The sequence below is a fragment of the Gobius niger genome, assembly GCF_951799975.1.
Source record: "Gobius niger genome assembly, chromosome: 24".
NCBI lineage: Eukaryota > Metazoa > Chordata > Actinopteri > Gobiiformes > Gobiidae > Gobius > Gobius niger.
The window spans coordinates 8,462,790-8,606,968 of NC_136875.1; the positions used below are offsets into that span (position 1 = coordinate 8,462,790).

Below are 144,179 nucleotides of genomic sequence, written 5' to 3' on the forward strand. Positions count from 1 at the left end.
AAAGAAAAATAAATAAATAGCCTTCATAAACATTTGTAGCCTATAGAGTTCGGGAATGTGACGTCATATCGCTAAGCATTATGGGATTAGCAGCAATTGTAAACTAATGGAGATTTAAGCAGTTAAAATACTGGAGTTATTGTTCACATTAAAACACTTGGACGTCACAGTGAGTTAGATGTTTTTACCAGCAGTAACTCAGCAGCTAACGTAGCTGTTCCACGGCTATTTTCTCCACTTAATAAACTGTTTTTAGCTAATGTTAGTCAATGGAAATGTATGCTAACAGCTGCAAAGATGGCCGATCTCCATGGTAACTGTAGACTTTCCCGAACTCTATAACAAGAGGGCGTCAGCTCATACACATAGCTTATATTTCACATTCTTTTAAGGCAGCTTTACATTCTATAATTACATTTTAAAAGGAATAAAATTGGGGTTTACATTCAGGAATCTACATTTATGTAAACAAAATTTACTCAACATAATCAGATTATAATAGGCTACATAGGCTATTGTAAACTGGGGGAAAAGTATTTAGCCAAAATCCAATAGAAAGTCTACGGGAAACTGACCAAATACTTTTTTCCCCAGGCCTATAGGCTATATTTTTTATTATCTTTCATAAACACACTAAATTTGACACTATTATCTAAGAGCACCAACCTTGTTCTTTACCTTCAACCAATTGTATAAATCAACCCAAAATTTCTTCACATTGCTGCATTCATAAAATAAATGTTCTTGAGTTTCAATAGCTATCAATTTGACAAAATTTACATGCGTTATCTTGAAATTGGTAACAATGTTTTTATTTTATTTTTGTTTTTTTTATTGAAAAGTATATGCGTATATAGAGTATGCCAGGGGGTAACAGAATTGTACAATACAATTATTCAGTTACAAATATATTATATTTCGAGCAAATACTGATTTTTGCCTTTTTGTTTTCAGAACCTTAAAAAATCTTGATATATGAGAGAGTATCACTAAAAAAATGTGCAAAGTTGGGTTTCTGCTTAGAATATTTACATTTGTGAATATAAAATTTGGACAAAAGGATAAATTGGTAACAATGTAGCTGTGGGTTAGCTAGTTAAGTGACGGAAACAACAAACTAACACGGACCATGACTGCGCAACTTCCATCATCTTCCCTTTAAACATTTTCTAATTAAATGTTACATTATATTCCACAAAGAATATTGCCTGTAAATGATTGTACTTAATTATCACAATTAAACTAACTACTTACATATTTCTGGCCAACAGAGGCCAGTAATCGGCTAAAGTTGTTTTGGGAGAGCAAAACTACAACTCTCGCGATACTTCGGACGTCGCGTCAGTCCATGATGGCCGAAGATCCTGGTGGTACACTTTTTAAATTCTTTATTATTTTTCTTCCTTTCTCCCTTCTCCTGCTTGCCGCACAGCCATGGCGGGACCCGCAGCCTCGCTAAGCATTCACAGATCGCACCCCTTATCGACATGCCCAAGAAAGGAAACAGAAAACGGCTGAAATTCAAGGCAGGGGACGTTTGCTCCGAATCAGGTGTGTGCGAGACTTCACCTTAGCATAGGAGAGCTAGCATGCTAACTCGACCCGGTGCCGGCAGATTGTGCAGAATAGAATGCAAGGCCGAATTGACAGGTAATTGCCAAGTCATGAGCCTGTACTGACTTATTTCCCTTTTGGGGAGTTCTGGTTATACTTACGTGTAAGTTGGAAAATTGCTCAACTGTAGCTATGCTGGAACACAGCTTACGTGTAAATGCAAACTGCAGTCAAATGCAGATCAATTGAAATGTATGTTTTGCGAGTACATTAAGTGCACATGACAGGTTTTAATTTAATGCTTTTTGCGTTATTTAGAAGAATAACATCAGTTGCATGTTCATTAGTTGCATACTTGTCATTTTATTTCAGTGAAGCCGCAATTTTAATGAAGAAATGTTCGGCAGAAAAGTTATTTTTGTTAAGCTGCTGACAGGAAATGATATAGATCCATTTCCATCCAGGTCCATTTTCCATTGATTTCACATGGCTGTTATGGCAACCGTTGAACCTCTTACCCCCCACCTGAATGGAGCACATTTTCTCCAGTTTGGCATTACCCAAATCTAGAAGCTTCTTGATTGGAGAGTTTACAGCCTCATTTGAAAGCTAAGACCTACAGAACTGATCAAAACTGATCGTTTTCTTCGCGTTTTTGCCATTTTGTTGTCACTTTATAATGTTATTTTTCATAGCTTTTTTAGTCTTTTTTGTTTTGTTTATTCGTCCCTTTTCTGTCCCTGTGTTGTCACTTTTTTGTCACATTTTTATTGCTTTTTTTTGGTCACATTTCAAGAAGCTTTTAGATTTAGGTAAACCCCGAACTGGAGAAAATGTGCTCTGTTCAGGTGGGGGTTAAGGGGTTAAAATTGTTTGCCTTGATCTATGTCACTTCCTGTCAGTGTCCAATAAGGCAGTGAAACTATTAAAACATGAAAATATTCTGAAATAATAAATCATCTGAAATATTATTCTGTTGTGTGTGTTTTAGCAAAAATGTTGTCTAATGTGTCGGATGCACTTTAAGCCCTCATCCAACCCTCTTCAAATATGGTGTTGCCAATGTGTAGCTGATCATTAGAAGCACCGTTGCTTGTTTATGTTTTGAGTTATACCGAGTTAGTAAGTTATGACCTGCCATATTCCGCAGCACGGCTTTAATATTGTGTTTTAATTTCAGTCTCAGTTGCTGATTACGCCGATGCCGATCCAGCCGTCGTCAAGTCTGGGAGAGTGAAGAAAGCCGTCGCCAATGCGGTGGAGAAAGAAGGCATTTACATTTTTCATTGCAACATATTGCCCTCAACACTGTTAAAGGAACAGGCCACCGTTTCTACATACTGCGATATGTTTTTACCTGAGCTTAGAGGAGTTGATGTGTACCTGTCTAGTCATTGAGCGTGCCCGTGAAAGAGCTTGGTTGATTCTAACTTCACCCCCGTTTGGAGCTATAGGAATACATTGGGAGAGGACAAATGCTAAACTATATCTTTGGTCTTTTTGCGTGACTGAGGGCACACAAAGACCAGACAGGTACGTATCAACTCGTCTAAGCCCAGGTAAGAACATATCTCAGTATGTAAAAATTATGACCTGTTCCTGGAATAGGCCACTGTTTTCACATACTGAGATCTGTTCTTACCTTAGCTTTGACGAGTTCTTTAGGACCTGTCTGGTCTTCACCCGTGCCTTCAGTCACGTAAACACAGCACAGACGGCGTTAGCATTTAGCCTCTCCCCCTCTCCTCTATAGCTCCAAAACTGGTCAAGATAGAAGCTACCAAGCTCTTCCACGTTTTCCCTATTTAAATATGGTTACGTGAAGTGTTCCACTACAAAGTATAATTACACAAAATTAAACAATGTGGATTTTCTAAGTGGATAAAAGGGGGAACTATATTGTAAGGCGTAATAATACCAGGAGTAGTTCGAAATCCGTGCAGTAATCTTCACTTTACTGCGCAGTAATCTTCACTTTACTGTGCGGATGCCAAATTACCTTACAATATAGTTCCCCCTTTTATCCGCTTAGAAAATCCACATTGTTTAATTTTGTGTAATTGTACTTTGTAGTGGATCACTTCACGTAACCATATTTAAATAGGGAAAACGTGGAAGAGCTTGGTAGCTTCTATCTTGACCTGTTTTGGAGCTATAGAGGAGAGAGGGAGAGGCTAAATGCTAACGCCGTCTGCGCTGTGTTTACGTGACTGAAGGCACGGGTGAAGATCAGACAGGTCCTAAAGAACTCGTCAAAGTTAAGGTAAGAACATATCTCAGTATGTAAAAACGGTGGCCTATTCCTTTAAACAAGTGGTCGGTTTGCATTCTGATAGTAACTTTGTATGGGTTTGGTTTTAGTGAAGTCCCTCTGTGGCCTAGAAGCTTCTCAGGGCGCAGTGGATGAAGTGCTCACATCCGCTGAGAGCTTGAACGGAGGAGCTCTGGAGAGCAGTGATGACAATGACCCAGAGGATGAGGAGGACAGTCAGTCCAAAGAAGCCCATAAGAAGAAAAACAAACGGAGGAAAGGTGAACAATACGATTTGTACTCTAGGGCATATTATCACTAAATAAACTTCATCATCATTATTATTGTTTGAGGTCGACCGTTATGGGTTTTTCTAAGGCTGCTGCAAATTATTTGGGATTTTTATTGGCCGATATACACGGCTGATATTTTAAACTGATATTTTTGGCCGATTATTCCAAATAATCCTGTAAAAACATAAATACTCAGCAGTGGCAGTTTTATTATCCTACATTTGGTGATTTCATGAGAATCTCTGTTCCAGCCTTGATTAGTTGCCGTTGTCATTATTTTGAGGGCCAAATTTTCTTTTTTTCAAATTTAAGTCCGGTATTATTACGACGGTATCGATTCAAAAAGGAAAAAACAACAGAAAATCCCCCCTACGTTGGTTGAAACACAGGGCGAAATGGCAGTGTGGGAGAAGAAATTCACAGCGTAAGGCGCCCCTACCCCAACGTCCATTGTGCTGGCGGGAATGCCGCATTGCCCTCTAAATGACTGCTACCGGTATTGAATATTGAGGGATATCCCTACATAATAGATCCCATACATCCTGATGCAAATTCATTAAGGCGAGACCCTGCAGGTGAATAGGGGAAAAAAATGAATGTAGAGATATCAATTTGAAACTTTAGCTGAACATTACAGATATAGATATGAGAGAAAAATGTATTGCATTTTTTCTGTCATTTTATGTTTTCACATAACAATAAGGCATTTTGAGCATTAAAATGGCCAAAATTGCCTATATTTTGGGCAACGAGATCAAAATAATGAATTGAACTAAGATTTTTTTCAGAGGGGATTTTGGATATTTGGTTTAGTTTTTCAATAAACTAATCATCAGTGAAAAAATCTGTAAAAACTCATATTCCGCCTGTTTTTTTGGTTTCAAAGTTGAATAAATAAGGCTAGGAATTAGATATTAAAAAATCCCTCTGAAAAAACCTTCAAAATATTGTTAGGTCTCAGACTGGAAAGTTTGGAGTCAGTGGGAGCTTCTATCAGGGCTCAGGCTCTGCCCGAGTGCGGCTTCTCTCATTCAGAGAAAACCAGCCCTGAAGTTTTGTAGCGAGTGCGCATGCACGGCCCGTTCTCAGACTTTTCCGCACCAGCGTCTCGTAGGAGGAAAAATACCATATTTGGGTGAAAGCGTCATCAAGGGGCCCCTTAGCAGGACACGTGGATGTAAAATCTGTCAATATTTATGAATGAATACCCGCTTGAAAGACGGACTTTCTACACAGCGCAGCAGCTACTTCCGGGTTGCCCCCACCTCGCAGACTAAACATCATAAAATAAACATCATGCGGGTGAGTTTTGTCATTTTTATATCTGACATGAAAACTAAGATGTAAAGGGAGGAAAATAGATAAAAATCTCCACTTCGACCACTGCGTGAAAAATCCATACTTTCACCTGCCGTGTCTCGCCTTAATTAAATGACATACAAAAATCAAATGTCTGTCTTCTTCCCAGGGAACAGCGAGAGCAGCGATGCACAGGACTATCCCATGGACATCTGGCTGGTTCTGTCCGCCTACATTCGACCCGAAGACATTTGCAGATTCGCTCTGATCTGCAGAAACGCCTGGACGGTCACCTGCACCGCCGCCTTCTGGAGCCGGCTCTACAAAAGGCACTCATTTCTCAGTCTCTTCAGTACAAACATGAACCGCATCAACGGTGAGAGAAATAACGCCGCCGTCGTCTCATTTCAGACACTACCGCTTGGAGGCCGACCTGCCGCCGCGGCTTCAGCCCGACTGCGTCGCCAGAATGCGCTGTTTGAAAGCGCGCGTGATCCGCTCGCTCTTTCATCTGTACGAGCCATTCACGTCACGTGTTTCACAAGTCCCGCCCCTGCCCGAGACCACGCCCACCACTCTGCTCAACTCGAAGGTGAACCCATTCAACCAGATGCCCTACATGACTGGGTTATAGATACAGACGGCATCTCGTCATAGAAGGGGGCGTGGCTTCGCCGAGGGGGAAAATAGAATCTTTAGAGAAACACAATTTTTCACTCTTTTTTGCCATTTTCTGGTGGAATATCAACTTATTTATCACATAAATAAAGTCAAGTGTAAATCGGACCCATATGGATATTTTCTCACAGCAGATTGTTCAGTAGAAGTGAAAAAACGGCAGTTGTAGCTCGCGCTAGCTAACCGTTAGCATTAGCCTGATGCTAACATTTGGCATTCTGTCAGCATTCTCCGTTATTCATGTATTTATGGGCTGTTGAACCACTTTGCTCCTCCCCTTGTCTTTGTATCATTATTTAGTAGAAACTATGTTCATATTTCAGCATTTGTTCCAGTAGTTTTTGAATAATTAGAGAAAATATAATTTTTTTCAAAAGTGTTTTCCCGCTTAACCGTTTTCAAAAAACTATTGCCAGTTCAATCAGTGGTTCTCAACGGACGTCTTAAGCCCCACCTTTACCCAAATCGACAAGCTTTTTGACTGCAGAGCAACAGAGCCTCATTTGAAAGCTAAGGCCTACAAAACTGACTAACTTTTTGTTGCGACGTTGGTGTGTTTTTGTCAAAAAAATTTCGTGTTTCTCTCTTTTGATGTATTTTCATGTTTTTCCTGTTTTTTGTTGTGTTTTTGTTGCTTTTTTCATCATTTTTGTTGTGTTTTTGTAACTTTGTCGTCACTCTTGTTGCTTTTTTTTTTAAATTTTCATCCATGCGTTTCTTTTTTGTAATGTTTTTTTCATCACACCTTTTTCAGGAAGCTTCTAGATTTGGGTAAAGCCAAGCTGGTTCAGGTGGGGGTCAATGCAAAAGCGACTGTTTACTTTTTAATTTTTTTTTTATCATGTTATAGTGTTGTTCTGTTATCAAAAACATGAGGAGGAGGAGGGGCTTATGGGGAGATAACTCGAAAATCAGGAAGTGAAACTACTGGATCTTGTTTTAAATATCCCTTGAGCCAACAGGCAAGAGAAGGCCTGCACTTTACCATAGAGCTGTATAAACGTGACCGCATTTCAATGATCATTTTTATGTTTGCTCTCACGTGCCACGCTTGTTTGTTTTGCAGTGTTTACTTTTCTGCATCAAAAAGTTGTCAGGGACTCGGCCCGAGCCGCTCTGGGAGTTCAACTTTAAATTTGTGAAGCAGGTAAGACAGTTCTGCGTCTTCTTTCGTTGCATTTTTGTTGTTGTTGTGAGTGAGTAATCGTGTTTTTTGTTTTCACAGCATGGGCATTATAAAAACGGCCGTGCCAAAGTCCTGCGTTTGCCCCGACAGTACGAAGACGTGCACACGAACCCGGACTCGGACTGTTACCTGCTGCAGGTCACCACCCTCAACTTCATCTTCACTCCGGTCGTGATGGGCATGACGCTCACTCTGGTCAGTGTCTGCAAACATCCGAGAGTTCGATCTTTTACGAAGAATGTACAGATAAGGTGGTCCTCAGCCTAGATTTTGAAAACAGAGATAGAATCAGGGATTGATGGTCTCCAGTAGGGCTGAAACGACTAATTGACGACTAATCGATTATTGAAATAGTCGACAACTATTTTAGTAATCGATTAATCGTTTTCTGGTTCACACAGACTCAAATAGAGCAAAACTGACATGAAAATGTAGTATTTTGGATGAAAACCTACTTTGTTTTTCATAGTTGGGTCTGTATTTTTTTGTATATTGTAAATTTCATAAATATCCGTCCGTGTCTCGTCCAATCAGAAGCAGAATTAGCGCCAAGAGCCTCCAACAAACCAGTGTTCATTTCGTCGACTAAAATATTTAGTCTTAATTTTAGTCAAAGTGATATTTTTACCGACTAAAATTAAATTAAACGTTTTTCATGAGACTAAAACTATGACTAAAATGTCCAGATATTTTAGTCGACTAAAATAAGAATAAAAATTAAAGGGAGAGACTAAAATCATCCAAACTTCTATTGACCGTCTGAAAGAGCCTCAGATCATGTAAATTCTCTGCCAAAGGATCAGCTCTGAGCTTTGTTCATGTGGAGCAGCTCCATGAAGCAGAGGAACAAGATTAAATATGATTATAATGAATATTATCAATGCAAAGTCGACTAAATTAGTCTTAAATTTAGTCGACTAAATTGACATGCAATTTTAGTCGACTAAAACTAGACTAAAATTGAAAAGTTTTTTTTGACTAAATCTTGACTAAAATTAAATTACATTTTAGTCAAAAGACTAAGACTAAAACTAAAATAAAATATGTTGTCAAAATTAACACTGCAACAAACATTTGCTTTAAGTTTCCTCCATCAACATGTCATCAAGTGGCGCCACTTTAGCTTTATGTGATTTTTCTTTTTCTTTTTTTAATCCAATTTTCCTACACCATTCACAGCCAATCGATTAATCGTAAAAATATTCGATAGATTAATCAATGACAAAATAATAGTTAGTTGCAGCCCTAGTCTCCAGAGTTGCTAGAAGCGCTTTCTCCCACCAGCAGAACTGTTTTTTGGAAATGGAGCGCTCTATTTCCAAAAAACAGTTCTGCTGGTGGGAAAAGGTTATTGAGGACTTTAGGTGAGTGAAAGAACTTTGAAATGTTTTTTACAATTATTGCTGCCATAAAAGCTCACGGTAGGTTAAGAATTTTAGGACCCACTGTAAACTGTTGTCACGTCTCATGAGCTGTAGCCATAGACTGTATATATAATGGACAGCTTCTGCTCACTCCTCCCCGTTTACCATAATGACCACGCTCGTGGGGGAAGTCATGGCGGATTTACAGACTCCCCCTCCCCAGCTCTGACGAAGCATGTTCCTAAAAAGGACATAAGGGCGGGATCTCGGCCCTTGCGTGACGTGTAGCTCGCGCAGCTCCAATGCTAACAGTCCGACCCTCATTACGTACGAGATTTCAAAAATTCTTATTACGAAAACCGGCCTGGTTTCTTTAATTGTGACTAACCCAGCGTTATCTCAGAAGGAAGATCTAGCCTAGTCTAGTGTTGAAAGAATGAAACCAGGCGTTAAAGTTGTTTTTAAGGTGTCTAAACTCCAATGCTTTTCAATGGGGCACTAGCGGCGATATGGAGGTACTACAGCAATGGCGGCCTCTAGTGTCTTGGGCATGAAGCAGAGCAGCCAGAAGAAATGTGTTAAAACCACCCCTGAACACATGAAGTTAACAGCAAGTTAAATCTTATCAGGAGGAAATCTCATCCATTTTCAGGATTTTTGCTTAACCTCTTAACCCCTGCCTTCACCATGTGCATTTTCTCCAGTCCAGCTTTTCCCAAATCTGAAAGGTTACAGCCTATAAGCCAGTGTAGTGCCTCATTTGAAACTTTGAAAACTCATCTAAACGGATCTTTTTCCTTGCGTTGTGCTGTGGTGTTGTCGCTTTTTTGACAATGCATTTTTGTAACCCTTTTGTGACGTTATTGTTGCATATTTGTCGCTTTTTTTTGTCACTTTTTCATCGTTTTCATCATTTTTTTGTTGCCTTTTCATCCTCGTTTTCGTATCATTTTTGTTACCACAATTAGTTTTTAAATTTGGGTAAAGCTAAAGAAAATTAGCTCTGTTCAGGAGTGGGTTGAGAGGTTAACGTTGCCAAAGGAAGAGTCCCAAAAGAAAGCAGTGATGACTATTCTTTTACTTTAAGCATATTCAATTAAAAAAAGCATAGTTATCATTTTATTGAATTTGCTAACTTAAATACAGTAGAGGTGAAGTTATATATCTGACCTCTACAGAGTGCGGCCCAGTTATTTGTATATTTTTCTGTATCTGGCGCTCACTGAAAAAGGTTTGGACACCCCTGATGTAGCTGTTTGTTACGTCTGTGTAATAACAAAAGTGAAACTGTGGAGCACATGGACATCAGCTGACGGGTTCATGTATTTAGAAACTCTTTTGTAATAAAAGTGAAATCTTGACACAATAAATCTGTTGGAAGCACCCAAACATGCCGATTTGCTCCCTTGAGACATGGCTAATAAAAGATAATGTTCTATTGCCTATTTATTAACAATTTGAGGTGAAAACTTAAAGCATATTGGATAGATTCATTTAGTTTAAAACTGTGACTGTGACCCTCTTGTCTCTGTAGTTCACCATCAACGTCAGCACGGACATGAGGCACCACCGAGTGCGCCTGGTGTTCCAGGACTCTCCCCTGCTGCGGGGGAGGAAGAAGCCGGACCAGGGGGCCACCGTGGTCATCCTGGACCCCGTTCACAGCGTGCGCCTCATGGACTGGTGGCACCCGCAGTACCCCTTCACCTCCCACGGATAAAAACCCACTCGCAGCTCCCGTACTATGCTCCTTTTTTTTTCTTTTTTCTTTTTTTTTCAGGCTTGAGAGACTTTTGGGATTAGGCATTTGTCGCCATCTGCTGGCAGCACGGGAGAATAGAGCACGTGGAAAATGCCTAATTTACAGCACATCCAGACAAAAAAAAGAAAAAAAAGATCCAAAGATTTAGCATAATATGGGAGCTTTCAGGTGTGGGTTACAGTATTCCAATGGGCTGATTAAAAAAAAAAACCTAGGTGCAAATGTGTTTTAAGTTCAATGTCTGTGCTTGGTTAATCTTAAGCGTGTAGATTTTAGGAAAGCATCATTGTTGAACTGAAAAGAAGACGGGATGCCAAGAAAATGACTCAGGCCCTGGCTACAAAGCATCTTATACAACTCATTTCCTTTCTTTGTGTCGTGTGACTAGCAAGGATGCAGGGCTTGATGTGAAGAATAAATTAAAGTACTGAAAATGTGTGAAATGTAGAGGCAGCGAAATGTTTGAAGCAGCTAAACCGATTCTGAAACATACTTGAAAAATGTCTTCTATTCAGGACAATTCATACATTCAATCACTTATGGATGATAAAGACCTGTTAGCTTTATCATCTTAATATTTCTTATAAGTGAAATGTTTCTATCATCAATGAAATAGTATTACGTCTTATTTGAATCAAACCTGAAAATGAATTTTACCCTCAAAACGTGTTTAAAGTGATCGTCTGTAAGTTGAAATGTTTTTACAAAGTTGATAGGTTTTGTATAATTGACTGCCTGGACTTGAAAATTGAGGCAACACAAATCATATTTTTTTATTTTTTCCTCGATGTTAGCAACTCATCAGAATGCCCGGGATTCAACCTTGACCAATGAGTGGAGCGTTTCCTGTGAACCAGCCTGTGAGGACCAATCGGGAGGGAGGGGGGGGGAGCTTGATCGTTTACTTTTGAAAATTCCGTCACTGCTCTTCGCCAAACTCGGAAGGGATTTCTGGTTAAAGGGGGAGGAATTGAATTGTTTACTTTCAGTTTTCACTCACTCTCACTTTGCAAACTCACAGACTATCACTTTAATATTTATTATATATTGAGTAAAAAGCAATATCATTACAATTTCCCATCCTTAATACAAACCTTAAGCCCAATAGAGAGGCACTAGGGCACAATAAACTGATTGAATAAAATCGTTATATTGCAATACTGCAGGTGACATTTTTTTTTTTTTTTTTTTTAAGCCATTGTAAGGCAAGAAAAACTTAATTTGGACACTAAGTACAATTGCAGTATTCTGAATGTAGCTACTTTGTCTTATAAACATTTCAGGACTTTCTTAAAGAGGGGGTATTATGCTTTTTTCAATCACATAGCACCAGTCTATATCACACTACAATGATGACCAAACCTTCTGTTGGTCTGTAAATGCAGTAAATTAGAATAACTGCCTTGTATAAAATTGCTCTCTCAAAATGGCTGTAGTGAATGTCTTGAAAAATAGGCCTCTGTCTCTTTAAGAACCTCTGACTCTTTCCGACACGCCCCCTCCACACGCTGTCTGTGGCCTCAGTGGGGAGGGGGTTCTGCTGAGGGGCAGTGGTTGGTTACTCAGCTGGTGACGAAAGCTCGGAGGCGTCTCCAGGAGGTGGGGGCGTTCCTAGGAGGACTCAGGCAAACCTATCCCTAAAATGGCCGCCATCAGAGTTTTTACAGATTACTCAAAAATACGTGAATGTGCCAAGGCAACACTTCAGGCATGTTTTTAATGAGGGAATGACATAATAACATGATGTAAAGCTTGAAAAAGTCGATTTTGAATACCCCCCCCCTTTAAAAAAAAATCAAACGTGTCAATAAATATAACTTTCCTGTATCCACTCTTGTGTAGCCAGGGCCTGTTTACACATATGTCCACAGTACAATTCACTTTCCCACGTTCTGGTGCTGTCTGTGGAAAGACACTTCAGCTTTAGAGATTTTATTCCACTTTTATTTCAGAAATCGGAAGTTGTACGATGTCAAATGTGCACATCTTCGTGACTCGTTGTTTCCACGCTGTCCATAAGCTTGGCACTGCCCTTCGAAAAAGAACCATTGATCGTGTTTTTGTCTGAGTTTGTGGGTTGCAGTTTGTATTCATATCATGTGCAGCGTGACCGTATTATGTGAACAACGACGAAGCCAAAGAGGCACTTACCTCAACTACTGATGATACTAACACAGAAACTCTTACCTAAAGCTGCACTGCGGAACACATTCATTTTGTCACGAGTCGGTGAAAATTACCTCAGAAACACGTCTGTACTTCTCTTCGTTAAAACTTGGCTGGGATCGGGACGTGGCCAGATTGACTTATGACCTGGAATGTTCCGCGACGTGGCTTTGAACTCGCGTCGTCACTGCGCCTTCATCTGCCTTCCACTGCCACCTGCGTAAAATGGAATGACTATTGAATGTTGCCCCATGTGTACTTAGATTCACAATAATTATCATATGCTAAATTATGATTTTGTTTTTCTTTGAAATGTCTTGCCCTGAAATGATACAAAAATTCTGCAAAGTGTTCTGTTCTTGGCATTTGTAGTTCATTTCGATTTTGTTTGGGCGGTATTGTTTCAGTACTAGATCAAATCAGCACTGATGAATTTGAACACTGAAATAAAATCAAACTCGCCATTTTCGAGTCTCCTGTGCAAGTATTTCGTACCTGTTTGTATCGCAGTGTGGAAAGTAAACGTTTGACTCATTTCAAAATTGTGGTATTTGACTGAGAAGACGTATTACATACAAGGCCATGGGAACCCGGGGTGCTGAGGGTACTGCAGCTCCCCCTGGTGGATAGTTTCGCATTACAGGCATTATTAGTAAATACAATATGTTCCCATGGCTCTGAGTGTTGGGGAGAATACTTTAAATTATATTTAGGTCCAGAATACTGAAGACTTGCCTTAAAGGGATAGGCCACCGTTTTTACATACTGAGATATGTTCTTACCTTAGCTTTGACGAGTTCTTTAGGACCTGTCTGATCTTCACCCGTGCCTTCAGTCACGTAAACACAGCACAGACGGCGTTAGCATTTAGCCTCTCCCTCTCTCCACTATAGCTCCAAAACAGGTCAAGATAGAAGCTACCAAGCTCTTCCACGTTTTCCCTATTTAAATATGGTTACGTGAAGTGTTCCACTACAAAGTATAATAACACAAAATTAAACAATGTGGATTTTCTAAGCGGATAAAATGGGGGACTATATTGTAAGGCGTAATAATACCAGGAGTAGTTCGAAATCCGCGCAGTAATCTTCACTTTACTGTGCGGATGCGACGCTGAAATGTCCCTGTCCAAGTAAACTAAACAAAAAACAAAAAAACACCATTATAATAGGCCTAGATGTTTATATTATCATGGCAGTATAATGTAGCTATATATTATAATTGTGAATATTTCAGCACTTGTTTAATGTAACGTTATTTAACCGTTAATTGAGACGTTAGCAACAAAGCGGAAAATCTTAACCGTTTCGCGTTGACATTTAACAAGTATATTTGGAACAACACCTACAAAATAACGTGGTTTATTGAAAATGTTCACATGTTTGTTTACTTACATGTCACGTAGGGCGCAGCCATCTTTAAATGGTCCTTCTCGGGTAGGGTAAAATTGTTCCGAGTTTCCGAGTCGGAATTACGGAGTTGGTGCGCGTTCCAGTTGAAATATCCAAGTTGGAGCTCGGAAATTCCGACTTCCGACTTAACTGGAACGCACCATTAGCATCCATGTGTTTGTTTATGAAGCATTTTTTTTAGGTTGACCTATTTTTTCACCTGGTTAGGCTATATATAATTATGTTATAACAGAAAAAAAATGAACTGCACTGTGAAATTGTCACTGCTTTGTGGTTAAAGAACAGGGGCGGACTGGCCATATGTCCATTCTGGAAGAGCACAGAAGGGCCACTGGCTCTCGGGCCACCGGTCTGGCCCCCCACTTTACCTTACCCTTACCCCCGGGCGTAACCGAGCTTTACCCAAATCGGTCATACCGCCTTTGCGATGCCCAATCCCGTCAGACCTTGGAAGCTAAGCAGGGAAGGGCCTGGTCGGTACTTGGATGGGAGACCGTTTAGTAACACCAGGAAGCCTAGCGAATGTAGTGAGTGAGTGAGTGGTTGGTGGTGGTCGAAGGGGCCGATGGCGCAGACTGGTTGCCTCGCTTCCGTCAGTCTACCCCAGGGCAGCTGTGGCTACAATAGTAGCTTACCACCACCGGGTATGGAGTGAATGAATAGTGCAATGTAAAGCGTCTTTGAGTGTCCAGAAAAGCGCTATATAAAACCAATGCATTATTATTATTATTAAAAGCTTAAAAGAAAAGCATCCAAAAACAAAAATGTGCTGGAAAAGCAACAAAATGTGACGAAAACGTGACGACAAAGCAATGAAAAAAGCGATGAAAAAAACAATAAAAACATGACCAAAGAAAAAGAAAAACAAGAGACGAAAACACAACGAAAAAGTGACAAAAAAGTGACAAAAAAGCGACGAAAACAAACAACAACAAACAAAAATGGAGCGACAACGTGACAAAAAGTTACCATCACTTTTCTAGATTTTCAAATGAGGCGTTACAGCGTCGCTCCCCAGTCAAGAAGCTTTTGGATTTGGGTAAAGCCGAACTGGAGAAAATGCTCTTGGTTAAAGGGACTATAAGGAGTTTAAAAATGTCAAAACTAAGTATTTTCCTCCCCCTACATGTTCCAGCCATGTCCTCATGTGTAGAATGAGCCCCGACCTGTTCACCACAACTGCCTCTAAAATCCTGCACTGTCACTCAAAAAGGTGTTCATTCGGGTCTGAAGCGCCGTCATGCACGAGCTTAATATAGAAGCTGCAGTTACACATAAGACCTGAGGTGGCAGTAGTGAGCATAAAATGACTAACTTGCATGTAGCCCCTTTAAGGCGGGTGAGAGGTTAACATGTATTTGTGGAAGGGCTGTTTTTCAGTCCCAGTCCGCCCCTGTTAAAGAACATAAAATATGAGTGGGGGTCCACCAAGATAGTTTGTACCCAGGGCCCCAGAATTTGGTGCTACGCCCCTGCACAATAGCACATATATTTCCTCCCTCCCAGTAACAAAAAACAAAACAAACATAATTCCACAACTAGATTTAAAATAATAAAAAAATCTTGTTAAGAACCTTTGACACACTCACATTTTCATTCGTGCGACGCCGCTTGCCCAGCCTTTATTTCTTGTGTTCCTCTTTCGCACTTTGAAGGTCCTTTCCAAACTTAGTCATCACGTCACGCGCCCGAAATAGCCTCCAAAAAAAAAAAAGCACACGCCCGTGACGGACTGCATTTCCCGTGGTGCACCGCTCCCCCGTCTTCCATTGGCGGTGGCGCAGGTGACGCCGCGGACGCTCCTCCACGGCGCACACCGCTCACTCTCGCGCCGGAGGCTGTGAGAGCAAAACGAAAACAAAATCGGGGCGACGTGCCTGTGGTTTGTGTGGATTCTAAAAAGGCGAGGGGGGGTTAAAGAGGGCAGTTTCGAAAAGGACTTTGTCGGAGAAAATAAGTCGTTTTTTAATGTTTGGGAAGCTCTGCGCCAAGAAGGAGCGGGTCTACGCGCACTTTGGTTGAACCTGCTGCGCGGCTGCTGCTGCACGCCTTCTGCCTGACCTTCACCGACGGTAAGTAAGTGCATTTCCCCACCTTCTTCCGACTGTCTCTCTGGGAACTTTGGCAAAACGTGAAATCCGTTCAGTCATTTTTTTATTTTCACTTTATTTTAGTGAACATGATCTTCAGATAAAACAAAAAAAAAATTCCTGTGTTGCAAAACTTTAGGGAAGTTTTAGATGAAGCACCGTTTGTCACAAGATCCATGGAATAATTTGGCAAATGCACATTATATGAACCTGATTGTAAAAAGATAGGAAAAGAAGAAACCATATATTAAAAGGGACATTTTTAAAGAGTCCAAAACGCCCACATGAGTCCATTTGACTAGACAAGAGAATAATGCAAAAAGCAGAAGTGGTCTGTTCTTAAAATCTGTTTAGTGAAGTGACTAGTTCTATAGCAGCGGTTCTCAATGTGTGGCACTTGGGCCTCTTCAGGTGTTAACTACAATTATGGATATCACACATTTTACTGAGAGATGCTGAGTTTGTGGTTTAGCAACACATGTCAGGAAAGCAAGTGTTTGAGAACCGCATATACCGAATATATATATTATATTATAGTTTTGTTTGGTTGTGTTGACTTTAAAGTGCCCGTGCCATATGAATGGATGTATTTTATCTACACTCTTGCCTTTTACTGTAATTGATTAATTTTATGTGGATGTCCAGAGGAGAAGGAGCGACAAAACAGAGGTTAGGTAACTTTGTGTGGAAGAGCAAGAAAAATAGTGCTCAAGACAGAGTGAAATAGTGCTCAAGACAGAGCGAGTCAAAACAAGACTTAAAAATAGTGCTCAAGACAGAGTGAAATAGTGTCAAGACAGAGCGAAATAGTGCTCAAGACAGAGTGAAATAGTGCTCAAGACAGAGCGAAATAGTGCTCAAGACAGAGTGAAATAGTGCTCAAGACAGAGCGAATCTAAACAAGACTTAAAAATAGTGCTCAAGACTGAGTGAAATAGTGTCAAGACAGAGTGAAATAGTGCTCAAGACAGAGCGAGTCCAAACAAGACTTAAAAATAGTGCTCAAGACAGAGCGGATCTAAACAAGACTTAAACATGCATATAACTGAAAGTATTTTATCTACACTCTTGCCTCTTACTGTAATTGATTAATTCTATGTTTTTATTGATTGTATTTGTTTTCTTATATTTATGCAACTGTGAAACACTTTGAATTGTGCTCTACAAATAAACTCGCCTTGCCTTAAAGTGGAGATTTCCCGCCAATTGTGGGCGGCTGCTGTTTGCTCTGTGGTGCTGGTATATCCTCCTGTGCAATTGCTGTTTAGTTTCTCCGTGTTGGTTGCAAACTCTTGTCTACGTCTGAATCATTGTCCTCCAGTTCAGTTTTACCCAAATCTAAAAGCTTCTCGACTGGAGCTCGCAGCCTCTAGGTTAGTGTGGCGCCTCATTTGAAAGCTAAGACCTACAAAACCGATCTAAGCGTTTTTGTCATTTTTTGTGTTGCTTTTTTTCTTACATTTCTGTCACTTTTTTTTGTCGTCTGTTTTGCTGTTTGTTGCGTTTTTGCTGTGTTCCCATTGTCATTCACGTTTTGTTTTGTAGCTGTTTAGACACTTTTTTCAAGATGCTTTTTGATTTGGTTGACGTTGAACTGGAGAAAATGTGCTCGGTTAAGGCGGGGGTTAAGATTCATGGCAAGAAAAAACAGCCCAAGTCAAGTCCTAATTAGTCCCAGTGCAGCCTCCAGAGACTGAACTCTGAAGGCCCTTAGCTTTCAATTGAGCAGTGGCATGTTCACATACCGGATAAGAGTATCACTTGTGTCCTCATGCGCAGCTTAAAGGTCAGTCTTGGCTGTAGTTCCTTTTTGGATGATGTTTTTTTTCTCCTACAAACAGTTGTGTGTTTGCCATGTTTGATATGTATATTTTTCAAACCGTTTGATCCGAGGGCCACATCAGGTTTTTAAGCTTGCGAGAGAGGTTGGACCAATTGCAGTTTTTGTGGATGTCAAACTAATACAATATATAAATACACTGTTATAGCTTAAATGAGAACAGTGGAGTTGGTCGAAATTTTTGCCAATGCATCAATGTTTAGAGGTCTCTGCTTTTCAAACTTGTCTTGTTGGTGAGGCTTAAATGCTATGAGTGTCGGACGCTCGTGCAAAGACCCTCAAAGTTCCCGACTCCTCAGACGTGCCACCCATTCGGATTGGGCTGCCGCGCTGTCGCCGCTTTGCTGTGAAGTCGCTCGCATTCCCTCTTTTTCTCTCTCTGTGATCGCTCCATGACTCTATCCTTACCTCTCTTGTGCCTCTGTGCTCTGTTCCATTTATACTCTGCGGTGAGGGCTGGTGTCAGTAACAGGAACACCTTGGCCCCCAGGGCTATGCAAGACCTTCTAATACTGCTGCTACTGCTGCTACTACTACTATTACAGCTACGATTACTAAAACAACTATTACTACTGCCACTATTTATAATAATGTGCTGGATAGTTATCGTTATTGTAATATTAGCTGATGCAGTATCCATGTCCATACATCGCAAAGTCACGTGGTCTCCCATCTGACTGGGATTTACTCTTTTTTTTCTTTTGCTAGCGCAGCCTAAACAATGACAAAAGCAAAGTTCAGTTTTGCCATATTAGTTGTGTTTTTGGTCCTGAGTCATTACTACGGCTGGGTACCGTTCGTTTTTTTTCGATGCCACTACTTTCACGATTCCAGCTTTTCGGTACCAGTGCCTTGACGGTACTTTTTCCGATACCTATGTTATTTTAATTGAGTTAAAATAATGTGCATAAAAAGTATCGTTCAGGAGGAAGTCCAAACATGGCACAACAGAGAACAGGCCGCAGCAGCGTCACCTGTAACTTCATTTTTTGAGCAGAATTCCCACTAAAGCAGTGATAAAAAGAGAGAAAGGACATTATTACCGTCTGAGCTGAAGGAACAGACCAGATCCACATCAGGACCGTTTTCTTTTAGATAAACCTTTCTAAACACACTGCGCTGTTCGACGAAGTGAAAGCGCCTCAAACGTCAAAGATCTGTTACATAGTGAGAGCGCTCACTCTGTCACTTAAAAATGTACCATAACTGTTCCAAAAATGGCTAATGCAGAGTGAGCGCTCACCTTTTCCGGAAACAATCTTTGATCCCAAATGCTCCAGTGCCATTTGGTGCAGCTGGAGTTGTAAACAGCGCGTATCTCTGTGGGGCTAAAGCTAAAGGTAAAGCCCATGTGCTTCTCGTTGTCATACCGTGTTGTCACTGCTTTTCTCTTTGTCTAAGAGTCTAGTTTCTTATTCAGTCCAGGTTTAGTCCTGTTTTTTAACTAGTTTACTGTAAGTCCTGGTTTAGTCATAGTCATAGATAATGACTGAAGTGTTAGTAAGTTACAGCTTTGCTTCGCTTCTGCATTTGTGCTGAAGCTGCTCATGAGTTCAGGCTTTTTTTAGACTCACTTCGGGTCATTTATTGACGTTTCGAGAGAAAAATTACCGAAAATTAGCACAGAAAAAAAAGGTTTTTCGATACCGCCCCCTACCGGTGCTTTTCGGTACTGTTTAACAGTACCCTGCCCTAGTCATTACTGAGCATTGTTTGATGAAAAAGCCAATTAGTTCTAAGATCTTGGCTCAAAGGTGCATTGCGGCTCGGTTTGGACGAGCAAAAAAAACCTTGATACTAGTGAGTATTTGACCTTTTAGTGACCGAGCAGCCGTCTCAGAGTTTAGCGATGCATTTGCTTTCCATCATTTTGGCCTCTATGACACTGTAGCATCAATTTTTCTTTTTGGAGCTTCAAGTAGGTCTTTGCTGAAATCCGTATTGTGCGTTCATGTGCGTCCTGTTGCGACGATAATATGCCACAGATTTGAGATGGACACAGCGGAAAGAGAGAAAAGCAAACTCCCAGCACTCACTGACTTTACCAACAGTGAAGACACGATAAAGCTACATCCTCCATCTTTAAAAAATGTTACGTTGTTCAGCGGTGCAGAGATGAAGGCGTTTGGTCTCACTGGTGCAACAGGGGCCAAAGTTACTAAATAATCCAAAATACCCGTGGTTAACACAACGTGACTAAACCAGCAGGGCTCAACCATCTCTGTCAGGTGCTGGACCTAAAATGTTAGCCAAACGTTCCTTCGTCAAAAGCATACCTGGAGTTCATGCAGTTTTGTAATCCTGTTCACTTTCTTCTTCTACTGCTAAAGCGCTTTGATCTGCACTTCCTGGATCTTATACAAAGCCCATAGTCTATCACCGAGCCTGTTCTGCACTCAAAGCGCATTCATCACGGGACCATGGATATGCTAGCATGCTATTGTCTGAAAGTGAAGGCATATTTTCTCGCTACTGCCCGTCTAGCTTACTGTATTTACCTCAATGTTTGCATATTGTGTTCAAAACAAACAAAAAAGCCTCTAAAGTGCCGCATTAGAGGCTTTTTTGTTTTCTGTTCAAATGTATTGTTTGCTTTCCTGACAGCTGCTAACCTGTTCACTGCGCTAGCTTAAGGCGCTTGTTTTTGTTCGTCAGTAATCATGACCTCATAGGCGAGCTCTCTGAACTGTGTTGCTAACTTTTGTCAATCTGAGGCTGTGTCCGAATGTCCACATCGTGCACTATAGCGGTCACACACTGATGCCATTTATTTATTTATTTTATTTTCATTCAATATATTTTTAATTTTTATTGCACAGAAAGACAGATAGACAGAAAAGCTCATGTCCTAAAGCTCCCCAATGCCTGTGCTTTATTAATTTATGTATTTTTATTTAACAATAGTATTGAGATGTTGCTTAAATGGTCTCTTTTCGTCTTTACTTCAGCTCGTGTGTTTTGTAGCAGCTTAGCGAGTAGCTGCAGCGTTTTCATTGTTCTGCTGCAGCTCATTTTCGCTCAATATAAACATACTGTATGTCTTTAATTTGGATTTTCTGAGGACTTTTTAGTCGCTGGGTTAGTTTTTCAGATGAATAAACCCCTGGGCATAAAACGGCATCAGAATGGCCAAGACTGCTACTAGCTGCGAGTTAGCAACATTAGCCTGTATGTTGTAAACACTGCAGACGCTGCAGCACTAACAACATTTAGCTCTGGTTAAATCCAGCACAGACTCTGATTTAGAGAGCGCAGTCTGTAATAAAGTCAGCTCTATGTGGATTATTGTATTTCCACTAAAGAATTCTCCAGTTTGTTGCTATTTTCTCTCCTCAGCTGAGAGCTGCGCCTCGTAGGTGCGCTGGCCTCACGTCAAATGGTATCGGTTTCTTGTATCGGGACCTCATGAATGAGTACGAGTATGAGTACAAGCATGTGGTATCGGCCCGATGCTGGTATCGGTATCGGTGCATCCCCACTAATATACTATAAAAACGTTAAAACTTTAAGACTATAAGGGCATTCATAAAGTAGATTAAAATAAAACATGATGAAAACAACAGCGTGAGTGCATTCACGGGTTATTATGTTCATGAGTCTGATATAGAGTTATTGGGAAAAAGCAGTTCAAGTGGTGGGATTTATGCGTCTGGATGGACCGTAGCCTCCTGCCTGTGGGGAGAGGGGGGGAATAGTCCGTGTCCAGGGTGAGAAGGGTCCGCTGTGATCCGACCCACACGCCTCCGGGTCCTGGCGTTGAAGGACCTGGAAAGATGGGAGCACTGCAGTCATTGCTCGTCCCGGTCTGTAGCGCTGGGGAACCACACAGTGATGGAGGAGGTGAGGATGGACTCCATGATGGCCGTGTAGAACTGCACCAGCATCTCGGTCGGCAGAATAAGTTTCCTCAGCTGCCGCAGGAAGAACATCCTCTGCTGGGCCTGGTTGATGAGGGAGCTGACGGTTTGCTCACATTTGAGGTCCTGGGTGATGGTGGTGCCCAGGAAACGGAAGGAGTCCACGATGGAGGTGGGGGTGGGAGAGTCTGTCAGGGCGAAGGGTCAATATAGACCACAATGCATTGAGAGAGTCGGAGGAAAACCGACAGCGACGGGTCTTTGGACCAAAGATCTGACTAACTGTCTCTTGAATTTGATTGGTCTTTATTGCATTATTATTACCAATTTGCCATGGTAACACTTGCTAAAGGCTAACCATCTGGCTGTTTTCTCACGCTTATTCATTCACAATATTGACTTGTTTGATTTTTTTTCACTTATAACTAACTTATTCAAAAGCTAAACAAGCTCCAAAATCCTCTAAGAAAAAGATATAGACAAAATAAAACCACAAATTTCAACCTTAACCCCTTCGATAGAGTTTGTCGTTTTGTCAGTTTGGGCTATTTTTATGTGTTTCAGAAAACTTTCAATCGATTTTTTCCCCCCCTCATACTTCTGTGAGTGATCTACAGCAAACGTTTCAGATTGATGCAGTATCTCTAAATGTTTGACTCCTGTTACCTTTGAATAACCTCCTCTTCAGATGGAGCTTGACAACATTCCTTTGATTGGATGGAAGATAAGTCTGACTCAGGTGAAAGGCAAGGCTTTGGAGCTGGTCCTGCTCATTTTGATAAACAACTATTAGCGTTTGCTATAGACTGCTATACATAAATACTTCTACATTTTTTAAATATGACCTAACCTCGTAAAAAAGAACATAGAAAACATGTCTTTTCATTGTTTACGAAATGTTTATAAATGACAAAGAACTGGAAGTATGTCATGAGCTAGTTAATTATTAATTACCAAACGTTTTTGTATTTTTGTGTTAGTGATAAATGTGTAAATCTCAGTCGTTATGGAGGACTTTGCAAACCTTCCTTTGGGCTGTAGGTCAATCATTTCTCCAATAGCCGCCTGACCCGTGTTTGTTTTGCCCGACACGGTGAGAGTGAGGCCGTCGAGTTGTGACTGCAGCTCCACATTCTGCGTGAATCACCTTTGGCCTTTGAGCTTTGGCCTGGCAGTGACCCTGGTGTGGTTTCTCTGACCTGTGAACTTGACCTGAGAGTGGACTCGCTGACCACGGAGACATGAATCGGTTTGTTGGAGAGAAGATACAAGCTACGCCGGGATTTGAATGGACAGTCATCTTGAGAACCAAACTAAAAAAAATGCAACATAAACAACTTGTATGTCAGGTGCAAAAGCTTTGGTCATGGTGAATAAAGCAACATTACAATCTTTAAAACCATGGCTTGAGACTTGTTTCCTGCTCGTCCTGACTCCTGACCAAAATTTAGCTGTATATGTGGAGACAGTCTTCTTGTCACAGTAGCTGAAAGGGATATTTCAGGATTTTTGACATAGGGCCTCATTTCCTAGTTTTCCAGAGTGTTCCTGATTTCTAGAGTTTCGTGGCGCTAGGCTAATGCAAGGCTAGCGCATTTCTACAACATCATCTAGCCTGCATTAAAAACAGTCTGACCCGCTCCACAGTGCACCTGAGGCAAATCACTTATAACGCTACTTCAATAGAATAATTTTAACTATTTTGCATTTAAAATACTTTATATTTGAGCAGCATCAGCTTCGTGGTTGTATAAGCTACACGGCGGCGGAGTGATCTGCTAGAAAATAGTCCCTCAAAATGCGATCATTCATGTGATGCAAGGTCAGTTATATTCCAAAAATGATTTTATCGACACAGACATTTATATGGTTAGTCTGGTGTTATAAGTGATTTGCCTCAGGTGCACTGTGGAGCGGGTCAGACTGTTTTTAATGCAGGCTAGCTGATACCATAGAAATGCGCTAGCCTAGCACAAGCCTAGCGCCACAAAACTCTTCAAATATAAGAACTGCTTAAATTACAAAAAAAAAAATATCTCCAGAAATCAGCAACACTCTGGATAACTAGGAAATGAGGCCCTATGTCAAAAATCTTGAAATATCAATTTAAATAGTAATCTTAGAAACAAAAGATTGCAATGACAGAATGTAGGCAAGTACTCGCGCTACGTGGGCACAAAAATATGTGGATTTGTATACATTTGCAAGTATAAAATATTAACATAGGATGATATAAATTTGAAGTATATAGCTGTGGCAGTGGAGCTGTAAGGTCACCAAATAAATCTGCTTCCTCATTACAATATAAACAAACATTTGCAATATTGAAGTTCAGAAGTGAGAACGGAAGTAAATGAATTCACATCGTACATAAGGGCTCTTGGCCAATCAGTACATCTGCTTTATCACACGAACACACAAAGTATTCATTCATTTCACGTCACTATAAATCTGCTGTGCCAGGATCCATGTCGAGGACGCATTTCTCCATAGGAACAGTAAAGAGAACCTTCAAAAGTAAAGAGAAAACTGAAATAGTAACAAGGGCTGGGCATTTTTAAATTTTTCTTTAACTGATAGTCTGAGCCCTTAACGGTTAATTATCGGTTAACTCCTTATTCCCTGCGCTGACTTTTAACTCTTTGCTAAGTGTGTGATCATCTAGGCCAGGGTTTCTCAAAGTGGGGGTCGGTTCCCCTCGGGGAGTTGTGAGACACTGTTGCAAGATGAGTTTTGCGATAATATTTATACATTTCTGACATTGATTTTACTGTATTTTTGATGGAAAACAGCCATACATTAGAGACATTAAAGGCACACATTTAAGAGTTTATTACTGGTTTAAGGGGAGACACTACAGGCAAAACTCACTTTTTTCAGTTTTCAGGTTTTGGGCCAAATTGGTCTCTGAACATACAAGCTTTCACCTGGAAACAGAAAATATGCCTAATCTTCACAAAAATATGTTTAAATATTGCGCGGATTCCATGTTCCCCCATAGACTTATATGGGAGAACACAATTTCAAGGGCCTTTTTCTTAAAAACACATTTTTCTGTCATTGTGGCGACACTATGTCCACGTCAGTCGGACCTAAAGACTTCAAATTTTTCAGCCTTGGACTGAACAACACTTGGAAGATTTTTTCAGAGGAATTTTTTATTATCTAATCCCTAAGCCCCATTTATTGAGTTTTGAATGTCAAAAAATGAGGCAAAAATTAAATTTTTACACATTTTTCCACTAAAAAACAGCTTATTTTAAAACTAAACAAGAAATCCTAAATCCCCTCTGAGAAAGTCTTGGCAACTCATTTATCAATAAAATGAAACAATAAATTTGAATGTAGCTCTACCCATTATTCAGATTTTGTCGCCGAAAATATGGGAAATTTGTGGCATTTTAAGGCATAAAACACCTTGGTCTTATATGAAAAGATAAAATGACAGAAAACTTGCAATGTATTTTTTCCTCACATTTATGTCTACAGCAACAGCTTCAAATTGATATCTGTTAATATACATTTTTTCCCTATTCGCCTGCAGTTTCTCGCCTTAAATCTCAAACTCTGCTGAGTTTCCATGGAGACGAGCTGGAGATGTACGTGTCCACTCCTGGTAAAGTCACAGTCATGTCTTAGGAGCCGCTCACAGCAACGGCACATATTTGTTTGTGCATTTATGAGGGATTTAAATCTCTATCTATTATAAGATAATGGCTTTAATTTTATTCGTTAGGTAAAATTCAACACGGTGTGGCTTTAAGTCAAATATCAAAATAGAGTATCCAAACTAATAGATACAGACGGCATCTCTGTAATCGCCCATATATGGTCATTTTTTAAAACAGTTAAGGGGGAAAACAATTTTGAAAAAATTAAATTTTCTCTAATTATTCAAAAACTACTGCTGAATTATGAATATAGTTTCTACTAAATAAAGATACAAAGACATGGAGAGGAGCAAAGTGGTTCAACAGCCCATAAATACATAAATAACGGAGAATGCTAACTTGATGCTACATGTTGGCATCGGGCTAATGCTAACGGTTAGCTAGCACTTGCTACAACTGCCTTTTTTTCACTTCTACTGAACAATCTGCTGTGAGAAAATATCCATATGGGCCCGATTTACACCTGACTTTATTTGTGTGTGATAAATAAGTTCATATTACACCAGAAAATGGCTAAAAAGAGGGAAAATTGTGTTTCTCTAAAGATTCTATTTTCCCCCTCGGCGAAGCCACGCCCCCTTCTATGACGAGATGCCTCTGTATCTATATCATTACTTCTTATGTTTGTATGTGATGAGCGTTCGCCTTCTCGGACACTTGACTTCCTCTTTTGGGGATAAATAAAGCCAGTTGTTGGTCTGGTGGTTTTGGGGGTCATGGCCTGAAAAGTGTGTGAACCCCTGATCTCGTTTGGGGAGTCCTTTTCACCTTAAGGTGCTGTTGATCGCTGTGTATTGTCAATGTGAAATGTGCACTCAGGTGTGGGTGATGAGGCGGCGACACGGAGATCATGGAATTTGGAGCAACATAACCTCCTTTACTACATCATGAAGACGCAGTGAAACAGTTACTGCGTGGAAAGAAGTGGAAAAGCTTGATGACAACACAGCAGCTGTGGTTTGAAATGCCTGTCCTGAGGCGTTCGGATCAGAGGAATTATACGCTTCAATAAACTTCTGAAAACACGGGCGCTGTGAAGAACGCACTGGATTACAAACATGTTTTAAAGGAGATTTCACCATGACATGATCACTGCAGATAGATACTGCTCACTCAAACCACACAATATTGTAGGCTTTTGTCATAATATCCGGGAGAGATGAAAGAGGGAGGATAGCGGTGAGATTACGCATCAGAGAAAGATATAAAAGTATTCCACTTAGCACAAGCAAAGCATCAGAAAACTATTTTGATTCACATCTTAGTGCTTAGCAGCAGCAGCTTAGGGGAGGTTTATTTTATCTACAGCAGTGGCTGCGTCTGAGATGAACTCATGTGAGCGTCTGATACAAGCCTTTCAAGCGTCCAAACAGAAGAGCAGCGCGATCCGTGCGGGAAGGTCGAAAGTTTGCGTTGGCGCCGCCATGAATTGTGCCCGCCCCTTCTCTCCTATGAGTTAACATAGGCCTGGAGAAGTCCAGATAAAATCAGTTACAGGAAAACAAAGCCATTTTTAGGCCACACAGAGGAACGGTGCAGTGTTGACATGTTGGTGCAAATGATCGTTGGACATTTTACAAAAATCAATCTACTAAACATCAGATTTTAGCGGCAAACATTTTCCCTCGTTCTCCGCTTAATGAACGGGCTTCACGCTCGACCGGAAGAGTCAAGACAACAGAAGTGTTGAGACAAGGCAAAAAGAGGCAAAAGTGGGCGGGGCGGAATAAGGTGAATACTGTATCTCTACAAACACCCCACGCACGCAACTTTAGCTCATGTGCGCCTTAGACTGAGGACATAATTTGTTTATATCACTCTGACTATAGTATCAGGTCATTTCTTCGTCTGCTTTATGTTTTTGCACACACACAGCGGCACGTACCATCCTCGTGTTTAAGGGCAGATCTACTAAAGACAGTCATTTACTAGTTTTCCGGAGTGTTGCTGATTTCTAGAGTTGCGTGGCGCTAGGCTAATGCAAGGCTAGCACATTTCAACGATATCAGCTTGCCTGCATTAAAAACAGTCTGACCCGCTCCACAGTGCACCTGAGGCAAATCACTTATAACGCCAGACTAACCATATAAATATCTGTGTCTATAGAGTAATTTTAACCATTTTGCATTTAAAATAACTTATATTTGAGCAGCATCAGCTTCATGGTTGTATAAGCGACGAAGCGGCGGAGTGATCTGCTCGAAAATAGTTCCTCAAAATGACACAAACATTTATATGGTTAGTCTGGCGTTATAAGTGATTTACCTCAGGCCTTCGCCCTGATCTCATCCACTTCATATGAACTGTACAGAACCCAACAGAGCCTTGAGGATCCATGCTCTGTTTGCAAAGGCAGGACTCTTTTCTCGATCATTGCTCATGTGTGGGACATGTTAACTGTCGCCTCATCATTGTGACCTAATCGTGTATCGCTATGCGCTGTCATCATTACACTGTGATATGAGTCTTTATGAATGTTTTCCCCTAATTTATTCATGAAAAAACTGAAGTGCTACTTGTTTTAGTCATACACAGTATCGGAACTGTTGATGCTGCAAATTCCTAATGCTAAAATGTTGTTTTGGCCTTAGTCTGTCCAACATACAACAATTACCAGCTGCATCATTTTAGTTGAGTTTTAGTTTTAGTGTGTGTTAGCAGAAAGGTCTTCCATGTCTGTCACGTGGGACCTGGGAAGATCTTAGTGACATACTGTATTGTGGGATTCATGCCATATTGAGAATTTGGCGATATAATGTGCAACCCCACCAAAATGCTGTGATTTCCTCTCCTTCATGGGTGCGCACAGGTCGCGTGTTGAGTTGTCTCTGTCCCGCTCGAGCGTGAGATGCTGAGCTGTGGCTTTAGACACTGTGGCCGTGCGGACCCGACTCCCATGACTCTGAACTTGTGACCTATAGACAACCATGACAACGGCCCAAGTCTGACCAAGAACGTCTCCAAAACAAGGAGCAACATCATGACCATGAAGCACAGTTTCCATCAGAGGATTTCTCTAAAACGGTTTCAGTCGAAAAGCTGCCAATGGTTTCACTGTATATTTTGTTTTCTCTCGTTTGATAAATTGCATTATTCCTCTGTGGAACTGTTGATATTTGCATTTTTATTTGTGGCACAAAGTTTGGTTTATGTTTCAGGAAAGGTGGACAATCTATATTCTACAGGAAGTCTGCATTATTTACACATGTGTTTCAAAATATAAGAAAAACACAGTCCTGCTGCATGTTTGGATGATTATTATCCTTGTGTGTCTCTCTGTGATTTAGGGCTGGAAAAAAAAAATCGATATTAAATGACGATTAATCCATAATGGAAATAGTTCACAGCTATTTTTGTAATTGATTAATAGTTTTCTGGTAACCCGGACAGACTTACAAAGAGCAGAAATTACATGTAGTATTTTTGATGAAAAACGACTCCTGTGTCCCTGATACAGTCTCCGTCAGTGCAGCCTCCAGTCGACACAGCTCAGTGGCTGAACTCCGGAGGTTCTTGGCTTTCAAATGAGCAATAGTCTGGTCATAAACACTTGTAGTTGTAGTGACTTTTTGAAAGCACTAAAGCACTCGTAGAGCAGGAACATGAACTTGCTCAAGTCAGAACTGCCCCGAATGTTGAAAGATGTTATATAAAGGATTTTGGAGTTTTCCCCTTTCAGAGTGCCTCACATGTCCCTTTTTAGTAAAGTAAAATTTACTGACATTTACTTGAGTACTACAACAGGGATGTCCCGATCTGCTTTCCTGAGCCCCCGATCCAATATTTTGACACTTCATGCTGGTAGACACCAATCCGAAACAGGCTTTTTATAGTGTTATGTTTTATATATTAAGGCGAGACACTGCAGGTGAATAGGAAAAAAATGTATATTTACAGATATCAATTTGAAACTTTTGCTGTAGATTAACTGGCATAAATGTGAGAAAAAAATACATGGCAAGTTTTCTGTCATTTTATCTTTTCATATAAGAACAAGGTGTTTTATGCCTAAAAATGCCCCAAATTTCCCATTTTTTCGGCGACGAGATCTGAATAATGGATAGAGCTACATTCAAATTTATGGTTTCATTTTATTGATGAATGAGTTACCAAGACTTTCTCTGAGGGGATTTTGGATTTCTTGTTTAGTTTTAAAATAAGCTGTTTTTTAGTGGAAAAAATGGTAAAAATTTAATTTTCGCCTTATTTTTTGACATTCAAAACTCAATAATTGGGGTTTAGGGATTAAATAATAAAAAATCCCTCTGCAAAAATCTTCCAAGTATTGTTCAGTCCAAGGCTGGAAAATTTGAAGTCTTTAGGTCCGACTGACGTGGACATAGTGTCGCCACAATGACAGAAAAATGTGTTTTGAGAAAAAGGCCCTTGAAATTGCATTCTCCCATATAAGCCTATGGGGGAACATTGAATCAGTGCAATATTTAAACATGTTGTTGTGAAGATTAGGCATATTTTCTGTTTCCAGGTGAAAGTTTACATGTTCAGAGACCAATTTGGCCCAAAACATGAAAATTGAAAAAATTGAGTTTTGCCTGTAGTGTCTCCCCTTAAAATGTTTTGTATGTATTTTATCCTTTTGTAAGAATAATAAATTGTAAACCTTTTTCACCAATTGTCAGTCTATTACAAGCCTTTCTATAAACAGGCAAGACGTTTTGGATTTAGCTTTGAATTTTAAAATAGATGGCAATGTGTAAGTAACATAAAGTATTATAAAGGCTAAAGTAAGCATTTGACATGAAAACAAATGCAGTTTTATAATTGCAGCATTTGAATCCCCTTCACCAAACAACAGCAAAGCAACAGATATTATTGTTATTATTTCAGCTCTGTCTGCTTCTCAAGGCCATTCAGGTCTATTGCATTAAAAAACACAGGCACTAATACATGAATACTCTGCATGAAGTGCGTACATACAGAGCTTTCATCACCGCTGTTGGTTTCTGTTTCTCTGTAAAAACTAAATGAAAACACTGCAAAGATAACAAGGGACTTTTCCATAGTGTTTTTAGCGGCTCCTCAGTGAGTGTTCAGAGCGGCTGTTGGCGGTAGTAGCTTAGCGATAGCATTTGCAGCAGCTACTGGCCCGGATCTGGAGCAGCTGCTCCACCGCAGCGCTGATGGACTGGATTCACACACGGTTTTTGGTGGTTTGGACCTGATCCAGTCATTTAACCTGATCCAATCTGACACTGACCTGAATCGGCTACAGATACCGATAATGAATATCGGATCGGGACATAATCACAATTATTCAAACGATTATTTGTTGCCTTTAAAAAAAAATTATTTATTCATTAATCAAAACACTGCACTACACTTTATGTTTTCTGGACAGTCATAAAAGTACAAATGATTTCAAGTACGCCTTGATTAAAGAGAGGTCCCTGTTTCACACCTGCCCCCTGCTGGCCAGCCCTCACACCTGCGCAAGCAAACTGAGCAGTGCGGCCTGATGACATCATCACACAGCGCCGTTTTCTATGTCAGACAAAAGCATGAGCCATGGCAGGTGAAAAGTGAAGGGAAAATAATCCCAGCGCCGTGAAATAAAGCAAGTCTGCTTTGCAAAAAAGTAAAATAAATAATAATAATAAATAAAAAAATAAAAAAAATTATAATTGATTTTTTGCGATTATGCTAATTTTGTAATCGTTTACTGTTGTAATCGTGTTTATGTTGTGGTTTTGAGAACTTACTACTACCTACATTTGAAAAGACTAATATAATACTTTCTACTTTCTATTGGGCCATGAGTTTATTTTAATTTAAAAGCCTTAAAATTCAAACTCCAGAACAGTAGGTGGCGCTGTGCAGATTTTCTCTCAAATGCCACTGACTCACAACGAGGAAGATGCTTCGTCCCCGTGGAACAGAGCACACATGTGGGCACGATATTTGTGTTTTTGAAAAGCTTTTAAAAAAAATAATGTTTATTCATACTGATTTGTACTTTTGGTTCTGAAATACTGCAGACTGAAACACAAACTGCTAAAGTAATTACCCACATAATTAAAGTCAGCCATTTGTTGATAATTGCGATATCCGTTGGATCGCAGGCCGTGTGCTTGTTCTTTGTTGTAGGAATAGAGGGGTTTCTTGTAAATGGGACGCTTGCATGTGATGTTGCCCCATGATGCGGCGGCGGAGGTGGTGGGCGGGGCCTCTTTTTAACTTGTGCTGAATGCGTGACTTCACTTCCTCTTTTTCGCCGGTTTCGCTTCTTCTTTTTCCGCCGAGTTAAAGATGTCATTTGTTTAAAACGCACACAGATGTTCCTGACCCGGATCAAAGTCTATCGCAACCACATCGAATATTCTCCTTTATTGTAGCCGCGATTGCTGAAGAAAACACACGCGATACAATGACAACAAAGCATCCTGTCTCCATTTTGACCTATCTTGTAAAGTTTAGTTTAAAGAGGTGTTTTTTGAAGAAAGCTGCACATTCTCTTAGACCTCATTTGTTCAGAGACACACATTTATATTAAAATGACGAGAAACTTCCAGCGCTATTCTAACCTTTAAAACGTGGATCGTATAAATACAACTTGGTGCTGGTTCCTTCGTTGTACATACAGTATGTTGCCGATTCCGTCATAGGTTTAGTCTAGACGTCGTTACACACTTTTAGTATGGCCTGCAGGCTCCTGAACTAATATTTGTTCAGGAATTGGTGCTTATACATGAGAGCGAAGACAAACAGAGAGAGAACATGCAAACGGCAAACAGAAATGTTTCAATCCGGGAATCGAACCCAGAACCTTGTTTATGTGAAAGAACACAGCGCTGCATTGGGTTCTGGTAAAGTATGAATTTCTCTAGGATGCATTTCAGTGTATTTTTTGAACACGTACTGGGGCGTCGAAGTGGACCTAGTGTGACGGTGTGCTGCTTTAATCCCATATTTTGCATAATACATTTTTTATTGTAGCTTTTAGCCATAGCCTGATGTCATGTCCATTCAAAGACGTACCTGGGGTCGTGTTTTGTTTCACTCTTGCCTAGGGCTGTGCAATTAATCGAAATTCGATTACGATTTCGATTACAACAGTAAACGATTACAAAATTAGCATAATCGCAAAAAATCGATTATAATTTTTTTTTTCATTTTTTTTTTGGGGGGGGGGGGGATTTTTGTCACTTTTTTGCTGGATTTTGGTCTTTTTTTTGCTGGATTTTTGTCTTTTTTCTGCTGGATTTTTGTCATTTTTTTAATGGATTTTTGTCTTTTTTTTGATGGATTTTTGTCACTTTTTTGATGGATTTTTTTAAAGGCAACAAATAATCGTTTGAATAATCGTGATTTCAATTATGACAAAAATAATCGTGATTATTATTTTTTCAATAATCGAGCAGCCCTACTCTTGCCTGTGTTTCTGTGATCCTGCATAGCATATTCAATCCATCAACTGGGTCAACTGTCCCATCTACCTTTTTTTCTGTTTCCCAAAGCCTTGCCTCCAAACTCACTTCCTTCCAGTCCAAGGCGAGGTGTCCTCCCTTGGTCCATAAAGAGCTGCTAATGGAAAACACTTGAGAGGTAAAGGAAGTGGCATCACAAAATAAAAAAGGAAGTTGTGTTTCATCCAGAGGAGAGGGAGGGTCAGGGATGATGGAACCTATCTGAAAATACAAAATAAAACTCGAAAGGGGGACCTAAAACTTCCCAATTAAAAAAGCGCCTTATATCAGTTCAATTCAATTCAATGCCAACAAAATAATTCTAGTACTTTGTTGCTCCATGAAGTCGTGAGTTGTTACCTGAGCTTAGACGAGTTGATACGTACCTGTTGGGTCTTTGTGAACGTGGAAGAGTGTGGTAGCTTCCAACTTCACCCCCGTTTGGAGCTATAGGAATACATTGGGAGAGGCCAAATGCTAACAACATCTCTGGTCGTTTTGCGTGACTGAGGGCACGCACAAAGACCAGACAGTTGTGCATCAACTCGTCTAAGCTCAGGTAAGAACATATCTCAGTGTGTAAAAACGATGGCCTGTTACTTTAAAATGTGGAATTGCTTTTTTTTTTCTTTTATCTTCTAAGAGCCGTGGTGTATTATGGGTAATTTTGGCTTGTGCAAGGCAGTGAAGGATGCACTGATGTGTCCTTGGCAAGCTAGCCACATGCTAACCAAAGGGAGGACGTGCGAGCGATGATGTGGACGCTCGACCACGCCCACATCTGTCCAAGGCGAGGGAAAGTTTGGGAAACGGCCCTGGTTTTGTTGCATTTTCACTTGGTGCTAGCATACCAGACCAGGGCCGGCTAACGCACATTTTGTTAGCGTCCTTCGCCTCAGGCCAAAGCCGGGCTGATACAACAAGCTGCTGCCTCTGATTTGTCAAGAGAGAAGGCAGATACAATATTTGACAACATCATACGCTGGCTAAAAGAGGTTGTTTTCCCATCACAAGTTTTAGCCACGGTTAGCGTAACATTAGCCACGTTAGCTTACCTTCATAGTCGTCTTCTAGCAGATTCGTTCCTCTGGTTTTTGGCTTGGCACTTGTGTATAATTTCATAATATCTATGATTCGGCTATACATCGTTTTACTACAGTATCTAGACTAAGGTGCCCTAAAGTCGTTTTAAAATGTGTTCACCGTTTTGTGTGTTGCCAAATACAAATGAGTTTCCTATCAGCTTCACCATCTTCACCTTTCACTCAGTGACGTTCACCAGAGCCGAGAGCAATGCTGCGGAGCGGGTTTCTGATCACAGAGACACAATTGTTTATACAGAAACACTCAGTTTTACTTTTGAATTACGTAATTACTCATACTCATCTTGTATGAAACCACATTCCAGTGAGTATGACACTTTTTGGAATTAAGGTGAGATCACATTGCGTGGCACAATATTGACTGAAGTGTGATCTCACATGAAGGGCCGGGGCCATTACAGTAGTTTTTGAAATGTTTTGAAAAAGAATCTCCAAAAGAACCTGGTCATTTTATGGCAGTGACTGAATCCACAAACCTGCCATATTGATTTTATGGGTGAAAGTCCTTTCTATTGGCCAACATTAAGCACATGCTTTTGTCACCACTTTTGGAGACCATTATAAGAAAATAATTGGATCTTAGTTTTTATTATCTGGCAGACGTTTTCTGTAAAATAAATCAACATTTTGACCGTTACCATAGTTGGCATTAGGGCTGAACGATATGGACAAAATTTCATATTAATGCCAGATATCTCGATCTCGATACGATATAACGATGAGTTAAAGGGGCTAGACGCAAGTTAGCCATTTTACACTCACTACTGCCACCTCAGGTCATATGTGTAACTGCACCTTCTATATTAAGCTCGTGCATGACGGCAATTCGGGCCGAAGCAACACCGTTTTTAGTGACAGTGCAGGATTTTAGAGGCAGTTGTGGTGAATAGGTCTGGGCTCATTCTACACATTAGGACATTGTTGGAACATGTAGGGGGAGGAAAATACTTAATTTTAACATTTTTTAAACTCCGTATAGTCCCTTTAAGTGAAAACTAAGCATTTTTCAGAAAAACAAAATCATAATACAAAAGATTGCAGTTTTATTGATGAAAATGTATATCGTTTATATTTTTCTTTTGCGATATTGATGTCTTGAATGTTCATATCTCGATATTGATACGATAACGATATATCTTTCAGCCCTAATTGCCACTCAAGCCCATCACCTTAGTTTTAAGCTATCCTCTTGTTAGGCGAAGATGTCATGGCTCCACTTCCGGGTCCAATGGAAATTAAAGGTGCATTTTGTAGCTTCATGTGCCAACAAAAAACACGCAAATATTTGTGCATAAATACCTTTATATCAGGAGTGTCCAAAGTGCGGCCCGGGGGCCAAGTGCGGCCCTCAGACCAATTTATGGTGGCCCTCGACATCTTGCTGTATTGGTAAACATCACCAGAGATGGACCTTTTTATTTGAAATGTAATAATTCTATACAATTCTAACCGAACAACTAACATTTTATTGTGAGACAGAGCTGGCGTGAAGGTTTTAAGCTTAAATTTAAACCTCTGCTAGTCAAAGGTTTTGCGGCACTAACTACTGATCTATGGCCCTTCACCCCGTGTACGCTTCAATATGCGGCCCCCCATGAAAAAAGTTTGGACACCCCTGCTTTATATGAACTAAACTAATGTTCCGTCAGCAATGAAAACCTACTACAAACTCTGAAAACCATTGATCCTGGAGCGTTATAGAGGCCACTGTGATGGAAAGTAAAGGCACTCATTCGGCCGCTGGGTCAAATACGCACATATGAAAAGTGTATTATTTTTACTTCACAATAAAAAGTTGCATAATGCACCTTTAAATCCTATTCACTATAATGGGATTTCACTGATTTTAACCTTTGTACAGTGCTATTTTTAAGTGAAAGTCGGTGTGTTTGCTATTTGTCTATGGCACTTTATACAGTTTGGACCCGGAAGTCGCTTGGTCGGTGACGTAGCAGCAATTAGCATTCCGTCACGGCAACAGCAGGTGGTGAACTTGGGGATTTAAGATGGTCGTGGACAAAACACACGGGACAATGAAAGTGAACAAAAATAGTAATTGGGGCAAACTAAACCTGTGTAAAATGTGTCATTGTCATTTCACACAATACTTTGGTTAATGAATTGCCCACCTCCGCAAACCTGCTCCGATTGGCCTGACTGGACATGACTTTGAGTTTCCAGCCAATCAGCCTCGGCCTTTGTGTGTAGCCCCGCCCCTGGACCAAAATAGCCCAGTCATAAACACAGAGGACCACTATGATCTTTGTGTACAAACAAGGGCAGGCTGTGAGCGCCGGGACAGAGAGGAGCACATGCAGGGAGCGGGCTGGACGCACAGATCGGATTTTATTAAGGGACAAAAGCAACTTATTACATTAATATGAATCACAAAATTGTCTTTCATAATTTGTTTCTGTTTTCTCAAGTAAATCAACTCTGAGTGTGTGATTTATTTGATTCAATTCAAGACTTTATTGCTAAATGAGGAGTCATTAGGGATTCGCTTTGTGTGGTTAGTACAATTCATGTACATTTACGTGAAATTATCAAAGGCATCAACTCACACATTTACAGTGAAACAACATTATTGTGCCGCTCTGCACCCTGACAGCTGTGAAACATGCTTGGGTTTAAGAATCAGAGTCAGTGTGTACGGAAAGTGTGAAGGTTGAGAGTAGAGTAGTGTGGACCACCACTAACTTTTAAGACGAGATGCTGCAGGTGAATAGAAGGGGGAATTGCATTCGGAGATATTAATTTGAACCTTTAACTGTAGATTAGGCTACTATATTTATATATATAAACATTGCAAGTTTTCTGTCATTTTATGTTTTATTAAAGGGGGGGTATTATGCAAAATCGACTTTTTCAAGCTTTACATCATGTTATTATGTCATTCCCTCATTAAAAACATGCCTGAAGTGTTGCCTTGGCACATTCACGTATTTTTGAGTAATCTGTAAAAACTCTGATGGCGGCCATTTTAGGGATAGGTTTGCCTGAGTCCTCCTAGGAACGCCCCCACCTCCTGGAGACGCCTCCGAGCTTTCGTCACCAGCCGAGTAACCAACCACTGCTCCTCAGCAGAACCCCCTCCCCACTGATGCCACAGACAGCGTGTGGAGGGGGCGTGTCGGAAAGAGTCAGAGGTTCTTAAAGAGACAGAGGCCTATTTCAAGACATTCACTACAGACATTTTGAGAGAGCAATTTTATACAAGGCAGTTATTCTAATTTACTGCATTTACAGACCAACAGAAGGTTTGGTCATCATTGTAGTGTGATATAGACTGGTGCCATGTGATTGAAAAAAGCATAATACCCCCTCTTTAACTGTAGATTAGGCTACTGATATAGATATAAAAATTGCAAGTTTTCTGTCATTTTATGTTTTATTAAGAAAAAGGCATATTATGCATACAAATGGCCAACATTTCCTATATTAGAACTAATAATGGATAGAGCTGGATTTAAACGTGTTATTTAGATTATTTAGATTAGAAAACCCGTCTTAAAGTTTTGCAACGTCTGCACATGCGCTTGTACATTTCTCCCGTCTTTAGTGGCGGGAAAGGAAATGACCATATTTGGACCTAGCATCTCGGTCACAGCCTTTCGCAGTGCACGTGAATTCAGAATACGTCAATACTTGTGAATGAATACACGTGGGAAAAACTTCACAATATAAGCATCATTACAACCCAGGGTCCTTTTTCTCCTTTTAGCTTCTCTCCAGTGTTTATAGTAATACAGTGAGTACTTTCCAGACCGTCTTGGCATCAGGCCCAGCTCTCGCAGCATCTTCCTGAAAATGTCATGGTGCATTTTGTGCGGTTGATAAACTGCCAGTCATTATTTTTCAGCATTACTCACTTTCGATGCCATCAATCACCAAGTGGAATCTCTTCCTGTAATGCAGAATGGGAAACCACAAGATCCCTCCGGAGTTTTTGGATTTGTCGTTCTACAAATATCATTTCATAAAGAATGTCAGAAGGATTTGAAGTTGCAGGATTGTTAAAGTAAATCTCGCTGTTCCTCTGGTTTTCAAAGTTATCGTAAAGACCTGATGCTGCATTTTCACACAATGGTCTATGTTGAGGTTTTATGCCAGTTTTTTTGCCTTAACATTGTAGTTTTAATGCCAGAGTAAACAATAGCTGGAACTCCCTCGTCTTTCACCGATATTGACACGTTTGGTATCCACGTGTAGCACAAAAGGCGGCCGTGATGACGCAGCGGTTAAAAAATCCAGGAAGAAACAGGCGAGTTCTGCAGAACTTTAGGCCTGTTTTCTCCCAATGAGGTTTGCATTCCACTCTTGCAACAACATCCCTACTTTAGTGGCTTCTACAGACTCCAAGCATTCCAATCCTGGACTTAAAGGTGCATTATGCAACTTTTTATGCAAAAAAAAAGATATCTCTGTTTATTTTACCTTGTACCACCTTGACCCAGTGGCTGTATGAGTGGTCAGCAATTGTTTTCCCACATAAAAAGTTGCATAATGTACCTTTAAAGGACCATTTTTCCATTCTGAAATATGTTACCTGAGCGTAGACGAGTTGATGGGTACCTGTGTGGTCTTTGTGCCCGTGGAAGAGCGTGGTAGCTTCCAACTTCACCCCCGTTTGGAGCTATAGGAATATGCTGGGAGAGGCTAAATGCTAACAACATCTTTGGTCTTTTTGCGTGGTATGGAAAAACAGTGGCCCGTTCCTTTAACACTTTTTTCAAAGTTTTTTTCCTGAAAGGATTTTTTGACGTCAAATTCCTATAGCCTGATTTATTTTTTAAGGCAAGGTTTCTAAAAACGAAAAAGTCCCTGTTAGAGGCCGACCGATATGGGTTTTTCTAAGGCCGATGCCGATCTTTAGGGATTTTTATTGGCCGATGCCTTTTTCATGGCGATGGTTCTCTGTTCCCCTGAGGCAGAGGGAGTTGTGGGAGGACTTGTCTTTAAAGCAGTACTAAGTAACGTGTTTACCATAATAAATCCTTTCCGTAGTCCCTGTGGGGGTAATACAAGTGTTTATGGGATGATTGGAGGGTCTTTCATCTCCCCCTGGTGTCTCTGGACAGAAAACCATGTTTGCAACTTGTCTGCCACCGGACCGGAGCCACCAATACACACTAATGGAATCACGAAGAAGCTAACAGGCTAACGGGCAAAGCTAACTGCGGGCTAACGTCACTTTAAACAGTATTTACAGCCAAGTTTGAGTGAAAAAAAAAGAATTCCATTGTATAATTGGATGCACAGTAACCCTCTCTCCCTTCGCCTTTCCTGTCAGCGTAGTATTTACTCTCCGAGACAATGAATAAGTTAAAAAATCGTAACTTGCTACGACACCTGCAGTTGCGCTTATGGCATCTAGGGGGAAGAGTTACTTAGTACTGCTTTAAAGCTGACTTTCCAATGCAAAAAAACACTTTCTGTCCCGGAGATATCGGCTTTTATCTGCGCTGGATCAACCGATAGCCGATATTGTACAATCCACAAATATCGGTCGACCTCTAGCCTTTGTAACCAATCGACCGAACAGAATAAAGAAATTTAAATGTGGCTTCTTTTCCCCGCTCATATTTATGTCAGTAATCTACAGCACAAGTTTCACATTGGTATCTTTAAATGAAACCCTAACAATATTTAGTTATTGCTAAACGACAAAATTAGCGAATATTACAAGCTTTTTTCTAACTGTCTTAACTATGTATCATTGCAAGAGTTTGCTAAGCCGTGTCAATGCAATATGTTCCACGACGTGTCAATAAAGATTGTAAGTAATATTGGCACGATTTCTCTTTTACGATTTGTGCCAAAGCGAGACTAAATCAGGGCAAAAACAAGGCGGAAATGCAACAAAATGTGAAATATCAAGCCCGAACCTAAACTTCCATCCATGTGTAAGTCACCAGGAGTCCTTAAACTCGCAGTGTCTCAATTCTCTCGGGCCCCGATCCCCCCAGTTGGGAAACCCCCCCGATCTCCAAACCAGCCCGCGCGGCACGTTTACCGTAAGTTCCTTTCTCGCCGCTCGGACATGACTAAGCCCCGACATGTTCCCCGCTCTGTGTGACCGACTGTGAACGTGGGCGGCAAATTAAAGAAGTGCAGATTTGCAAACTCACTGCCCTCACTCGAACGCAGCACGGCGGGGATATCGCTGACGCCGGGGTTGTTTTTTTTAGGTTGCATTTTTTTTTCGTCATGTGGGTCCAAAGCAACTAAACTCTGATGACATTCAAGGCGTAAACAGTAGTAGAGTTTTGTGAGGAGCTGTGCTTTACTTGAGTAGAATATTTGTTGAGAACTTGTTACTTTTACTCCAGTATGCTATCGGAAAAAAAGTTTAGGTGCTACTGGTATTGAAGAAAATGACAATATCTAAAGCAGACACCGAAAAAAAACATATCTTTAGATCCAAGTTCAGGGGAGGAGGAGGGGAGGGGGAGGAGCTTGATCGTTTACTTTTGAAAATCCCGCCCTCCTCATTTTGCAAACTGAAGAGCTTTCTGGTTAAATGAGGGGAGGAATTTGATTGTTTACTTTACAATTTCGCTCTTATCTCCCCTCACATTGCAAACTTCCAGTGTATCACTTTAACAAATGATTCGTTTCTATTTTTAAAGCAACACTAAGTAACTTGTTTACCTTAATAAATCCTTTTCCCTCTGGGGGTAATACAAGTATTAATGGGATGATTGGGGGGTCTTTCATCGCCCCCTGGTGTCTCTGGCCAGAAAACCATGTTTGCAACTTGACTGCCACCGGTCCGGAGCCACCAATACACACTAATGGAATCACGAAGAAGAAGCTAGCAGGCTAACGGGTAAAGCTAACTGCGGGCTAGTGCCACTTAAACAGTATTTACAGCCAAGTTTGAGTGAAAAAAAAGATCTCAATTGTGTAATTGGATGTACAATATCCCTCTCTCTCTTTGTCTTTTCTGTCAGCGTAGTATTTACTCTCACGGACGATTAATGAGTAAAAAACCGTAACATGCTACGACACCTGCAGTGGCGCTTATGGCCTCTAGGGGGAAGAGTTACTTAGTACTGCTTTAAAGCTGACTTTCCAATGCAAAAAAACAGGAAGTCTCTCATCACTTTCTGTCCCGGAGATATCGGCTTTTATCTGCGCTGGATCAACCGATAGCCGATATTGTAAAATCCCCAAAAATCAATCAACCTCTAGTCTTTGTCACTAATCGACCGAACAGAATAAAGAAATTTAAATATGGCTTCTTTTCCCCGCCCATATTTATGTTAGTAATCTACAGAAAAAGTTTCACATTGGTATCTTTAAATGAAGCCCTCATCTGCAGTCTGTTGCCTTTAAACAATATTTAGTTATTAGCTAGCTGTCTTAACTATGTATCATTGCAAGAGTTTGCTAAGCCGTGTCAATGCATTATGTTCCACGACATTTGCAACTTGACTGCCACCGGACCGGAGTCCCCAATACACACTAATGGAATCACGAAGAAGAAGCTAGCAGGCTAACGGGTAAAGCTAACTGCGGGCTAGTGCCACTTAAACAGTATTTACAGCCAAGTTTGAGTGAAAAAAAATGATCTCCTTTGTGTAATTGGATGTACAATATCCCTCTCTCTCTTTGTCTTTTCTGTCAGCGTAGTATTTACTCTCACGGACGATTAATGAGTAAAAAACCGTAACATGCTACGACACCTGCAGTGGCGCTTATGGCCTCTAGGGGGATGAGTTAGTTGGTACTGCTTTGAATCGTTTTAGTCAATATTGCCCCTTGCACAGTTGGAAATGTAACCTCTTACCCCCCGCCTGAACCCAAATCTAAAAGCTTCTCAATTAGAGAGCAGATTTGAAAGCTAAGACCTACAAAAGTGATAGCAACTTTTTTGTCACGTTGTTGTTGCGTTTTTATTCACATTTTTTAAGCGTTTTCATCTCTTTTTCGTCTCTTTTTGGCATGTTTTTATTGTTTTTTTTATGGCTTTTTGTCATTTTTTGTCACGTTTCTGTGGCTTTTTTGTTGCTTTTCATCATTTTTTTTGCCATTGCTTTTTTTGTGTGTGTTTTCCTCATGTTTTTGTCGCGTTTTTCATCCATGTTTTTGCCGCTGCTTTGATGCCTTTTTTGTTGTTGTTGTTGAAGCTTTTAGATTTGGGTAAAGCTGAACTTGGAGAAAACGTGATCAGTTCAGTTAAAAGGTTAATATGTCTCCTTTGAATTTCATATACAGTGCACTATTATGTCTATGTAAACAAAATTACTGGGCCTTTGGTCATTTATTATAATAATACATTTCACACACTCCTCTTTTTGTTTTTCCCCCGACACGACGTTTCATTCCGAAAGCAAATTAATTTTAGCATCGACGTCGAGCCACTTCCTCACTCCTGCCTATATTGCCCCGTCATTACCGGCGAGCGTAGCGGGTCAGCGTGGGCCGGGCCGAGGGAGGAGCGCCGCGGTCGCGAGGGGGGTAAATAGAAAAGTGTTTGCTGGACACACAGACTTCTCTTGTGTTGCCAAGTGCCACAGCGTTCAGGCTAATTCAGTGGAAGACAAGAGAGAGAGGGACAGAGACGCCAGCAGGAAGAAAGCAGCGACTGGGGCTCAATAAGGAGTGGACTCTGGATATTGTCGTGTGGGTATTTTTGGGTGAAGATCTTGTTTGGATGTCCTCGTGCTGTTGTTGGGATAGCTGAGGATTTGACCGGTAAGAGTCTTTGTTTTATTCGTAGTAAACGAGTGTCTTAGAAAAGTTGTTTCACGATATTGAAGTTATATATTAAAGGTGCTGCACAATTTGGACAAAAAGAACAGATGTTGCAATTCGATTTGCGATTTTAATATTTTATACACAGCTTTTGTTTTATTTTTCATGCTTTTTCATTTGAGCAGCAGATAAACTTCTAAAACAGCTGTTAAACATCATGGTTCTCAGTTATTACAATTCACCTTCATGCAGCAGCAAGATCTAGATCTCAGAGAGGACTTTTTTTTTTAGTTTATGGACAAACATGCTTAGTTTTAATCCTCTCTAATAAACTTGCCGGTCTCACACTCTTTCTCTATCCCTATTAAGCTACACAAGTGTATTCTCTGACTTACGAGCTGCCAAACGCTGCTTGTTTTTTGACAAAACGCTCATATTTACGTCAATAACCTGCTGTAAAGATTTACAACAGTCGCAGCTTAATGCAATGAGACGCATGTACGACCATGAGCTGTGACGATCGGCTTTTTTTGACCACCGGCTCTGCAAAGAAATTATATTTCCGTGGCACAGCCATGCCCGCAGGTAACAAACACTCGTTTGTTTGTTGCTCGCGGTGAGAATAATTTGCAGTTTGCGCTTCGCGAGACACATGTGGAGTTTGTTTTCAGCGACTGCAGCGCAGACAAACATGATTCTTCTGTAGTGACTTCTGGTTGGCAGCAGCCAAAGGAAGCGAGGCTGGATCATTCTGATTGGCGAACATGTCTATTACACAAACGAAAGAGCCCCGAGAGGTTAGAGGCTAAAACCTGAATTTCAATTAGAAAAAGGGCAGCCCTAGTCCGAGTTATTATATATATTAGGGCCTGACCGGTATGGATTTTTGGGTTCCGAAACCAATATGAAGGGGGTTGGAAAAGGTGATATATGTTTTGATGTGATGTATTTATTATATTGGAAATAGCCTTTAGCACCAGCCAGTAGTAGTAGTTTGTAGTCATTAGCTTAATTAGCAGTTACATAACTGTTCACAAAATGCGTTCATTAATGCCTCCCTTTCACCTCTTTCACATAACAAAGTGAGGCTGGTAAACATAGAGTAGAGAGAATAGACAGGCTGTTAACGTGTAGCTTGAGATGCTACATGCTAACATAAGAAAATCAATCAATCAATGCAACATTATTACCACTAATACATGCTACATAAACAGTTATACAATTGACCACCTGCATTTATTCGGACTAATTTGGCGCTAAATTAGCTCCATGCAGTCGCTGAAATGTTTTGATAATAATGACACTCCGTACATGTTCCCACCACGCTCTGTGTAAACACAGACCGAGATGGCAGCTGAGTGTGCACATTTTGAAGATGAAAAAGTATGGTTTTATGCAAAAAAAACAGCAAGTATTTATCTAGTATCTTTAAATTAAGGGTGAATTCCACCTCTGAAATACATTTTTGACTGGTAAAATATTGAACTGTTGTCTTCCTGCACACCCAAAGAGGTGATCTGTTGTATCAGAGGAAATCAGTGACTTTGAATTGATCCTTTTTTAAAAACAATTTGAAATATATTTTGTATAAAAAATGTCACAGTTGGCGGTGCAAAGTGTACAGTCTTTTGGTGCAGGCACTAAGAAAAGTCACCGGCGAAGATTCAAAGAATAGTCAAACATGTGCGAGTGGCTCAGAACACTAAGAATGTAAAAACATAGAAGTGCATGGTCTCTGCACAGCACAAAGGTCCCAGGTTCGATCCCCGGCTGGACGGGGCCTTTTTGTGTAGAGTTTGCATAATTGTTCTCCTGTGCACCGCTTTACCAACTAAAACATGTACAATAGTTCATGAGGAAGGATATTTGTGACAGCATTGCGCCATATTTCCAGCACTAGTTGTCTGTTCATTAATGTGCACCGTCTCATTCAAATAACACAATTTTCCACAATTTTTAGCTGTTTTCTAGTGGAATATAAACTTATCACAAACAAATAAAGTCAAGTCTAAATCCATGTGGTCCATATGGATGATTTTCACAACAAATTGTTCAGTAGAAGCGTAAAAACGGCAGTCGTGGCTCACGCTATCTAGCATTAGCATGTAGCATGATGCTGACATGAAGCGTCATCTTAGCATTCTGCATTATTTATGTATTAATGGGCTGTTGAACTAATTTTCTCCTCTCCATGTCTTTGTATCTTTCTCGGGTAGAAAACTACATTGATAAATTCAGGATTTGTAATTATAGAAAGTTTGGATTTTTCTCCGCTTTGTTTTCCTCCTCAACTGCTTCAAACATGACCATATTGCTGGGTTGCAGGTGACATCACAGCATTCTAAAGGCCTATATTATTATATAGAGCAAAAAAAAAAATTTGTTTTTGAGGACATTTTTGGTCTCGTACAGAGAGATCATCATATTTTCATATCCTATGTTCTATTCTAATTCTATTATAGATACAGACGGCATCTCTGGAATCGCCCATATATGGTCATGTTTGAAAACAGTTAAGGGGGAAAACAATTTGGAAAAAATCTAAACTTTCTCTAATCATTCAAAAACTACTTTAACAAACGCTGAAATATGAATATAGTTTCTACTAAATAAAGATACAAAGACATGGGGAGGAGCAAAGTGGCTCAACAGCCCATAAATACATAAAAAAAACGGAGAATGCTAACTTGATGCTACATGTTAGCATCGGGCTAATGCTAACGGTTAGCTAGCGCTAGCTACACCTGCCGTTTTTTCACTTCTACTGAACAATCTGCTGTGAGAAAATATCCATATGGGCCCGATTTACACTTGACTTTATTTGTATGTGATAAATACGTTGATATTCCACCAGAAAATGGCTAAAAAGAGTGAAAAATTGTGTTTCCCAAAAGATTCTATTTTCCCCCTCGGCGAAGCCACGCCCCCTTCTATGACGTGATGCCGTCTTTATCTATATTTGTATGATTATACTTGACAAACATTTAAAGTTTTTCATTCATTCAGTGTACGTAAGATACGCTTATTTACTATTACTTGTTTTTCTTTGATTGCACATTTTCCCTGCACCCCCGAGTGTTCTCAAGAGCTGCTGTAACAAGTGAATTCAGGGTTTCCGTGGAGCATTAAAAGTCACTCAAAAAAACGGTGCCAAAATCAAGACCATAAACCTCATTAAAAAGCACTAAATTGGATTCAAACGGGCATTTATTGGAAAACAGTGATATTAGTCAGTCGTTTTACTGCATAAACTCATGAAAAAAACATGATGGTCTAAAATATATTCAGTTGCAGTTGTGGCTGAAATGTACCAGTTGTGTTTTTGTTTTTTGTTTTTTTGCTAAAAACTTACCTGTTTTGTCCAGTCCTCTTTCCTCTGTTTCACAAAATATTTGCAAATCTTAACAAATTTAAAATGCGCTGATTTTTTCCCCCAATTAAAACCCATTGAATTTGTTTCTGCCCTTTTTAAACCCTGATACGTATCGTCGGTCTGCCTTTAGTGGCGCATACTGTGTTTAACTTACCACCACTGTGTGTTCGTTAAGCTCCTTGTAACCGGGTTTGTCAAAGATGCTGTACAAATAAACAAAAAATTAAACCAAAGCAGTTGAAGATGACCTGCAATACAGACCTTTGTGTGAACCGTGCAGCTCCTTTATTCACACGGGCAGAAAGCGCGTTTTTGATCAGAGAATTACATGGGAAATACAGCATGGAAAAGAAGCGCCAAAAAGTCACTCGTCCATAACATCCTCCCTCCCTTGCAAGAGAAAGTAAACACATGTTCAGCGCATCAATCAAAGGGGCTAAGCCGAGGTTAAATATTTGAGCTACCGCCCTCCTTGTTGTACTTCTGTCCTGACATTATCTCCCTCTTGATCACCTCGCGTGTCTGTGCAGTTTGACGTATATGCCACGTGGGCCCGACCGGTTTTTGCGCAGACCGACGCACTCGCTGAACTGTACGTGAAGAAAAAAAAGTGTGGAAAACTGTATGTTCACCAGCTTTTTTTTTTGAATGGCTCACCAGATCTGTCACCAAATATTAACTGTGCATGAAGACGCTTGGCTCGGAGGAAACGTGCCTGGACGTGGCGGCCTTCCTGGATCGCTGCTCGTACAGGAAGTTGCTTCAGCCTTTTATGAAAAACTGGTTAGGCAAAAGAGGAATTGGCACTGGATTTATTGACGACAGGGCATTTTTTCTGGCTTCACGCGAGAAAGTTGACAGTCAGACCTGAATCTGGTAACTGGTGTCGCTGCTTTGCTGTGACTACGGGTCGCCTGTGCATGAGGTTTAAAGAGGGGGTATTCTGCTTTTTTCAATCACATAGCACCAGTCTATATCACACTACAAAGATGACGAAACCTTCTGTTGGTCTGTAAATGCAGTAAATTAGAATAACTGCCTTGTATAAAATGTCTCTCTCAAAATGGCTGTAGTGAATGTCTTGAAATAGGCCTCTGTCTCTTTAAGAACCTCTGACCCTTTCAGACACGCCCCCTCCACACGCTGTCTGTGGCATCAGTGGGGAGGGGGTTCTGCTGAGGAGCAGTGGTTGGTTACTCGGCTGGTGACGAAAGCTCGGAGGCGTCTCCAGGAGGTGGGGGCGTTCCTAGGAGGACTCAGGCAAACCTATCCCTAAAATGGCCGCCATCAGAGTTTTTACAGATTACTCAAAAATACGTGAATGTGCCAAGGCAACACTTCAGGCATGTTTTTAATGAGGGAATGACATAATAACATGATGTAAAGCTTGAAAAAGTCGATTTTGCATAACACCCCCCTTTAAATACTTTAGGCGCTGATCTGTTTGCATAATTACGAGCTGATCAGGTGGTATGAGGTATCACTGCATATCAGGGGCGGACTGGGACTGAAAAACGGCCCTGGACTCTAACCAGCGAGGCCCAAATTTGCATAAATACTGTACGTACTTCTAAAAATACATATTAACCTCTTACCTCCCACCTGCATTTTCTCCAGTTCGGCTTTACCCAAATCGAAAAGCTTCTCGACTGGAGGGCCTCATTTGAAAGCTAAGACCTCGCGTTGTTGTCACTTTTTTGTTGTGTTTTTGTCATGTTTTTTGTTTCTCATTATTGCTTTGTTGTTGGGTTTTGATCTCTTTTTTATCATTTGTTGCTTTTCTGGCACATTTTTGTTCCGTTTTCATCCTTGTTTCGTCGGTATTTTGATGCTTTTCTTTTAAGGCGAGACACTGCAGGTGAATTGGGAGAAAAATGATATCAAATCAGATATCAATTTGAAACTATTGCTGTAGATCACTGGCATAAATGTGAGAAAAAAATACATGGCAAGTTTTCTGTCATTTTATCTTTTCATATAAGAACAAGGTGTTTTATGCCTAAAAATGCCCCAAATTTCCCATCATTTCGGCGACGAAATCTGAATAATGGATAGAGCTACATTCAAATTTATGGTTTCATTTTATTGATAAATGAGTTACCAAGACGTTTTCAGAGGGGATTTTGGATTTCTTGTTTAGTTTTAAAATAATCTGTTTTTTAGTGAAACATTTTGTAAAAAATTAATTTTCGCCTTATTTTTTGACATTCAAAACTCAATAAATGGGGCTTAGGGATTAAATAATAAAAAATCCTTCTGAAAAAATCTTCCAAATATTGTTCAGTCCAAGGCCGGAAAATCTGAAGTCTTTAGGTCCGACTGACGTGGACATAGTGTCGCCACAATGACAGAAAAATGTGTTTTGAGAAAAAGGCCCTTGAAATTGTGTTCTCCCATATAAGTCTATGGGGGAACATTGAATCAGCGCAATATTTAAACCTGTTATTGTGAAGATTAGGTATATTTTTGGTTTCCAGGTGAAAGCTTGTATGTTCAGAGACCAATTTGGACCAAAACCTGAAAACTGAAAAAAAATGAGTTTTGCCTGTAGTGTCTCCCCTTAAGCGCCTAGATTTGGATAAAGCTTGGTTAAATCGTGGGGGTGAGAGAAAATTGAGAGGCCAGACCAGTGGCCTGAGAGCCAGTGGCCCTTCTGTGCTCCTCCAGAATGGACATATTGCCAGTCCGCCCCTGCTGCATATTTATGTTTGAAGTGTTATGTCAGATTGCTCTTTTGACGTGTAGAGACGTATATGTTGGAATAGTCCGCAGTGTTACTTGAAGAACTCTATTTGCATTGCTGTCAGCCAAGGGTGAGAAACGGTTGTACCAATAACTCATAATACGTCTCTTGCACCTTCTGTCCATTCGGTCACGACCAGGTGAGAGCACTACATGCATTAGCGCAACATGTAGCTAAGCGCTGTGCAACTGGGACTGGAAAGAAATGAGTGTCTCTAAACACAAGTATCGAAAGTACTGCGATACTTGATTAAGTATCAATATGCGATCCAATATTCCGATCCGATATTTTGTCTCAGCACAAGTAAATAGTAGATTTCACAAATGCCCATGCTTTTCCAGTGACCCCATGCATAGCAGAGGCTGCCGTTTTTGAGGACATGTAATATTATCCTACTCAGAATACAGTGAAGGACAACAGGCTGACAGTAGCATTTTGTATGTACTGTAGTCGTAATCACTGCTCCAGAAGATAAATGTGAAAAGACGGCCCCAGAGAGCACATGGCTACGTAAATAAATCAGCATGTGACACACGTTCATAAGGCATTTGAGCAAATATTTGAAAATATTCATAACTATACAATTATGGATGCTCAAAATGGAGTAGTCTGAAGCAATACAGCTTATTTGTGTCTACCCCATATTCAATTCAATATACATTTACATAACACAATAAATTATACAGTAGTGAGTGACTACATGAAAGGATTTTGCCAAATATCTGCGTTCACTTCTCAGACTAAAGGAACACATCAAAAAGTTTTTTTTTTTTACACTCTGTAGTGTTTGTTTGTTTGTTTGTTTGTTTGTTTGTTTGTTTGGGGAGACAATGCATGTTAATGAAAAAGCCACATCGGATTGTAGTCTTGGGCTAATTTCCATCAGTCAACAGTTTCAGTCTGAGTCTGTGTTCAGATGTCGATATTCTACCAGTGTTTTACGCGTTTTTCTTTGAACTCTAAATTGTGTTTGTTAAGTGTTGCCCTTTCAAACCTGACTAACGTATATTTGGGATTGGTCAATATGTGTTTTTCATGGCCAGTGCAGATGAATATGTGCCACATCATTATTACGAGACTAAGATAAATGAGCTGAACATAATATTGACACTCCACGGCTGAGACCTCATCCTCTCATCTTTGACTTTACCTTTGTTTCTCTGCAGTGGTTTCTCCCTGACCGCCCTGGACCTGGAGATGTAGTCAGCTCAGCCGCTCCACTCTCTCCGCTCTGTTTGTGTCGTCTTCTCTAACAGGTAATCCACGGAGCTCCAACAACTCCTGCCGTCGATCGATCCCATGTATTGTTATGTTGCTAAAGGTCTGTAATGAAGGTGCGCTGTACTTCCTATTCTGTTCTGTCTTTAATGGAACACGAAATAGTCACATCATTAAAGTAATAATCCATCACTGGACCTGTTCTGCGCTCAGAGGAGGTCAGGAATGAGAGCTGTAAAATACAATATAGCTTTTTGTGGGCAGGCTGCACTACCTTTTGTACCGTTTACACAATTTTGGCAAAATGTAATTACAATTTTTCTGACAAATATTGCAATTTGTTCTAATATTGCACATTAGAACAATACACAATCTTCTACTTTCCAAACGGCAGGGGAAAGTACAGATTTTTCACACAGTGGTCGAAGTGGAGATTTTGAACTAGTTCCTCCCTTAACAGCGAGGCGGAGATAACCTGGAAGTAGCTACTACGTAAGACTGTCTTTCCCACGGGCGTTCATTCACAAATATTGACTGATTTTACATCCACGTGTCCTGCGAAGGGTTAGGGAGATGACGCTATCACCCAAATATGGTGTTTTTCCTTCTGCAAGAGACGCCTGGTACGGAAGAGCAGAAACATGTGTCGCACATGCGCACACAAAGCTTTAGGGCTGGTTTTCTCTAAATGAGGTTTTTGTTCCACTCATGCAACGACAAAGCCACTACAGAAGCTCCTACTGACTCCACACTTTCCAGTCTTGGACTTAACAATGTTTGTGAGATTTGTCAGAGGGATTTTCTAACCCCTTCAACCAAGCTTCTGGACTGGAGCTTACAGCCCAGTGTAACACCTCATTTGAAAGTTAAGACCTACAAAACTGAGCTCAGATTTTTCCTCGCGTTGTCACTTTTTCACCCCGGTGAACGAGAGGGTCTCTCACCGTTGTCTCGGCCTACGGGCCCAACATCGGTGCAGAGTACCCGGCCTTCTTGGAGTCCCTGGGAGGGGTACTAGATAGTGCTCCGACTGGGGACTCCATTGTTCTACTGGGGGACTTCAACGCCCACGTGGGTGACGACAGTGAGACCTGCACGGGAGTGATTGGGAAGAACGGCCTCCCCGATCTGAACCCGAGTGGTGTTCTGTTATTGGACTTCTGTGCTAGTCACGGTTTGTCCATAACGAACACCATGTTCGAGCACAAGGGTGTCCATAAGTGCACGTGGCACCAGGACACCCTAGGCAGGAGGTCGATGATCGACTTTGTAGTTGTGTCGTCTGACCTCCGGCCGCGTGTCTCGGACACTCGGGTGAAGAGAGGGGCTGAGCTGTCAACCGATCACCACCTGGTGGTGAGCTGGATCCGCTGGCAGGGGAGGAAGCCGGTCAGACCTGGCAGGCCCAAACGTGTTGTGAGGGTCTGTTGGGAACGTCTGGCGGATCCCTCTGTCAGTGGGGTCTTCAACTCCCACCTCCGGAAGAGCTTCACCCAGATTCCGGGGGAGGCGGGGGACATGGAGTCCGAGTGGACCCTGTTCTTCTCCTCCATTGTTGATGCGGCTGCTCGTAGTTGTGGCCGTAAGGTCTCTGGTGCCTGTCGCGGCGGCAATCCCCGAACCCGGTGGTGGCGCCCGGAAGTAAGGGATGCCGTCAACGCTTTCTCTTACACTAGCCTAGCGCCACAGAACTCTTCAAATATAAGAACTGCATGAATTACAAAAAAAATATCTCCAGAAATCAACAACACTCTGGATGATATAGGAAATTAGGCCCTATGTCAAAAATATCCCTTCAAGGCTAAATAAGGTGTTGTTTTTCTGCTTTATTTGCTTTTATCTGTTGCAGCTTAACCTCAAAGGTCAGGAAACAAATCCTCAGCGTCTTGAGGTTGAGGTTAGGTCAGTGCAATAGTCAAAACCTTGACTGATTGCGATTCGATATCGATAAACCTGTTACAGCGTGAGAATCCAATTTATACTTTTATGGAGTAATCCCAACAACACTGCTTCAGGGACCCACCTTGAGAATTTGAGCCAGGCTACTCGTCAGAAACACCTGGCTGAAGGATTAACCTATTGTGTTTGGTTGATGGGGGAAACTGGCGTAGCCGAAGGAAACCCATCCAGACACGGGGAGAGGAACGTGCAAACTCCACACAGAAAGGCCTCCAACCTTCTCGCCAAAACCTGTACTTCTTATCATTTATTTGTGCTGAAACACGTAAGGGATTTTCTTTGGTGCCGTCTCAGGACTCGCCAGACATCAGCACTTTGTATCGACCCAGCACGAATGCGGAGATATCCAAAAGAACGTTACAAGCCGCAATTACGCAGGATGTTTCCATTTTTAAACACCATTCCTGAATATTTTCCTATCTCCAGAAATCATTTTCCTTCGCATTATGAAGACCTGAACTTAATGCTGTTTTGCAGAGTCCCGTCTCGTTCCACTTTGCCGTGAACATAATGCGTTTTCTTCGTTTATTGCGTGACTTTTCGCACCAGGTCGGTTTATTCTCAGTCTTGGCGTTTCCAGTCGGATTTCCACATGAGCGGTTTGTTTCTGAGGATGCAGCTGGTGTGAGAGCAAAGAGGAAGGAGCCCATAGTTGTCATGCCAATGATATTACATAACAGGGCTAACTATACCCCACGTCGCTGCTGCAAGACAATATAATAATGATTTAATGGTTTGGAATTCACCTCTGCAGACTTTTGCCTCATCGACGAGCGCGGATGGTTAAAATTACACCGGTTCTCGGGATTTCGAGCATGGATTTCGTGCCATGCTCGTTCCTGAAAAGGAGAACAGAGGGTGAGTTATTTTGGGAGCTGCAGATAGCGTCTTGCAGAAAGGGCAGCTCTCTCTCTAGTGACTGTGTGTAATGGAGCGTGCTTTGGATGGTGCTCATAAATAAAGACTGTTTCATTGCTGCGGCGTTTCATTCGGCGCAATCGAATCCAAAGCGCGATTTTACGGCCGATCTCTGCTGATAGACCGCGGAGCTAGCGTCCGGTCCTCGCTGGAGCCTCACGGTCCATCATCACTGGGATGAGTTTTTTATGAAATGTAATGTACTGCGAAATGTCCAAAGGATTCGTCTCCATTGGGATCTTGGGATGTATGAACCTCGCTAAAGCTGATCTTGTGGTGGTTATCAAGTTCAGTCATTCAAGTTCAGTGTAAGGGCTGAAACAACTAATCGATTAATCGACAACTAATCGATTACTAAAATAGTTGTCAACCATTTCAGTAATCGATTAATCATTTTCTAGTGAACACAGACTAAAATAGAGCAAAAATGACATGACAATTATGTATTTTGAATGAAAACCTACTTTATTTTTAAAGTGAGGGTCTGCAGTGTTTTGTACATTGTAAATTTCATAAATGTCTGTCTTTGCCTCGTCCAATCAGAAAGCAGAATTAGCACAAAGAGCCTCCTGCAAATGTTTACTTTAAGTTTACTCCATCCACGTGTCCTCAAGCTGCGCCACTTTAGCTTTATGTGGTCAAAAAAATTGAAAAAATATAATTTCCATGCACCTTTCACAGCCAAGCGGTTAATCGATTAATCGTGAAAATAATCGGTAGATAAGTCGATCATCAAAATAATCGTTAGCCGCAGCCCTATTCAGTATTGACGAACACTATGATTTTTTTGGTTTGTGTTTAAAGGCGCGTTATGCAACTTTTCACGCAAAAAGATTTGAACTTTCTTTACGATGCTCCCGGATCAGTTGTTTTGAGAGTTTATGGTAGGTTTTCACTGCTGATGGACCAGAAAACCTACGATCCTACCTTGATTCTGTAGCGCTGCACACAGGCCGACATGATGGAAAGTAAAGGCACCGTGCGAACCAACCATGCAGCCATTGGGTCACAAAAAGGTCAATTATGCACAAATTCCATTGGGGACGGTGAAAAAAATACCTGTTTCATGTTTCAATATTCTAACTTTTACCAAAGAAGTAATAAAAATATGATATGTCGGCCTGCTCTTCAGAATAGTGACCCAACCCTCCCATTGGACTGACCCAATCCTCCACGGTCATGGTAGACTTACGCGTACTGTGCCTAATTTAAACTCCATATTAACATTTTTCAATTGTTACTGCTATTTTTTTCAAGCAGTCGTTGCCCTTGGGTCTTTTTTTCTGACCAGACAGTGAATAAGTCTGGCCTTTTTCCTGGGCGGCACGGTGGCGCAGCGGTTATTGCTTGTGCTTCAGAGCTACAAGTTCCCGGATTCGATTCCCACCTGGACTGGACCTTTGTGTGTGGAGTTTATGCGTAGGTTTCCTCCAGGTTCTCCGGTTTCCTCTACTACCAAAAAACACGTATAATACGGCAGGATGAATGAGAGTGTGTTAGAGTGTGCGAGTGGGGAGTAAAGCAGAACAGGCGTTAGATATACAAAAACGGGAGAAAAAAGGAACTAAAAACATGTGAGCTTGAGCGACAGTTTGAAAAAGCCTCATATTACATACAGTGTGAATTGTTTCAGATAATCTGCCATCATTTTGAAGATTGAAGATCAAATTAATATTAGTCAGTTCAGTAGCGCCGGCCATTTTGTTTCCTCCACACATGTGTTCTTTATTTTCAAACCTAGAAAGCCATGATTTCCGACGAGGTAATGTAATGTCAAACTACACATAAGTGCAAATGTTATTCTTTTATCTATATAGAACATATTTCATTTTATATGACAGATAGATATAGTTGGCAGGTTTGGATCTGCCCATATATGGTCATATTCGAAGCAGCCAGAGGGGAAATGAAAGAAAAGAAAAAAATGAATTTTCTCCTAATTCTCCACCACAACTTTAACAAATGCTGAATTATATATATATATATATATATATATATATATATATATATATATATATATATATATATATATATATATATAATATATACTTTTATTGTAAATAAAAATACACACACAGCAACAAGACATGGTGAGGAGTAAAATAGTTCAACAGCCCATAAATATTTAGAAAACCGACAATGCTAACCATGCAGCTAGCAAAGCTATTATTAGCTCCATGCTACGTTAGCTAATGAGCACCGTTTTTTGCTTCTACTGAAGAATTTGCTGCGAAAAAACATCCACATGGATCCGATTTTGTCTTGATAATTGATGTGTGATAAATATATGTTCACAGTCCGCCAGAAAATTGCTAAAAAGAGTGAAAAATTGTGATTCCATTGAGGTTTTCTTCCCCCTGAGCGAGGCCATGCCCCCTTGTATTACGCGTGGCCATTTGTAGTAAACATCGGAAAATGCGACTTTTCGGTAATTATTCTCATCTTATTTTTTCAATAGTGGCATATTCATGAAGCATGTTACCAAAAACATGTACTAACATTAAAACATGTTTGCCAACCCCTAACACTCCGGCTGGGCAATATCGATATTTAAGTCAATATATTTTTAAATGAGATATGGAATTAGACCATATCACGTATATCGGGATATTTCAAATTTAGAAAAGCTGTTAAATGAACATAAAGAAACAGATAATCTCAAGATGATTTAAAAAATGTTTTATCTTAAACTGAGCACTTTATTTTATTATCTCTTTATATATAAATGCTGCCCTCAGCCGCCCGTTTACTTTTCTTATCAAATCCAAAGAAATACATCCCGCATCTTCATGTTGTCGACGTTTATCTCCACTTTGACAGAACTATCGCCAGGTTGAAGCTCGTGCTAGCTGTAGCTGCAGCAGCATGAACAGCGTTGTTGTGACAGTGGTCATGTGACACTGTTGACCAATCAGGAGACTCGCACATGTTTCCCACGCTCACAAACAGAGGCCTATATTTTCTGATCTGGTAAGATGGCCCACATTACCCGTAAATAAAGACTTGGGGACTCCTGCCACAACTGTCCCATGTTCTTTAGCAGGTCATAGTTGCAGAAGAGGAGATTTAGTTTGTCACAAAGCTACTGACTGTAAACAGTTCATCAGGACCTCTTAGTTCAAAATTCATGTTTAACTGAATTATCATAGTAGAAAGTTCTCAAGCAGGTTGTGATGCATTTTGGAAACAGGAGATGAGCCCCTGGACTAACGCACCACCTGACTTGAGAAACTCGTTTCCAAAGACTTTTAGTCATTATTTGGGTAGCACACATATTCTGAATGGCTTCGGCAGAATTCAAGAGAGCCATTTTAATCTCGATTGATCTAGATTAAAACAATTAATCTATGCCCAGTGCCCACCTCTAATATTAAGTAATACATGACTTTTTAAACCTCGCCATTTTTAAACTCGACACCCCTGCGCCCCCGCTGTTGTGGCCTCTTGTCCGGTGTGTGTTCATGCAGAACTTGTTGTTGCCCGGTCGCCAGTGCACGCACCTCACACTTTTAGCTCCGCGGTTAAAGGCCTCTCTGTCACGTCTAAAAATACTCACAGCAACAAATTAACAGAGCGTTTCTGAGTCCAGGCGCCATCTCCCCTTCACAGCAGCCTGCGGGAGCGCCGGGAGTCTCACTGCACGGGCGTGATATTACAACCATTATGTACTTTGTGAGACCTCGTTTTTCTGAGAAGTCTGGGTGTCAATATTCAGCAGTTAAACAACGCCGCGGTTAGAAAGAGGTCACCCACGGATGAAAGAGGTCATCCGTGGGTTCTCATCACAATCATGAGAACCCACGGCAGGGCTCCAGAGCTGGCCTAGTTTGGTCTTCCAAAAATTGCACCGGTGCGACCGTCCTGATCCTCATCACACACATATACTTCCTACTCCACTACATTTCTACTACAAGTGAACTCAATTTGTTTATGTGTTTTGTCAACTTGAAAACCCTGAAAATGCACACTCCAGAGCAGTAGGTGGCGCTGCGCAGATGTAGAGTCATGCGTTTGCTGCAGGAGGAGCACGTGGGAGAGCGCAGTGGCACCAACTCAAGGCTAACTCAACAAATTAGCAAAGTTATTCACAGTTATGGTGATAATTTGCATATTTTCACTTAAATTCAATATAAAAATGTATATTATATAAATGTTTATTTATGAAGCCCTTTCAAGTGTAGCCAACATGAAGCCAGCTGGGACAACCCTGTCCCCTCCATTTATGAAACGGCCGGAACCTAGAGCCTAAAATCCCTTATATAATACTCAAGATGGACCAAAATGCTTTCTAATCAAATCCAAACCATGTAAATATTTCTCTCAGACAGCCACAAAATGGCAATCACAACCAACTATTACATAACATTATTTTGATATTTCTTTTGTAATATTTAATACTTTTGAAACAATTTCAACAATATATAAAAAAAGAGAATCCAAAAATCAAATTTTCATAAAAATATGTTTTTTGTCCTGTCCCCGCCTGTGATTTTTCATCTTTAATAAAGTATAAAATGTATAAATTGTAGCTAGAACTACAAAAAAAACATCACTTAATTACATCTTTTTAAGTATTGAAAAAAATCTTATTTCTATGAAATATTTGCGGTTTTATGTGTGTCCCTAAGTTTTTGTCATTCCTGTTCCCAAACTTTCCACATATTAATGGTTCAGTCCAATGACATCACAATCAAGAAGTTGTTTGATTCAGAAGAGACTTTCCCAGTGACTCTCTACGATATTTTACTCTAATATTCTATGAACTGTTAGTGGACATATTTACAATATTTAATATGTAAATCAAAAGTATGTTTCTGCTCTAACTTATTTAATCGATATTTACAAGAAATGTAGTTTCAGTGGGTACAGCACGTGCTTCTGTGCTAGTTTGCATTAGCCTGCTAACTAGCAATTTGTCATTCCTGTTACAATTCTGAGGAAGAGAAATAGGAAAAATCTAGAAATTTAAAAGAGAGACTGAGATGAGATGGCTCCCATACATTTATTGTACACCTAAATATATCCCAATTTAAAAATATAAAGAAAAATAATTTAAAAAAAAATACTTTTTTGGGGTTTTCAAGCTGAAATGGCATCGATTAAGCGGAATGACTATTAAGATATTCAAGGGAGATGATGGAGATGATCTTCGGTCAAACATATCCTCTGCTAAATAATCCGTTACTTCAAACACAAGTGCAAATCTAATCACAATTGCGATGCCTGTCAGGAAAAGCCGGCCCCGTCTCTGCTTGTGGCCCTTCCTTGTGTACAGCACAGTCTTCCGGGACGTGCATCTTCGTGACTAATTGGTGCCACAATCCGCCGTCGACCTCTTAGCCTCTCTTCCTCCGCTCTTCTTCCCACTGCTCTCTGACATCACAGCGCGACGTGCACAATGCCCCCCCCTGTGTCCGAGAAGCGCGTCACTCAAGTGGACACTGCTGCCGCTGATGCCTGGCAATGGGACGTCCCGAATGAGAGGAAGAGAGGGGGGGGAGAAAATAAAGAGCGAGGCCCAATCCCAGTTCTGTAAAGTATACCCTGAGGTCTTCCACACAAGATATTACGAAAATGAATGAAATTAAATGATACATTTAAGCCTTACTTAAGGGGAGACACTACAGGCAAAACTCAATTTTTTCAGTTTCCAGGTTTTGGGCCAAATTGGTCTCTGAACATATAAACTTTCACCTGGAAATAGAAAATATGCCTAATCTTCACAATAACATGTTTAAATATTGCGCTGATTCAATGTTCCCCCATAGACTTATATGGGAGAATGCAATTTCAAGGGCCTTTTTCTCAAAACACATTTTTCTGTCATTGTGGCGACACTATGTCCACGTCAGTCGGACCTAAAGACTTCAAATTTTCCAGCTTTGGACTGAACAATATTTGGAAGATTTTTTCAGAGGGATTTTTTATTATTTAATCCCTAGCCCCATTTATTGAGTTTTGAATGTCAAAAAATAAGGCGATTTTTTTTTTTTTTTTTACAATTTTTTCCACTAAAAAACAGCTTATTTTAAAACTAAACAAGAAATCCAAAATCCCGTCTGAAAACGTCTTGGTAACTCATTCATCAATAAAATGAAACGTGAATTTAAATTTGAATGTAGCTCTATCCATTATTCAGATTTTGTTGCCGAAAAGATCGGAAATTTGGGGCATTTTTAGGCATAAAACACCTTGTTCTTATATGAAAAGATAAAATGACAGAAAACTTTCAATGTATTTTTTTCTCACATTTATGCCAGTGATCTACAGCAAAAGATTCAAATTGATATCTGTAAATATATTTTTTTTCCCTATTCACCTGCAGTGTCTCGCCTTAATTCATTATTTATATTTGATCATCAATAATATAGCAGTATTTTTTCACAGATGTATGTTAGTATTCTATAGCATATTGTAATCAAATCATCAACTTGATACCTAAATTATTCCCCCCTCTATTCGCCTGCAGTGCCTTGCCTAAACATGAAATGATCTAAGGGGAAAAAGAACATCAGGATCGGGCCCAAGAGACAGTAAAAAACAGCGGGAGTGAGAATAAACAGAGGAAGGAGAGAGGCGATGTGGTCGGGGGAGTTGTCTGGTACCACTGTGCCACCAGAGGGATCAGGAAGTGATGTCCTGTGGCTGCTGATGTCATGCAGACACTGCCGGTCTGTGTTGTGGGTCATAGCTGAGTCATTGATATTTATTACTGTCAGAGAGAGCGTATGGGAAGTGACGCTGTCATGGCGTCATCAGCGCAAGCAGTCGGTCAGCAGCAAAACAGCAAACTACTTCACTGTGAAATAAGAGTAAAAAGCAAGGTCTGACCCGTAAATGCCGTTGACTCTTTGAACAGCCGTCCCATTTGAAACATGGAGTGCATGCGTTGATTGTATAATGTTTTGAAGTGTTTAAAAAGGAAGAGAGGCTTGTGTTGCCTTCAGGGCAGACATGAACTGTGATAAAACAATGACCTTTTTACGGTTAAACATATTTACACTGGAAAGAACTGTTAAAACGTGACCGGTGTAAATATTTATTATCCACACACACCTCCTCCAGCTGTTCTGGGGGGACCCCGAGGCGACACCAGGCCAGCTCGGAGACATAGTCCCACCACCGTGTCCTGGGTCTTCCACGAGGCCTTGTCCCACTAGGACATGCCTGGAACACCTCCCACGGGAGGCGACCAGGAGGCATCCGAAACAGATGCCCGAGCCACCTCAGCTGCTCCTTTCGACGTGAAGGAGCAGCGACTCTACTTCAAGCTAAAAGACCATATCGTTTTTTTAAGTTACATGATAGTTACATGATAGTTACATGATAGTTACATGATAGTTACGCAATACCAATCTCCGGGTGGCGCGTTGCGAGGTCTGTGTGTTCATAAGAGGGGTGTGTCGCGGCAGGTGAGGGGCATATTGGGGCAGGGGTGTGGTGGGACAGGTGAGGTTTGTGTTGAGACAGGTGAGGGGATGTGTCGGGGGTGGTAAGGGGTGTGGTGGGACAGGTGAGGGGTGTGTTGGGACAGGTGAGGGGATGTGTTACAGCAGGCAAGGGGTGGGACAGGTGAGGGGCGTGTTGAGATAGATGAGAGGCGCATTGTGACAGGTGAGGGGCGTGTTGAGATAGATGAAAGGCGTATTGGGACAGGTGAGGGGCGTGTTGAGACAGGTGAGAGGCGTATTGGAACAGGTGAGGGGCGTGTTGAGATAGGTGAAAGGCGTATTGGGACAGGTGAGGGGCGTGTTGCGATAGGTGAAAGGCGTATTGGGACAGGTGAGGGGCGTGTTGCGATAGGTGGGAGGCGTAAGGGACAGGTGAAGGGCGTGTTGAGATAGATGAGAGGCGTATTGGGACAGGTGAGGGGCGTGTTGAGATAGATGAGAGGCGTATTGGGACAGGTGAGGGGCGTGTTGAGATGTGAGAGGCATATTGGGACAGGTGAGGGGCGTGTTGAGATAGGTGAGAGGCATATTGGGACAGGTGAGAGGCGTGTTGAGATGTGAGAGGCGTATTGGGACAGGTGAGGGGTGTGTTGAGATAGGTGAGAGGCGTATTGGGACAGGTGAGGGGCTTTTTGAGATAGGTGAAAGGCGTATTGGGACAGGTGAGGGGCGTGTTGAGATAGGTTTTGTTTGTTTGTTTGTTTGTATACTTTATTGTCCCCGTAGGGAAATTTGTCCTCTGCATTTAACCCATCCTTCGATGCCACTGGGGCAACCCGTAAGGAGCAGTGGTCGACGGCCGTGCCGCGCCCGGGGACCCATCTCCATGATGTGGAGCCAGGCTGATGGTCAGAATCACCTGGCTGGAGGATTCACCTATTGCACATGTTTTTAGTGGTAGGGGAAACCGGAGTACCCGGAGGAAACCTACGCAGACACGGGGAGAACATGCAAACTCCACACAGAAAGGCCCCGTCCTGGTGGGAATCGAACCCGGGACCTTCTAGCTGTGAAGCGGAGGCGCTAACCGCTGCGCTAGGTGAAAGGCGTATTGGGACAGGTGAGGGGTGTGTTGAGATGTGAGAGGCGTATTGGGACAGGTGAAGGGCGTGTTGAGATGTGAGAGGCGTATTGGGACAGGTGAGGGGCGTATTGGGACAGGTGAGGGGCGTGTTGAGATGTGAGAGGCGTATTGGGACAGGTGAAGGGCGTGTTGAGATGTGAGAGGCGTATTGGGACAGGTGAAGGGCGTGTTGAGACAGGTGAGAGGCGTATTGGGACAGGTGAGGGGCGTATTGGGACAGGTGAGGGGCGTGTTGAGATGTGAGAGGCGTATTGGGACAGGTGAGGGGTGTGTTGGGACAGGTGAGGGGTGTGTTGAGATGTGAGAGGCGTATTGGGACAGGTGAGGGGCGTGTCAGGGTAGGTGAAGGATGTGACAGGTGAGGGGCGTGTCGGGCACAGGTGAGGGGTGTGCAATTTGAGGCGAGGGGGATGCGGAACTCGTCTGCATCTGCGGGACAAAGCTAGCATTCAGTTTCAAAAGTATCTCATGTAGCGACGCAATGTAGCAATGCAATCGTGCTCAAATATTGTTCAAATATTTCTTCTTATGGGGCTAAGAGACTATGACTATGAGACTAAGACTAATGCTAACATATGTTGACTTTAACACTGCATTAGACAAGCATGCTGACCACTTTGCCAAATTTTCCACAGGATAATCCTCAATAACAAGTGCGCTTGAACCAAAAGATTGAGAGAAATGGACAAAGAATGGGGCAGTGTGCGCGACTTGAAAGGAAACCATCACTATTTGAGGAAAGCACATCTCCCCGTCGTGTCTGTTGTGTTACAGTGAGTGAGTTCGGATGCTGGAATGCCCTTCTGCCTGTGTTTGGGATGAGGCGGGGGTGGGGGTGGGGGGTTGAGTGTGCGTGAGTTTTTGCTCCGTACGCACACAAAGCCTTCAGTATCAGGACTGAACTGTGTCCGGCACAACGGCGTCCTCAGTGCGTCTCAAACGGAGCGGGACGTGTTATTGTACCCCCCGGGACAATGGGCCTTTCTGCCTTTTGTCCAACTCCCTGTGTCCATATACAGAGCCCGTGTTTATAATGCAGAGATAGGGGACGATTCGATTGGCTGTTCAAAAGGGGTGAGAGAGGAAGATATTAAATGATGAGGTTTGATGGCGGTTTGCACATTTCGAGGATGTTTGCTGATGATTTTTGACTTGAACCTGTTCAACCAATCGAAATGCAGGTATACGTCCAATTCAAGGCAAGGCAACTTTATTTATACCGCGCATTTCGTACACAAGGCAACTCAATGCGCCTCCACTTCAACCTGTCGAAATGCAAACCTTTTGACTTAGTTTATGGAATTACTGAAACTTGCCACATGAATCAAACAGGGTGCAATACTCACACAAGTTGGTTATTTATTTTTGTTTGTTTTTTACTGTAGATCAAGATGTAGTTGTAACGTGCCAAACAAAAGAAGTGAAAAGTGCAGCGTTAATAGTGCTTATGCAACAGCCAATAATGGTTGTAGCAGATAGTTATTGCCTTTTATAATAAAAAACTCGATTTATGATTCGATTCGAACCCCCCCCCAAAGTGCAGTGTGCAACAAAGATTGTTAAAGCAGTACTAAGTAAGTTGTTTACCTTAATAAATCCCTTCCGTAGTCCCTGTGGGGGTAATAAGTGTTGATGGGATGATTGGAGGGTCTTTCATCTCCTCCTGGTGTCTCTGGACAGAAAACCATGTTTGCAACTTGACTGCCACCGGTCCGGAGAAAGCAATACACACTAATGGAATCACGAAGAAGAAGCTAACAGGCTAACGGGCAAAGCTAACTGCAGGCTAACGTCACTTTAAACAGTATTTACAGCAAAGTTTGAGTGAAAAAAAATATTTCCATTGTATAATTGAATGCACAGTAACCCTCTCTCCCTTCGCCTTTCCTGTCAGCGTAGTATTTACTCTTCAAGACATTTAATAAGTTAATAAATCGTAACTTGCTACGACACCTGCAGTTGCGCTCATGGCCTCTAGGGGGAAGAGTTACTTAGTACTGCTTTAAACATCCAAATTATTTGTACTGTATTTGAGCAAATAAAGCAACTCAAAATCCAAATGTGGGCTCTGTTCTTCTTGGCACATTTGTACAGCAGGACCTTCTTCCTCTGAGTAGAGGGCAGAGCGCTAAAAAAAAATATATATATAAAAGAAAAATATGAAAAATAAATTTTTTGAACCAACTTGATTTTTAAATCAAATAGATTTTTTCCCCCAGCCCTAGCAGATATATTTGGTTGTAGTAGTTGTAGTTGTAGTGGTAGTACCTTTCAGTGCAGCTTTTGCATGTTCACACTGTGATGTTATGCTACGGTGCTTTCCCCTGACTTGTGCTAAAACATGCAAAATAGGTTCCCTCTGGGGTCAGGATTCCCCTGAAAGAGATTTCGAATCTCATTGGGACTTTTCTAGTTAAATATAAGTTTAAAAAAAAAAAAGAAGAAAAAAAAACAGTCTCAAAAAGGCTAACTGAAAATGTAAGTCTGCAGTAGTTGTAGTCGCTGGGTTGTTTAGTAGCATCAATCAAATTTCTTCTTGTTGTCGGCAAATTTTACACCCGCCCACTCACCGCAATTCTGGCACATGATTGGCCGGAATGGCCCAAGCCTCTAGTGGGTCAGTTTTCAAACAGATCGGCACAAGCGGTATAAGTGTTCAAATTCAGGTACAAACCACGATATGGATGGATCAGTCCAATATTGTGCTTCTGGGGGGTGTTTTAGCGCAAAACAAGGAAACAAGTTGCTCCAAAGTAACCATTTTACACACGAGGGGCAGTGAAAGGGTGTCAAAATCAATTTTTCATTTTTTTTTAATTTTTTGCCCTCTGCTGGACTAAAGTAATGAAGCGCCAACTTGCACAAATGTTTATGACTAATCTTGTCCCGTAAGGCGATAATGTGGTGTCATGGTGAAAGAGGAAGTCTGGCAGAGGGACTCCCCAGTCTACTGTCAGCAGGTGAAAAGTGTTCCCTTCACAGCAACATCACATGGGTATTCAAAACAACGACGACTCACGCATGACCCAAGGCTTCAGCAGTGCCCTATACATGTAGACTTATTACTGGAAAACACTGAAATAAAGTAAATAAGACTTCAAATTCAGTTTAAATAACTTTTTGTTTCCTCCCATATGTAATTTGTGTAACTGTTAGCCATAATAATTGCAATTGAAGTCAAAATGTGATTATTTGTACACTTTGTATATGTATAAAAGCACTATTTAAGTTTTAATTCAATCTTTAACATTATTTTTGATACAGACGGCATCTTTGGAATTGCCCATATATGGTCATGTTTGAAGCAGCCAGAGGGGGGAAACAAAGAAAAGAAAAAAAAATCTTTCTCACATTTCTCCATCATTACAGAGAGATGGAGAGGAACAATGTGGTTCAACAGCCCATAAATACTTAAGAAAACAAACCCGGTTTCTAACTTTAGCTTCATGCTATGCTAACTTTAGCCATTGATACAGACGGCATCTCTGGAATCGCCCATATATGGTCATTTTTGAAAACAGTTAAGGGGGAAAACAATTTTGAAAAAATGTACATTTTCTCTAATTATTCAAAAACGACTGTAACAAATGCTGAAATATGAACATAGTTTCTACTAAATAATGATACAAAGACATGGGGAGGAGCAAAGTGGTTCAACAGCCCATAAATACATGAATAACGGAGAATGCTAACTTGATGCTACATATTAGCATCGGGCTAATGCTAACGGCTAGCTAGCGCTCGCTACAACTGCTGTTTTTTTTACTTCTACTGAACAATCTGCTGTGAGAAAATATCCATATGGGCCCGATTTTCACTTGACTTTATTTGTATGTGATAAATAAGTTCATATTCTACCAGGAAATGTCTAAAAAGAGTGAAAAATTGCGTTTCCCAAAAAGATTCTGTTTTCCCCCTCGGCGAGGCCACGCCCCCTTCTATGACGAGATGCCGTCTGTATCTATGAGTGCCTTTTTTTTTTTTGCTTCAACTGAACAGTTTGCAGTGAAAAAACATCCATATGGAACTAAATTCGGCTGTACTTTATTGGCGTGTGATAAATATGTTTATAGTTTGGAGGAAATGACTAAAAAGTGAAAAAATGTGACTCCAAGAGAGGTTAGACCCCGCCCTCTTGTTTGACGCGTTGCCATCTGTATCTATAGGGCGTTGTATCTTTGATTGATTGATTGTTTATTCCGAGTTCAATGTACAATATATATACATTTTTTACACCATTTTTTACATTAACATGTGCAGCTTTTGCGACATTTAAACATGCATTCATGACATATATACTTGCATATATACATAATGCTGTACATAAACTCGAAACTCTTGTCTTTTTCCCTCATTCAGCACTGCTTTTGACAAGCTTAACTTCAATTTTACCAAAGAAACTGTTGTTGTATTCAATCATAAGAGCATTGAGCTAAAGAAAGCAGCCGCAGAAATGTACAGGCGCCCGTGTCCTCTCCTCACTTCTTTACTGACCCCTCCCTCTCTAACCTTGTCCCTGCAGCCTCCTGTCGCACTCGGATCTGGACGGCGGTGCCCTGACCTCGGCTCGCCCTCCCCTGCCGCCCCGGGCCCCAGCCATGGCCTCTCGCATTGGGCTGCGCATGCAGGTGAGACCGCCCGGCATACTTTCCACCAGCGCCGGTGTCTGCCGACGACTTGTTTATGACAGGCCTCATGCCCTCTGTCCTCAACGGAAACGCAGGCTATTTGAGACGGTGCTATTTTCACGTAGACTCTCCCCTGTGCATTGTACGACTTTTATTGAGGCACCACATGTCCCGTAAGGTCAGATCAACAACACAATAGTTTAATAATAAACTGGACTGCTTCCAGCGTGGACCACATAAGAGCTAGCCTACCACTGCCAGGCTCTCCACTGCATCGCCGAGGAGTCTGGAAGTGAGTCAGCACAATTCACGTTCCTTTATTTCCCCCCTCAGTCAAAATTTACTGTCTACCTATCAAATCGATTGAAGCCGGGGGCATTCGTGAGTAGTGTTATCCCGATACTGAGCCTGATAAGAGTTTCTCGTAAGTAGGCCTGTCATGATAACAAATTTGAAGTTCGATATATTGAGGCAGGAAAGTATCGCGATAAACGATATTATTGATTCTAACGATACTAGATACTGTCAACTCTCAGGCATAAAAATGTTATGCCTGTTCTTAAAAGTGCATCTTCATATCCTAAAATACCTGAATAACCATGAAATATAATGAAACTCACTTTGCTTCAGTTAGAAAACTAAGTTTAACCCCTTAACTCCCACCTGAACCGAGCACATTTTCTCCAGTTTGGCTTTGCCCCGGTCTCCAAAAGCTTCTGGGAAATGAGAATAGCAACAAAACGGAGATGAAAACAATGATGGAAATGTGACAAAAAAAGTGAGAAAACATTGGCAAAAAAGTGACGAAAAATGGATGAAAAAGTGGCAAAAATGTCACAAGAAATTGACAGAAAATTGACGAAAAAAATGACAAAAATGTGACAAAAAAATGACAAACATTTGTTAAAAAAATTACGAAAAAATGACAAAATGCGACAAAATGTTACAAAAAAAAATACAAAAAGACGATAAAAATTGGACAAACAAATAAAAAAATTGACAAAAAAAGACAAAAAAATGACAAAAATGTGATTAAAAAATGACTAAAAAATGACAAAAATGTGACAAAAAATGACAAACATTTGATAAAAAATTGACGAAAAAATGACAAAAATGTGACAAAATGTTGCCAAAAAAATACAAAAAGATGATAAAAATTTGACAAAAAAAAAAATCTGATGACGTGAGGAAAAAGATCCTTTCGGTTCAGGCGGGAGTTAAGAGGTTAACAAAGAAAGAATAGGGGGGAAATGCTGGTAAATATCGATCCCAGAAATATATCGTTTATTCGTGATTTATTGAGCGATAAGTCGATAATTAACATGATGGCCCTACTTGCAAGCCATATATATATACACACGTATTTTTTGGAACTTGGCAGCACCTCCGCTCGCCGTGAGTTTTCCCAGAGGGCTGACATACTGTAGGCCGGTCAGATCATATGCCAGAGAACGTGAACGTCCACCTCATGTCACGCTTCAACAGCCCCGTAATACTCCCTTCGCGCTTTGAGTGCCTAATGTAGGTGGAAAAGCGCTATACAAGTTGAGACCATTTACTATTTACTCCCTAACTTCACACGTGGCCAAAAGTAATCTACAAATAAGAACCATTTTCTTGAAATAAGTAAATTTGCCTCTGATTTGAGTGACTAATTTCAAGAAATCTGTCCATGAGGAAAGTTAAAAAAATAAATTCTTCTTCTTCTTCTTCTTCTTCTTCTTCTTCTTCTTCTTCTTCTCCATCTCTTTCTTCTTCTTTTTCTTCTCCTCCTCATTCTCATTCCTCTCGTCTTCTTCTTCTCCTCCTCCGCCTCATTCCTCTCGTCTTAGGCCCTTTTTTTTTCTTCTTCTTCACTACTTCTTCCTCTTCTCCTTGTCCTCCTCCTCTACCTCCTCCTCTACTTCCTTCTCCTCATTCTCCTTCTTCTTCTCCTCTTTGGCCCTTTTTTTCTTCTTCCTCTACTACTACTTCTTCTTCTGCTTAATCTCTCATACTCCTTCTTCCTCTCCTCTTTGTCCCTCTTTTTCTTTCTCTTCTTCTGCTCCTTGTTCTTATTCCTCTACCTCCTTTTTCTCCTCCTTTCTTCTTCCTCCTCCTCCTCCTCCTTCTTCTCCCCTTCTTTCTCTTCTTCTGCTTTATCTCCTCATTCTCCTCTCCTCGTTCTGCCTCTTTTTCTTCTTCTTCTGCCACACACAGAGCATCGGTTTCCACAGCAGACCATGTTAAGCCAAAGTCCGTTTTTTTTCCTCAGCTGATGCGGGACCAACTGCAGCAGGAGGAGCAGCGCGAGCGGCAGAACCAGCAGAACGCCGCCATGCACTTTATGAACCGGACGCCCGCCCCGCCCCCCACTCCGGCCATCAGCACCCCGCAGCACTACCAGAGTATGCAAGTACCTGTGGAAGTACTCAAGGTAAACACTACAGCCGCCACTGCACATGCTGCTCCCCCCCACACACCTAATATAAGTCTCACACATCACTGTCAAGAGCTCCATCTGGCTGGTTATACTTTTAAGGCGAGACACGGCAGGTGAAAGTATTGATTTTTCACGCAGTGGTCGAAGTGGAGATTTGTATCTATTTTCCTCCCTTTACATCTTAGTCTTTCAAGCGGGTTTTCATTCATAAATATTGACAGATTTTACATCCACGTGTGCTGCTAAGGGGCCCCGTGATGACGCTTTCACCCAAATATGGTGTTTTTCCTCCTACGAGACGCTGGTGCGGAAAAGTCGAAGAACGGGCGGAGCATGCAAAAACTTCAGGGCTGGTTTTCTCTGAATGAGAGAAGCCGCACTCGGGCAGAGCCTGAGCCCTTATAGAAGCTCCCACAGACTCCAAACTTTACAGTCTGAGACCTAACAATATTTTGAAGGTTTTTTCAGAACGTTTTTTTAATATCTAATTCCTAGCCTGATTTATTCAGCTTTGAAACCAAAAAAACAGGCGAAAGTTTGAGAGAGTTTTTACAGATTTTTTCACTGATGATTAGTTTATTGAAAAACTAAACAAAATATCCAAAATCCCCTCTGAACAAATCTTAGTTACTAATATGTCAATAAAATAAAACCATAAAATTTAATCTTGCTCAATTCATTATTTTGCCCAAAAAATAGGCCATTTTGGCCATTTTAATGCTCAAAATGCCTTATTTTTTTGTGAGATCCACAGTTCGCATTGGTGAACATCTATCACTCAAATGCCAGAGACAGAAGAAAGAAAACAGTTGTTATTGCAGTAGTCAAAACTTTGATTGCAATTGAATATCGATAAACCCTGCAACCCTACTCAACAAAATATCCAAAAAAATATATCTACTACTACAGTAAAACCTTTTCCCTATTCTTGATGATATGATTCGATCTGGCAACCGAGCTGATACTTAAACTCCCGGCTCCTCCTCCTCCTCTCTCCAGCTTCAAATCTTCAAATCTAATCAGACGAGTAAAGAAGAAGCCTCTGAGAGCCTACGCAAACATCTTCTTGACTATTCTCGTGAGTACGCTGATGTTTTCCGCACAGGGAAGAAGACAGACGGGCGAGTAGCGGTGTAGATAAGGCGTTTAGACGGACATGTTTGACTTCTCTGAGTGACGCCGCAGACAGCGCTGATGTAGATAAGGGGACGGGACGATTCCACTCATGCCAGAGTTTAAGCCTATCGCTCCATCTCAGAATTTGGACAGCTCCCCCAGAGGGTTTGTCTTGTCGCTGCCTTTTACTGAAGTTCTATCAGTAAATCATAGTATAGAGCAGGGGTGCCCAAAGTGGGGCCCGCGGGCGCCAGAGGGTGACTTTTGCGCCGCATCTGGTTAATAACTCTCTCTCCCGTTCATTCTCAATGGCAAATATAGATGCAGTACACCTTTTGTCCACCAGCGTCAAATTGGGGGCGCTGTTTCACTCCTTTCGCAAAGTTAAGGAAACACTGTTCTGGTGTTTTGGTGTTTATCAATCACAGAGCGTCGTAGCATCAACTTTCCCATTTTTCCAACTTTTTCTTTGCAAAAATCGTTGACATCTATGACTTCTAAAAGAATTTATGCTGAACTGACACTTTCAAAATGATATATGGCATTTTCTTTGACTTAAAGAAATGAATGAGCTAAAGTCACTGTAGGTGTTGTTTCCATTTTGCTCTATATTGCTAAAATAATTGATTTTGTTCTACTAAAACTAGGCTTTTGTAGCATGTTTAACCCCTTAACTCCCACCTGAACTGAGCACATTTTCTTCAGTTTGGCTTTACCCCAGTCCAAAAGCTTCTGGAAAAACGGAAATGTGACAAAAAAGTGACGAAAAATTGATGGAAAAAAATGACGAAAAAATGCCAAAAATGTGACAAAAAATGCCAAAATAATGACATAAAAGTTACAAAAATGGGTTGAATACCCAATTCACGCTTGACATCGCCGTGTTTGGCCCGCGACCCACAGGCACTTTTTCATTTTGGCCCTCGGAGACAAAAAGTTCGGGCACCCCTGGTCTAGAGGCTAATCCTCCAGCGAGGTTCTCCTTGAGTTTGGACAAACAATAGCAAGTAATGTAAATAAAAATCATGTTTCGGGCGTTTAGGGGCTGGGAAGAAATCCTGGCTATAGCACTGCAGGAACATTTTGCCATTCTTGGTGCCATATCAGTGCCAGACAACAATTTGATTAGCATTTCCGACAGGGGAGAGCAAGGTCCGTTTTTTAGAGGGACTGTTTCAGCTTCTCTGGCTTCCTGGTATTCCCAAACGGTTTCCCATCCAAGCACCAGCACCAGCCAGGCCCTTCCTGCTGAGCTTCAGAGATCTGATGGGATCGGGGCAGAGCAGAGAATGTGCTAAGAATGAGCTGCATGGAGCGGTGATGGACAGACTTATCTGCAACTACAAAGAAAGTTTCACAAAGACTCCTGTTCCCACACACAGGGAGATATGGGTATGGGTCTATTGATGAGAGAACTTCTAATTTATGACTAAAAAACCTGTTATTTGTTTTCTATATTTGTCAAATATGAAATAGATGTAAAGGAAGTGATCTGTTGCTTCAGATAATTCATAGAGAAAACGGTTAATAAACTGAGCAGATTAGCCCCAAGATCATCAGCAACATTTCCTCTTGTTGGTTTTTAATATATTCGTGAGTGAGAGTCCGGTTCTGACACTGGTGCAGAATATATTATTTTTATTATATAGTTCTTTGTAGGGATGCACCGATCCGCTTTTTTGAGCTCCCGATCCGATATTTTTGACACTTCATCTGGCCGATACCGATCCGATACAGTCTTTTTGTATTATTAGATTTTTATATAATATTGTATTTTTTTCATAAACATGGAAGACGTTTTGGCTTTAGCTTTGAATTTTTACCCCTTAACTCCCACCTGAACCGAGCACATTTTCTCCAGTTTGGCTTTACCCCAATCCAAAAGCTTCTGGGGAAAAAAAGGTGTGAAAATAGCGACAAAACTGAGACGAAAACAATGATGAAGATGTGACAAGAAAGTGACTGAAAAATGACAAAAATGTGACAAAAAATGTGACAAAAAAAGATTCAGGACCGCAGATTCACGGCCGTCTTGTATCGGACCCGTCCTGTCATCAAATCCGATCCAATCCGATACTCTGAAAAAGATACTGAATATCGGATCGGTACATCCCTATTAGAGCCACTGCACTCATCGACTGACCTTCACCTATTTGACCGGGCAATCCTGTTATCTATAAAAAACAATATATTTTGGTATGTCCTTAATGTTATCTGAACTTTGCGGCTTATCGGTCACCTGGAGCCGCCCTTCCCTGTGTGCGGTTCGTGTGCTTTGGCGAGTGTTTCCCTTGCAGTTGCAGATGAGATGCGTCCGCCCGTCTCTGCTCGATGCCGCACGTCCTTTGCATAACGTGTTTCCGTGGCAGTGATCTGCAGTGATCCGCGCTGACAGGACCCTCACACCCACATCAAACACTTACGGTCCCAGCACGCTTTCGCTCATGCATTTGTTGGTATGTGTCGATCTGCAGGCTCCACAACGGCCAAAAGTGACACTGATCTGAACGGAACGAGGTGTAACAGGAAGTTATGTGGCTATTGTCCAGAATATTTAGCGTGTTGCCTTGATGACAGCCTGCTTTTAGATGTTTTTTCCAGTCCTTGCTTAAGGCGAGACACTGCAGGTGACGGATACGAAAATGAGGGGGGGGGAATTTATTGCACCACATTAAGCAAAGTCAGTAATGTCCCAAAGCTTCCAGTTGTCCAGGATCATCTTCGGAGTTTTCTGTCATTTTCTGTGTTCTTAAAACACTAAGTTGCTGTAAAATTGCCTTTTTTCCCATTTCTGGAACGTCCTCTCTTAAAGGAATAGGCCACCGTTTTTGCATACTGAGACATGTTCTTACCTTAGCTTTGACGAGTTCTTTAGGACCTGTCTGGTCTTCACCCGTGCCTTCAGTCACGTAAACACAGCGCAGACGGCGTTAGCATTTAGCCTCTCCCTCTCTCCACTATAGCTCCAAAACAGGTCGAGATAGAAGCTACCAAGCTCTTCCACGTTTTCCCTATTTAAATATGGTTACGTGAAGTGTTCCACTACAAAGTATGATTACACAGAATTAAACAATGTGGATTTTCTAAGCGGATAAAAGGGGGAACTATATTGTAAGGCGTAATAATACCAGGAGTAGTTCAAAATCCGCGCAGCAATCTTCACTTTGCTGTGCGGATGCCAAACTATTTATGGTATTATTACGCCTTACAATATAGTTCCCCCTTTTATCCACCTGTTTTGGAGCTATAGAGGAGAGAGGGAGAGGCTAAATGCTAACGCCGTCTGCGCTGTGTTTACGTGACTGAAGGCACGGGTGAAGATCAGACAGGTCCTAAAGAACTCGTCAAAGCTAAGGTAAGAACATATCTCAGTATGTAAAAACGGTGGCCTATTCCTTTAAGAGTAACCAGGGGACAATGAGTAGATCAGAATGGAAATGTAAAGACAGTTTGTGGACGTTCCCACAGATGCCAGCTGTGTAGGGTGACCAGATGTCCAAATTAACCCAGGACAAGTCCTAGTTTTGAGTCCTTCATCCCACGTCCCAATAGACTTCTCCAAAACCACTGATTTGTCCCAGTTTTACTCAGTCTCTGTCCCAGTTGTCCCAGTTTTTGACCGACATAGTCCCCAAAATAGCACACACCGAATTATGTCCCAGTTTTTAAGTTGGAAAATCTGGTCACCCTACAACTGTGCTACTTAGCTTCTCGGCTAAATGTGACTTACGACCTCAGAGCGTTCCAGCTGAATAAACCTGTTTGTAAACAAAATGGCTAATGCTACCACAGTTAGCTAACAAGATGCTAATGTTATATGCATAGAGATTAAAAAGAAGAGCCATTCGATCTTAACGTATGCAGACCGTTAGCAAGTCGGCTAGTCCGGCAAACTTTTCAGCCCATTATTTTCCCTATAGCCGTTAGCATTAGCCATCAGTCATCGAAAACGATCCAGACGTTTTCAGTTGTCGTCAACCATCAAAGCCTAGGTCGAAATCATTAACAAATGTTCAGACCTTCTTTACACTTTAGATAAGAATTAGCGTGTAAAAGTGTCCTCTGAGCTTAATGCTAAATCATATTCCGTTAAAGCTTTTTGTGGGGTCAGATTCTGATCCAGCGAACACTAGACATCATGCTATAATTTGTTCATGATAAAGAAACAACAACCTGGTCGTACGCATTTGTAGGACCAGGCTCAAAAAGCTAAAGGCATTTCTGTGATTTCTATGGTTATGTGAACTCCATAGCCACGGTATTATTTGTGCGCCTCCGAAGCATCTCACTCCCATTTGATTTGCTGTAATCCCTCGGACGTGTGCGGAGTTTGCTTTGGCTGTGGTCCCCAGTCCTACGTGCCTGAACTCAGGCACCTGTGCCCCGTTCAGCTGCCGCACCGGAGCCCATCAAAAGTATTTACTCATAAGAATTGCGGTCTGTAGTGATGCTGTCGGGAAGAGTCAGAGTGCAAAAGCGGTGGTAGACGTGTAGAGATACAGTACAGACACGACCTCAGGACAACAACTGTTAACAGGCCATTTGTGGTGGTGCTAAGCTATTGCTGCCCTGTTTTAGACTGAATAAGGAACTTCACCATTTCTTTGTTCATTTTTTAAGTGTATTTGAACACGGACAAGAGCCAGCCATCATCCATACACATTCAACTTACTTAGTAAAGAAAGAAAGAAAAAATATACAGTCCAGATCAGAAGTTTAAGTAAGGGATAATGTATAGAACGCTGGTCATCGCTGGTCATCGTCGGTCGGTGCTTATTTTCCCAATAATGACCAGCGTTCTATACATTATCCCGCTTATTATACGGCCATTTGCCAACTGAATACACACAGCATAAACTTCGTACACTTTTATGAAGGCCGAAAGGTTTATTTAATGACTTCCGTGACAAATAGTTCCCAAAAGTTTGCACGCTGCTTGGCAACGTTTTGCTAGGCTAGAAGCAGCATGGCTAGTAGCTAGCCTAGCTACTTAGCTGAAGGCGCAGTTGGAGGAATGGTGGTGAATCTCTGGGTAAGTTGAAAGTCAGACTCACGCTAACTTCACGAGCGATTCCCCCAACTTCTCTCTCAGTGACGGGACAGATAGTGTTGCTGCTACGTACGTGCGGAGTGATATGAAAGCACGAACTCCGTTGCCATTGGCAGCGTCATTATTTTTTCCAGAGGTCCTTTATCAGAAAATAATGACCGGTAGAACGTTGGGAAATCCCATTCAAATCAACGGAGCTTCTACTTACGTTGTGAAGAGCCGTATAATAAGACCTGTTGAAAATAGCAAAAAAAAACAACAACACACATTTTGCATGGAGCAAAGAGAACCCAAAAATGTTCTACCAGCACTGAGATCAGATTGGCTGTGTGTCAAGACTCTGGACGATGCTCGACTCAAATGGAGCAGTGTTTCTCTACATTCACACAGTTTTGAGTAATCCTTGGGGAAAGCTGTTCATTTTAGCTGCTTCTTCTTCCACTGTTGCGGCGCTTTGTTCTGTACTTCCTGGATACTATTGTGTCATTGTAAAAACCCAAAACTGTCCTCTACATTTTTAAAACGCATCCAACATTACATCGACTCTGAGCCGTCCGTCCCACTGTTACTCACACGACCACTGATTAGATGTGCTGAAATTGGATTTGTTTGTTTGTTTGTTTGTTTGTTTGTTTGTTTGTTGTTGAACTTTCATAAACATTCTGTCATTGTCTTCTCCTGAACAGGTGCAGACTCACCTGGAGAACCCCACGGACTACCACATCCGCCAGTCCATGAGGCAGCAGGTGAAGGAGTACCTGTCCACCACCTACGCCACCAAACAGGTAACACTGCAGCGGCTTTAGGACCCTGAGGCTCTCAGGCCGTGGTCAATGTGCCTCCTCTAGTGGTGTTCTTTAGGTCAAAGTCCTGCCTTTTTATTTTCAATCACAGTTTGGAATATTGTGTTATGTTATCAATTAGGGGTGTGACATTAGACCGATTTTGCGATATATCGCGATATTTTACGGGACAATATGATATGACAGCCCTGAAAGATTTACGTCTTAAAAGTAAATGTACCTGCAGTTCTCTTGGAAAATGTGTCCGAGCATGAAGAGAAAAGTCCTTATAGACAAGTGTGGCCCAAGGCCGTGGGAACCCAGGGTGCTGAGGGCGCTGCAGCACCCCCTGGTGGATAGTTTGTGAACTGCAGGCAATATTAACCCCTTAACTCCCACCTGAACCGAGCACATTTTCTCCAGCTTTACCCCAGTCCAAAAGCTTCTGGAAAAAAGGTGAGAAAACAGCAACAAAGCTGGGACGAAAACAATGATGGAAATGTGAAAAAAGTGAGAAAACATTGACGAAAAAGTGACAAAAAATTTACCAAAAATGACAAAAATTGACAAAAATGGACAAAAAATGGAAAAAAAAATGGAGGAATAATGGACGAAAAAGTGGTAAAGAATTTGACAAAAAAATATGAATAATTTGACGAAAAAGTGACAAAAAATTTACAAAAAATGACAAAAATTGACAAAAAATTGACAAAAAGTGAGAAAAATTGAGAAAAAATGAGAAAATGGACGAAAAAATGCAAATAATTTGACGAAAAAGTGACAAAAAGTCACGAAAATTTGACAAAAATTGACAAAAAACGGAGAAAAAATGGACGAAAAAGTGATAAGAATTTGACAAAAAAATGCGAATAATTTGACGAAAAAGTGACAAAAAAGTCACGAAAATTTGACAAAAATGAGACGACTGCCCAACAAAAAAAGTGATGAAAAAAAATCTGAGGTGAGGAAAAAGATCAATTTAGTTTTGTAGGTCTTTCAAATGAGGCGCTACACTGGCCTACAGGATTTGGCTAAAGCTGAACTGGAGAAAATGCTCTCGGTTCAGGCGGGAGTTAAGAGGTTAATAAATAAGATTTATGCACAGAAAAAGTATTTTGGGGGTAAATTTTGTCCCTCAGCACCCCCTAACTAAAACATCTTCCCACGGCTCTGGTGTGGCCTATATATGTTAAAGAAAATGTAGTCGGTGCGGCTTATATTAAGGTGCGCTCAATAGTCCGAACATTACGGTAATCCCTTTCAAGCCACACCGATATATAGAATGAAATACATTTTGTTACAGATGTTTTTATTGCTCAAAACTGCCTATGTTTTGTACTGCTGGCAACAGTAGAATCAAAAATGTTATGCCGTTTGTCTTTAAACACTTTCCTTCTCAGGCAAAGAGTTTGAATGATCTAAAATTGCACTTGCAGAAACAGAAAGCCTGAGCCACACATGTTGATATCTCTCTCTTCCCTCCTGCAGACGATTCACACGGTGGCCGGTCCGGTGCCTCCGTCTCCCCCGGCGCCTCCTCCTGCTCCTCCTCCTCCTCCTCCTCCTCCTCCTCTGGGCCACAGCGGAGGATTAGCCCCTGTCCCTGCTCCTGTGCACTCCCCCCACATGCACTCGGACCAGCTCATGTCGGGGAACAGCGCCCCCAACAGTCCCATGGCCATGCTCAACATCGGCTCCGGGCAGGAGGCAGAGGTGAGGCATACGAACATAAGAAATGAGGACGTTATGTCAGATTTGTAATATTCGAGGAGAAGTGAAGGGAGATTAGTTGGTCGGGAATGTTTTTCAGTGTTGAGGTTTGTTGCTTAACATCTAATTTTTAATGTTAGAGTAAGAAAAAGATGCTTAGTTTATGACGTTTTGTTGAAATCGCTACAATCCCGTGGCGCTCCCTCGTTTTTCCCCGCGCTTATTCATCATTCAGTCATTAATATAAAACATGTTTGGTGTCCACGTATCGCGACGCAAGGCAATTCTGCAATCCAAATATCTTTTTTTTTTAAATTTACTTCACTCTTGCAACAACATCTCCACTTTAGTCGCTCCTACTTGCCTTGGACATAATAATATTTTATGTTTTTTTTTTATCAGGAGAATTTTTTTTATATATTCTGTAATTCCTAACAGATTTACTGAGCTTTGAACCGCAATAACCACGGCGAAATTTTTAGATTCAGCTTTTGTCACTAAGAAGATTATTTTTATATTAGATTAGATTATTTATATTAGAAGATATTTTAACACATTGAGTGCCGCGCAGTTTTTGGGATTTAGCTGTTGAGTGCCGACAATCCAGACAATGTTCCTGATATTTTTAGCACCACAGTAGCACATATTCTATGTTATAGCTATGACACATATGGCTCGTTTGAAAGGTGAGACTCTTAAGGTCTCCGTAGGTGAAAACAGTCTCATTCTACCTGCCTCGGTTGTTGAGAAATCTAAGCTAAACAGAGGCTAGTTTTGATCAAAATCACAGATTTTTTTCTAGAAACTGAGATAACGGGGGTTTATGCAACTCTCTCCTTTCTGATCAACTCTTCTCTCCTGCTCTATTCTCTCTGGACCGACACTAACTTTATTGTGAAGAGGCAAATGCCTAAACATTTGCGTTTCAAGTCAATTTTCAACGACAACATTGTTGACACGTATTGAAACGCCGCGCGGTGCCGCAGGTCGATCACTTTTTATCGTGGTTCTGGGATTGAAGACTTTAACAGGATGTTTCTCAGCCGTCCTCGGACCGATTTTGACCATTTAAAAACTCAGAGAAACGTTAAAATCTAAACTGTTTCGATCTGTCCATGGGAAGCCGCTCTGCTTTGTCAAACGTGCTCCAGAGAGCGAGAGAGAAGTGTCGGGTTTACAGCTTCACTACGCAACACCACGCATGCCTTGGACAAAAAACCCCCCGCAATAATACATATAAAATGTCCAGATCCTGACTCTTCACAAGTTTTTGATCGTCATTCAATTCACTTCTGTTCATTACAGAGTCAATGTGTTAAATCTCATCTGAATATGTCTTTGTAATGTTAAGTAATAAATAAACAAAATCAAGCCATACATTTAAACCTGGCCCTATCCGCACTAAATATATGGGCAATTTAGTCTGTTTATTGTGGTGTCAAAAGGTGAAGGAGTTTTTGCGAAAGAATTTACAAGAGGGAAATGGAAGAAATATAACTTAATGACCGCCCTGTATAAAATTATGAGGATTAATTATTACCCGTAAAGTGGCATTATCCCACTTTTTTATGAAAGCGTCGTGATGGTTTAATGGCTTTGCAGCCGCTCGTATACAGCGGTGTCGCCACAGCCGGCGCTGGGGCTGAGCGACCGCAACTGGCACTGTTTTCATTGACTTTTAAACGGGCCATTACGCCTCCGCGGCCGTAATTACAGCTTAACAAGTGACAGGACACAACTTTGAACCTGCAGACTTTGACCCGCCTCACAACACACAACTTTTTTTTGGTGTTTTTGCCCAATACAGCGTCAGATTAGCCTTTCGACGGAAAGAAAATCAAGACATTCTTTTGACTTTCAAGTCGCTCGAAAATGTGCAAAAGTTCAATTCCGGTCACAAATGTTATTACTTTAGTGCCGTTGTAGCCTTGCTTTGGTCTGGGTTTAGCTCTATTTTTTTTTTCAAAGTAACGGATTGCACTGCATTGAAAATGGTTCACTGCAAAAAAGTAAATATCAAGCATTGTCTTAAATGACTTGAATTGAGGAAATATATCTTGTTTTGAGCGTTTTTTGCTAATTTAGACACTTTTCCTGATCGGTTTACTTTGCTTGTTTGAGGACATTTCAGACCAGTTCTAAGGTAAATCTCGCTTGAAATAAAAAAGTAAAATTGTCAATGAGATAAGACCGTTTTTCTTACCCCATTGGCAAAGAAAATTACCTGAAATAAGAACGAAATGTATTGAAACGAGTCAGAAACATCTCAGAACAATTGAAATAATCTAGGACAAATGCCCAAGAACAACTTACCTTGTCAAAACAACTAAAATTTGGATTATTATGGTCAAATTGAGATGTTTATACTAATCTAGTTAGTTACTTTTTGCAGTGTTCCATGAGGTGCTTGGATATTGCGTCCAAAATAAAAATGGTCATATTTTTCATTCCGTTTCCTTCAGTATTTGCCGTATTTGACAGCGAAACACTGGATAATGTGAATAAAGTGTTGTGGTTTTTTAAAAGATTTTCTCTCTTTCAGTTGGATGATTCGCTCATCGATGAGATCATGAGTATGCAGTCCAACTACACGGATATTCACTCCTACATCGACCCCATAATGCCGAACACTGTGAGTACAACGAATACTTACACACGATGTCCAAGAGGATTTCTGTTTGCTTCTTACAGCCGCTGTTGGTTTACAATGAACCATCAATGAATACAAGTACACAAGGGGGCTATTTCTCTAAAGCCTAAGATTATGATAAGAAGATTGATTAGATATTGTTTTTTTTTATGATGGATGGAAAGTTTTTTACCTTTTTTTGTATCTGCAGTCAGCGGTGGTCAAAGTACAGATACTGCTGGTCAATTTATTGCTCAAGTGAAAGCACTGAAGTCCAAGGTATTTAAGAAAATTCTAGATCGGACATGACACTCGTCGATGTGGCAAATGGGGCGGCCATCTTGTGCCTCGCAACCAATGCAAAGTCAGGAGCACAACGGTCATTTTTTCAATGGCAGAATGTGAGATACACTTAATGTTTGTGATTGGTTTGTCAGGTACCTCTGTCAGGACAATGTCTTTGAAATGTCTTGTTTGCTAGTCGTGTTGTTTAGCCGTGTTAGCTTTGTTTCCTTCATTCATTCCCAGGGTTCAGTGGTTAGCATTCCAGCGTTAGCATTCATTGTGTCACTGTCCCATGTTCAAGAAATATTGGTCATGTAATGTTAAAAAGTTCAGAAATACTGTGTTAAATCTAGAGTGTTATTAAGCTCTTAACCCCCGCCTGAACCAAGCACATTTTCTCCAGTTTGGCAACAAAGATAAAAGCGGAAACGGCGACAACATTTTTTAGAAAAACGTGACAAAAAAGCATTGAAAAAGTGTCAAAATTACCACCAAATAAGTGACGACGTGGCAACAACGGAAGGAAAAATCTTAGAGAGCTTTGTAGATCTTAGCTCTTTAGATCTGGATAAAGCCGATCTGGAGAAAATGTGTTTGGCTAAAGCTAAGGGTTAAGAGGTTAAAGGTCATTGACTGAAGTATTTGCTGTAGAAAATACTTGCATTTTCCAAAGTAGAAAATACAAATGATTTTAACTAAGGGCTGGTGAACAATAACTTTGAAAACATGAAGATTGTGCCCAAGATATTCACCTGTACGGCAACGCGACAGCATTTACAGCACATCTGCACAGTGCCCCCTACTGTTCTGGAGTGCGCATCGCAAGGCTTAAAATTGGGACAAAATACTGTTACTTTTTTACTTTGGTGGTGATTTTGTAAAAATGTAGTGGAGTAGAAAGTATTATATTCATGTTTTAAAGGAGCTAGATGCAAGTTAGCCATTTTATACTCACTACCGCCACCTCAGGTCATACGTGTAACTGCAGCTTCTATATTAAGCTCGTGCATGACGGCACTTCGGGCCGAATTAACACCTTTTGAGTGACAGCTCAGGATTTTAGAGGCAGTTGTGGTGAATATGTCTGGGCTCATTCTGCACATTCGGATATTGTTGAAACATGTAGGGGGAGGAAAATACATAATATTAACATTTTTAAACTCTGTATAGTCCCTTTAAATGTGGAGTAAAAGTGATTATGTTCTCAACAAAAAGTACAGATCCTTCAAAAAAGAAAAAACTCTACATAAGTAAAATCACTAGGGCTGCAACTATCGATTATTTTTACGATTTTACGATCGCTTGGCTGTGAATGGTGTAGGAACATTTTATTTTTTCACTTTTTTTATCACATTATAGCTTAAGTGGCGCTGTTTGAGGATGTGTTGATGGAGTAAACTAAAGGGAAATGTTTTTTTGAAGGCTCTTTTAATGAAATTTAGAATGTACCAAACACTACAGACCCTAAATATTAAATCAAAGTAAGTTTTCATCAAAAATACAACATTTTTTATTTCATATTTGCTCCATTTTAGTCTGTGTGAACCATAAACGATTAATCGATTACTAAAATAGTTGTCGACTATTTCAATAATCGATAAGTCGTCGATTAATCGATTAGTCGTTTCAGCCCTACCACCTCGGTCCAGTCTTTTCTTCTCAACACCAAACCAAACCAAACCCAGCTCTCGTCCCTCTCTTTCCTTAAGTGTATAATCGATTTAGGAAGGAGGAAGCCGAAGTCGTCCGACCATAAAAACCCTAACGCTAAAATATTCAGCACAAACGCTCCGGAGCTGTCGTGTTTACGCCAAGAAAACCCCATCGAGCAGAAATTAACAATTAAACTGCCGGAGGTTAGCGTTCAACCTGTTTACGAGATATCTTTTAAAAACCTAAGTGAGCGAGAAGACACGGGGAGGGGGGGAGAGGCGAGGGAGGGAGGGAGGGAGGGAGGGAGGACGAGGAGGAGAGGAGTCACCAAAACAGGGCTAAAGTTCAGATTGATTTAGCGGAGCGTTTGTCGGACCTCGGCTCAGTCCTGAAGGCTGCTGCGCGTGAGGAGGCAGAGGATGAAGGACATGAACAAGACCTACGCGCTTGTGGAGGTCCTCGAAGGAGAGCAAATACAGCTGGTGAGGTGGACTTTTAGCGGCTTTTAAAACTAGTGCGGAAAAGTTGTTTTGGCTTTTTTTTTTTGGGCCTTTTAGAGGGGGGTTTGAAGTTGGCGAGTGCAGGGAAGGAGCTAACGAGCGCTAACTGGACGCGGCGAGGGACTGATTAAGGGACGACAAAGGGCCGATTATGTTTTCTTCATAGAGATATAAAAAAAAATGGGCAAGGAATGCGGTAAAAGATGTGGAAGTGGAATTTTTCTCGGCGTATAAACTGTTGTAGTGGGATTGTACTGCAAATACTACTACTATTACTAGTTATTGCCTTCTACTTATGCTTTAATAAGCAATTCTACTTCTACTTGGGACACTTGCACCCTACTACTGCTACTACTGCTACTGCTATACTTACACAACTAGTACGACTAATACTGTTTCAATTGCTGCTAATATACTTTATTACTTCAAATTGTAATATCACTCCTCGCATTACTACTTCTACGACTTTCTCTACTACTTCTACTATTACCATTACTACTAGCACTAATACTACTTCTTCGTTGCCAGTACTTTTTCCGCCACACTTCCTACTTCTATTTGTAATATCACTGTTACTGCTCATACTGCTACTATTACTACTACTCCTAATATGGTTACAATTGGTACTTATATTGTTATACTTTAGTTAGCTGCCAATACTTCTGACGTCAACTTGTAATATTGCTGTTTCTGCTTGTATTTCTGCTAAGTACTATGACTACTTCTGCTACTGTTGCTTGTTACTTGTATTGTTACTGCCAACACCAGCTCTTACTTATCACTATTACTGCTTGTAATACTACTACTCCTACTTCGAAGTCTTAATACTACGACTAGTATTTCTATGCTGTCACAAATTATACTAATATCTTGTCTGTCACTTGGCTGCCAACCCAATATACTTCTTTCTTAAACTTGTAATATCTTTCTGCTTGTCCTACTGCTACTACTAGTAATACTACTACCTCTACTATTACTCCTTCTTCTACAGTTACAATTGCTACTAGCATTGTTATATTGTTACTGCCAAATCACGGTTTCTGCTTGTACTTCTACTATTATCACTACTACTGCTATTTCTCTTAGTCCAGTTACAATTACTACTAATACTACTACTTCTACTGTGCCCACTACTGCTGATTCTCTCAATAGTCACTCTGAAAACTTATTTCCCATGTAAGCTAAGTATTTTAGCCATGTGCATTTTGCGACTTGCTGTTTTGGGCCCTGACCTCCGTAGTGGGAACCTCCTCCTCAGATGCTTTGAGACGTGTTTTTGTCAAAGGTTCTTCGTCGAATGATTAGCTCAGTGTTTGTATCTTTAGCCTATCACTCCGTTCTCCATTGATCAGACAAAGCCACTGATGAGGCAATGCTGATCAAACTACAGGCCAAATTTAACAAAAATGACCTGAATGAATGATGTTGTGTCTTTGGATGAAATGTTTCAGGCACGGGCTGAAAGAATAATTGCAACATGCGCACGTTGAATGGGCGCAGTTGGCGAATCGCATAGAGTGCTTTGAGTTCTTTACGTGGTAATGACCTCTGTAAATAACCAAACATATGGAGGACCAAAACTGTCCAATCAATCAATGTCCATATAAGCAGGGAACAATTGAACTACTAATGCTGCAATCAGTTAATCAATCATTAAAACATGTTTTTTTTTTGTATGTAAACAAAATATTAAAGTATATACAGTGGGGAAAAAAAGTATTTGGCCAAAATCCAATAGAATGTCTATGTGAAACTGACCAAATACTTTTTTTCCCCACTGTAAATCTTTTCTTGCTGCTCATATGCTGATTCAGAACATTTAGAAAAGACTTTATGGAACTTTTTATGGAGAATAAAAGCTTGATATTTTGGCGCTCATTTGACCTTTCGGTTTCCCTCCCTGGCCTCTATGACACTCCTGGATTCATAATTTTTATGGGTTTCTGGTAGGTGTTCCGGAAGGAATGTATGCGTAACCATGGAGATGGTTCCCTCAGCTGTGAGATCAATCCTGAAGCGTTATAGTTCTCACTGTGATGGAAAGCAAAGGCGCTAAGCTAGCCACCCGTCACTTACGTCAAATACATGCTGATATCAGGCTTTTATTTTGTATGAAACGTTACATAACGCACCTTTAACAGGTCATTGTTGGTTTTCAAAAAATAAACCCCAAGAATTATTTTCTGTGTGGATTTAATTCACCATTTATTTATGGATTTATATACTTGTGCCTTTTCCCTCTTTATTCCAAGTTGAAATCAGTAAAACAATGCAAATGACCTGAGGGAAGAGCGCTCTGCTCTGATTGGCTGCAAAGTTATTTTGGGCTAAAACCAAAAATGACCAAAAAGCACATTTTGATATCAGCATTTGTAGTTATATCAATAGTTATAAATATTATGTATTTATGCATTTATTAATTTATTGATCTGGCAGTTTTGGTCCTCCATACATGTGATTCTTGCATTAGTTTAGCAGGTCATACTTCCATTCATTTTTTTTTAAACTGTAAAACCCAAATCAAAAGCCTTCACAGAAGAGTTCTAAACACATCTTTATTTCCCCACAATTGTCCGGGCCTAATTTGAATGAAACCTGGACGGTAGTGAAATGGGAATGGTGTGCACTAATCCTGATGGGATTAAAGTGGCAAATTCCATGGAATTCTCGGAATCTCCCAAAAGCCGGGATTGCCACAGAATGCCAGCCACTGTGACTTGAAGGAATGTGTTTCTGATTTGTCACTTTAAAAATCAATGTATGGGGGATACCGGGTGGTCTGTTCAGGCATTGGCCCAGTGTGATGCCTTTGTCCGGGCTACAAATGGAAATGATAGACTTTTTGGCTGAGATATGTTTTTATAGGCTTAAAATTAAATGCTTTCAGAAAGAAGGTGGGTTAAGAAACACTCATTGGAACTCTTTCTGTGCTTCTTTGCTTCCGATACCGATACGGGGTTTGAGTATCTTTGAGTAGCCGTTAGCATTAGCATATTGTTGCTAGCCGCCGCATTTTCGGCAGCGATTACAAATAAGTTTGCTGTGGATAAAACTAACTCAGTGATTGAATTCCTTCAAAATGACATACAGCTTGTCCATATTCGCAGAGATTTAGTTGGTGAACGGTGAGACTCAAAATGGGTTCAGTGTCGGATATTTGTAACCGATGCCCGATATATGTACGGCGCTTTTGAACAGTGTGACACAAAGAAAGTAATTAAAGCTGAACAAACACCTTTTACGGGCTGATGATCTGTCTGTCTCGCTTCGTAAATGACATTATTTGCCCTGACTGCCGTGGCTTGTTTACATACGAGCTGTGAAGATAACAAGCTCAAAGTCGGAGAAAGCTTATCTGAGGCTACTGTGTGAACTGTGACTTCAAACGTCTTCTGCAACGTCTCACTTCTCTGTAACTTAGTGGCTCAAAAAACACGAGCAATTTGCGAAAGAGGAGAGGAGGAAGAGTTAATGAAACTGTAGAAGGACGTTGAGGTTAGTGCTGAGAGAAATCAAGAGGACTGGAGGCTCGAGTAGAGAAGAGGATTCCTGTGGACTCTTCTACTCCCCTCCTCCTAGGATTCCGCTCTCTCCGCCGATGGCCACACAATTACCACCTCGTCCCAGATCCAAAATCTCGGTTTCATTGTTGACCCCACACTCACATTCATCTATGGTCTCCCTTCCTTCGGTTTACCCTTCCGCCACCTCACCCACACCCGCTCCAGAGACCACATCGCCCCCTGTCCTCCAACAGCTTCACTGGCTCCCCGTACAACAGCACATCCATGACAAAGTTCTGCTCATCACCTACAAAGCTCTCCAACTTAAACCTCCTCAAACCCATCACCCATTCAACGCACCGATCATTGGAGGACCGGGCGTCTAGGTCAGGGGTAGGCAAGTTTGCGTCGTGGAGGGCTGATTTTCATCATTGCCAAACACACCCAAGGGCCGAACCTCAACATTGTGGCCTAAAGTGCAGTGGTTCCCAAGTGGCAGGGATTTGGAACCCACTGTTACCCTTGGATGAAAAGCCGAGCACCCAAACAAAACTGTAATTTGTCATACATGGTTTAAAATATTGTATTTTCCACACAAGTTTTAGTTAAACAAGCAGTAGCTATCCCTTTAAAGCAGTACTAAGTAACTCTTCCCCCTAGAGGCCATAAGCGCAACTGCAGGTGTCGCAGCAAGTTGCTATTTTTTAACTTATTAATTGTCTTGGAGAGTAAATACTACGCCGACAGGAAAGGCGAAGGGAGAGAGGGTTACTGTGCATCCAATTATACAATGGAAATACTTTTTTTCACTCAAACTTTGCTGTAAATACTGTTTAAAGTGCCCGTTAGCATGTTAGCTTCTTCTTCGTGATTCCATTAGTGTGTATTGCTTTCTCCGGACCGGTGGCAGGCAAGTTGCAAACATGGTTTTCTGGTCAGAGACACCAGAAGGAGATGAAAGACCCTCCAATCATCCCATAAACACTTGTACTACCCCCACAGGGACTACGAAAAGGACTTATTAAGGTAAACACGTTACTTAGTACTGCTTTAAGACTGAAATTATGATCAAAACAACCCAACAACCTTCATTATAACAAACACAGTTAGCGTTTCTATGCAGTTTCAGATGGAAAACATTGAATAAAAGTTCCCTGTAGACTCGCGACCCACTGAAAACGGTTCCGTAACCCACTTTAGGGTCCCGACCCACCAGTAGAGAATCACTTTAACATTATATATAACCAAGTAGGATGTTCCGACAGGACATTTTTTAGATTTTAAGACACTTTAACAGGTATTTGATCTCTTATTTGCATGATAATATTTCTCACAATCATCTTGGGGGTCTGAGGTTCTATGCCGGATTTGGTCCCTGGGCTTGATGTTGCCTAAAACGGATCTAGGTGTTCAAGAAAAGTAAGAAATGTAGTAGAAAGGATTACGCCGCATTCGTCTTCCAAACGCAGCGAAGCTAAAGCAAGTTCTCTCACAAAAACACCGAGTGCGTGAGTTTAACGGGCGGGCCGAGTAATCCCCCGATCATTGCCCTTTTTCATTGCGCTTCAGTCCCCAATTAAAAGCCGATCTGGAGGCCCTTAAAGTCTTACCTAACGTCTAAAGTGCAGGGAGCGTGGGAGGCCGGGCGCTGCGCTGCGCTCGGCGGTCGAGGAGAGGGGTCGTAAAAGGGAGATAAGGAAGCGACACAGGTGACGGTCAATGATTACGTCTGAGTTATTGTCTGTTTACGACGCACTAAAAACACACACTTCGTAAAGATACCGGCCACTGGTTTAGACGTCTGCGCAGTGCGGTGGGATGTGGGTTGACCCCAGGGAACGGAGGCGAAGTAGTGTCTGAAAAGCCTTCATTTTAATGGTCGTCAGAAAAAAATGTATTATGGTGAAACACTGCAGGTGAATAAGGGGGTTAAAATCAAATCTTAAAGAGGGGTATTATGCTTTTTTCAATCACATAGCACCAGTCTATATCACACTACAATGATGAGCAAACCTTCTGTTGGTCTGTAAATTCAGTAAATTAGAATAACTGCCTTGTATAAAATGTCTCTCTCAAAATGGCTGTAGTGAATGTCTTGAAATAGGCCTCTGTCTCTTTAAGAACCTCTGACCCTTTCCGACACGCCCCCTCCACACACTGTCTGTGGCATCAGTGGGGAGGGGGTTCTGCTGAGGAGCAGTGGTTGGTTACTCGGCTGGTGACGAAAGCTCGGAGGCGTCTCCAGGAGGTGGGGGCGTTCCTAGGAGGACTCAGGCAAACCTATCCCTAAAATGGCCGCCATCAGAGTTTTGACAGATTACTCAAAAATACGTGAATGTGCCAAGGCAACACTTCAGGCATGTTTTTAATGAGGGAATGACATAATAACATGATGTAGAGCTTGAAAAAGTCGATTTTGCATAATACCCCCCCCCCTTTAAAGCCACACTGCGTAACATTTTAACTCATAAAAAATATTGAAATACAAGCATTTATTTTACGTCAGATATTTTCATAATTGAAAAACACCTCATGAATATACAAACAAGCAAGTGCCTTTGCTGTGAGCGGCTCATCTCTCCTAAGACTGGCTGTAACTTTACTGGGAGTGGGTGCATCTCCAGCTCGTTTCCATGGAGATGTGACTAGAGTCAGCAGAGTTTGAGATTTAAACAGGTTTTGTTCTCGTGCTAATCAGTTCTTTGATCATCCACTGCATTTTCTGTGTTGAGCTGGTCATTAGGAGCATATTTTGCACTGATGGCAACAGTATAGTCCAAAAAGTTACGCGGTGTACCTTTAAGACATCGATTACTGGTATAAATGGGAGAAAATATATCCCGTCATGCCTTTTTTGTTTAGAAATAGGGCACTTCATGGATAAAAATGACCAAAATTGCGTATAATTTCAGCAGCAAAATCTAGATAATGGATAAAGGCAAGTTTAAATGTATGTATTTATTTTGTTAGTGTGTTAGTTACAAAGATTTGCTCAGACGGGATAGCCTGGTGACAACAGAATGACACCCCTTTGGATTTCAGTCTGGGACACACGCCATCGTTGGTGGAATCAGAAAACTCAAACGAGCGAAAAAGAGCTTTGTTTCCAATCGGCGGTAAATGACCAAAAACACATCCACAGACGAGCTCAGGCCTGAACGCAAAATGTGTCGTGACCTTTTAAACCACTCATTTTCCTGCGTCAAGTGCTTCCTAGATTTTGGAGTAAAAATAGAAGGTGTTTTGGGCTCAATCTTCTGTCGCTGCCTTTCGAATCTAAAAAACACAACAAAAAGTGTGTGTGTGTTTGCTTGATGTGTGGTTTAATGTGTCAGTCACTCCAAAATGTGTATGTTTCTCTCAAGTATTTTGCCACATCACAAAGTATTTGACCTCCCAACAGGACTGGACTGCCTCTTTTGGGTCAAAATCTGTCAAAATCTGTCATATTCAATGCAATTAGCAATACAATAAACCTTCTATTTTTACATTTTGGAGTAAAAATAGAAGGTGTTTTGGGCTCAGTCTTCAGTCGCTGCCTTTCGAACTAAAAAAACACAACAAAAAGTGTGTGTGTTTGCTTGATGTGTGGTTTAATGTGTCAGTCACTCCAAAATGGGTATGTTTCTCTCAAGTATTTTGCCACATCACAAAGTATTTGACCTCCCAACAGGACTGGACCGCCTCTTTTGGGTCAAAATATGTCATATTCAATGCAATGAGCAATAGTATAATATGACAATACATTCACAAAACCAACCAAATGATCACACTGTAGATTTAGATAATGATGTGGCAAAATTCTCCACAGAGTAACGGAGGTGTGGAGTGAAAATAGAAGTCCCAGATAGGCAAAAACATTGTAAATCCTTTCAATGGAAAAGAGTATAAAAGGATGTATTGATGTATTTGCTGGATGAGTTGTGGAATTGAATCTGAACGTCAGTAGAACTTGCAGTTTCTATTGTGGGCCAAAAGTCGGCCCACTGCGAAAACACCCCCGGTCCTCCTGATGGCCAGTCCAGCCTCTTCGGACATTTTTCTTCGGCGTTTTTTCTTCCCGCACTAACAGCTGCTTTTCCTCCCCCAGCTGCCCCTGTCCAGCAGCCACCTCGACGTGTACACGGCTCCTGGGATGAAGGGCCCCATCGCCATGACCAGCAACTCCTGCCCCGCCAACCTCACCGTGAAGCGCGAGCTGTCAGGTGCGGACACGTGGCACTGATACAACACCACTCAAATGAAAGCTATCGATGACACCCATTAATCTGCCTTTTGCTTTTCCTCTCGACCTCCTGTTTCACTGTCCCTTCTTTGCACATTTATAAACCGTCCCAACTTTATCCCCCGACATGTAACAGCAGCTTAAGCCTGGGACACACCAGAGGAGTTTTGGCCTGATTTTGAGTTTGGGAAGATGGTTTAAATCGAATTTTAAGTCCGGTGAGATTAATTGTTCTTAATTTAAAGCGAGACACTGCAGGTGAATAGGGAATTTTTTTTTTTTTTACAGATATCAATTTGAAACTTTTGCTGTCGATCACTGGCATAAATGTGAGAAAAAAAATACATTGCAAGTTTTCTGTCATTTTATCTTTTCATATAAGAACGAGGTGTTTTATGCCTAAAAATGCCCCAAATTTCCTATATTTTCGGCAAATGAATAATGGATAGAGCTACATTCAAATTTATGGTTTCATTTTATTGATAAATGACATACCAAGACTTTCTCTCTTTTGGATTTCTTGTTTAGTTTTAAAATAAGCTGTTTTTTAGTGGAAGAATTTGTAAAAAATTAATTTTCGCCTTATTTTTTGACATTCAAAACTCAATAAATGGGGCTTAGGGATTAGATAATAAAAATCCCTCTGAAAAAATCTTCCAAATATTGTTCAGTCCAAGTCTTTAGGTCCGACTGACGTGGACATAGTGTCGCCACAATGACAGAAAAATGTGTTTTGAGAAAAAGGCCTTTGAAATTGCATTCTCCCATATAAGTCTATGGGGGAACATTGAATCAGCGCAATATTTAAACATGTTATTGTGAAGATTAGTCATATTTTCTGTTTCTGGGTGAAAGCTTGTATGTTCAGAGACCAATTTGGCCCAAAACCTGAAAACTGAAAAAATTGAGTTTTGCCTGTAGTGTCTCCCCTTAAGTGTAAAACGGACAGATTTCCTCAAATCAGGAGCGAATTCACTTTTTTTAAATTTGTCCTGTGTCCGGATGACAATAAAATCTGAAGTTCACAGGAAAATATTACAAAAAGTTATTGAAGCTCTTTTAACGCCGAAGAAACAAACTCCAAAGCTTAAAAATAACAGTAAAGCTTGGTTCAAAAAGTACTTCATCTTTAAACATCCCAATGAAATGAAATACAACTTAGTTAAAAAAAAAAAATGAATTACTTTAGGAAAAAAAGAAAACAATGCAAATACATATACATATACAGACAATAAATACAAATGCCTTGTTTCCCTGTTATGTATTAAATGAAGTCAAAGATCGCCCTACGCTCTATGTCCCAGCAGAAACATTTGCGCAGAGCGTGACAGGACAGCCTGCCAGTGCCTGACATGCGAATCGTTTTAGTCCCGGCCCATAATCAATCAGTCACAATATCAGTCACAATATCTCTCAATGCCCCGTCTTTGTGTCAGAAAGAAGGTATTCTCGGATAGGTTCACTCACATTAACGTGGCCACACAAAGACCGCTATATTTAGACTGCTTACTTAAGAATTAGAATGGAGGGACATGGATTTAGTTTGTGATTGTAACTCTACAACATGACCTGAGCAACGTTGTTTTTTCAAAAGTTAGGATGAGTTTAAATAGGAAATTAAGAATGCAGTATAAACTATATTGGCTGTATAAAGATGTGTCAAACATACTTTTACCCAGGCTTCAGTGTGTGTGGCCGTAGTACTTACTGGCAGGGCTGAAACTATGACGTGGGCGAACCGGGCGTTTGCTGAGAGGCCTCAACTCCTAGGGGGCCCCGAAAATATATTGTTCTCCCTTAAAATGTCATCAAAAAACATAAATGGCATATATTTGACAACAGCAAAAGGATCAGCTGAAGATATTAAATAAAGGAATAGGGCTGGGTACCGTTAAACCAATATGGTACAAAAGAAATACAAATAAATAAAAGTTGTAAAAAATAAAAGTATTGCAAGCAGGTACCGAAAAAATTATATCTTTAGATCCAAGTTTTGATAATGTTGGTCCAGGGACAGCATTAAAGGAAGTGACTTGTTTTTTTGTTTGTTTTTTTCAGCTCAAATCAATGATTTTTTTTATTAATAAATTATGTTTTGATGCCATTTTTTTTTCTCAGTTTTTATTACTAATATTATTTTCCCTTTTTCCTCCCATTATTCCACCCATCTATGCCCATTTTCCCCCTTTTTTGCCACAATTTCACCCATTTTCCTCCTAATTATTCCCCCCACACATTATTGTTTTCTGGTTCTAGAGGACAAATAATTAATAGATCTCGGAAGAAGCATCATTCAGGTATCAGTATCGAAAACCAAGTATCGTTGAAGTGCTGGCATCAAGAAAAACTGTAACGGTACCCAGCCCTAAATATGAATTCACTTCCACTTAATCGACTTAAGAGGAGGGGTCCTGCTAAAAGTGTCCCCCCTCTTTAAAAGCGCCCATGGTTTAGTCTGTGGCTTCATACGAGAGTGCGATTATTAACTGTAGAAAACAGTCCTTATGTCCTGTGCACTTTGTACCACGTTCCAGAAGAGTTTAAAACCCTCTTGTGTGTCCAAGGCTTCATCCCGCCTCTTAATACTAGTACTTAATGTTCTTAATAGTAACCTGTCTCTTAAGCTGATTTACTGACATCCTTTTGTTTTTGGAAAGACACAGAAGCTCGAGCCATGGCCAAAGAGCGACAGAAGAAAGACAACCACAATCTCAGTAAGTCTTTTTCAAACCAACTGTACCCATGAAACACTGAAAACGTTGAGGAGCCATTCGAAACGTACGAATGGATCCACACCGACGCTGCCTCTGATGAAGTGCTGCGTGTGGACCGGCGCTTGCTTTTTTTTTTCTGACTGCTGACCGTGCGTAAAGAGCGGGTGGATGTTTAACCCGCTGCTTTTCTGCTGCTCTGGCACTAAGGCCTAATCACCTGTGACTGCACATAAAGATTTATCACTTTTTAAAGACGCGTCAAGGGACACCGCACACTTTTGCAATAGATTACGCCGCTTTCCCAAAAAAAAAAAAAAAAACATGGCCGCCACACCCAGCAGTTCAAATGCCCGGCTCGCTACGCAGACAGGGTTATGTACGCACGGCTCAAGGTTAGGGGGAAGTCGTGCTGTGTTTTCCCACATAGGGGCGTTTTCCCTCCCTGTGTCTCAGTCTTTACTGTTTACCCTTTGCCGAGGCATTATTTCAAATGAGAAAATATCAATGTTGAGGTATAGACATGGCCGTATCTACCATTGAGGTCACCGAGGTCCGGTAAAATTTTAGCTTTTTTTTTGTGTTTTTTTTCACACATTGAATCCTGCGCAAATGAATGTTGTAAACACGCGCTTCTACAGGCGGAAGAGCCTCTAGTTCAGACATGGATGAGCTTGTTCTGAACCTAAATGTGTGCGCTCTAAAACCGAACCTCATGAGCTGCTTTGCACCCGAGTGCGTAAAACTCTGCGGGGGCGCGGCTGAGGATGTGCGTCAGCCTCACTACAACAGCAGCGAATGAACCGCGCCAAAGTTTGATCCAGATGCAATTTCTTTGCTCTCTGTCATAAAGAGGGAGGAGCCAGTGCGCCTCAGACTGACGGTGACTCCGATTTACAACAGGAGTTTTCCTCATTCTGATCTGAGGAGCGAGAGGAGAAGCGTCTGTGCCTCATCATCGCCTCCTCCTCTGCTGCTCACTTTGTTTCTGTCTCATGCAAAGAATGTCCTGCGTGTAAATGATCTTCACTTTAATGAGAGCTTAAACCAGCGCATTTACCTTTGTAGCTCCCAGTGGTTTGACAGTGAGGGCGACGCAGAGGGGGCGGGGCCAGAGAGGGCGACGCAGAGGGGGCGGGGCCAGAGCGCAGAGTCTGATGTTCAGAATGAGCCAAAGCAAAACCCTCAGCTTTACACATTCACAGCCACAGCCTCGTTTTCAAAACAATTAAAAACGGACATTTTCATTTAACATTTTAGTGTTTATTTAGGACAAGACCTTCTTATTGCCTCTCACTCAGGCGAGCAGAACTGTTTGGAAAACCTGCTTCACAGTAATAATGGATGCAATAGATGTTAAATAGATATTTTATTTTGGGATATTCATCATTCATCATGTCGTGACTCGTCACCTAAAACTTCAGGGGGTGCACGGCTGCACCCACTGCTCTTGGGCAGACTGATGGAAGCGAGGCCAGTCTGCACCATCTGCATGTCCGACCACCATCCACTCACTCACCACATTCACTCAGGCTCCTGGTCCCAAACGGTGCAACAAAAAGCAATTTTTGAAAACAGCTCAAGGATGAGACAAAAGTGTTTTTGATCACTCGAAATACAGGAAATTACATCTGAATCTTTAAAAAATTCCTGGGGGAGGACCCCCAGACCCCCCAGTTTAAAGAATTAGCCGGACCTCACTGTTTTTTACATCCTGGCTACGGCCCTGGGTATAGAATATCATGTAGTTAGAATCATTTACACATGATATGTCCACTTTGAGCAGCCACAGTGCCCCGAGACCATCTTCAGGTGGTCAAGAAAAGAGCCTATAATTCAAAATTGAGGTGGAGCAGCTGAAAATGCCATCCTGGTATCTATGGTAACTGTCAAAATGCAGATTTCCAGTCTTAGTTTGTTGCTAATTTCTATAAATTTCCTGGGCCAATTCACATGAAACAAAAACTGTCACAAAGTTCAAAGTCCTCTCTTCCAGCTCATATGAACTATGGCCTTGTTATTTCCTCATAAAAGTGTTTAAAAGTGGTGACAATGTTCAAAAACATGCGTGTGATGTTGGTCAGTAGGAAGGACTTTCAGCTATAAGAGCCACAACTCTGTCAGCTCCAGGGCAGCTGCGGCTACAAAAAAAGCAAAGCGTGGAGAGGGATTGAAAAATGCGACCATTTTGATGATTTCTCTCTTTTTATCTGTACACATGAAATGTTTATAGAGTCAGTTTGAAGGAACAATAGGCTCCTCTCTCGGCGCCAGGATGAATGAGAGTGGGCTGTGAGTGCAGAATAACAGAGCAATTCTTTCTCTGTGGTTAGAAAGCATTCTACTATTTCTTCATTTTTACGTTTCCATTTTTTTCTAGTCGAGAGGAGGAGAAGATTCAACATCAACGACCGCATCAAAGAACTGGGCACGATGATCCCCAAAACCAACGACCTGTGAGTGGCCGAGTGCACACTTTTAAGCCCGGTGTGCGTTGTCCGTCTGACCCAGAGTCTTGTGCTTGTGCAGGGACGTGCGCTGGAACAAGGGCACCATCCTGCGGGCCTCCGTGGACTACATCAAGAGGATGCAGAAGGACGTGCAGAGGAGCAGGGAGGTGGAGACCAACTACAAGCGAATGGAGATGGCCAACAAACAGCTGCTGATGCGCATTCAGGTCAGAGGGAGGTCGATTAGAGTGTGACGTGCGACATGTGACGGGACGTACAGCGGTTAGATCGGGACAACAACGGCGACAGTGAAAGTTTCAGACTAGTCCAAACCTAAACTACCTAAACTAAAGATGTTGTCATGCGCCAAAACCGAGAAGATCCTAATGATCTAATTCAATATGCGTGCGGGATTGTTATCCACGTATAGTACCATACTGTATAGTGCAGTACTAATGCAGGTCTAAGCAGGGCTCGTGTGCAGTACTGACTGAGCAAAGAGGAGAAACACAACGTTTTAGGAGCCAAAATGTATTTTATTGAGTTAAAGGGACTATACAGAGTTTAAAAATGTTAAAATGACATGTTTCAACAATGTCCTAATGTGTAGAATGAGCCCAGACCTGTTCACCACAACTGCCTCTAAAATCCTGCACTGTCACTCAAAAAGGTGTTAATTCGGGTCTGAAGTGCCGTCATGCACAAGCTTAATATAGAAGCTGCAGTTACACGTATGACCTGAGGTGGCAGTAGTGAGTATAAAATGGCTAACTTGCATCTAGCTTTGTTTGTTTGTTTGTTTAATGGTTTTGTATAGCCCAATATCACAACAGAAGTCGCCTCACAGGGCTGCACCAAACATTAAGGCAATAAAACAGAGCAATAAATATGACAATTAAAAGTTCAGGTGAATCCAGGCAAATATAATGTCCAATAGGAGGTAGCGACGAGCGGCGTGGGCGTCCCCCGTCCTTAGACTCTCCAGCACGGCGAGGAAAAACTCCAAAACCCGGCAGGAGAAAAGAGAAACCTTGGGGAGAACCACAGAAGGAGAGATCCATTCCCATGGACGGACAGGCTATAGAGACCCAGGGCCGAAGGATCCCTCAGCAGACGGGCCAAGATCACAGACCGTCCAGTCCTCAGATTCCAGAATGCCAGTTCCCCCGTTCACCCAGGGTTCCTCTGTTCGATCTAGACGGGCACTCCCGAGGGGGAGTGGGACAGGAGACACCATGTGAATAGTGATGAACAGACTACAGATCAATTAAATATTGTATCATGATAAGTCGGCAGTAAGAAGAAGAGGACAGCGCTCAGTGGACCGTACTTCCCACAGCAGTGTTCCTCCTAAGGGGTGTGGGTCAGAGCTTTACCTAACTGACCTGATTATAAGCTAATTCGAAGAGGTACGTTTTGAGCCTAGTCTTGTAGGGACTGTGTCTGCTTCTTTAACGTGGGCTGGGAGTTTATTCCAGTTTATAGCCTCTTTAAAAATTTAAAACACAATTCAATTAAATGCGTTCTTTTCCAAGTACATTGAATTACTAAAGGCAACACAAAAAAAAACTATTGTCCCCATGTAACCATATTCTGGCCCCATATGTTCCGGACCTTTGCCTGACACTTGACTAGAGACTTGTTGCTAGCATAAAAAAGATAAATAAAACATTTATAAAATAAATCAAGTATTGTCTTAACTAACTATATAATTTTAACTTTCTCCTTTTTTTAATGACGATAACGTAACGCTGACAAGCTAAAAAATAGCTCTTTGGAGACTAAAACATGACGAGATGTTTATGAGTTTACATTAATGAGACGAAAATGGGAGGAAGTGACGGTTTTATGCCCTTCAGCACAGTTTACTCTTTTTCGCGAATGCGCTGTTTATCCATGTCTTTAAAAGTATAAAAGTTCTCCAAAAACACCGTGACTGTTCCTTATCAAGTCGCTTAACAATGACAAACTGCTTCCTGTTTCAGTTTTACACAATAAAAGTCACTGCATGTTAGATAATAAGAGTCTTATTGTGAAAGGGTCCAACAGCGACAGAGTGTTATATTTACAGCAGCTCGACGTCATGAGAAAGAGACAAACAAACAAACAAGCTTTTATCAAACTTACACTTTTTCTCACTTCTACTTAATTTTAATATCTGGGGTTTTATTGTGTTTTTCATTTATAAAGTACGTTCTCCATGGAGCGTCTGACAGCGACGTCACAGGGACTTTATCTTTTCTGTGGACACTTTTAAATACTAAAATAAATAAATAATTGTGTCTGAACAGCAAGTTGATGAATGTGCAGACGCCGCTGTTGGTAAAATAAGTCTGGAAGTGATGACCAGAGGACGAGCGGGCGCTTTGGGGAAAAGTCCTGTTCACAGTCACACTTCTGCCAGCGCCTACTGTGGTGTAATCTGTTTGTCACAAGCTACATGAAGCCAAGAGATTATTATTATTAATCCCAATTTCTAATATCGAAATTAATTATTACTTTTTTATAATGAAATTGACTAAAATTATCATATTTAGAAATGACTAAAATGTGACTGAAACTAAAATAATTTTCATCCAAAAGACTAGGATTATAACTAAAAGGGCTGCCAAAAACATGTCCAGAGATAAGTCTGGACATGTCCTGATAGTGGGAGGAACAAGGAAGACAGGAAAGAGAAACTTTGAATAAGCCGTTGTAGAGCATTTTCACACCAACAATGTGTAAGATTGTGATCAAGATGTGTTTTCTAAAGAATGGCAAAAAAGCCTAATACACACTTTGCCCACCTCCAGATTTAGTGTCTATGAGATTTAGACTAAGTGCTCAAGCAGTGCTTGATTTGTAAATAAGTATTTTCAGGAACACTTTTGGTCTGATGTGATGGATTCAGGGAACAGGCCAAAACATTTGCCGCAACACTCTCATTAAACACCATTATATCAGATACATTTTTTGCCGGATCCTCCTAAATATTTCAGTTCAGTTCAGTTCAGTTCAAATGTTTTATTCAGCCATGGCGTTATTACAGACACAATAATAATAACAACAGCAACAGCAAAGTATTCAATGCTGAATAGGAGCATGAGGAAGACATTGTCTTATAAATTTCATGCCCCTTTTTTTTTTTTTTTCTCTCCAAAATCTGAGCTGGCTCTGAACAGACGGCTCACCCGTTTTTGATTTGTTTTAGCCTATATCAAGGTACAATAATACTTTACATCTAAATCAATGACTGTTTCAAATTTCAAATTTGTCATTTTCCAAGTACTTTTTTTTAATACATTTTATTGAATTGAGTGATTGTGTTACATGTTTTTTGAACAATGTCCAAAGAATTCCATAAAGTGATCCCTTTTACAAGAAACCCCTTTTGTTTTTGTGAAGTGTGTGAATATGGTACACAGAAATTGCCCTGTCTTCTGTTGTTACTATCTGTGATTAACACAAATTTGTTTTGAATATGTATTGGCACCAACTTATTTTTCACTCTCCACATAACTTGTAGTATTTTAAATTTGACCAATTCACTAAATTTCCCGGATCCTTTACCCTTAAAAACTGAGAATTGGGGGATGCGTTCCCCCAAACAGGGGATCACATTAAGCACTGTGCTCAAGTCTTGACCGGGACCAATTCTGGTTGATTTTCATTTTGGCTAGTCACGTGGCAGAATGTGGTGACATTATTTAATCATTGTCAGCTGAAAGGAATTTTAGTCTTAAGATTATTACAGCAAGTTCAAACAGGGACACGTTGCATATCAAAAAGTGTTTTGTTTTTTTCTTTCAAAAACTGAAAACTCTTAAAGCAGTACTAAGTAACGTGTTTACCATAATAAATCCCTTCCGTAGTCCCTGTGGGGGTAATACAAGTGTTTATGGGATGATTGGAGGGTCTTTCATCTCCCCTGGTGTCTCTGGACAGAAAACCACGTTTGCAACTTGACTGCCACCGGTCCGGAGAAAGCAATACACACTAATGGAATCACGAGAAGAAGCTAACAGGCTAACGGGCAAAGCTAACTGCGGGCTAACGTCACTTTAAACAGTATTTACAGCCAGGTTTGAGTGAAAAAAAATATTTCCATTGTATAATTGGATGCACAGTAACCCTCTCTCCCTTTGCCTTTCCTGTCAGCGTAGTATTTACTCTCCAAGACAATGAATAAGTTAAAAAATCGTAACTTGCTACTACACCTGCAGTTGCGCTCATGGCCTCTAGGGGGGAGAGTTACTTAGTACTGCTTCAAGATGTCCGTCTTTGTCGTCCCCAGGAGCTGGAGATGCAGGCGCGTGTCCACGGCCTCCCCAACGCCTCCCCCTCGGGCCTGAACCCCGCCGAGCTCATGGCCAACTTCGTCAAGCAAGAGACTAGCCCTGACGAAAGCCTGTCCCACCCCCAGGGCCACCCAGGACAGCACCCGCACCTACCCCACAACAACCACGCCCAGCAGCAGGCGCACTACCTGGGCTCGCACCTCCACACTCAACCCCTCCACCACCACCACCAGCAGCAGCAGCAGCAGCACCAGCAGCAGCAGCAGGTTCTCCACCAGCAGCACCAGCAACCCCCGATTCAGTACCCTGCTGTGGGGAGCTCCCAATATGACTATGCCCCCGCCCTGGACTTCGGGGACGGGTTAGCGGGGTTCGCCGACGGCCTGGCGGGGTTGGGGGAGATGGCCGGCATGGACGCCCAGGGAAGGAGGGGCGACCTGGGCTTCCTGATGATGGACGAGCCCCTCTCGCCGATGGGGGGGGACCCGCTGCTGTCCGCCATGTCGCCCGAGGCGTCCGTGGACTCGAGCAGGAGGTCCAGCTTCAGCCTCGACGACGGGGATATCATGTAGAAACAGAATAGACGCGTTTTACACTGAGCCGAAGGACGGGCCACTTTATTTAGGTACATCTTGTAAATGCAAAACGACTCAGCGTGGGAGTGGTAGCCCAAAGACACACTGCACTCAATGTATCATGACACTTGAAGACACACTTTAGGGGACATATCATGCAAAACCATTTTTTTTTATTTTATTTCACTTCATTCACACGCAGTTTTGAGAAATCCTTTTTTACATTGGTCACTTTTTTTCTACTCCAAAAAAGCACTCCAAATTGTTTTTCCTGGATTTTGTTCCCGGAAGTGTCCTTAACATGTTTGAAGCATTAGATCCGTTTCTCCTCTAAAACCGCGTTAACCACAGCACCATTGATTTGTTAGCATGTGGTTAGCTGAAAATGGTGCCTTATATGTTGTTGTTTTCTCCCATTGGTTAAAAGACTCTGTGCACAGAATGTTGCAGAGAAAGGAAACAGTCATTATCCGAGGACGTTAGCAACATGATGCCAACTTCCTAAGGTAATGACTGTTTCCTGTCTCCGTTTTATTCCTATAGAGAGTTAGCCATGTCTTGTTGAAATTAATCATATTTAAATGGAACTTGCTAGAAAACATGCAGCTGTTGGATAATCACTCAGAGCATGTTAGAAACGTTTCACAGGATGTAAATAGGAGACTTTTGTGTTTATAAATGTAGATGTTTTAGCCTTGAAGCTAAAGGCTAATGCTAGCTGACGCTGGCAAATGGTTAAATAGCACAAATGTCTGAAATTATTTTTAGGCAACACACTTTTTTTTCTTCTGTTTTGTACATCTTATATTTTTTTACTGGACAAGACGTAGTCCGTACCTACAATGGCCGACAGGAAGTTAGACAAAACATTCCGTGCACAGAGCCTCACGCAAAACATGAGACGTTTAGAGAGCCGAGTGTCTTTTCTATACACACATTTAAACATAAAATGTGAAACAGTAATGCTGTTTTATAAGCCAAGAATCTGCATGATATGTCCACTTTGAACATAAGCCTTGGGGTGCTTTAAATTAGGGCTTAGCGATAAGGCGAAAAAGAAAAGTAAAAAAAAAAAATAGAAATGATAATCAAGACCTTTTACCTTCTCCACTTTGAAAGATCTTGAAATGATTGCTTTTACTGATACTGCTTTAGTTTCTCAACAGAGACCATCATAAGCCAGTGACTGCTTTTTGATAAAAAAAACATTTAAAAAAGTTGGCCCCCATTCTTACTTCAAATATCGTCTGCCTCCGAGAATTAACCGGTCATTTTTGGCTGAATTGAGAGACCGCGCTGCCGACAAATCATGTTATTAGCGCGTTAGCTTAGCATCAGACAAGAGTTTTCTCTGCCTCTGCTGCCGCTTCCCACATCGCTTTTTAAGTAAATATTTGAACATTTACTATAGTATACCGTATACTATCCTGAATTAAACCAGTCAATCTGGTCTTGCATAAATCGATGTCAAATTCACACTCACCCGATTTCATTATGTAGCCGCCTGATACTAAAATCATGTATATTTATTTTATATTTGTAAAAAAAAATAATAAATTAAAAAAATACACACAAAAAAATAGAAATTAAAAATGGAATAAACAAAGAAAAACGTACTGACTTGAGCATTCATATACAAATCATTTGGCAAACACTGTATACTTCAAGACCAAAATTGCAACATCATAAAGTTCGCAAATGCCCTTGTGGTCCTGCAGGTGGCGCTAAATCACACCTGAAAGGGGGGACACGGCGCCATAAATCTAATTACAAAAAGCCAAGGACGTGGGTATTGTCCTTTTATAGAGGGCACTTTTTGTCACCAAGCGTAAATTATTGAGTGATTGATTGCGAAATGGGTCGTTTTTATGGCGTCGCGTGCATAATTGAAATTTTAAAGTGCATATGGAAGGTTAGAATCATTTTTTAAAATAATTTTTCATACACTTTGTCACGTCACTGGTGTAAAACTATGATTAATATTCACCACAAACATTTCCCCACCAAACTGTATAATCATTTGAAAAACCAAGGAGACCCGTCATATTGCACTTTAAAAGGTAGGAGACGACACGCAAAATGGCTGCCTCCGCAACTCGATTTGTCATTATTTTCACACTTTATTGCGCACTCGGTTTATTGCGTGAGGTGATGGTTCTTATCTGGGGTTATCTCGCGTTCGACACTTTGACACTTGCCACTGCTTCCATAATGTCATAAAACGGTGTCACAATGCTCGGAAGGGGAAGAAAAAAAAACGACGTTCAAGATCGTCGGCCATTTTTATATCTCACTTGTTTTAGTCCTGGTTTCGTCCCTGTGTTAGAATGTGGAAGGAAGCTAATATTCCATGGCCGCTTTAAGAGGATGTGAATGAAACACATAACTACCCCCCTATATAACAGGTTCCCAAAATTTGCCTCTTATACTACTCTTATACTACCACAAAATCAAATGGACTCTGTGCACGGAATGTTGCATAGTAGCACGACACTAACTTCCTAGTGTAATGACTGTTTCCTGTCAGTGTTTTATTCCTATGGAGCGTTAGCTTTGTCTTGCTTAAATAAATCAAAATTTAAACGGTACTTGCTAGAAAACATGCAGCTGTTGGATAGATACAGACGGCATCTCTGGAATCGCCCATATATGGTCATGTTTGAAAACAGTTAAGGGGGAAAACAATTTTGAAAAAATGTAATCTTTCTCTAATTATTCAAAAACTACTTCAACAAATGCAGAATTATGAATATAGTTTTCTACTAAATTAAGATACAAAGACATGGGGAGGAGCAAAGTGGATCAACTGCCCATAAATACATGAATAACGGAGAATGCTAACTTGATGCTACATGTTAGTATTGGGCTAATGCTAACGGTTAGCTAGTGCTAGCTACAACTGCCGTTTTTTTCACTTCTACTGAACAATCTGCTGTGAGAAAATATCCATATGGGAAATCGATTTACACTTGACTTTATTTGTGTGATAAATAAGTTGATATTCCACGAGAAAATGGCTAAAAAGAGTGAAAAATTGTGTTTCCCAAAAGATTCTATTTTCCCCCTCGGCGAGGCCACGCCCCCTTCTATGACGAGATGCCGTCTGTGTCTATAATCACTTACAACTTATGAAAAACTTTACTCAGGATGTTAATACCTTCAGAGGAAACTTCTGTGTTTATAACTGTACATGCTTTAGCCTTGAAGCTAACGTTAAATTAACGCTCGGCTTAACAGTTTTTAAGTTTTCTTCAGGGCTTTTTTATCATCTTTTTTTTAATGTGTGTGAAAATTTGGACGGGAAGCAGTCTTTACCATAGAAATAAAAAGAAGAAGCGGTGTTCGATCCTAACACATTAGCGAACCAGCTAATGGGAAACTTTTCAGCGTTCGTTAGCCTGTTCAATGCATTCTTCCTATAGCCGTTAGCATTAGCCATCAAACATCGCGAATTCTGAAACATCCCGATGTTTTCAGACGTTGTCAACCATCGACCACATTTAGAACTCATTAATGAACGTACAGGCCTTTTTAGATTTAACTGAAGACAATAATTAGCGTAGAAAAGTTGCCTCTGAGCTAAATGCTAAGTCATTTTCCATGCAATTTATGTCTTTTGTGGTGTCGGATTCACACTCAGTGGTTACTAAACATCATCCTAGGACATGTTAATGATGAAGAAACCACAGAAAATACATAAATGCCATAAAACTGTCTTTATAATAGGGACTGGTTTCCCCATTCATTTGTATGGGGATAGGGCGCTCTATTGAAACAGGAAGTTAGCTAAAACAATCCGTGCACAGAGCTCGTTTTTGATTTGGATTTTTGGGAACCCCTGCGCTCGACATTTTTAAAGCCCATATTCCAGACTCGTTCTGAGCAGTGTGTGTTCATCACAGCTCTGTTGATTTTGTAGCATGCTGTTGGCAGATACTGGAAGCTTGTTTTTAAGCCTCAATAAAGCACGTTAGGTCTATTTTACATGCACTTTCTTCACAATGCGACTCTCGGGAGGACTAAACTAGGACCTGCTATGCTCAGGACTTTCCCACGGCTAAAACAAGCTAAGCAGGGACAGAACCAGCTTGTTAATAACTAATAAAGTGGCCACATTATGAACTTTCTTTCTTTTTTTTTTTTTACCTAAAGCCTTAATCAACTTTCTGTTTTTGGTTTTCAGTTGCATACACTTCACACTCTGTTCACGACAAAGTTCCCCAAAATTTCCTTCTCATCGACCCGTGAAGTCGCCTATGGACTTCGGCTGCACACATTTTACCAAAAGTTTTCATTGTTTTCGTTAATTTAGAAATTTTAGATTCAATGAAGTGTTTTTGTCTCTACTATGTCTTGTTTTGTTTATCTCCCAAAGCACTGGAAAAAAAAAAAAACCTTATTATTATTATTTTGACTTTGTATATTGAAGATTTTATTTCAGAAATATTCTATACCATGAAACCACTTTAAATGTATTTTATTTGTATTTTTTGTTGTTGTTTTTAGTCGTGCTATGAATTTATCCCAAACATTTTTTTTTTTTCCGGAACCATTTTTGGAAGTTCCTCAATTTCAGATCGATGAGAAAAGCCGATGAAATTGTACAGTTTGACCTGATTGAATATGAATTTGATGAATGTAAAGGAATTCTGTTTGTCATTTTGGATTTTGGACAGTGCCTTTGACGTACGCCTTCTGTATCATACTGTACTGCCTGCCCTCTGCTCGGCCAGCAGAGGGCGCCAAAGCCACAGGAGAAAGTCCTGATTTTTCTGAATATAAACGGTTTTTACCAGAATCCACTCAGCCGCTTCCGAGTTTTTATTGCCTTGTTTTCATTCATACCTGTTTTTTTTATTTTTTATGGCACAACCTAATATTGAATCCATCAAATCTGTGTATATATTCAATAATAAACATAATTTTCTCCCGTTCACACTCAAAAAATATATGTTCTCTTTTCAGGCAGGTCTTCATCCGTGGAAAATCTCTTACTACGATGGACACTTCCTGACTTCCTCACTTTTGTAAGTCTTAGCTTTCAAATGAGGCGTTACGCTCCCTGTTCTTCTCCAGTTGAGGAACTTTTAGATTTGGGTTAAGCTGAACTGGGAAAATGCGCTCGGTCTAAAAGCTTCTTGAGAAAAACATCAAAATGGCGACAAAAACGAGAAGAAAAGACAACAACAACAAAAAAGTGTCATAAAAGCGATGAAAGTGCAACAAAAAAGTGACAGAAATTGACCCAGAAAAAAAAAAGCCACAAAAAAGTTAAAAAGCATGAAAAAGTTCGACAACAACACACGGAAAAGGATCAGTTTCAGGGGCGGACTGGCCATACGTCCATTCTGGAAGAGCACAAAAGGGCCACTGGCTCTAGGGCCACCGGTCCCGCCTCAACCGAGCTTTACCCAAATCTAAAAGCTAAAAAGAAAAGCGTCAAAATAGCGAGAAAAAGGGGATGAAAAGTCAACAAAAACATGAGAAAAACAACAACAAAAAATGACAGAAAAAATAGCTCAAAAAACAACAAAAATATGAAAAATGTGGCGACGTGACGAAAAGTTTCCGTCACTTTTGTAGGTCTTAGCTTTCAAATGAGGCGTTACATTGTTGCTCTCCAGTCGAGAAGCTTTTAGATTTGGGTAAAGCCCAGTATAAAAAAACATGAATCTAAAAGGAATTCCGTGGAGTATGGTGTACCACAAGGCTCAATTTTAGGACCGTTATTATTTATTATTTATATGAATGATTTTGCTTCTGTTTCTACGACCACCTTTCCCGTTCTTTTTGCTGATGATACCAATCAAAAAAATAATAATAAAAAGCCGAACTGGGGAAAATGCACTCGTTAATGTTAAGGCATTAACAAGTGTAAGAGGTTAAAATATGTATTTGTGGAAGTCACAATTACGTTAATTTGGGCCAGGCTGGTCAGAGTCCAGGGCTGTTTTTCAGTCCCAGTCCGCCCCTGATCAGTTTAGATCAGTTTTGTAGGTCTTAGCTTTCAAATGAGGCGTGACACTGGCCTAGAGGCAGTAAACTCCGAGAAGTCGAGAAGCTTTAAGATTCGAGTAAAGCCGTGGTGGAGAAAATGCGCTCAATGCATCTGACGCTCCAGGATCAATTGTTTGTCGGGGTTTCTGGTAGGTTATTTTTGGTGATGAACATTTCCATGGTTATGTATACATTCCATTCACAAAACCTCCCAGCGACACTACAAAAAAGCCCTCTAGAAGTCGCTGCAAAGGCTCATTATAACCATTTACTCATGTTTTACCCTAAGGTTCTCCATAACTGTCGATGTGAGGGGTGTTTTGAGTTTAAATGAAAGACTCAAGGACTACATAAGATAAAACAGGGGGACCACTGACTTAAGGGGAGACACTACAGGCAAAACTCAATTTTTTCAGTTTTCAGGTTTTGGGCCAAATTGGTCTCTGAACATACAAGCTTTCACCTGGAAACGAAAAATATACCTAATCTTCACAACAACATGTTTAAATATTGCACTGATTCAATGTTCCCCCATAGACTTATATGGGAGAATGCAATTTCAAGGGCCTTTTTCTCAAAACACATTTTTCTGTCATTGTGGCGACACAGTGTCCACGTCAGTAGGACCTAAAGACTTCAAATTTTCCAGCCTTGGACTGAACAATATTTGGAAGATTTTTTCAGAGGGATTTTTTATTATCTAATCCCTAAGCCCCATTTATTGAGTTTGAATGTCAAAAAATAAGGCGAAAATTACATTTTTACAAATTTTTCCTCTAAAAAACAGCTTATTTTAAAACTAAACAAGAAATCCAAAATCCCCTCTGAGAAAGTCTTGGCAACTCATTTATTAATAAAATGAAACCATAAATTTGAATGTAGCTCTATCCATTATTCAGATCTCGTTGCCGGAAAAAAAAAAACCTTGTTCTTAGAGATAAAATAAAATAACAGAAAACTTGCAATGTATTTTTTTCTCACATTTATGCCTGTGATCGACAGCAACAGTTTCAAATTGATATCTGTAAATATACATTTTTTCCCTATTCGCCTGCAGTGTCTCGCCTTAAGCAGCAAAATGTGCATAAATATGATCGTAAAAGGGAGGCGTTACATTCACAACAAAGATACAAAGTTTTATAAAACCTGCCAACAACGCAGACACACTCGAGTCATGCACAGTCATGCTGGAGCGTCACCACCAGGGGTCAGCAGAGATCTACGTAAAAGTCATCCAGGATTAAGGAACATCTACCATGTACATATATGTATATACTAGGCTATAATACAGGAGATATTTCCCTATTAGTTGTGTCCACACTCCAATATAACCTTAGCATAATACCTCAACATTAAAGGTGCATTATGTAACTTTCTATGCGGAAACAAAGTTGTGCACAGTGGCTGTTGGTGGTCGGCATGGTACCTTTATTTTCCATCACAGTGGCCCTTAGGACTCTCCAGGGCCGATTTTTTTTAGGGTTCCTTGTACGTTCCCAGAATGGAATGCATCCACGATGTATATGATCAGAAACCCTCATAATAATTGATCCTGGAGCGTCCTTGAAGCTGCTGTGACTGAAAAAGGCAACATGCTAGGACAGTACAGCCAGACAGCTAAGTGTAATAATAATGATGTCATTAATATGTAACGCAAATGGGACTCAACATGAAGATTTGGACCCTGTGTGAATAAAACACATTTATTTATTTGGTTCGGACCAGGGTTAATTTCGTCGACTAAAATAATTTTAGTCAAAGTGATATTTTTGACGACTAAAATTGGACTAAAACTAAATTAAAAGTTTCTCATGAGACTAAAACTATGACTAAAATGTCCAGATATTTTAGTCGACTAAAATAAGACTAAATTAAAATGAAAAGGAGAGACTAAAATCATCCAAACTTCTATTGACCGTCTGAAAGAGCCTCAGATCATGTAAATTCACTGCCAAAGGATCAGGTCTGAGCTTTGTTCATGTGGAGCAGCTCCATGAAGCAGAGGAACAAGATTAAATATGATTATAATGAATACACTGCAAAAAGTAATGAACTAGATCAGTATAAACATCTCAATTTGAGCACAATAATCCAAATTTTAGCTGTTTTGACTAGTTAAGAAGATCTTGGGCATTTGTCCCAGATTATTTCACTTGTTCTGAGATGTTTCTGACTCGTTTCGATACATTTCGTCCTTATTTCAGGTCATTTTCTTTGCCAATGGGGTAAGAAAATTGGTCTTATCTCATTGGCAATTTTACTTTCTTATTTCAAGCGAGATTTACCCTAGAACTGGTCTGAAATGTCCTCAATGTTAGGGTTTGCTAAATTGGACCCAAGAACAGACACAGCAAACCAAAGCGTGGTTCGAAGTAAATTTAATAACAAAAAGCGTCCCAGTGGCTTGGCTTGGTCCTGGGGGTGGCTCCGGAGCAGGCTCGGGTACTAAAAGAGATCAAAAACAAAGTCAAAACAGGAACCTGAAAACGATCAGTCAAATACAAACTAGCACAGAGCTGAAGTAGCTACCGCAACATAGACGGAACAATCCCACGATGAGTGGAGGTGAGTCAGAGGTCTTTCTATTGCACTGATGAGAAAATGGAGTCAGGTGTGCCTGCTCGGAGTCCACGCCCACCAGGACCAAGCCTAAAAGACAAAACAAAAGAGCCACACGAGGGAGACAAAATCCATGGCCAGAACATAACACTCAAACAAGCAAAGTAAACTTGGTCCGATCAGGAAAAGTGTCTAAATGAGTGAAAACCGCTCAAAACAAGATACATTTCCTCAATTCAAGTCATTTAAGACAATGCTTACTTTTTGCAGTGTATTATCAATGCAAAGTCGACTAAATTAGTCTTAATTTTAGTCGACTAAATTGACATGCAATTTTAGTCGACTAAAACTAGACTAAAATTGAAAAGATTTTTTCGACTGAATCTCGACTAAAATTAAAATACATTAAAATACAGGACTAAACCTAATTGAAATGTGTTGTCATAATGAACACTGGTCGGGACAGTGCATATTACTGCATACATTTGATTTATTTATACTTTATTTCTACAGGTTTGTCCCTTGAGACCCAAGAGTCAAAGATTTTTTATTGTCAATTCATCCTCCCTGAAGGCATTACCTTTAAGAGACTGTGTGAGACCCAAAGAGAGACTCATGCATGTAAACACGCCACGCCGGATCGCAGCCTTGGGTTCATTTCCATCGACCGTCCCACACGTGCACTCTCAACACACACTCTCATTCATCCAGGCCTATTGTACATGTTTTTAGAGACACAGACAGAAGGAAGAAGATACGAAACAAGTTTAATCCTGAAAAAACAAAACAAAAGAAGTGCGATGCGTGGATTCCTCTCCTGTACGTCCGCTCCATTTGCTCCAGGGTGATCCAGCGCCGCACATTTCTCAGCCTTTGTTAACCCGGACCCTCCTTATCTCCCCCCCCCCTCCCTCTCTCCCCTCGCCTATAGCCCCGCACTAGTGGAAAGCGGTCGTATCCAGCCCCATTCTGTACTTCTTTATGATGCTAATGGACTGCAGGTTGAACCCGGGCCTAATAAATCGCAGCGGCGGCGACGGCGGAGGAGTTTACGGCCCCGAGCTCCGACTGAAGCGCTTTGCAAACTGGAGAGACGGGGAGGCCTTTTCTACGCCGATTTGTAATGCAGCTAACGAAAAATATACGCATGGAGATAAATGAGTGTTTTATTTGAACGTGGTAGAAGGTGCAGGCTCTCCTTATGTTCTGAGATGCCGCTGTTGTGAGTTTCTGAGTCCAGATCTTGAGAATCTTTGGGGTGTGCTGGAGAAGGGTTTGCTCTGTGGTCAAACTCTCCGATCGTCAATAAAAGATCTTGGCGAAAAGTGAACGCAACACTGGATCTTTTTGACACTGCAGAAGCTTGTTTTAAAAATGCAACGGCGGCAATGAAAGAAGTAATCTCAGAATAAAATCGGCAAAACTGAGATATGTTCTTACCTGAGTTTAGACGAGTTGATGCGTACCTGTCTGGTCTTTGTGACGGTGGAAGAGCTTGGTCGCTTCCAACTTCACCCCCGTCTGGAGCTAGGTCTCTTGGTCGTTTTGCATGTCTGAGCGCACGCACAAAGACCAGACAGGTACGTATCAACTCGTCTAAGCTCAGGTAAGAATATATCTCAGTATGTAAAAATGGCGGCCTGTTCCTTTAAGGCAGGGGTCCTCAAACTTTTTTCTCTGGGGGCCACATTATCGTTCCTGACAGTGATGGGGGGCCGGGCCGGGTCGACTATAACATAGAATTGTGTGACCCAAACCAAAAGGCCTCACTGTGAAGTAGAGATTACTCGCCTGGCACAATCATCACTACTACTATATCCACAAGATCAACACTTGATTCCAGGCACATATTTGTTTAGCTGTAGTGCTTTGCAAAAATAGTAATCAAGTCTTCACACTTTGTTTTAAGTTGAAATACCACAGGTATTCCATTTATTTTTATTTTTAAATAAAACATCATTGCATAATGTGACCAGAGTTCCCTTTGGTGCACCCCCTAGCCTGGCCCGTTTCTGTTGGCAGCTACAATACCTCACTATCATGTCACAAAAACTACAATCAAACATATCCTGAAGTAACTCTTTTGAATCAATGTTGTGTGTGCGTGGATGATCTGTAGTGTCCCGAATTGCAACAAAAATGGAACAACAGTATTATTTCTTTCTTTCATCTTTACTAATAAAGCGCTTTTCATACAAAGTGCAGCTATGTGCGTTGGATCAGGACCGAGAAGGCAGAGCGGTGGGAATCAACGCGCGTCAGCTGTTCAGAGCGGCGTGAGCGCGGTGTGCGGAGGGAGGAGGGAAAACGCACATTCACGAAAAATGTATTGATCATCTGAATTTGGACCAACATAACAACCCCTAGGCTAGTACATCAAAGAGAGACAAGTGAAACGGAAAAGATGAAATCTTTATGTCAAGCAGCCTATGGTTTGAAATGCCTTCCCCGAGCCCAGGCATTCGGATCAGAGGAATTATTATGCTTCAATAAACTTATGAAAACATGGTGCGGGCAAAATAAAGGACCCACTGGAAAACAAATATGTTTTAATGACATGATCGCTGGACAGTCAGGTACTACACTCAAACCCACACGTAGGCTATTGAAATAAAATCCGGGAGAGAGGAAAGAGGTGAGACTTGCCTCAAGTTTCAGAGAAATGTAGGCAAACTATTCCACTGTCAAGCACAAACAGAATCAGGAAACTATTTTCATTCATATCTTAATGCTGAGCAGCAACAGTGCAGAGGTTTTTATTTCCCGACAGAATCGCGCAGCAGTGGCTCCGCCTGAAGTGAACACATGCGCGCGTCTGATTACAAGCCCAGCAACAGCGCAGTCCGTGCGGTTAGGTGTGTAGTTGGAGGCTCGCCTTTTGTTAGTTTTTTCGTTCATACGCTTGTTCTGGTGTATTATTAGTTCATTTTCCGGTTAAATTTCGTTCACTTAGCGTCTCTAGTTTGTGTTGTGTTTAGTTGGAGTTAGTTGTTCTGCGTTTCTTTCTGGTTAATATTCGTTTCTTCGTTTGGGCTGACTTTGCTCCACAGAATAAACATAAAAACACTACACTCACTGTGCACTCGATCTTCTGAGGATCAGTCGTAGAACTCGCTGCTCTTAAACCTCTTTATCCATGATTCTCACTCGTCTGGTCTGTCCTCAGCTCCAGTTGGAAAAACTTTAGAATCCACAAACACAGGCCTGTCTTCACCTGCCCCGCGCCCATCACCGCTTATTTTACGTGTCTAAGTTTGTAAATAAGCCTTAACTTATCTGTGGTGTAGCTGCTGGAGCCACGCGCTGTTGTTTTGGTCAGTGGAGGCAGCGTGCGAGATGCATTCAGGGACCGCGGGAAAGGCGCACTTCTTACTGTCCCTTTTTCCCCACAAACGCGGGGAAAATCGTGACAAATATATAACAGTGGGGTTCTCCAGCGGGGGGGCAATAGGGGTGGCAGGGACTGGCTCCCAAACATCAGAAGGAACGACCGCAGGAGGAAGAAAAGCCGGCGGAAAAATGACGAAAAAATGCCATTCGTAACGCATCGTGCCTATGTGTAAACCCAGCGTAACTAATTTTATAACGAAATATATTTTTAATTAAACAACAACAAGCAAACAAACAAAAATACAAGCATGTTATTTGCCAAAAGCAATAAAAACAAATTATTTAAAAAAAAAAAAAATTGGACAATTTTGGGAATGGCCTCATCGGGCCGGTTTACATGGTGGGGGGCAGAGGGGGTGGGGGGCCGGTCAAAGGGACGTGGCGGGCCGTAGTCGGCCCGCGGGCCGTAGTTTGAGGACCCCTGCTTTAAGGCATGGTTTAAGCTTAAGTCTTAAGCTTCAGTTTCACTCTAGACCAGGGGTGGGGGCCACATGAGAAGCCTGCATTGAGTCGGAGGGCCGCACCAACAATCACTCAAACTTATATCGGGATATAAGTTTATATTTATATATATGGGGAGTGTATCGCCGAGTGTATCCATAAACAAAAGCTCCAAAATAAAATAAAAATTTTGATTGGGAAAACACATTGAGGCCTTTTTTCAATGAATGAATAATAATGAGCCCAACAGAAGTGCAGCCTCATAAAAACGGCTCACACTTATTGCACTTTACAAGCCTGTGTCACAAGTCTCTGCATTATAGTCAATATTCATTCACTCCACACTCCGTGGTAGTAAGCTACTACTGTAGCCACAGCTGCCCAGGGGCACACTGTCCATTTCCCACTTGCAAATCTCACAATGTGTTGTTTATATCCTGATTTCTTATTATGTCAGTGCCCTCTGCTGGACACCTGTGGAATTCTTCCCTTTTCTTCTTATTTAATCTGCCCCCTATAGTGGCTGGAGTGAGCATTCTGGTAATTTAAAAAAAAATCATAACTATGCACAGGAATGGGCTAGAGCAGGGGTGTCCAAACCTTTTTCATGGGGGGCCGCATACTGAAGCGTACACAGGGTGAAGGGCCATAGATCGGTGGTTAGTGCCGCAAAACCTTTGACTAGCAGAGGTTTAAATTGTGCCCCACACCTTTATTTCTGCTCAAAACCTTCTCACAGCTCTGTCTCACAGTAAAAGGTTAGTTGTTTGGTTAGAATTGTGTAGAATTATTACATTTCAAATAAAAAGGACTATCTCTGGTGATGTGTCCCGATTCAGCAAGAAAGCAGAGGGCCACCAAAACGGACATAACATTGGAATAGAAAGTTGAGTTGGAAACTGGAAATTTCAAGCTTTCAAACAACCCCTCCCTGGTCCTTCCATCCTACGGGGAGCGGAAATGTGTAAATTAACTTCAGAAGTAGTGGTTCCTCCTCCAATACAGCACTGATGCATCTAACTGTATTCTAAAAACCCTCACATTCCTACTACATTCAGTTACTATCGAATACTGCTCAACTCACCCCTCTCTGTCATACTACTACTGATACCACGTACTCATACACCTCTAAGCCTGTCTGCGTATCCCTCTCCAAACGCCCTCCCTCCCTCCTCCTCCTTCCTTCCTTCCTCCTCCCGTCCCCGGGGGAGCGCTGCGTCACCCCCCGGGCCCCGGCTCGCAGAGGTGAGCGGGGGCTGATTGAGCTAATTTAGCCCCTGGATGTGAGAGCAGCGCAGGCCTCACCTCTCGCTAATAGACAGACATCAAAATGGAGATGAGACGCCGGCCGTAAAAAAAAAAAAAGAAAAGGGAAGCACGGCGAGAAGGATTTATGCTCCGGCGGCGTTCAGGCGAAACTTTTACGGACACCGGTGACATTGCGAAGTTGCTAAAGGTTTATGCGTGTTCCGACCAATTAAAAAAGCGCCCGATATTACCTATTGATCGATTTTCATCCATTAATGTCCCGTCAATCACGTTTGGCGTTTTCATACTCCCTTGGACCGCCACCAAAATATACTGTCTACTATACCCCTGACACTTTTGATGGCGCTTGACCCAGAGACGGGCTGCGGGAAAAAAGGCGCTAATAAGGGTGACACAACATTGATTTTCGCGGCGATAACTCAAGTCGGGAAAATGGGGGGGGGGGGGGGAGTTGGGCTCGTCCCCAAACTTTTTCGCTGATACGGATCTAACGGCCATTCGTCTTTTTCACGCCCGGGAGGGAAGCGGGACAGTTATGAGCGATTCATTTCAGAGAGAAGCTGAGGGAGGGTGGGGGGGCGACTTGGATAGAAAAATAACCAGGGATAGATGGCATCTCTGGAATTGCCCATATATGGTCATGTTTAAAAACAGTTGAGGGGGAAAACAATTTGGTAAAAAAATCTAAACTTTCTTTAATTATTCAAAAACTACTTTAACAAACGCTGAATTGTGAATATAGTTTTCAACTGAGTAACAGCCCATAAATACATAAATAACGGAGAATGCTAACATGATGCTACATGTTGGCATCGGGCTAATGCTAACGGTTAGCTAGCGCTAGCTACAACTGCCGTTTTTTCACTTCTACTGAACAATCTGTTGTGAGAAAATATCCATATGGACCTGATTTACACCTGACTTTACTTATGTGATAAATAAATTCATATTCCACCAGAAAATGGCTAAAAAGAGTGGAAAATTATGTTTCTCTAAAGATTCAATTTTCCCCCTCGGCGAAGCCACGCCCCCTTATAGATACAGACGGCATCTCTGGAATCGCCCATATATGGAAATTTTTGAAAACAGTTAAGGGGGAAAACAATTTTGAAAAAATGTAAATTTTCTCTAATTATTCAAAAACTACTTCAAATGCTGAATTATGAATATAGTTTCTACTAAATAAAGATACAAAGACATGGGGAGGAGCAAAGTGGTTCAACAGCCCATAAATACATGAATAACGGAGAATGCTAACTTGATGCTACATGTTAGCATCGGGCTAATGCTAACGGTTAGCTAGCGCTTGCTACAACTGCCGTTTTTTCACTTCTACTGAACAATCTGCTGTGAGAAAATATCCATATGGGCCCAATTTACACTTGACTTTATTTATGAGTGATAAATAAATTCATATTCCACCAGAAAATGGCTAAAAAGAGTGGAAAATTATGTTTCTCTAAAGATTCTATTTTCCCCCTCGGCGAAGCCACGCCCCCTTCTATGAATATCCGATGCTGAACTGATATTTTTTGGAGAATCCGATCGCTGGGTTAGTTTTAACATTCGCTAACATAGGTGTGATCGCCGCGCAAAATGCCACGGTTAGCAACAGCATGCTAAAGCTAGCGACTAATCAAGGCAGGGTCAGAAACTGTGATTGAAATACCTAAAGTGGCCTAACAAAATAAAATCAGCCGCTGCTGGAGTGGCCAAGTATTTATATTGTAGTTTATGGAATGCTGTTAAAGAAGATATTTTAGTTAGGGGGTGCTGAGGGACAAAATGTACCATAAATCCTATTTATTAACCTCTTAACTCCCGCCTGAACCGAGAGCATTTTCTCCAGTTCAGCTTTACCCAAATCCTGTAGGCCAGTGTAACGCCTCATTTGAAAGACCTACATAACTAAATGGATCTTTTTCCTCACATCAGATTTTTTTTCATCACTTTTTTTGTTGGGCAGTCGTCTCATTTTTGTCAAATTTTCGTCAAATTTATTCGCATTTTTTTTTGTCAAATTCTTATCACTTTTTCGTCCCTTTTTTCCTCAATTTTTCATGAAATTTTTCTCATTTTTTGGTCAAATTTTTGTCCATTTTTGTCATTTTTGTACATTTTTTGTCACTTTTTCGTCAATGTTTTCTCACTTTTTTTTCTTCACATTTCCATCCTTGTTTTCGTCTCAGTTTTGTCGCTATTTTCTCACCTTTTTTCCAGAAGCTTTTGGACTGGGGTAAAGATGGAGAAAAAAAGTACCACGTGGCTATAATATGCTGTTTATACCCTGATCTCTTATTATGTCAGTGCCCTCTGCTGGACACGTGTGGAATTCTTTCCTTTTTGAAATTTAGGCTGCCCCCTAATGGCTGGAGTGAGTTATTCAGTTAAAAATCTCCGCACAGGAATGGGCTGGAGACTTACTTTTTTTTTTGGACTCAGGAATTCATGCTCCTCAAAGGTGACACATGTGAGATAGCCTGTTTGTGAAGTTGTGATGATCCAATCACTTCATGTGAGTTGTTTAATGTAAAATAGCCTGTCCCAAGGAAAGCGTTGAAAAGCAGTGATCCTTGTTAAGTTTAGTTAGTTAGTTTAGTTTAGTAATAGGTATAATTGATAATTGATCTGTAACATCATGACAAGACTTTATTAATCTTACAATGGAGATAAGAGGTCTATTGGTTGATATCGGATATCAGCAGATACTCAAACCCCCAGTATCGTTATCGGAAACAAACAAATTGGATCGGCGTGTCTCTGAAAATAACATGTGTGGACAGTTTACAGCCTATATAGTTCATCGCAACGCCTCATTTGAAAGCTAAGACCTGCAAAACTGATTTTTTTTGTTCCCTCGTCTTCGTTGCTTTGTTGCCGTCACTTTTTCATCATGTTTCTGAAGCTTTTTTGGTGATTTTTTGCTTTGTTTTTGTGACTTTTTCGAAAAAATGTCACTTTTTTTGTCGGGAATGGGAAAATTTTCTCTGATGATGGATGATGTCTTGAAACTGATGTCTGAACGAGACGCCGCGTGATCTGAGGCCCGGGATTGGGACTTTTTTCTCCGCCCTCGTTGCGCCCGTCGAGGACAGGGGCGGGGCTTGTTGAACCAGGAAGCACAGCGAGATTTTGAAGAAACTGCTTTAGATCCGCAACAGCGAGATAAACCTCTAACCCGCAACCTCCTTCACACCGAGAGGCGTCTTTCATCTCCCTCCTTTTATGACACCTCTCGCTGTCGCCCGTCATTATCCCCCAGGTGCCTCTGCATATTTAATCCCTGGCTCCCGACCCCTCCGCCTCCGCTCTGTGCCCCGAAAGAACATGAGAGGAAGGAGCGGGAAGTGTCCGGAGAGAGGAATAATGTCCAGGTCATTAATACTGAGGGGAGACAGAGGAGATGGAGATTCATACAAAGGGATGTGAGAGTGTCAGGAGAGAGAGTCGGCGCGTCGGGGACGTACTTCGTTTCAAGGGTTTTCTGGCCCGTCCGCATATGGCTTTGTTGGACTGGATGAGGTGAACATGCAGATTATCGGAGCCGGGACTGTTTTTCCATGTTAGCACATTAGCAGGTCCGCTGTCAGAAAGCAAAGATTCATGTTGTTGTAACATGGGGGTTGCAAAGGTGCGGAAAATTCGTGATGCATTTTCCGTACATTTTCCGGAAACTTTCAATAGGCTATAGGCACAGTTTCACCACCTGACGTCTTCCTGGACAGTCAGCCAGACGCTGGACTTCCTGTCGCCGATCGTTCACAATTAGCAGGTTCCCACACAAATAAAGAGAAGCTCAGGATCTGGATAAGGACAACGAGTTACTGATGGAGTCACAGAAACTTATTACAAACATCATGTTCAAACCTGCACCCAAAGGAAACGCCAGCTGTCGTTAGGGGCGGAGCTTTTATCTTAGAGCTAAAGGCTAGTGTTGAAAAATGATAATATAACATGTAAACAAGTAAATATTATTTAAACTACTAACAGGACGATTCTTTTTTGCACAGGCTCGTTCAAAACTTTGCGCTAGATTTCATTTTTATTTTGTTAGCCGCGTTAGCCTCAAGACAAAAACATCCACCGTTATGAACACGGAGTTTCCTCCAGTGAAGTCGTTACGTCTCATGTAATATTTTTAACCTGCTCCGTCACATCTTAACTTTTACTCGCTGTCCTTTACCAAATCTTGAGCTGTTGCTTCATTTCTGTGGGACCTGCTCATTTTTAATGGGAAGAGTTAACGGACAGGAAGGACAGCGTCTGGTTTACTGTCCAGGCGGAAATCACGTGGGGTCACTGAGCATATAACCCATTGCAATTTTAACTTAACCTGGCTAACGCCAGGCTGCTGTGTGCGCTCGAATCATTTCGAACTGCACAACAGCCTGGGGACCATGGCCGAAATTTCGCGTGGATTTGGGAACCAATCACAGAACAAGGAGGGACGGCAAGATGTTTATTTACGGATTTAAAAAAAAAAAGTTTATTTACGGATCAAACATGACAGCAGCAGACGTGACACTATTTTTTGATCGAGCTTTAGGCCGTGTTCTAAATAGTTTAGCTCGAAAGTTTACAGCGGGTACGTCATACGTCATCGGATACGATGATACGATTGGCTGTGGCTACGTGCAGACGCATGATAGACTTTCGTAGCGCCCCGTAAACCACACCTCTCCTACGAGAAAATGAATTGGTGGTCCCCAGACTAAATATCACTTGTGATTTTAGTCTGGCGTTAGCCAGACTAAAATCACAAGTGGGGATTTTTCAAAAAATATACAAAAACTGTCAAAATGCTTAAATAAACATTATATGTTTGTTTTCTTTGTTGAATAAGCAATTGGTGAACCCCATTTCGCAAATTGGTTCTTAGGTGGTTGGTTTTATTTTTGTAACGATACTAAGATTTATGCTTTTACGTCGAAGGAGCTTAGAGAAGGTGCCGTAAAGCGGAAGTAATGTAATAATACCAGGAGTAATTTGGCATCCGCACAGTAAAGTGAAGATTACTGCGCGGATTTCGAACTACTCCTGGTGTTATTACGCCTTACAATATAGTTCCCCCTTTTATCCGCTTAGAAAATCCACATTGTTTAATTTTGTGTAATAATACTTTGTAGTGTAACACTTCACGTAACCATATTTAAATAGGGAAAACGTGGAAGAGCTTTGTAGCTTCTATCTTGACCAGTTTTGGAGCTGTGTTTACGTGACTGAAGGCACGGGTGAAGACCTAAAGAATTCGTCAAAGCTAAGGTAAGAACATATCTCAGTATGTAAAAACGGTGGCCTATTCCTTTAAGAACAAATAATATTATTTTCAAAATGCAAGAACAAGATGACGTATATTTCCACAAGACTTTAACTATAGACTTTTAAAACAGTTTGATATTGTAATACTGCACACATGGGTTAATATACGCAAGATGGACACAAACAGGAATGAGTCTTCCGTTTCCCAAACCGGCCACCGCGGTGCTCAGACATAGGGAAGATGATTTCTTTGAGACTTTTCATATCTGCTGTGGTAGATATTTCAGTGTGTTCAGTACAGCAGCCACCGTGAGCCAGATGTGAAAAGTTTCTTACACTGAAGTCCAGGAAGACGTAATCCAGTGAAGTCCGTTTATTAGACAAAACAAAAAACGTTAAAACATTAAAGTGTCTTTCAGCAGCAGCAGGTAGAAAATCTGTACCTGCTCCCACACCTCAACTCAAAAAACATACACAATTTCTTTTTTTTTTAACTTTTGCACATGACTTTCACTGTTTTTTATCTTTGTGAAATTTTATCTTACAACATTTTAACATTTAAGAATCGCTCTTTTAAACTTGAGATTTTTAACCTTTGCTCTTTTAACTTTTTTAACTTTGCTCATACATGGTCTGTTTGACTTTTTAACCAAAAAACTATTTAATATTTTTTACTTTAACACGTTTAACTGCATTGGCTCTCACATTTTTATGCTTCAGTTCATATCTGTGTCGAAAAAAGACCTTCAGTTGTGTTATTTCCCTATTTATTCCCATTCATTCCCAAATATTCCCGTTAATTCCCACGCAAAAGATCCATCATTAAAAATTCCTGGAATTTCGCACCCCTAAGCATGATGTTGCTGGTGTGTCTTTTATGTTTTAGACCGGATCCTGTTTTTTCCTTTATCGTGGAGCGGTTGCAATTGTCCACTAAACAAGATCAATGCATTGAAAAGGGTCCTGGGTTCGATTCCCACCTGGACGGGGCCTTTCTGTGTGGAGTTTGCACGTTCTCTTCTTCTTCTGCTTTTCTTATTACTCTTCAAATCAGTATTTGTCATTGTCAGTCATTACTATTTGATATTTTAGAATGAATTTTAAGGTGTTTTTTATTATGGGATATCTTGATGAGTGAAAAGGACTCAAATATGGAATGTTTGGTAATTGTGACTTGCTAAATAATAAGTGGAATTAGTAGCATTTTTACACTTCAGCTAAGAACAAGACAACTTGAGCTTTATGATACATTTGGAGAGCAACAGTACTTGTTTCACAGGTGCGTTTTACACTCAGATCCTGCACTTATTTCAAGGGGGCCAACAGCCGCGCCGTTATTTTACTGTAAACACAATGAAATGTGAATTAGTAATTGGACATAAAACCCTAACCATAATTGCAAATGTTTTTGTTGTACTGAAGTTGGTGGCTTCAATGTATCAATCCATCTGTCCATTATGAAAATATCAGATGCTGACGGTTCACAATGGACTAATCACAGTGTCCCGACCAGGGTTTCCGTTAGCCGGGTGTAGCCGGCTTTTGGCCGGTTTGCAAAGCAAATGGCCGGTAAAAATAATTTACATCGGCCAAATTGGCCGTCAGTAAAAAATATGGAGAGAATATAGAAAAATATATTAAATACAACATGTCACCTGGGTCAGTGACTAACATAACAAAGTGTTTTTGAGACAGCCCCAAATATTAAAGAAAAGTTCAATGTTTTTATCAAAAAGCCATTTTACAAAGCGCAGTTGAAGCGACATCGTCACGCTGGAAATGAAAGGATTTTCTCTTGTGCTTCGTCACATTTTCCAAGAAAACAGTGAACTACAGGTACATTTACTTTTATAAAAGTGTGTTAAGAACTCAGCAATACTTTTGATTAGGATATTCTTTAAACGAGCGTGTGGTCAGTCAGACTGACGCGCTGTCCTGCACTGGCTCTTCCTGGGAGAGTGGCCGCGTTTAGAGGCGCTTCCCTCGGTCAGTCTGCGCAGACGCCTCAGCTTAGTTACCGGTGTTGGAGCTGCTCTAGAGCGCGGCAGAGCTGGGTCCATGTTCAGTCGATTTGCCCCTCCGTAATATTTCGACGGTGACAGACTTAATCATTATTTCACACCTGACCCCAGCCGGCCAAAGTGGCTGACAAAAAAAAAGTCTAGCGGAACCTGTGGTCCCGACTGCTGACCACAAATGCCTTGAGTAAAAGGTTTTTTGGCACAAAGAATGACTTGGTAAAGCAGCTGCTACTTGTTTTTTTTCCGGAGGCGGTCGCTTTCACGTGACGTCGCAACATTCTAAACGGCCTGTAGTTTCAAATCAAGGAGGTACAGGCAGGTATGAATCCCATGACATGATAGAGTAAATGTCTCACATGAAACAGAACGTTGGCTCTCTGTTGGCTCATCTGTGGTCCAGGTGTCCAAAAGTGGTAGCAAAAAATTCGAAGAGTTGATCTTCAGATTGGAATTTTCTTTCAAAAACTGTTAATATTAATACCTAATGTCAGAATGTAAACACGGTGGCCTGTTCCTTTAATGGCAGTAAGGCCTTTCTACGGTCCAACATCACGGCCATGTTTTTGAATATGGTCCAGGGCCGTGGGAAGATATTTTGGCTAGGGGGTGCTGAGAGACAAGATTGCCCCCAAAACGCTATTTCTTTGCTTATTTCCTATTTATTTAACCCCTTAACTCCCACCTGAACCGAGCACATTTTCTCCAGTTTGGCTTTACCCCAATCCAAAAGCTTCTGGAAAAAAGGTGTGAAAATAGCGACAGAACTGAGATGAAAACAATGATGAAGATGTGACAAAAAAGTGAGAAAACTTTGACAAAAAATAACAAAAAAAATGGATAAAAAAATGTGACAAAAATGTGACAAAAATGTGACAAAAATGTGAGAAAACTTTGACAAAAAATTGACAAAAATTACAAAAAATTACAAAAAAATTACAAAAAAATGACAAAAAATGTGACAAAAAAGTGAGAAAACTTTGACAAAAAATGACCAAAAAAATTTACCAAAAAATGACCAAAAAGACCAAAAAGACCAAAAATGACAAAAAATGACAAAAAAATTGACAAAAATGACAAAAAATGACCAAAAAATGACCAAAAATGTGACAAAAAAGTGAGAAAATTTTGACAAAAAATGACCAAAAAAATTGACAAAAAAATGACCAAAAAGACCAAAAATGACAAAAAAAGACAAAAAAAAGACAAAAAAATGGACAAAAAAGTGACAAAAAATGTGAGAAAACTTTGACAAAAAATGACAAAAAAAATGGACAAAAAAAGACAAAAATGACAAAAAAATGACAAAAAATGTGACAAAAATGTGAGAAAACTTTGAGAAAAAAGACAAAAAATAACAAAAAATAACAAAAAAATGTGACAAAAAATGACCCAAGAAAAATGACAATAAATTTCCAAAAATTAGTTGAATACCACCTCAAAATGTTTAAAAAAAAATCTGATGACGTGAGGAAAAAGATCCATTTAGAGGAGTTTTGTAGATCTTCGCTTTCAAATGAGGTGCTACACTGGCCTACAGGATTTGGGTAAAGCTGAACTGGAGAAAATGCTCTCGGTTCAGGCGGAAGTAAAGAGGTTACTATTGGTCACCACTGTTGGACACCTTTCAGAGGAAATTATTGGACCTTATAGTTTATATATGCGGACAGAGGAGACATTGAACTTTGAGACAGTTTTTTGTTTCATGTGGATGACAGAAATATTAGCCAAAAACTATTACAATTTGAAACAATGGGCTCTTATTGCAACAACGACAAAAAAGACATAACATTTCCATCAAAGTCGGTCTCAGATCAAACTGTATTTATGTCAGTAAACTAAGTACAACACCAGGAGCGAAGCACTAAACCGAGACTAAACCGTGACAAAAGTGAAAACCCGGAGACTTAACACAGTCTAAGTGTTTTATGGAGGTTACAATAGCACGGGCCCGGGCCGTCGGAGAGTCCAAATGAGCGCGGGGACAAAAGTTAATTTGGTAAAAGCCGGGATTCAAATTGCCCAAATAAATCTCGGCGGCCGGGTTTAATATTGGAAATGAGAACTGTCGTAACGTCTCCCGAAGAGCGAGAGGCTGCAGAGAGAAAAGGGGGGGGGGGCGCAGTTCTCCAGACGGCCAGCAGGGGGAGTGGAAGCTCTGTGGTTTTCCCATGAAGGAACGAGGCACAGAGAATGAGGTTTGTTTTTTTGTCTTTCTTTTTTTAAGGTTTTTATGTTGAAATAAGTAAATATCATAGTTCACATTAAAACTTTACATTTACATACAACGGAAACACGGAATGTAATATCGGGCAGAGTTTTTGTCTATTTTGTGCAGAGCCGTGGGAAGGTATTTTAGTTAGGGGGCGCTGAGGGACAAAATTTACCCCTAAATACTTTTTCTGTGCATAAATCCTATTTATTAACCTCTTAACTCCCGCCTGAACCGAGAGCATTTTCTCCAGTTCAGCTTTACCCAAATCCTGTAGGCCAGTGTAACGCCTCATTTGAAAGACCTACAAAACTAAATAGATCTTTTTCCTCACATCAGATTTTTTTCCATCACTTTTTTTGTTGGGCAGTCGTCTCATTTTTGTCAAATTGTCGTGACTTTTTTGTCTCTTTTTCATCAAATTATACACATTTTTTTGTAAATTTTTTGTCCATTTTTGTCATTTTTTGTAAATTTTTTGTCACTTTTTCGTCAAATTATTCGCATTTTTTTGTCAAATTCTTATCACTTTTTCGTCCATGTTGTCTCACTTTTGTCACATTTTCATCCTTGTTTTCGTCTCAGTTTTGTTGCTATTTTCACACCTTTTTTCCAGAAGCTTTTGGACTGGGGGTAAAGCTGGAGAAAATGTGCTCGGTTCAGGTGGGAGTTAAGTGGTTAATATTGCCTGCAGTTCACAAACTACCCACCAGGGGGTGCTGCTGCGCCCTCAGCACCCTGGGTTCCCACGGCCTTGATTTTGTGCAACTTTGAGAATCATTTTGTGCAAATACGCGCTGTCGGGAGAAAAATCACTTATTTTTGGGTCATTGGACAAAACTCATAACTCGACGCTTCATAATGGCTTTGTAATCGTCAACTATAAAGTCTATGATCCTCGGCACATTGTTACGGCCAGACAGCTATGAGCTTCAATCTATTGTGATTCGGTTTGGCAAACAATTTAAGTTTTTTTTTTTCTCCATGTAAAGATGTAAAATAAGCGGATGTGGATTTTACTCATTTCGATAATGCACTGAAAGTAAGCTGAGTTTATTGGGGGGATTTTTCCATCTTTAATCTCAATTCCCAAAGTGTGTGGGCCTCCCTGTGTGTTTATATGTCTCCCACCTACCCCCTCCATCAACCCAAAACATGCACAATAGGTTAAATCTCCAAGCGCGTCTGAGTGAAGCTTCAGTTAATTCACGCGTGTTTGAGTAACATACAGTGTGTGCGCGGTTCACATCATTTCAGCATTCAAATTGCCGTAAATGTGATCCAGGCTGCTTAGAAATTAACCACTTTTTTGGTTAAAGTTAAACTGGAGAAAATGTGCTCGGTAAAGGCGGGGGTTTAGAGGTTAAAGGTGATGTCACCTGTTTTCAAATAGTGCTTTTATGTTACCTGGTGGTACTTGGATTACTGACTGGCATTTTTGACATTTTCAAAAAATGACAAAAAAGACCAAAAAATGACAAAAACTTTGACAAAAATTGACAAAAAAATTCACAAAAAATGACAAAAAAAATGACAAAAAAGACAAAAAAAACGACAAAAAAATGACAAAAAAATTGACAAAAAATTTCAAAAAAATGACAATAAATTTCCAAAAATTACTTTAATACCCCCCTCAAAAAAAATTGATTTTTTTTTTTGACATTTTCTCACAGAGCTTCACGATGTCGTCACAAGAAATGGTTTTCTGTTAAACTATTTTAGGGAACGACCTTATTATATGAAGCTCATTGAGAAAATGCCAAGAAAAAAGGGTGGCAATTTGAAATATAAAACATATTATTATGTTATTTCACCCTGTTTTGTTTCTTACATAATCCCATGTGCTCATTCATAGTTTTATGTCGTCAATGAGAATCACCCAAAGTATAATGTTATAATGTTATAATTTATTTTTTTCAAACTTTTGACTCGTAGTGTAAAAAATTGCGTCAGAAACGACAATAAAATCATCAGAAAATCAAAAATCAAAGGTGCTGTATTTGTCTTAAAGGGGAGCTGTATCCACACTCAAGTTACTTTCCATAACTACAGTTCTCTGAAAGTCTAATTTCCTAAATCAAACGTCAATTTAAAGTTCACTTTGGACAACGTTCCTGGCAGTCATTCGATGCTACTGTGACAAATGACCAAGAGAACGTTTTTATTTTTCTAAACATCAGAATGGTCCGTGTTTAAATTAGTTTGTGTCAATAATCTACCGCAAACGTTTCGATTTGATATCTCTACGTTTCTCATTGTCCCTTTTCAGCTGCAGCATCTCACCTTAAACCGGTGCACTTTATATTCTTTATACTTTTCTATTTATCCAATGACGTGTTTTATAAGAGGGTAAAATGGTGGTCTGTAAATGAAGCTGTTTGTTAAAGCTGCCACAATCACTTCCCCAAACAGCCATCATTTACGAGTCACTTCTCTCACGAAGAGCGCGTCGGTATCCGTGTGTACCATGTTTTATGCATCCATTTCCTCCCAGGAGCTTTTAAGTGATCATTATTAAGACAAATATAGCCCTGTGTTATTTCCTGAAGGGGAGGCATGTGCGCGTTCGGGAGACATTTTGATGAATCTGACTCGGTTCCTCGTCAAATTTGTCACTCCGGTCTGCGCCCGGGACGAGCAAAATGACGGGTGTTACGGGCCGCGTTGTCCATGGCAGCGCTACAAGACCAATCTAGAGCCGCTAAAAAGGCTAATCTGACCCAAATGTGTGTGAGTGCGTGTGTGTATCTGGAAACTCATAAGCAAACAAGGAGTCGGGGCTTAGATAGAGCTTTTTTTTTTTCTCCATCTGTGAGATCAATAAAGTATCATCTTATCTTATCTTATATTTGAAAGGGGTTATGTCAGGAAGGCCGTCAGATGTAAAAGGCACACTGTTAGAGTGTTTACATACTATTTACTGCTAATTCTATATATTTTTTATTACCTCCACATTGTGAAAAGTGCTGTAAATGCTGTATATAAATGTCAATCATTTCTAGCTTTGTTAAAGCTTGTTGATCATTTAAAAGCTCCTAAATACTGCTTCCCTGTGTTGCTCAAATCATTGATATATGGTGGAAGGGGCTCAGACGGTGCAAGGAGGGTCCACACCTTGATGTTCAGGAGACTCCAGAGGCACCAGCTGGTGTGCAGCAGGTGCTCTCTTCATTTGATGTATTTGTCTGGCAGAAACCGTCCTCATTGGGCTTTTATCTGCACAAACCTGTGTGTGCTCTGAATCAGCCACAAATCTCTCGTCTGTATGATGATTACGCTTAATCTTTCATGAAATATCGAAGGTTTTCATACCATATATAGATCCTTTTTCTTTCCCTTATTGCTTGAAAACGGTGGTCTGCTTAATAATGTGGAACTTAACTGGGCTTAGCTGACAACCAATAATCTCAGGTGTCTGAGATTGATGTCAGTGATTCAAAGAGCCCTGAGACACAATACCATCCATGAGTTTCATTGAACTCAAATATTTGTCTTCTTGAACCAGAAAACCGAACAATAATTTGTGGGAGATCTGCAAATTTACATTATCGGGCTAAGTTAAGAACAAAATTGTGCCGAAAAAAAAGAAAGAAAACCAATTAGGTAAAAATTAATGCTGCCCCTGGACCAAACGCATCCTACTTTCGACATATAATTTTTTCAATACCAGTAGTCGCAAAAGTCAAGGACTGTTGAACCTACTCAACCTTTAAAATGGCTTGGTAACATTTGTGAAAACTAGCCAGACATGCACTCTCAGACACAGTGTCTGTCAAAAGTTTGGAAACATTTCTTTATCCATGGCTTTTTTTTATTTCAAGACTGTAGATTCTCACTGAAGGCATTCATTTATGAATGAATGCATAAAAGTTGACATAGATTCTTCAAAATAGCCACCTTTTGATTTGATTACTGCTTTGCACACTTGACATTGACAAACTTGACATTTTCTCAGTGGGCTTCGCGATGTAGTCACCAGAAATGGTTTTCACTGTTAGAAACCATTTCAGATGACTGTCTTTGAGAAAATGCCAAGAATAAAGGGTGGCAATTTTTGAAGAATTTAAAATATATAACGTATTTTGAGTTATTCGCCCTTTTTTGTTTCCCATGTGTTCATTCATAGGGAAATGTATATAGTGTTGAAAATAAAGAAAAGCCCAAACATAAAAAGTGTTTCTTAAAGTTGTCGGTAACCTAACTTTTGACCAATACTGTAGATGATCCTTTCTTGACAATTCTTCATCCGATTTTTGAAAATATGTATAATTTTTTTCTTTATTTTGTCTCATTTAATACTATTGTGCTTACCCTAAATTAGCTATTATTCGAACAAATTCATGAGTCAAGGAACAAACTAACTAAACAACTAACGAACCAATGAATCAACCAACCACCTGACCGACCATCCATCCAACCAACCAACCAACCAACCAACCAACCAGCCAACCGACCACCTGACAAACCAACCAACCAACTGACCAACCAACTAACCAAACAACCAACCAACCAACAAGCCAACCAACCAACTAACTGACCAACCAACCAACCGACTGACCAACCAACAAGCCAACCAACCAACTAACAAACCAACAAGCCAACCGACCAACCAACTGACCAACCAACAAGCCAACCAACCAACCAACTAACAAACCAACAAGCCAACCGACCAACCAACTGACCAACCAACAAACCGACTGACCAACCAACCAACAAACCAAACAACGACCCAACCGACCAACCAAACAACCAACCAACCAACCAACCGACTGACCAACCAACAAGCCAATCGACCAACCGACCAACCAACTGACCAACAAACCGACTGACCAACCAGCCAAATGACCAACCGACCGATGAACTAACCAACCGACCACCCAACCAACTAAACAACCGACTGACCAACCAACCAACCAGCCAAACGACCAACCAACCAACAAACCAACCAACCAATTGACCAACCAACTAACCAAACAACCAACCAACCAACCGACTGACCAACCAACAAGCCAATCGACCAACCGACCAACTAACCAACCAACCAACCAACCGACTGACCAACCAACCAACGAGCCAAACGACCAACCAACCAACCAAGCAACCAACTGACCGACCAACCAACCAACCAACCAACCAACTGACCAACCAACAAGCCAACCAACCAACCAAACAACCGACCAACCAACCAACCAACCAACCAACCAACCACTAACTAAAAAACATATACATGGACATATATACACATATACTGGATCTCCATGATCTGTAAACTAACTTAAAGCTCTTCACACCACCTTCTGTCTGTCCAAACGCATCATGCAGGCACTTTCAAAACTGAAACTGATAACTAGAAAAAACAACAACACACAGATAAAGAGCGCTCGGACTGATGACTCCAATTCCGTTCTCACACACACTTCCCTCTCTCCCTCCCCCGTCTCTCTGCGGTGTGAACTTGGCTGGGATCTCACTTTATACCCTGGCGCACTGGGGACTGATGCTCGGCGATAGCCCGGTCTTAGCCACGTCTCCAGATCCCCGCGCTAATAAGAGCCCCAACTTTCTTTTTTTGGGAGGGAGATAAAACTGTCACATGCGGCGCTTAGAGAGAGGCAGCAAATCCTCTCCCACCATCACTGGAATTACTGACTTTCACCGTGTTTTTCACCGCGGCTTTAGCTTTTTTTCTTACATTTTGGAGCTAGGCTAAGTGTCATCATGCATTATTTAAATACAATTCGACGACTGACTGTACAGCTTTTGACTGTCTTTTAATATTGCACTCATAAAAACCTGACCTGGAGTGTCTGTTTTGTTGAATTTGTCCATGTCTGAGTAATCGCACACATTCAGTCTACATCCAATGCAAAAGGAAAGACAACTTTTGCTGTGATAAAGTTGATCAAACAGTTAAATTTTTTGTATTTCGTAGGTGGAACAAAGATTAGATTAAATTAATATCTATGTGGAGGAAAATGTAGCACCATCTGTGAAAAAGCCGAAGTTAAAACGCAAATGGCTTCTACGGTAATGATCGTAAACACACAGTTGCAGTCTGAATGTTTTGGAAGCTTGTGCAACTGTAAATGATTTGTTACTATCTCCGTAATGCATGTGCAGAGGCATTTTTATGCGCAGTCAGGTGTCAGGTGCCTTAGGCCGCAGGATTGCAGGCGATACAATGGACCTCTTAATCTGTTCGTCCAACAGTTGGACATCAGAGAAATGTCCTACCTGACCAGCAGCACTACAGACCAGTCCTTTCCCTTTTGGAAAGACAAAAGAAATGTAAAAGCCATCTTTGTGTGGTCTGGAAGTTACTTTAACCGTGGTTCTACGAATGGGATATAAAGGTTTCACTGCGTGGTTCTTAAAAGAAAAGCACTATGGAGCTAAAAGGTGCATTACGAAACTATCACTGCAAAACATACTTGATATTACATTTGACCTTTTAAGGACCCAACAGTAAGGGTGGTTTAGCATGGTGGATGGTGGGTTTTCTGGATGGAGTGTATGCGTACCCATGCAGATGGTTCCATCAGCAGAGAAAACCGATCAAAACAATTGATCCTGGAGCGTCATAGAGGCCACTGTCATGGAAAATTAAGGCGCCATGCTAACCAGCCATATAGCCGGTGGGTCACTAAAAGGTCTAATACACACAAATATCAAGGTTTATTTTCTTGCACTAAAAGTTACATAATGCACCTTTAATAAGAAAATACTGTATTAATGTTATGCATCATGGTACTCAATGAATCCTTTGATTTTAGGAAGATCACTGTATTCTACATTCTCAAAATACATATTCAAAAAGTACCAGGAAAAAAAGCCAGAATTAAACCAGAACCACAATCAGCCAAACCGGTGTACTTAATAAAATGGCCGTCAGTGCGTCTCCATTAAAAGTAAAAAGAGCCGTAAAACGAAGAGCGGAATGGGCCAAAGGAAACACGTTTAGTCTTTGAGTCCTCCTCGGGAGTGGAGGGCAGCTCTCTCAAAGGTCAGTGCGGCTCCGGAGAAGGCGGAAATTTAATCCCCTTCTTTTGGCTCCAATGAATTAATTATAACATTAGGCTGAGCTCTGGGGGCCCCCGCTGCAGTGATTAAGTGAGCACATATAGTTTAAAAGAGTGGCTGCGTCTCAGGGGCCCCGGGCTCCTGAACCGCACACAGATGTATAAAACATGAGAGGACAGAGGGACATGGGACGCTAACCTAAGGCGGTGGCGGCGGACGGTTAAGGATGGATTAAACGGCATTATTAAGTGTAGGACAAAAAACGTATTGCATTTGTCTACGGAACTCTGTCTTCTAGATGCAAATTGTGCAATCTTTTACTGAGATTTTAGACAGATATCATTACGCTAAGTGTGAGAACAGAGGCACCAGCCCAACACTTATTATAAGATAAGATAAGATAAACCTTTATTGATCTCACAAAGGAGAATTATTGAGAGATTATGTGTTGATTGGTCAAGGAATTGCGACAAACTTCACCTTTTTGGGGGGGTAACAACTAAGTATTCGCATTAAAAAACGGTTCTTCTGCTTTCCATAATTTAGTTTCATTTTATTAATGACAAGTGCGAGCGAGAGGAGAGACAGGAGACATGGAATTTCAGTCAAATCCAAAAGCGAATTAGGCTGTTGTATTGCCCTGTATCACAAAGACGGTTCCTTATAGGGCTACACGAATATTTCTAGTCCAGATCTAGTACCAAGCCGGAACATTTTGGAAATTAGCAAGGAAACCGACATCAAACAGTGAAGCAGACAAGCAAATGGAATGTCCAAATGGACAGTCAGCAGTGAAGCAGCATGGATAGTTGTGCCTTGTGTCCCTCGTCCTTAGAAAAAACTAAAATACAGTGGGGGAAAAGATAAATCTTGAGGAGAACCACATCTAACTCGCATAGATGGACAAACTATTTCTGGCCCAGGGTTGACAGGAGTCTCCTTGCATAGAGCGGTAGACTCTTAGGGCTAGTATTTAGCACCTCAAGGCAGACAGAAAGGCAGTAACATTATATACTTACATACTTAAAGGAATAGGCCACCGTTTTTACATACTAAGATATGTTCTTACCTCACTTTAGACGTGTTAATATATCCCCGTCTGGTCTTTGTCCGTGCGCTCTGTCACGCAAACGGAGCACATACGCAGCCTCTCCCACATGTCACATAGCTCCGAAAAAGCTCACGATAGAAGCTACCAAGCTCTTCCACGTGTTCCCTATTTAAATAAAGTTACGTGAAGTGTTTTCATGCGAAGTATATTTACACAGAAATGTAGCATGTCGATTTTATAAGCAAATAAAAAGGGGGACTATATTGTGAGGCGTAATGATACGAGGAGTAAAACGTCCGCGCAGTAACTCCTAAAGGTTATTGACGGAAGTGAGCGGGGGGAAGTCTTTAGGAGTTACTACGCGGACGCTGTGCTCCTTGTATCATTACGCCTCACAATATAGTCCCCCTTTTTATCTGCTTATAAAATCGACATGCTACATTTCTGGGTAAATATACTTCGCATGAAAACACTTCACGTAACTTTATTTAAATAGGGAACACGTGGAAGAGCTTGGTAGCTTCTATCGTGAGCTTTTTTGGAGCTATGTGACATGTGGGAGAGGCTGCGTATGTGCTCCGTTTGCCTGGCAGAGCGCGCGGACAAAGACCAGACGGGGATATATTAACTCGACTAAAGTGAGCTAAGAACATATCTTAGTATGTAAAAACGGTGGCCTATTCCTTTAAGACTAGCTTGATTAGCTTGGTGTGATCTGGTAGGGAGGTCTCCAGAGCATACAGGAGATCCAAACAGCAAAAAATAGAATATGTCACAGGAACAAAAAGACTCTTGTATCTGTAGACCTTTTCTAGACTTAAGTCGACCAAGGCACGAACCGCTATGTGGACGGAACAATCTGGCAGTGAGTGCAAGCAAACTGGAGGTCTTTGTAGAGGTTGACTGGAGATGGTTTTAAGCGGTGTCTGCTCAGAGACGCTCTCACCAGCCAAGAGTCAAGTCTGGAAAACAAAGCATAAAGAAAACGCGAAGTCCAGCACCTAACAATAAATTGTAGAGTTAACGTCCAGTCCTTTGTGGAGCTTCATGACGAAAGGGTCTGGGGTTCCACAGGTCGCTCAGACGTCGTGGTCACATACCGTTTTTTTTATGTAAAGAAATATGTGTCATTAACAGGACTGAAGGCAGCATTTTCAACGTTGTTCCAACAAAAGAAAAAGCAACAACAACGGACACATTCATTCGGTATATTTCTGATTGGTAGATGTAAAAAAATGAACCGAATACCTTCCTCTCCTGTTACACGCTCATTGCCCTTCCTCATAACCTCTCCTCTTAGACACTCACATATCCATCATCGGGCGCGTTTGGAAGCGGCGCAGACGTGAAGTCACTCGGCTGTCACTCAGAGCACAGGCAGAGGATTGACAGCTCTGTCGGTCACATGGGGGTCAGACTCCAACACGGGGAACAACCAGAGGACACTGTACGGCCAACGCTACAAAGACATTTTTAAATAGCGGACTATATCTCATGATGTATGGGAGGATTGGGGGTGTGGGAGGGTGAGATCAGCCTTTGTAAACTTTTTGGGGTCATTTATTAAAAGAGGTACTACTGTGGACATGCTGCTGAACAACTTCTGCACACGGTACTTGTTCTGCGCATGGGCAAACACTTGGTAAATGATCCCCTATGCAGACATTTCTTTCAGTCACGTGACTTCTGCAGGTGTGCCCGCCATTTTAGAGACCTCTGGCTGGTGTACATCATACAAAGCCGTTCATTTTCAAAGACTGAGGTCAAGATGCTCCATCCAAATTTTGATTTTTGATTTCTTATGAACTGCCTGGCGAGTTAGTGACAACGCTTAAAAGCAGCAAAGCCTGCCCTTGAGAGCATTTGTAGAGCTGATGAGCTACAGGTTGTACAAACCTCTCCGTGAGGAAACCCTGAACGACACTCCAAACATCTAGCCTTGGATATAACATAGCCGTGGTTCCACATAGCACGCTTCTATTCATTACGGCTCGGTGGAAGTACTCACCTTGTCACGTATCTAAACACGGGAGTTTCCACTTAATAAAAGACCGCAGTTGTTGTGGGCAAATCCATACGCTGGAATACACATTACTGAAGGAACAACAGAAGGAAAAGTGTTGTAAGCAGCGATGAGAACAATACTAGTGGACAAATGCTGCCTTTTGGTGTCGTTTATGTAATTATTCCGAGGTGCCAAGGCATAAACTCGAGGAAAGAAGCAGCTAAAAGACAACTATGAAGGTTTTTCCTTAGAGGGTTCATAGATGTGTGCCGCACATGTGTTTATAGTGTTGAGGCTATATGCTACATGCTAACCAGGGTAGAATTTTTTATGGTTGTCTTCTTGATGACTATGTAGCAATGATTACAATTACATACTGTTGTCAATCAGTTCTTCATTTTCACCCTGAGTAGAGATTCTGTTATAAGTTGTAATACTGCATTATTCCACTTTGGTTTTCAAAATGGTGGCCTTAACTACAGTGGCGAGAAAAAGTAAGTACACCATGTGGAATTTCTCACATTTCTGCCTAAATTGGTCACTAATGGCTCGTTTCCATCAGCCCTACCCTTCTCTACTCTACTTGGTTTGGTCCTTCTGTAGAATCTGATACTGTATCCATGGTTACCAGGGTGTATCCATGGATATGGCTTTGCTTTTGACTGTATCCATTGGAAACAGTACCTGCTTGGCCTGGTTAGTACCAGGGCCAAGCAGGTACTAAAAAAAGTACCAGTTAACTGTAAAGTGGGCTGGTGGAAACATTTCAAATGCAGGCAAAGTAGAGCAGGGTAGAGTAGAGTAGGGTAGGTGGAACCGAGCCATAAATGTGGTCTGATCCTCATCAAAACCATAAGAATGAATAAACAGTGTCTGCTTTAACTAATGCCACCCAAACATTTACATTTGATCATATTTTTATTGGCCATAACATGTAAACAATCACAGGAGAGCGTGGAATAAGTAAGTACACCGCCTGAATCTCACTGAACTGCAACAGTTTTGTAAAGAGGAATGGTCCAAGATTCATCCTGATCGTTGTCAACGTCTGCAACTACAGAAAAGCAGTTATTGCTGCAAAAGAAGGATCAGCCAGATATTTAATACAAGGGTTCACTTACTTATTCTTTGCATGTTGTGAATGTCTCAGGTTTTTCTGCAAAATGTCTTGATACATTTTTCTATTGATGATATCACGTTGTCCAGGCCATGAGGCAACAAAACAGCCCCACACCATGATTTTAAATAAAAATATGATCAAATGTAAATGTAAATGTTTGGGTGGTATTGGTTAAAAATGTTAAAATTCTGTATTTTCCTCCCCCTACATGTTCCAGCCATGTCCTAATGTGTAGAATGAGCCCAGACCTGTTCACCACAACTGCCTCTAAAATCCTGCACTATCACTCAAAAAGGTTCGGGTCCGAAGGTGCAGTTACACGTATGACCATCGAGCCCCTTTAAAGCAGACACTGTTAATTCATTCCACACGGTGTACTTACTTTTTCTCACCACTGTATGCGTGATATCACTGGGAATGCATTATAAACTATGAATTCGAAAAGATCGGCTTTTGTTCTGGGTTCAAGTTCGTCATGGCTTAAACCTGGGGTAGATGTGGTTCACTTTTGTTTTAATAGACATACACTGCAAAAAGTATTTAACTAGATCAGTATAAACATCTCAATTTGAGCATAATAATCTAAATTTTAGTTGTTTTGACTAGTTAAGAAGTTCTTGGGCATTTGTCCTAGATTATTTCACTTGTTCTGAGATGTTTCTGACTCGTTTCGATACATTTTGTCCTTATTTCAGGTCATTTTCTTTGCCAATGGGGTAAGAAAATTGGTCTTATCTCATTGGCAATTTTACTTTCTTATTTCAAGCGAGATTTCCCCTAGAACTGGTGTGAAATGTCCTCAAACAAGCAAAGTAAACTTGGTCCGATCAGGAAAAGTGTCTAAATGAGTGAAAACCGCTCAAAACAAGATACATTTCCTCAATTCAAGTCATTTAAAGGAATAGGCCACCGTTTTTACATACAAAGATATGTTCTTACCTCACTTTAGAAGTGTTAATATATCCCCGTCTGGTCTTTGTCCGTGCGCTCTGCCAGGCAAACGGAGCACATACGCAGCCTCTCCCACATGTCACATAGCTCCGAAAAAGCTCACGATAGAAGCTACCAAGCTCTTCCACGTGTTCCCTATTTAAATAAAGTTACGTGAAGTGTTTTCATGCGAAGTATATTTACCCAGAAATGTAGCATGTCGATTTTATAAGCAAATAAAAAGGGGGACTATATTGTGAGGCGTAATGATACGAGGAGCACAGCGTCCGCGTAGTAACTCCTAAAGACTTCCCCCGCTCACTTCCGTCAATAACCTTTAGGAGTTACTGCGCGGACGTTTTACTCCTCGTATCATTACGCCTCACAATATAGTCCCCCTTTTTATTTGCTTATAAAATCGACATGCTACATTTCTGGGTAAATATACTTCGCATGAAAACACTTCACGTAACTTTATTTAAATAGGGAACACGTGGAAGAGCTTGGTAGCTTCTATCGTGAGCTTTTTTGGAGCTATATGACATGTGGGAGAGGCTGCGTATGTGCTCCGTTTGCGTGACAAAGCGCACGGACAAAGACCAGACGGGGATATATTAACACGTCTAAAGTGAGGTAAGAACATATCTTAGTATGTAAAAACGGTGGCCTATTCCTTTAAGCCAATGCTTGATATTTACTTTTTGTAGTGTACCTATTTCAATCCTCTTTTGGGGGATTTATTAATTTACTATTCACATGAGGCACTTGGAAGTAATTCAGATTTGAAAAGAAGGTGAAACTGAACAGTACACAACTAAATACCAATAAATCTGAGTTTACTTACTGAGCGTGCTTTACTAGAAATGAAAGACTCCAGAGGTGCACGGGACAAGAGAGCTTGGGAACCACTGTCTTATTAAACCCACCTCTATATTTGGTCCGTCCGCGCTCTCATCACGTCTCGGAGGTGCTACATTTAGTCCTGATTCAGACCCGGATTATCAAAGAAATGGTTCGCAGTCCTGCTTTACACCGCGGTTTGGACCTGCTTTAGCCGTGGCACAGCCTTCGTTTCTCTGCGGCGCATTTGTAATTAGTCCATTATTAAACCGGGCTCTATATCCGCCCCGTCCGCGCTCTCATCACAGAGGTGCGACAGGGCGCCCGCCGCGTCCCACCCACTGCGACTCTAATTGGGTCCTTATTACGGCCGGGACTGGTCTCCTCGGTGATGGATTCAAGCCACGCTCCTCGCCATAAATCACGGCGCGGTGGAGGAGGGCCACGCCGATGCATATTCATGAGCGGGGAAATTTGGGGTCAGGACTAATAAGGGAGGTAATTTGTAATTTGGCTTGGGTCTTGTTGGGGCGGGTTAACCTATGGAGGCTCACAGCGGTGCAGCCACACTTAAACATAGGCTATTTTCTTTTTTTTTTACTCCTCTCCACAGCTTAAGTCCACGGGAGAGACGCAAAGGGAGTTTGTGAACTGTGCTCTGGAATGACTGGAATTGACTGTGGATCAAAGGAACGGTCTAATCCGTTGGTTCTCAACCCTAGAGTCGGGATCCAAATGTGGGACGCATGAGATTTTTGTTGGGTCGTGGCGTGATTGTTGATTAAGAGCGGCGTCGGGGTGTGACGATATATCGCTTTGATATTTTGAGGGCCAATAATGATCAGTAATACTGTTGGGATAGTAGTACTATTTAAAGACTAGGACCAAACACTGCACCAAACTTGATTAATTTATTCCTTTTGGAAACAGAACTGTAGTTTCTTGTGTGTTTAAATGTAAATTAAGTGTTCGGTCTCTGACACCAAAGTATCAATGGGCCCATTTCCAGTGAGTAAATAGGGCACCTTCCTGTATGACTTCCTCAAACTCAAATCCCGTGGCTGCTTCCCTCGCCTCACCTCGTCTCACACAATGTTTCATGTTAAGTTTGTTTCCTGTAAATTCTCCGGTGCAGAGGAGAGGCTACAGAAAGTTTGGACCAAGCTTAAAGGAATAGGCCACCGTTTTTACATACTGAGATATGTTCTTACCTTAGCTTTGACGAGTTCTTTAGGACCTGTCTGATCTTCACCCGTGCCTTCAGTCACGTGAACACAGCGCAGACGGCGTTAGCATTTAGCCTCTCCGTCTCTCCTCTATAGCTCCAAAACAGGTCAAGATAGAAGCTACCAAGCTCTTCCACGTTTTCCCTATTTAAATATGGTTACGTGAAGTGTTACACTACAAAGTATAATTACACAAAATTAAACAATGTGGATTTTCTAAGCCAGGGGTGTCAAACTCAAATACACAGTGGGCCAAAATGTAAAACTTGAACAAAGTCGCGGGCCACCATTGAACAAATGAACCTTTTAATATGGACCCAAACAAGATTTGCTTTAACATTGAATATGGAACAAGCAAAACTTATTACTATACAATATATAACTTAATAGTCCAGATATGCAAAATCTAAAAAAAAAATTATAATACCGGTGGGCCAGCTCGAGTAGTCATTTGGTATATCCTCGTGGGCCAAATATAATTACATTGCGGGCCTAATTTGGCCCGCGGGCCAGAGTTTCACACCTATGTTCTAAGCGGATAAAAGGGGGAACTATATTGTAAGGCGTAATAATACCAGGAGTAATTTGGCATCCGCACAGTAAAGTGAAGATTACTGCACGGATGCCAAATAACTCCTGGTATTATTACGCCTTACAATATAGTCCCCCCTTTTATCCGCTTAGAAAATCCACATTGTTTAATTTTGTGTAATTATACTTTGTAGGGGAACACTTCACGTAACCATATTTAAATAGGGAAAACGTGGAAGAGCTTGGTAGCTTCTATCTTGACCTGTTTTGGAGCTATAGAGGAGAGAGGGAGAGGCTAAATGCTAACGCCGTCTGCGCTGTGTTTACGTGATTAAAGGCACGGGTGAAGATCAGACAGGTCCTAAAGAACTCGTCAAAGCTAAGGTAAGGACATATCTCAGTATGTAAAAACGGTGGCCTATTCCTTTAAGTGACGGGGAAATAGTTTGATATACATGTCATCGTCCTTTATTTTAGTCCATATACTAGAAACTTCCCTTTGACCGCAGCTGGTGAACGCCGCGCCGCAGTGAAACCTGTCCCACTCTGCGCTCGCCGCCTGGAGAAACAAAAGCCGCACAATAACATATGTCCCCCCCCTCCGCCGCGCACTGTAACTTCGTTTATACTAATTAACAATTAGCAAAGCGAGCTAGGCTAATCGTGTTTTTGCTCCTAATCAAGAGGCCAATTAGCAGAATGTCAATGCAGATTTCATTACTAAGTGCTTTGGTAATTCCCACAGAGCGCAGGCCTTTCCCAGCCGCTCCTCCGGGCCTCGTGTACAGTCGATCGGGGCGGCGTCCGTGCTCGTGGGGCGGTCGGCTGTCGGGAGGTGGGTCTGGGATGGATGCGCCGCTAAATGAGGTGTAGAGAAGACGTGGTAGTCGTGGAGGACAGGGTTTTCCACAGGCAGGATCAGCTGGGACAGACTGAGCTTTCTTCTGACTTGGTTCAGTTGGGGTTTGTTGCCTCTGTCTCGGCTTCTGCGGCTGCATAACAGATGATACGTCTTTATTCTGAGTTAGGCCGACTCACCTGGTCCACTTTTCAGGTGATTTCTTTGATCATAGCTTATTTTTTGGTCACAGGGTTTGCGAGGGCTTTTTGTTTCTAAAATAAAAGCTGAGAACAAATCAAACGACAAACTCATTTGAAATATCAAAGAAGACGAACGAGGAACTTCGGACTTAGGTCTTGGTGCGGACCTCGAGTTCATTTGGTCCGGACCCCTGTGGCGCCTCCAAGTGGATTTGATTGCCAAAGGGAAGTAAGGAAGCAGCATGGAAGGGAGCAAGGAAGGTAGCAGGAAGGATGGAAACAAGTAAGTAAGAAAGGAAGGATGGAAGCAAGGAAGTAAGAAAAGAAGCAGGTAAGGAAGGAAGGAAGGAAACGTGGGTGGATGGATGGATGGATAGATAGATAGATAGATAGATAGATAGATATATAGATAGATAGATAGATAGATACTGTAGATAGAGAGATAGATACTGTAGATAGATAGATACTGTAGATAGAGAGATAGATACTGTAGATAGATAGATACTGTAGATAGATAGATACTGTAGATAGATAGATACTGTAGATAGATAGATATTGTAAATAGATAGATATTATAGATAGATAGATAGATAGATAGATAGATAGATAGATAGATACTGTAGATAGATAGAGAGATAGATACTGTAGATAGATAGATACTGTAGATAGATAGATAGATACTGTAGATAGATAGATAGATAGATACTGTAGATAGATAGATACTGTAGATAGATAGATAGATACTGTAGATAGATAGATAGATACTGTAGATAGATAGATAGATAGATACTGTAGATAGATAGATAGATACTGTAGATAGATAGATAGATAGATAGATACTGTAGATAGATAGATACTGTAGATAGATAGATACTGTAGATAGATAGATAGATAGATAGATACTGTAGATAGATAGATACTGTAGATAGATAGATACTGTAGATAGATAGATAGATACTGTAGATAGATACTGTAGATAGATAGATAGATAGATAGATAGATAGATACTGTAGATAGATAGATACTGTAGATAGATAGATACTGTAGATAGATAGATAGATAGATAGATAGATACTGTAGATAGATAGATAGATACTGTAGATAGATAGATAGATAGATAGATAGATAGATAGATAGATAGATAGATAGATAGATAGATAGATAGATAGATAGATAGATAGATAGATAGATAGATAGATAGATAGATAGATAGATAGATAGATAGATAGATAGATAGATTTGTTCTTGCCTGAGCCTAGATGAGTTGATATGTACCTGTCTGGTCTTTGTGCCCGTGGAAGAGCGTGGTAGCTTCCAACTTCACCCCGTTTGGAGCTGTAGGAATACATTGGGAGAGGCCATATGCAAACAACATCTTTCGTCTTCTTGTGTGACTGAGGGCACGCACAAAGACCAGACAGGTACGCATCAACTCGTATAAGCTCAGGTAAGAACATACCTCAGTATGGAAAAACTGTGAACTATTCCTTTAACTGTCAGAAAACAGAACCTTGATGTGATGATGAAAGTGATTTTAACCAGAGTCCAGGCAGCCTCATGAGTGCAGTTGCAGCATTGTCCTGTAGGGGCAGCGTTTAAAGAGGTGCACAGTCTGCTGAAATGGCAGAAGTAGCAGCCGTTCCCTTTAAACACAGCTGAAACAATGAGCTCTTGAGGTTCCGCGGAGATGATTGGCTTGTATCAAAATCCTTGAATAAAGATAGTTTTATAATTGATATTCTTTCAACACTGATCATAGAACTGTGAACATAGCTACTATTTTACTGGTGTTGAAGACATGAAGCGGTCCTCTGGTTTTACATGTTTCAAAAGAGAGATACTCTTTTGAAACATGTAAAACAAGAAATGGGCAAATAATCCAATTTCATTGACAAAAAGCTCAGCAAGAGATTTTGTTTGGGAAAAATTTGAGCTTTTAAAGTTTGAAATTGAAAAAAAGTTATTTTGGAAAAAACAAATCTATCTTCGTGAATGTGATTCTCAGCCATGAGTGTTACAAAGAACTCCAGTCCCAGCGTCTGAGCGGGTGCAGCGGTTAGTGCTCGTGCCTCACAGCTAGAAGGTCCCGAGTTCAATTCCCACCTGGACGGGGCCTTTCTGTGTGGAGTTTGCATGGCTCCCCGTGTCTGCGTAGGTTCTCTCCGGGCATTCCGGTTTCCCCTACCACTAAAACATGTACAATAGTTTAATCCTCTTGACAGGTGTTTAAGACCTGACCTGGCTCCACATCTGGAAATGGGTCCCCGAGTCGGCCTACGCTGGCAGCTCACTGCTCCTACAGGTCCCCCAGTGGCACAGAGGGGTCAAATGTAGAGCATTTCCCTACAGGGATTAATAAAGTGAGAAAAAAACAAAACAATATCCTTTGCACCACGTCTTAGGCGCTGACAGACAACATAATGCTTTGGTTTTATACAGCGCTTTTCATTGTTCTGCATCATTCTTTCACTCCATACTTGGTGATGGTAAACTACGGAAGCGAGGCGACCTGTCTGCGCCCTCGACCACCACCAACCACTCACTCACTCACTACATTCACCCCGGCTTGCTGATATTTCCGAAATGGTCTCCCATCCAAGTACCGACCAGGCCCTTCCCTGCTTAGCTTCCGAGGTCTGACGGGATCAGGCAGAGCAAAGGCGTTCTGGCCACAACAGACATTGACAATGTTTACGTGCCATTAATGTTCGGGTTAAGGTCAATATTCCTGTTTCTGAAACATTTGGAATAACCTGTTAACATGCGTGAGTGACTCCTGTTTACATGGTCATTACCATGTCTCTCATTAGAACTCCTGAGCCTCCTCTTTACCTTGATATACAATATACGGTATCACTTTATTTTACAGTATCTTGATACATTGTACTTAAAGAGGGGGTATTATGCTTTTTTCAATCATATAGCACCAGTCTATATCACACTACAATGATGACCAAACCTTCTGCTGGTCTGTAAATGCAGTAAATTAGATTAACTGCCTTGTATAAAATTGCTCTCTCAAAATGGCTGTAGTGAATGTCTTGAAATAGGCCTCTGTCTCTTTAAGAACCTCTGACCCTTTCAATACGTGAATGTGCCAAGGCAACACATCAGGCATGTTTTTAATGAGGGAATGACATAATGACATGATGTAAAGCTTGAAACATTCGATTTTGCATAATACCCCCCCTTTAACAAAAACATGGAATAACTTGTATTTGTACTTTGTAAGTACATAATGTAATAGGACTCGAGACCCTTAGGTTTAGGGCTTAAGGTTAGGGTTAGAGTTATGTCTTATTACCTTATGTACCTACAAAGTACAAACACATATTATCTCATTGTGTATCTAACCCATAGATACAGACGGCATCTCGTCATAGAAGGGGGCGTGGCTTTGCCGAGGGGGAAAATAGAATCTTTAGAGAAACACAATTTTCCCTCTTTTTAGCCATTTTCTGGTGGAATATCAATTTATTTATCACAGACAAATAAAGTCAAGTGTAAATCGGGCCCATATGGATATTTCCTCACAGCAGATTGTTCAGTAGAAGTGAAAAAACGGCAGTTGTAGCTAGCGCGAGCTAACCGTTAGCCCGATGCTAACATCTAGCATCAAGTTAGCATTCTCTGTTATTCATGTATTTATGGGCTGTTGAACCACTTTGCTCCTCCCCATGTCTTTGTATCATTATTTAGTAGAAACTATGTTCATATTTCAGCGTTTGTTACAGTAGTTTTTGAATAATTAGACTTAACTGTTTTTAAAAATGACCATATATGGGCGATTCCAGAGATGCCGTCTGTATCTATAGGTACAAGTTATTACACACTGTTACAAAGCTCATTATATTGTACTAAATTTAGTTAGGTACAATGCATCAAGGGTAGTGTAAAATAAAGTGTTGCTCAATATATATATACGATAAAAACTATCTGTAATGACATAAATGCTACGTGGCGGTGCTTCACATTTCGGTCATTCTGGAGAGCGTTCAGACCATTTTCATCCCAAACCAAAGTGTTTGATCTACTTTCTTCATCGTAGACTGTTGTCGTTGGAGCAGGTAGACAACAGTCGCTAACCGTTGCGAACGCATCCGTGTCGTCCGCTCCACATCTCCCCCCCCCCCCCTGTCGCCTCCTACCTCCTAACAGCCCCGGCTCCTCGCGCTCCTGCCAAAATACCATAAGACAGGCTATAATATATATAATTATCCCCACTTACATTAGCCATTATGCTAGCGGAGCAATGGCGGCGCTATGACACACGACCTGTCAAGACTTCATTCAGCCCATTAATAGGCATCATTACTGTCTACTTTGAATACCCCTTCCGCGCCGCGCGCTCATTTCAACATGTCATAGATTTTAATTTGAAGGCAAAAATAGCGACGATGGATATTATGCACTTCTCCTGCTCTTTGTGGTTGGCTGACGGGGAGGAAGTTCGCCGCCTGACCTTGGGCTTGCTCTTTATTAGAATTAGAGACCATTACGGAATTCGTTTTTTTTTTTTTTTTCTTTCTTTCTTTTTTTTTTTCACCCTCCACCCCCTTCCTTCTTCTTTTTTAGTGCCGCGGGGCCCGTGCCATGGGGAGGGAACGCTATCAGGAGCCAGTCACGCTTCACAGGGCCCATTGTAGTGTCCGTCAGAACGCGCCACGCACAATTGGACTCTTAAGTCTCCAAAGCCATTACTCCTTTGACACGATTTGACGCTGAAACAATTGAGCGGCGGCGTTGTAGCGGGGACTTAAAATATATATATTAAAAAGAAAAAAAAGTGAGGCCTAAAGTGCGGCGGAAGGAGAAGGAGATTTACCGAGGCAAGCGGGAGAGGTATGTGGGGAAATTGTGGGCTAATGATGATGGTGATGAGGTGCTAATGGTCAGTTCTTGTGAAATAGTGAGGACAAGAGCAGGTTGGCCTAGTGCTCAGTGGCGCTTTTTGATATGGGCGAAATAGGAGATCCACAACAGTAGATCCACGCACCTCTCAACGCAAACCAAAGGCCCAATATTGTAAAGTAATGGCCCGGTCTATAAGCACTGAAAAACCAAAACAATGCTGGTGCACATGCTTCTTTTCACATCCTCCATGGAGATCTGGCCAGAAAGAGGAAGTGAGGGCAGAGGGGCTCCCACAGGTAGACCGAAAAAAATCACTAACAACCCGTTTACCTCAGCAGACTTGGAGAATAACACCGTGCCGAGTTTACGTAGAGAAATCTGTGTCTCCTGCTCCTCTGAAATCAACACTTAAAGGAATCTGCCACCGTTTTTACATACTGAGATATGTTCTTACCTAACCTTAGACGAGTTAATATACACCCGTCTGGTCTTTGTCCG

At 41.1% G+C, this 144,179-nt stretch overlaps 2 protein-coding genes across 3 annotated transcripts; both read left to right on the forward strand.

Annotated features, from left to right (window-relative positions):
- Positions 1–1,321: 1,321 nt before the first annotated feature.
- tmem183a (transmembrane protein 183A) lies at positions 1,322–10,466 on the forward strand. The gene is made up of 8 exons (XM_079582247.1): positions 1,322–1,551; positions 2,735–2,824; positions 3,916–4,086; positions 5,567–5,726; positions 5,809–5,989; positions 7,142–7,222; positions 7,301–7,456; positions 10,160–10,466. Exons 1-8 carry the CDS (start codon positions 1,488–1,490, stop codon positions 10,343–10,345), a joined length of 1,089 nt encoding a protein of 362 aa, XP_079438373.1. The 5' UTR covers positions 1,322–1,487; the 3' UTR covers positions 10,346–10,466.
- A 5,459-nt stretch (positions 10,467–15,925) lies between these two features.
- On the forward strand, positions 15,926–99,971 carry tfeb (transcription factor EB). Of its 2 annotated transcripts, none has more exons than XM_079582186.1 (12): positions 15,926–16,037; positions 49,936–50,025; positions 65,922–66,027; positions 68,282–68,443; positions 75,302–75,400; positions 76,886–77,110; positions 79,650–79,739; positions 89,768–89,882; positions 92,560–92,616; positions 94,994–95,069; positions 95,143–95,290; positions 99,340–99,971. In XM_079582186.1, the coding sequence occupies exons 3-12, from the start codon at positions 65,998–66,000 to the stop codon at positions 99,913–99,915; spliced, it is 1,578 nt and encodes a 525-aa protein (XP_079438312.1). In that variant the 5' UTR covers positions 15,926–16,037; positions 49,936–50,025; positions 65,922–65,997; the 3' UTR covers positions 99,916–99,971. The 2 variants fall into 2 exon arrangements, with proteins under 2 accessions (XP_079438312.1, XP_079438313.1); XM_079582187.1 differs by having other exon boundaries at positions 15,933–16,037; positions 92,566–92,616.
- The last annotated feature ends 44,208 nt before the right edge of the window (positions 99,972–144,179 follow it).

Coding starts and splice junctions, on each gene's coding strand:
- tmem183a (XM_079582247.1), top strand. CDS start 1,488: ATGCCCAAGAAAGGAAACAGAAAACGGCTGAAATTCAAGGCAGGGGAC. Junction 5,990..7,141: donor CCACTCTGCTCAACTCGAAG/GTGAACCCATTC, acceptor TTTGTTTTGCAG/TGTTTACTTTTCTGCATCAA. Junction 7,457..10,159: donor TGGGCATGACGCTCACTCTG/GTCAGTGTCTGC, acceptor TTGTCTCTGTAG/TTCACCATCAACGTCAGCAC.
- tfeb (XM_079582186.1), top strand. CDS start 65,998: ATGGCCTCTCGCATTGGGCTGCGCATGCAG. Junction 66,028..68,281: donor GCATTGGGCTGCGCATGCAG/GTGAGACCGCCC, acceptor TTTTTTCCTCAG/CTGATGCGGGACCAACTGCA. Junction 79,740..89,767: donor ACCCCATAATGCCGAACACT/GTGAGTACAACG, acceptor TTCCTCCCCCAG/CTGCCCCTGTCCAGCAGCCA.